The 144,179-nt window shown below is 39.2% G+C and overlaps 1 protein-coding gene and 1 non-coding gene across 3 annotated transcripts; both read left to right on the forward strand.

Moving 5' to 3' along the window:
• Positions 1–12,939: 12,939 nt before the first annotated feature.
• Positions 12,940–79,725, forward strand: ZNF365 (zinc finger protein 365). Of its 2 annotated transcripts, XR_009186158.2 has the most exons (9): positions 12,965–13,087; positions 14,828–15,582; positions 27,101–27,281; positions 34,297–34,334; positions 35,056–35,321; positions 56,509–56,603; positions 58,150–58,309; positions 73,554–73,619; positions 74,899–79,725. XR_009186158.2 is itself a non-coding variant. In XM_004462488.5 (5 exons), the coding sequence occupies exons 2-5, from the start codon at positions 14,840–14,842 to the stop codon at positions 35,315–35,317; spliced, it is 1,224 nt and encodes a 407-aa protein (XP_004462545.1). In that variant the 5' UTR covers positions 12,940–13,087; positions 14,828–14,839; the 3' UTR covers positions 35,318–37,929. The 2 variants fall into 2 exon arrangements, 1 of the variants encoding a protein (XP_004462545.1); XM_004462488.5 differs by lacking the exons at positions 56,509–56,603; positions 58,150–58,309; positions 73,554–73,619; positions 74,899–79,725 and having other exon boundaries at positions 12,940–13,087; positions 35,056–37,929.
• On the forward strand, positions 55,590–55,724 carry LOC111765136 (small nucleolar RNA SNORA70). Its single transcript, XR_002797555.1, has one exon. It is a non-coding gene; the product is annotated as a small nucleolar RNA SNORA70 (small nucleolar RNA).
• Positions 79,726–144,179: the final 64,454 nt, after the last annotated feature.

A 144,179-nucleotide genomic window follows, 5' to 3' on the forward strand; every position in this document is an offset into this window, starting at 1 on the left:
TTCTTCCATTTTATCCTTTGGCTTTCCACTGCATAGTAGTTTGATATTACTGATGAATTCCAAAAAGAAATAATGGATTATGTTTGTAAACTGGTCTTTTCCTCCAGGCATATGAGATTATATTGGATATACTCTTGTGTCAGTTAGGGCATTGAGTACCTGCCCCTTGGTGGGTGGGGACTCGCAGATAAAAGGCATGGAAAAGGACAGAGTTGAGGGTTTTTGATGTTGGAGTTTAATACTGAAGTCTTAAACTGGAGCCCCAGGAAGTAAGCTCACAGAGGAAACAGAATCAAGATTCAGGAAGAGAGAAACCCTGAGCCCAGGAAAAGAAGGCTGAGGAAGGGAGGAACCCAGGAAGCCTGAACCCTCGCAGATGTCAGCAGCCATCTTGCTCCAACACATGGAAATAGACTTTGGTGAGGAAGTAACTTATGCTGTGTGACCTGGTATCCGTAAGCTCCTACCCCAAATAAATACCCTTTATAAAAACCAACCAGTTTCTGGTATTTTGCCTCAGGACCCCTTTGGTTGACTAATACGCATTGTCATATCTTATTATTGTCTGTCTTTTCACGCTTTAATTTACCCTTCCTAATAAACTCCATTTCTACACTCTTCTCCAAGTGTCTTGTCCTTCCTTTCAGGCTGTATCACTCCCCTTAGTGTCTCTTCTAATTCTAATTAAAACTAATTAGTTTTTGTTTATCTGTGAAGTCTTTAAACTCACCCTTATTTTTGAGGAACTGTTTTGCTGAATACAGAATTCTTGGGTGGCAGTTTTTCTATGTTTTAATGGTAGTTCATTAAATATATCCTATCACTTTCTTCTCACCTCCATGGTTTCTGATGAGAGGCCAACACTTAATCTTATTTAGGCTCCCTAGTATAGGATGCTTTGCTTTTCTCTTACTGCTTTCAGAATCTTTCTTTCTCTCTCATATTTGTTATTCTGGATAGTAGGTGTCTAGGAATAGATCTACTCAGATTTATTCTATTTAGAGTGCATTGCTTTTCTTGGTATTGATATTTATGTTTTTCATAAAGTGTGGGAAATTTTCAGTTATTATTTCTTCAAATAATCTTTCTGTCCCTTTTCTGCTTTCTTCTCCTTCTGGGATACTAATGCATATGTTTGTGCATTTTTCATTGTCATTCATTTCCCTGAAACCCTGATCCATTTTTTCCCCATTCTTTTTTCTTTCTGTTCTCCTGTCTTTTCTAGTTCAGATGTTCTGTCCTCGAAATTACTAGTTCTGTCTTTGATTCAAATTTGTTGTTATGTGCCTCTCATGTATTGTTTTGAAAACATGATTTTTAATGGTTTTTCATTATGTGGTTTTTTTGCTTTGTTTTTTATTGAGGAAGTACTGGGGATTGATCCCAGGACCTCATACATGCAAAGCAGGCACTCAACCACTGAGTTACACCTGCTCCCCTCTAATTTAATTTTAATCTTATCCCTCATGTCTTTCATTCCCATAAGCTCTGTTACTTCTCTTTGCAGATTTTCTAATTGTTCTTTATGCTCATCCAGTGTCTTCTTAATATCCTTCATTTTGTCTTATTTCCCTTTAATTCTTTGAATTGATTTAGGAGATTTGTGGATTATTATTATTAGTTGCCTTAAATCCTGTATCTCATTTGGTTATTTGGCTTATTCCTTTGACTGGGCCATCTCTAACTGCTTCCTAGTTTGGCATGTAATGTTTTGCTAATGTCTAGGCATTTGACTATGTTGGTGAATTTACTCTGATGGCCAATTTCTTTCTTTTGCCTAGTGTTTTTTTTTTAACAGCTCTTCTTTTATTTGTGGTTCAACTTATTCTGAGTCTTTAAAATTGCCCAGCTTAAGTTATCAAAATTGGGCCAAAGACTAAATAAATGGGGAGCAGATTTTCTTCCAGGGATTGGGACTAAAGAGAGACATCAAAGCAGTTTTTATTCTTGCAATTTCCTGGCCAACCAGAGATGGTGCTCATCAGCAAACCTTTCCATGGAGTATTTCTTTCAACCTCTGCTTTCCCATGTTTCTGGTCTGACCGGAGCCAAGACCAATTTGCTGATTTCTCAGATGAATAACCTGGGGAGTATCCATCCTACTAATATAAAAACAGATTCCATATTACAATAATTTATGCAGCCTGGTACTAACTCAGAAATTAAAATACAGGATCACTGGAATAGAATATCTCGTCCAGAAATTGGTGTGAATATATATGTAAATTCTCCTTAAATAAAGGAAGCATCACAAATGGATGATGAGGAAAGCGATTATTTAGCTAGTTTTACTGGATAGTGATTTGGAAAAATAATTTCACTCTTTACCTCATATTAGACAACAAAGTAAATTCCCGATAGATTACAGACTCAACTGAGAAATAATATTGAAGAAATGCACTTAGTCAAATCAGTCAGAAGAACTTAAAAACCACCAACAGAAATAATGGCAAAGATATAAGAGGAGATTCACAGAGGAAAGACAAATGGAGAAAAAGCATGAGAAAAATGTTCTATTCTCACTGTAAAAAAAATTGCAAAAAACAAGAATTGTTCGTTTATTATATTAGTAAAGGTTTCTTTTCAAAGACAATAATAAAGTATGTTGAAGGTGTGATGAGACACACACTTGGTTTGTGGTATTCCATTAATATGTTCAGTGCAATGAGTATTAGGCACTTTAAAAAATGTTCATACCAGGAATGCAAGAAATCTATTACTATGGTTCCCAAAGCAGGTACGTTGGACAACTTGTGCCCTTTCTCCCCTGTTTTGTATGAGAGCTGTGCCCAGCCTGGTCTACTCCAGCACCATCTTTGCAGAACTCCTATTAGTTAGATCATTAAAAATGAATTTGATAAAATTCTCATCCAAGAAGATATGATTGTTAACAGCTTTTTTTCACTTAACCAATTTAGCAGATTGACATTTTACACTGAGTTTCTTCCAATGCTGTGTATAAAAGAAAGAACTTCCTTCTTTGGTGACTGTCATGAACTTTGTAGCTGGTAGATCCTTCCCTTTTACTGTAAGTTCCCTTAAAAAATATGAACTGATGATTGATCAAAAAAGAAATCAAGAATCTTGGGAAGCTGTGGATCATAATGATCTTGCAAAAATCACCAACATTAGAAGTCCATTATAAGGCCATAGAAGCTCTGAAAAGCAAGCAATAACTAATCTTCACTCTTTTCTTTCAAAGAGTGCTCTATGAATCTAGTGAAAACATTTGTACACCCACCAGATGATAAAAACCAGTGTGTGGAAATGCATCTAGTATGTATTTAACAGTTTATCTCTTTTTTTGACTCTTCATGAGGAATTTTATTTTGCTGAAAGGTGACACAACATTATTTGGTCCACAAATGTGGTAATACTTAATTTTGAACACTACGATTTTCTCATAGGTGAATTCTTCTTTGTTGCATTGAATATTTCCCGAAGTGTATAATAATTGATAATTACCTTGTCTTTGTAATAAAATTAGATTTGTATAGAGCTTTAAAAAAGGTGAAAATAAATAAATACATCTAATCCTGATTAAAAATCCTCAACAAAATAGAGGCTACTCTTAACACATACACTATAAAATTGTTTCATAAATTCTAGCCAGTGCAATTAATCAGGGGAAAGAAAAAAGATATACCAATTCAATAATGTAATAATATCAATTATCCTAGCCTTTAGATCTTATCAGTGAGTTTTAAAAAAAATTTCTCCCCCCTTGCAGCTTTTGCTTGTTGTCACTTGCTTGTTGTCTGCTCGCTGTGTCCATTTGCTGCACACTCTTCTGTGTTTCTGTGTTTTTGCCTGTCCCCCTTTTAGTTGCATTATCTTGCTGAGTTGGCTCTCTGTGATGTTTGCAGGCCTAGTGGCACACTGTGGCGCTTTCAGGCCAGCCTGCCTTCACAAGGAGGTCCAGGGACACAAACCCAGGGCCTCACATATGGTAGACGGGCACCCAACTGATTGAGCCACAGCCACTTCCCTTATCACTGAGTTTTGGAAATTAGCAGGGGTTATGTAGATCTGTCTCTATTAATTGCAAGTAGAAGAATGTTTTTTCAACAATTAATTTAGGGAAATTGGCTTAGTAACTGTGATCTTTTCTCTTAGAAGAAAAATAAATACAAATTAATCATTTGCAGATGGTTAAAATTTATACCCGGAAATATGAAAGGATAAACTGAAAAAATATTGTAAAGCTCAAATAAGAAAATGTAAAAGACCTAGAAGAATCCATGAAAATATTAACTTTTAATAATGTTAGAACAGAGAAGTCTTTTCTAAGTAATGCATAGACTCAGACACCATAAAAAATGGATACCTTGCACTACATAAACATTTAAAATGCTTCCACAGTAAAACACTATTACAGAACTAAATGACTAAAGCCAAATTGAGTATCATTTTCACAACACATATAGAAGATAAGGAGCTCATTCTTTTACATATAAAAAGTTCTTATCAATAAATAAAGACCAACAACACAACAGATAATTGCGTAAAAGACACAAATGGAAATTCATGTTAAAAAAAAGAAATAGAAATGAATTTCAATACATGAAAATATGTTCAGTTTTACCATTAAGAAAAATAAAGAAGTAAATTACTATATCTAACAAAGACTTTTTTTAGATGATACAAAGAACTGGTTAGGATATGGGCAGAAAGTGTCACTCAACAATGTTGGCAGAAATAAATAACTTGTTTGGAGTGCAACTAGGCAGTTTTGATCAAAATTAAAAATTTATATGCCATTTTAACCATTCTACTTTCAGGAATTTATTTTACATATGTAGTTACACTTGTGTTTAAAGACACAAACATTTTTATAGCAGTAGTGTTTGTAATGGAAACAATATAAGTTTGATATTTTAGGGTTGGGGGAATTAGGTACAAGGGAAATAATTTAAAAATACATTCTATATTTCTTTTTTCCCCCTTTATTAAAGAGGTTGTGGGTTTATAGAACAACCATGCACATATACCACTCCACCACCCATACCTTGCATTGGTGTGGAACACATGTTTCATTTGATGATAGCACACTTTAATAATTGTACTATTAATTAATTATTAATTAAAACCCATTGTTTAACTTAGAGTTCACTGTGTAGTGCAGCTCCATGGATTTTTAAAAAAATTTATTCTGTTACAATTGAACATTTCCCCTTTTAATAATATTCAGATATATATTTCAGAGCTATTAATTGCATTCACAATGTTGTGCTACCATTACCACTATTCATACCAAAACATTTCCATTATTCCAAATAGGAACTTTGTACATTTTAAGCCTTAAGTTCCCCATCCCTATCCCCACCCCATGCTCTAGAACTTATATTCTAGATTCTAACTCTATGTGTTTGCTTATTCTAATAGTTTCAAATCAGTGAGACCATACAATATTTGTTCTTTTGTGTCTGGCTTGTATCACTCAACATGATGTCTTCAAGGATCATCCATGCTGTCACAAGTATCAGGACTTCATTCCTTTTTATGGCTGAATAATATTCCATTATATGTGTATACCACATTTTATTCATTTATTCATTGGTTGATGGATGCTTGGGTTGCTTCCATCTTTTGGCAATTGTGAATAATGGGGCTATGAACATTGGTAGGCAAATATCTGTTTGAGCCCTTGTTTTCAATTCTTTGAGTTATATACCTAGTAGTGGAATTGCCTGGTCATATGGTAGTTCTAGCCTTAACTTTCTAAGAAATTGCCTAACTGTCTTCCACAGTGGCTGCACCATTTTATGTTGCTATAAGCAATGAATGAGTCATCCTATTTCTTTGTATCCTCTCCAACACTTGTTACTTTCTATTTTTTAAATAGCAGTCATCCTAATGGGTATGAAATGGTATTCATTGTAGATTCGGTTTGCATTCCCCTGATGGCTAATGATGTTTAGTATCTATCTTTTCATGTGCTTTCTGGCCATTTGTATATGTTCTTTGGAGAGATGTATGTCTGTTCAAGTCTTCTGCCCATTTTTTAACTGGGTTGTTTGCCTTTTTGTTAAGTTGAAAGATTTCTTTATACAAACTAGATATTAATCCTTTATCAGCTATTTCCAAATATTTTTTCCCATTATGTAAGTTGTCTTTTTACTTTCATGATGAAATCCTTTGAGAAACAAAAGTTTTTTTTTTTAATTGTTTGATGAGGTCCCATTCTATTCCATCGGTCTAGATGTCTATCTTTGTGTGAGTATCATGCTGTTTTCATAACTGTGGCTTTGTAATAAGATTTTAAAAAATAACTGTATTTCAAATTCAAAAATAAAGTAACAGAAAAATGCAGCCCAACAAGTTATAGAAACATTACTCTGAAAAAGTTCTTTCCAAGCATTTTCACTCATCTAATTCCAACTACTAACTCATTTGTTCCTCTAGGGTTCAGAAAGATATACAGGTGAACACAGTTAAATGGCATCATCAAGCTCTAATGAAAAAATGGAGAAAAAATTCTTGAACATATTCATATTTCACAAAAACAAACTCCATATTCTTCTTTTGACCTTTAGCATTAATATGGTACCAACTTTGCTTTTGCTATAAAACATTAAAATGTAGTTGTTTAGTATAGTCCAAAATTACTTTAGTTATATTTTCCCCATTTATCACCACATTCTTAACACCCTGTAGAACATTCCTCTATATTAGGCACAATCCTCATCTAATGCCAAAATCATTGTTATACATTCCCAATATTAATCTCCAGTTGTCCTCCAACTAACATTAATCTCCATAGACTACTCATTTCAGCCACATTCATATCCACAAATCAACAGTATTTGTTACATTCATTATAATGTGCTATGATCAAGTTCAATCATTACCACATATTTACATTTGACCTTATTAAACATTCTACATACATCCAGCATTGTCTCCTCTTTATCATCTCATATTCCATCTCCCACTAACCTACACTTCATAGTCCAACTCCGTAAGTCTATCCCTGAGGATATTATGTTAAGTGAAATAAGCCAGACATAAAAGGACATATAGTGTATGGTCTCAATGAATGAATGAAAAGCAATGGGCAGACTCATGTAATAACTTATAAGATTAGGAATTTTGAGACCTCCAACTCCATTCTTCTTTTTCAAGGTGGCTTTAGCAATTTGGGGCCCCTTACCCTTCCATATAAATTTGATGATTTGCTTTTCCATTTATGCAAATAAAGCTGTTGGAATTTTGATTGGGATTGCATTGACTCTATAAATTGCTTTGGTAATAATGACATCTTAATGATATTTAGTCTTCCAATCCATGAACATGGGATATCTTTCCATTTATTTAGATCTTCTTTAGTTTCTTTTAGCAATGTTTTGTAGTTTTCTGTGTACAAATCCTTTGCATCCTTGGTTAGATTTACTCCTAGATATTTGATTCATTTAGTTGCTATTGTGAATGGAATTTTTTCTTGACTGTTTGTTCCAATTGTTTATTGATTGTGTATAGCAACACTACTGATATTTGGGTGTTGATCTTGTGTCCCACCACTTTGTTGAATTCATTTATTAGCTCTAGGAGCTTAGTTGTGGATTTTTCAGGATTTTCTGTATATGAGATCATATCATCTACAAAAGGGAAAGTTTTATTTCTTCCTTTCCAATTTGGATTGCTTTTATTTCTTTTATTGCCTAATTGCTCTGGAAAGAACTTCCAGTACAATGCTGAATAACAATGGTGAGAGTGGGCATCCTTGTGTTGTTCCTGATCTTAGAGGGAAAGTACTCAGTCTTTCACCATTAAATAGGTTATTAGCTGTAGGCTTTTCATATCTGTCTTTCATCATGTTGAAGATGTTTCCTTCTATTCCTAGTGTTCTAAGTGTTTTTTTTTTTAAATCAAGAAATGGTGCTGTCTTTTGTCAAATGCCTTTTCTGCATCGATTGTGATGATCATGCATTTTTTTCCCCTTCCATTAATGTGGTCTATTACATTAACTGATTTTCTTATGTTGAATCAACCTTGCATACCAGGGATAAATCCCACTTGATTATGGTATAAAATTCTTTTGATACCCTGTAGGATTCAGTTTGCTAGTATTTTATTGAGGAGTTTGCATCTATATTCATAAAAGATACTGGTCTGTAGTTTTCTTTTCTTGTGGTGTCTTTATCTGGCTTTGGTTTGAGGGCGATGTTGGCCTTGTTGAATGAGTTATGGAGCATGCCCTCCTCTTCAAATTTGTGGAAGAGTTTGAACAGAATTGGAATTAAGTCTTCTTAGAATGTTTGGTAGAATTCCCCTGTGAAACCATCTGATCCTGGGGTTTTCTTGGTTGGGTGGTTTTTGATTATTGATTCGATCTCTTTATTAGTAAGTGGTTTGCTGAGATCATCTATGTCTTCTCGAATCAATGTAGGTAGTTTGCATGTTTCTAAGAATCTGTCCATTTCATCTAGGTTATCTAATTTATTGGCATACAGTTTTTAATAGTATCCACTTATAATCCTTTTCATTTCAGGGGGGTTGGTAGTAATGTCACCCTTTTCATTTCTGATTTTTATTATTATTATCTTCTCTCTTTTTTTGTTTGTCAGTCTAGCTAAAAGTTTGTTGATTTTGTTGATCTTTTCAAAGAACCAACTTCTGGTTTTGTTGACTCCATTGTTTTTTTTCTTTTCTACTTCATTTATCCCTGGAATCAACACGTGGAAAGAAGAGAAACATGTCATATAAATAAACTGGATAGTCAGGCCCTGGATAATATCAGAACACCTATTTGAAAGGGAGAATTTTTCTTTCTCTCTTTTAAGTTTTCATCTCAGGGAATTCTATTTACTTTGCAAATGAACATATCTTAGTCACTTCCTGTGGACCTGATCTACTCTGTGGACGCAGTGGATCCCCAGCAACCAGGAAGTATATGAGTAATCTCTGTGAAGCTCTTATTCACCATTCATGAGAGATTAGAATACTAATTAGGATTTGTAAAGTAGGAGGAAAAACAGGAGTGAAGTGGGGGTTGTTTTTTTTCTTGATTGTAATGAACATATCACAATATAATTGTAAAAAATAATATCCTATCTTTCCATCTTGTTAAGTTGATTAAAATAACTCTTTATATCACTCTACATTGAATGGTTTTGAATAGGTAAAAACAATGAATAAAATATTATCTTCAAGAGGGATAAAATAATAATGAAATCTATAACTCCAGTCCTGACATCTCCCCTGAGCTCCAGACTCACACGTACAATGGCCTATTGAATAAATTTGCCTGGATATCCACAACTCAAACATATTCAGAATGCTAGATATCATCTTACTCCAAAATTCAATAGGTATATCATGGAACTCGCCATTCCCCCCACCCCCAAGACTGCTCTTCTGTATTTCCTGTCTCCATATCTGCACAAACATCTACTCACATTTCCAGGTTCAGAAATCTAGACACCATCCAAACCCTTCAACTTCTGTTACATGCAGAGAAAATGTGTCTCCAAGTCCTATTGGTTCTACCTCCTGAATTACAATTGAATCCTGTGTCCTCTCCATCTCATTGCCACCATCTTATTTCAGGCCCTCTTTAGAACTGTTAGATTCTTATAACTGCCTTTGTTTGTCTCCTAACTCAACTCTTCTCTAATTTATTTACTACATTTTGGTGTCAGATCAATAATACTAAAATTCAAATCGCATTACCTTCCTCCTCAGCTTAAAATTTATCATTGTTCTATCTAGTATTAATTTGCCCCCTACAATTCTTTGTGATCTATTGTCTTCCCCCCATATGTAATCAACACATGACTCATGCTGAGATAACTGTATGTACTTATGTACTACTGTTTCATTCCTCTGGGCCTTTAACATATTGTTCAGTCTGACTGAAACATCTTCCCTCTTTCTTCTACTCTCATATCTCCCCAACACTCTCCAACCCTGGCTAACTTGTACTCCACCAGAAAGACTGAGCTTAAAAACCACCTACTCCAGGAATACTTTCTTGATCTTACTGTCTCCATCAGTCTGAATTAGACGGCCTTTTTCTTTGCAGTATGCTGTAATACAGGGGTTAGCAAACTTTTTTTCCTACAAAGGGCCATATAATAAATATTTTGGGTTGTTTGGGTCATATAATCTGGCATGACTACTCAACTCTACTGCTGAAATTTACAATATGTAAACAAATGGACTTTACTGTGTTCCCATAAAAATTTATTTTCAAAAACAGATTATTGGGACATTGAAATTGTCCTGAATGATATTGCAATGATGGATACAGGCCATTATACATTTGGTCAAAATATACAAAATTGTGCACAGCAATGTGTAAATTATAATGTAAACCATAATCCTTGGTTAGCACAATGCTTCAATATGTGTTTAGCAATTGTAACAAATGACCACATTAATGAAAGATATTGTTAATGTGGGAAAATCCGGGGGGGGGGGAAGGGGGTTGATTATATGGAAATCCCCTATATTTTTGCTGTAACATTTATGTAATCTAAATCTTCTTTAAAAATAAAAAATATATACTAAAAATATCTACCGATGATGAACCACAGGCTATAGTTTGCCAACTCATATTAGAGCATAGTAATTGACATACCTCTATAACACTCCTCTAGAATATTAGCATATTAAAAGCAAGAAGGATGTCTTGTATCTTGGACCCTCTAATTTACGAGTCTCAAACTTTAATTCAAATAGTGACCAAGAAGTTATAATTTAAATAAGTGAAGTAGGATGGATGAAAAAGTGAACACATCATCTAAAGGGAAAAACTCCTCTTCAGCCCCAGACAATTTCTGCCACTAGAAAAGGTCATATTCTAGAGGCATCAGAGAATTGTGGAAGCAATAAGGACTAGAAGAACGAGATAAATTCACGGAGTGAGGAATCTTTCCCAGGTGAGCTGTCAATCACCAGCTGTTCTTACTTTGAAGTCATTTGCTAATTCTGGACAAAGCAGGGGTTCTTAACCAGGGGTCCATGGATTTCAGGGAGTCTGTGAGCCTGAATTGAAAAAAGTCAATTTATTATCTTTATTTTCTCTGACCTCTAACTGAAATCTAGCATTTCCTTCACTTATGAATATATGCAATATATAAATTACAGTAGTACTCATTTCACCTGACTGGCAAAGGGGTCCATGGAACAAAAAAGGTTAAGAACCCCTAGGGTAAAGGGTGGAGACTGAGTTTAGCCCAAGTGGAGAGACTTTACTAGGGCTAAGAGAAACCAGTAAAACCTTTAGTGTTTATGTAGGCTTGAGTAACAAACTAGAAATTTGAGAGGCCTCAAAAACAGTGAATTCTGGAGCTATGTGTGAGGCTGGTGAGTTAGGCTAAAGGTTTCTAAAAGACAAAGTCAGATATCCTGTGATTTCACATACTTAGTTAAAAGAGCCAGGGAGAAGTTCTGTCTCAAATACATGGCCAGTTTCCACATCACAGTGTTTGCCAGATTTTAAGCTGTGCTTCAGTGGGCAGCATGGAGAGCTGGGGATATGTACATGGCTAGAAAACCAAGATAATCTAGCTCTCCATCACGTTTATCTTTCAGATTAAGAATACATAAAAAAGCTGAATGAATCAATTGTTAGAATCATTTTTTTTTTTTTTTTTAGAGAGGTAAACATAACTTCAACGAAATGTAATTGTTTCAAAGAGAATATCCTAAAGCCCCCAACACTGCTGGCTGTCTCACTTTATGTGGAAGTCAGTGCATGTTGGTCTCCCCAACTATTTTTTCTGGGTTTTACAGGCAAGTAGGCCCCCTTCTGTGGTGCAAATATTAAAAATAATAAGGGAAATAAAGTCACCAATATCAGCTGACTTGATCGTGTATATCGGGGTCACTATACCCTCATCATATTGTTTGATCGTCACCGACAATCTTAGCACACAGGTCCTGATTATTCCTATTTTACAGATGAGGAGTCTAAGGCACGGACAAGTCAGGTAATTTGATCCAGGTTCTAGAGTCAGGAGGCAAGAGGAGCTGGGATTTGATCGGATCTGATTTCAGAGCTTGGTCTCTTAATTATATTGATGTGATGATTCACTTGCCAAAAAAAAAAATGTCCCAAGATAATTATTGAGCTAATTATAGTTAAACTAAAATCAGTGTTGAAATGAATAATAGTCTCTGAGAACAGGAACACCCTGAGGGGTCGGGAAGATGCATTAAATAACTAAACGTCTACAGACATTCCTTTTGACTAGAAAACCCAACGGTAACTTTTATCCTGGTTTCACATTCCAGTAGTTAATAGAAGAATCCCAAATTAGGTTAAACAGGAAAAAAATGCTGAGTCAGCAGGTCCATCAGAAGGAAAGAAAACTCTCTAGGATGAAAAATCTCGGCTCCTGCAGGGGAAGGGGGCGTGTCCCTTAGAGACCGGGGTGCTTTAACTATTAACCCACAGTCCATACCCTTCATTAGATTTAGTTTTGACGGTTAACTTAGCGCCAGCTCAGGAGGCTGGGAAGGCCAGAGTAGGTTCTCTAGGTTCGTTATTTTGGGACATTCTCTCCTCGTTGCTTAGGATGAAGAGGTCCTAATAAAAGCACCAGACCTTTCCAGGGCAGATTTTCAGGGAAGATGCCCTGCGATGCTACACCCCTGTCCAGACTCTCTCGCTCCCCAGTCACTGTAAAGTGCAAAAAGCTTGCCAGGGCCTGCGGAAAGTGCGCCGTTCCCCAGGCTCGGGCACTTCTCCCCGCGCCTCCCGCTGGAGTGACCCCAGCATCTCCTGCGTGGGGTGATGTCCGCGGCATCCTGAGCCGCTTCCCGCTCTTAGGCAGGCGAAGGCGGACGACGCTCCCACCAGCGGGGTAGGACGCCGCGCGTCCGGACCCGCGAGGTGGTGGCTCGGGACGCGCTCGGGGCGCACAGGGCCCGGGGCCGCCGGGGGCGCCCCTCCGCCGGCCGCCGCACGCCCCGCCCCGGGACGCCGCGGGGTCCGCGCGCGGGGGCGCTGCGGGAGCGCGGGGGGCGGGGGCGGCCCCGGCTCAGCCTGATTTACGGCTCTGCTGAAAACCGCTTCGCTCCCGCAGCAGCAGCACCGGCCGCGGCGGCAGCAGCAGCTGCAGCTGCAGCAACAAGTCGGGTAAGTGGCGGCCGCCGGGCATCTGCGTCTGCGGCCGATCGACCGGGACAGGGGCCGGGCGGGGCTGCCGGGCGGGGCAGGGGGTCTCCGTCGCCGCAGCACCGCGGGGAGTTGGGAAACCCGGCTTCTCGGCCCCCACCTGCAGGAACTGGTGTGCGCACGTATCCACTCTTGGCACCCAAGGGTTGGCCCAGAGCGGAGCCGGGGCGGGGGAGGCTGGGACCCCCGAGGCAGGGTCATTGCCAGCCTGTCCCGCCCAGGCAGAGTGAATTAGGGCTTTCCCACCAACCCTGTGGACTGGGGTTGCCGCTGGGCCCGCGGTAGCCTGCGTGCTCCCTGAGCGCGTGATTCCTGATTTCTCCTTATAAGGATGCTTCCTCCTTACCGTTGCCCACTAGAAGCATGACTTCCCCTTCTTTCACCTCTTTCCAGCGTTCTCGGTCTTGCACTGGGCCAGGGTTTGCACCCCACCTCCAGAAAACCAGTGGTTAAAACAACTGGGTGTTGCAAAAAAAGAGGTTTCCCCCTTGGGAGTCTGAGGGTTACCAACCTAGAATAAGCTGTCTGTGGACGTGTTTGCACCTTTGCTTTTGATGAGGTTGAGGGTCCAATAACAGCACTTTTCAGCTTAAGTTCCCTAGCTGGGTTCCTTCTTTTGGGGGCCAAATGATTGTTAAATTTGAGTAGAAACCATTGACGAATAAACCTGCCCTGCTTGCAAAATTGGCTTCTTAGCGATCATCTGTTGCTAGGGCTAACATAATAAATTCTCCAAAGAAACAAGAATTTCTTGTTATTGAAAGGGTTGTGGTGATACTTACCTGGTTCAAATAATGCCATCTCTAGAGGCTGTCATGTTAAAACAGGATCAGCGACAATGTAAGTCCATCCAGAACACTCTGTTATAATAAAATCTTGATCATGGCCATGGTCCCATTTATAACAAATGATATTTAATGCATTGGGTTCCCAAATGTCAGTAAAGCTAGAGTTTGGAACCAGTATCACTGTGATAACACACTGACTTATGTCATCACAGCTGTAATTAAAAGACATAATTAAAGGCCAAAATCTCATATTGAAAAATGTTCAGCTTATAGTGTGCTTAATGCCATTATGCCTAGCTCATACTTGAGGAGAAATTGCTGAGCTTGCTCTCTTAGGACCTATTTTGACAATTCATGTGAGTTTTCCTTTTTTGGTATTCATGCTTATCATGTACCAGTATATCTGTAAAAATAGGGCACTTTTTTTGCATTTAGTGCACTAAATTCAGGAGGGCAGGAAACTTGAATTCCCCTTCTGGACCTGCCACTTTCCAGCTGATCTTGGATTACTTTCCCTCCTTGCTCCTGTTTTCTTATCTGTGAAGAGTGAATGTTACCCACCTTTTTTTTTTTTTTATAATTCTAGGGGCCTGCAAACTTCATCTGCATAGGCCAGGTAGTAAGTCTTTTGGGCTTTGCGGGCCATAGAGTCTGTTGTAACTACTTGACTCTGCCGTTGCACTGCAGAAGCACCGGTAGAAATGCAGAAATGAAGGGAAGCAGCTGGCTTTGAACCTATGCGCTGTAGGTTTTAATTGCCACCTAAGATACCATGCAAAAGTCATTGGAAATCAAAAAACCTCTGCTCTCAAGGAGATGCGCACCATCAACTATTTCAGTAACCTTTCTTTAATAAGACATGTAAGTTGTTATATCTGAGTTTTTTGTTTTGCTTGCTTTCTTCCCCATCCAGGATTTTAGAGTAATGCAACAGAAAGCATTTGAGGAAAGCAGATACCCCTGGCAGGAATCCTTTGAGAATGTTGCCGTGTGCCTGCCATTCCGCTGCCCAAGGTGTGGAGACCATACCAGATTTAGAAGCTTGTCGTCCTTGAGGGCCCATCTGGAATTCAGTCACAGCTACGAGGAAAGAACCCTCTTGACAAAATGCAGGGTCTTTTCTTCCCTCAAAGACACAGACCTAATTACATCCTCAGAACCCCTGAAGCAGGGAAAATTGCCGAGCAGTAGCATTGTGGTAAAGCAGAAACCTAGCTATGTTAACTTGTATAGCATTTCGCATGCACAGTCAAAGGACAGGAAGCCATTCGAGGTGGTGGCAGAGAGGCCTGTTTCCTACGTGCAGACCTACACCGCGATGGACCTGCGAGCAGACTCGCCAGGTGGTCCGAGGGCAAGTCCCGGACTTCCCACCCCAGACACCAAAGCGTCTTTCGAGGCACATGTCAGAGAAAAATTCAACCGGATGGTCGAGGCTGTGGACAGGACCATTGAGAAGAGAATCGATAAACTCACCAGAGAGTTGGCCCAGAAAACTGCCGAACTATTGGAAGTTCGGGCAGCTTTTGTGCAGCTGACGCAGAAAAAGCAGGAAGTGCAGAGGAGGGAGCGGACCCTGAATAGGCAGGTGGACGTGGCAGTGGAGATGATTGCTGCGCTGAGGCAGCGCCTGACAGAATCCGAGGAGGAGCTTCTTAGGAAAGAAGAGTAAGTGGCATGGAAACAGGATTCTAACCCCGTTGCTTTAGGACTACCTCTCCCAACGCAGCCCCCTCCCCCAGCTTGTGTTAATTAAGGCTCAGATTCCATGGTTCTACTATATGGGGTACCTTGGCTGCTTTTCTCATTGATAGAGTTTAACCTAGGAGGCACAAGGCTTTTGATATTAGTTGTCCTCTCTCTGCATGTTTTGCAACCCAGCAACATTAAAGAAAAAAAATTGCATTCCTTCTCTCCTTGGAAGATGTAAACAACAACTAATTTTTTTTAGAGAGAGGAGTAGGGTAACCTACCTGTGGTGGGATCTATTCCCAGCATCAGCTGGTGAGCAAGAAAGCAGAAAGGGCTTGGGTGATCCATTACGACTCGACAGTCTTTATGTTTTAAAGTCAAGAACGTGAGATGCTGTCTTAATCAAGTTTAAAAATACTCTCCAAATACAAATAACTGGCTTATTTGCCATTTTGGATTATCTGTCCATGTTAATTAAATGGTCCCTTAGCTGAGAATCCACTTAATTATAATTTATATTTAGAGGAAGTAGGCAGTAGGCAACAAAGATGAAAAGACTTTCTGATAGTGCTGTACTTCTGTGGTCCTTCTATGATCAAACGTCTTAAGTTTAAGAATTTTCTACTTTTTGTAAAGCAATGTGTGATAACTAAAATAAGTTTTGCCACCTTGCAAAGAGTTCATACTGGTTTTCACAAGTTATAGGTGATCACAGAATCCATTGCTTTAAAAATCATCATACTTGGAGTAGCGCTTCCTTATCAGTAAGTATGTGTACACCCCAAATTAGGAAAATGTATATAATCGTGTATTTCCCAAATGCAGAACGTTTGGATTTCATTTTAAATGGAGGCTCAGAATGCATGAGATCAAAGAACATTAAAATTGATAGACTAAAACATCCTAAGAGGTAGGTTTTCAAACAATTTGAGTTCTTATTATAGAGATTGATTTAATTTCATGCTCTTTCTCCCTCAGCATTCTTCAATCTGGTGGTGTTTCTTAAAATGTAGTAATTAAAGCATCATCCATTTGGTGAAAGAATGAGAAACCCTATATATTAAAGAGATCATCACTCACTACCACTAAATGCTTACGTTCTACCAAGGGGAATGCCTGCTCTGCTCAGACTAGACATTTTTTAATTACGTAGTTAAGGTAGATTTGCGTCAGTCACTGATTTACTTTGCTCCTAGGGAAATAAAGTCTAAAAATATTTCTCTCTTGGCTTCTGGTGCTTCCTTGTAGGAATTTAGTGCCTCGACCTGTTATAGCCACCAGGTGACCAACCCAGCACCACTGAGAAAAGGCAGATGGGGATGCCAGATGTGTAGAGAAAAGCCTAGAATTAAATTTTTAACATTTCCTTTTGGTTCAAAAGCAGTGACTTTGAAAAGGCAACCAAATTAATTTTTTTGCATGAATTTATTTGTTTTATGTTATTTATCAATTAATACAAGTAATAATGAGCACGGGATTGCAGTAGTAGTTACCTAAGGTGCAAGGAGACCATATGGTTAGATCCAGGCTATTGTAAAGGATCTAAATTTATTTTGGGTAGTGGGTTCAAGGGTGCTTTATTAATAAAAATAAGAGTCATCACTAAATAGAATTGGGCCAGGCTTGGACCTGTATTGATAATGTGTCATTAACCAATGGTTATGATAAATCAGTCGCTGTCACCTGAGGACTAATTGGAAAACTCAGACAAACTTGGAAAACAAGTATTTAACTGGATTGAGTTGCCTGTGTTAAAAGTCCCCCTCCTTTCCAAGCATATCCCACCCCATCCTCCAGAGACTGCCAGTGTTCAGTGACTGTCCTTCCAGACATTTCCTGTGCATATACAATCATATTTAATTACATGGAATCGTGACACACACTCTTCTGCCTTTTGGGTGTGGAGTTTGTTTTTCTATTAATTTAATACATTGCAAACATCCTTTGTGCACTACATAAAGCATTATCTTACTGCTTTTGATATTGCAGAGCGTGCCGTGGTGAAGACACGTCATGACTTAACTTTAACCAGTTTGCTATTCATGAATACTTAATTTTCCTATTATTAAACTTTTCCTACTATTAAAATTAGGACCTCACTTAACAACCTTGTATATATCTCTATATCTCTGTATCTTTGTGCACATTTTTGTGAGTATATCTGAGGGAAAATTTTGACTTTTAATGTATTACATTTAGGCTAACAGGAATAAAAGCAATAACAGTAAGAAAAATATCGAATATAAATAGCGTGAAATTACCTTAAACTTTCAAACTTTAAGCAAAATATTCATTTTTATAGCTTGTGTTCGGGGCCGTCCCCTCAGTTTCTGGATTTAAGCCTCACATAGTCACTGTCTGCATAAAATGGGACTGAAAGAATCTTGTCTCCAGGAATGACACTGAAACGCTTGGTCTGAAAGAGCCACAGTGGACAGTGCCCTCTGTGTGTTCACGCTTATCCCCACCCCCACCTGAATGGGGACGCAGGAGCAAGCCAGCTGCCCAGCTGCCCAGCTGCCCCCCCTTCCATCGCTAGCTGGGTTTGACTCATTCGATTGCCTTCCCTTCTCTCTTCTTCCCTTCTCTGGGGTTCCCTCTCAGAGCTGTGCCTTCACCAAAGAAGTGACCTTCCCCGATTAGGGGGGACCAAGGGCGTGCCTGGAGCTGTGCTCCCCTGCAAAATACCTCCAAGTGAACTCTCAAGAACCATTTGTGAGAGAAAGTAGGTGTTTGAGTATTGACTTAAACTCTGGGGACCCTTTGAAACACAGATTGTAGTATTGGTTAAAACGAAAAAGCATCTAGTATTTTAACTTCACATAACGAGCTCTCTTGCTTATGGATCTTTTCCTCTACTTTAAAATCCGTTCTTTCAAACTGAAATAAAAGGTTCCAGTGTTGATTCTGCCTCAAGGGCCATCTATGTACTGGATCACCTTGGCTTGTAGAAGTCATATATGCATAGCCTATAACAGGAGGTTTTTGCATTGGCAGTATTTTGCATTTTTGTACTGGCGGGTCTCCTTGTTGCTCAGGAGAAGGGTATTTTATGTGGAGCAAACCTGAGAAAGCAGCTGCCTTTCATCTTTATAAAGTCACTGTAACTTTAAAAGTCCTGTCGACATGGGCATTAATTATTACAGGGTGTTCAGAGCTGTGGGGTAGCACTGGCTGAAAGCAGGAAATCCATCCCAACCTTACTGTAAAGTATCCCTTCACAAGAAAGGATGTATTTAGGGAAAAGCAGTGTTTCTGGCCGAGTTGATCTGGGATTTGGCGAACTTCGGTGTAATAATAGTAATCCCAAACTTACTTGCATACACTTCTGGTAAGGCTGGAAAATCCTGACTGAGAATCTGTAATGTGCCCAGCACTGTGCCAGGGGTGTGGCGCTGGTGGGAGGTCATAAATTCTTGGTGTTTTCCCCAAAGGAGTTTATACTCGTATAGGAAGAAAAACATACTATTGATGGTGTCCCTGTTCCAGCCCGGGGCAGTTTGAGCACGTGTCTAACTGTATGCTGTGGTTTCAAGCTGATAAAACTTTAGAGAATGGCTTTTCCTTCATGAACAGGCTGAATGAGGATGTGAGGAGAAGGGTGGGATTTGCCTCGGGGGCCAGAGGAGAGCCAGGTTGAAGGGACAGCGGAGAGGATTGTGAGAGATGGCCCCTGAGGCCACCGTGGAATATTAGACTGGAATATACACCCTCCTTGAGGATAACACCCTCCCTTTACAGTTGAAAAAAATAATGCCCAGAGCAGTGGAACCACCCCTTCAAGGGCAACAGTTTTTAGTCACATAGCTGAAACTGGAACCCTAGTTCCCCATCTTCCTGCCGAGTGCTTTTTCCATTAATTCACTGCCTCCCAGCCAGACTCCTGAAAATGTGATATTTGTCTCAACCTTAAAAGAGTTATGTAATGCTGAATCTGGCCCATTTTGGAATGGGCTTGCTGCTTCGCTATTTCAAGAAGGCTGTCGTGATGACATCATTTATTTATTTTTAATCTGATTAAGGAAAATGCCTATAGCATCAAAGGGTGTTGAGAAATGATGGCATCATAAGCATGGTCATGATTTTAAGCTTCCAGAACGCCCAGGCCAGATTTTGTCCTGGTCTTCTGAGGGCTTTTAACGTCAATCTCCGGAAGCCTGTGCCCAGGGGAGGGCCTGTGCCATGCCAGCCCGTGATAGCAATGAGGGGCCTTCTGTGATTTCATCTCTAATTCCCATCCTGCTCCCTTGTAAGCTATAATAGATGTAATCTGTTTCCCCTTTTCCTGCATCATTTGCCCTGTTCCTAGCTTGGAGTCAGCCAGAAGGAAAACCTTTTTTTTTTTTTTTGCATGCCTGTTGAGTGTCAGATACTGTTCTAGGATCTGATGATACAGTGGTAAAACAGACAAGTTCAGTGTCTGCATTCATTGAGCTCCACAGGCTAGAAGTGAACAACATTAAACAGATCATTAGGGGTGTGATTAAAAAAGACATACAGGAGTGGCCTGAACCAGGTGCTACTCATTTAGTTTTTTTTCCAAAGGCAGATTTGACTTGATAACTTGTTTTGCACAGCCAAACCCTCTTACCACTTGATTAGGTCATTCTCATTTACGATCAGTTAAAGCAGTGAGTAGACAGCCTGGTCTCCAAGCTGATCATGTTAAGGAAGCAAGACTGGTGGAGCCGTGGTAGATGCAGAGTCAGTGGGGAACAGAACTCTACCTTGTTAATGCATTTTGATAAGTGGGTTGTCCATTTCCAGGCTGTGTTCCATGCTGACTTATAAACTAGTATAGGGGGAAAAAAAACAAAAAAACATGTCAAACATGCCCTCTTCTGGATGGCATGTCATAAAATTTGGGGACCAGGAATATTTTTTGTGTTTTTGTCTCTATGTCTTATCTTCTCACTTCTTGCTCCTCCCTCCATCCCCCCCCCCTTTTTTTTTGACATGAGGGCCTTAGAATATGCTGTTGATCCACTTAGAACCAATGAGAATAATTTGACTTTCTCATTAGAGTTATTTTTTTCTTAATTCTTATATGAGAAATGTATACTTATTGGTTTATTCAAAGAAGCCCCCAAAAGAAAGATGAAGCAAAGGGCCAAGAAGAATAGAGCCGTGACATGGATCCAGACATGCAGCTGGTACCCAGATCCCACCTCCTGCAACCTGCCGGGAGCACAGGAGCAGACTTCCAGCTCTGAGTTTGCAGCCAGGCTCCCAGTGGTTGGAGCTGGTTGACTCCAGCTTTGGGATTTAGCCTGCGGCTGATATTGTCTGCCTGAGGTACTCTGTGATCAATTGCTGGACTATTTTTAGCTGGAGGTATTTTTATCATTTCATATACCCCTGAAAAGATTCATACATCAGTAATGTAAGATGAAATTTAAATGACTTGGAGATTGCCTTTGGGAGGAGAAGCTGATGTTAAAGCGTTGTTTAATAGAAGAGAGTTGTGCATTTCAGATTTCACCCCACTGTGGTAGGAGGTACATTTAGGTTACTCATTGGTTTGAGGCTCTACTACTTGTCTGGAAAAAGAAAACAAGAAACCTAAGGATCTTTTAGTCTGTTAAAGATTTTCGACTAGAGCTGTAGTTAACACATTTTACCTGATGAGCAGTAATTTATTGGGCCTAACACACAAGCAGCAGACAAGGTTCTGAACTCATAGATTTTACCATCTAATGGGGTAAATGGCCAGCCTAGTCCTTTGCAGGATGTGCTCTGGTGGGGTTCCAAGTTCTGTGGGAGAGCACCGCTGGTGGAGCAGCCCACTGGGGGAGTGTCAGGGGAGGCTGAGAAGGCAAGCCCTGAGGGTAGAGGGAGAAGTAAGAGAGGGCCATGGGAAGGGCTGGGGAGCGGCACTGGTGGTGGGAACAGCATGTATAACGGTAGTGTCTCCTTGGTGGAATGGAAGGAATTCATTGTGACTGGAGCTGAGGGGACAGTGATGTGCAGAGATGAGGCCTGAGGGGAACATAGGACAACAGGATGGCCGTGAAAGCTGGGTGCATAGGCAAATAGCCATTGTAAGTGGGTTATTGATGTTGGAGTACAATACGTGATATGTTCAATGTGTTGCCCCTCTCATTAGCTGACACAGTTCAGTGTCTATGCAAAATTCCAGTGGAAGCCATGCATTAATGCACATTTCAGGCATTCCCTAAACCTGCATGTGTGATGTCTTGTTCGTGTGATTTCTGTGCCCTTAGATGACATAATGCAGAGGGTTCAACCTGTAAAAGGTGAAGGAATTATCATCTGTCTTTCAGACTTTTTGTCCACCCTGTGCATGAATGAGTATGCGTGAATGAATGCTTTTCTTAACTAAAACACCATTTGTACATAATGGCTTTTTCAGTCAGTGTGATTGCTTCTAAACTTCCCAAAGTGCCTAGGAGTCTCTGACATACTGACTGATTTCCAAGTCTGCAAATCATTCTGCACAATAATTAATTTGAAGGCCAGTTCAGATTCTTATTATATACTAGTATTGTTCCCCTGTATTAGTAAACATTGTTTTAAATAAGCCTATTCAGCACTAAACCTCCAGATTTACCAATATTTGTCCTGTTTTGAGTTTTTAAACAAACAAGTCAAAGATGGGGCCAGAAGTCACCTATAATCAGTTAAAGATAATTTCCCCAAAGCTGGACTCGTTTTGCCCTTATCTCTTCATCTGTAATTCCAGCTCTCATACTTTGTTCTTAGTCACTGGTTTGAGAATCTAAACTAAAACGACCCATGTCTTTTACTGTTCTGTATGATAGCACCATAGTAGTCCTTTTCTTCAGCCCAACTTTGTAATTCTATATTTATGCCAGTGTTTTTTCCCCGTCATGCCTGCCTCCCCCACAGCACCAGAGGTCAGCTCACAGCAGCCTACAGGCCACAGCCCGCCTGCTGCCTGCTTCTGCAAGGCCTGCAAGCTAAAAACAGTTTTACATTTTTAAATGGTTGGGAAAAAATCCAAAAGAAAAATAATAATTTGCCACATGGAAAAATTATAGGAAATTCGAATACTAGGGTCCATAAATAAAGTTTTATTGTTACAAAGCCGTGCTCATTCATTTGACAGTGTTCATGCTAGGCAGAGTTGAGTAGTTGGGGCAGAGATCATAGGGCCTGCAAAGCCTAAAATACCTACTATTTGGTCCTTTGCGGAAGAAGTTGGCTGATCCCTGGGCTAGATGGTAAGCTTCATGGGTTCCTTGTTGTGCCCCCAGCACTGAGCCGGGCGCCTGAGAGCACTGGAGCATTGAATAATTGTTTGCTGAGTTAGTGAACATTGCAATAAATTAGTGGGTTGTGGCTGCAGCTTACTGGTGTTCCAGCCCACATTACTCTCCCAGGATTTTCAAGGGGCCAGGATGCCTTTGGCTCACAATGTGGTTGTAGTTCTTAAGCTTTTTAGCCTCACTTCCCCTTTACATTCTTCAAAAAAGTTGAGACTCTCAAAGAGCTTTTGTTTATGGGGGCTGTATCTCTTGATACTTACTGTGAAGAAATGAAAACCTAGAAATTTAAAAATTATTAATTCATTTAAAATGAGCAATAATCCATTACATGTTAACATAAATAACATATTTTATGAAAAATAACTATTTTCCCCAAAACAATTTAGTGAAAAGAGTGGTATTCTATAGTTTTGCAAATCTTTTTAATGTGTGCTTTAATAGAAGGCAGCTGGGTCTTAATAGCTTCTGCTTTCAGCCTGTGGCAAATATGTTGTTTTGGTTGAAGTTTATGAAGAAAATCCAGTCTCATACAGATATGTAGTAGGAAAATGGAGGGGTATTTAGCCTTTATCAGTTGATAATGGATATTCTTTTTTTGCTTCCGTGCCAAAACTCAACAATTGGTAGGTTCTTGAAGGGTAAAAAATATGGCTGGAAGTGTGGAATCTGAAACCTTTCCAATGAACATTTTGTTCTCTGTTACAGTGAAATCTATTGGTGTATCTTTCTCTTTAAATGGAATTTTTTTTTTAACTATTTGGGGTATAATTATTAAAGATAGGTTACAAGTACAATGCAGCTAAAACCTCTATGTTTTTCTGTTGAGATAATCCCCAGGATTCTTTGGGGGAAATAAGAGGTGTTTCTGGATATTGTTCATCCAGACTGAATAGAATGTGAAAAAAGGATCTGAAGTTTTGCACACATCCTATTTCACAATTACCCACTTGGTTTTGATATTATTTTTATCTCATAAGATATCCTAACATGATCTCAGTATGATGAGGTTCTCCAACCTTTGTGTGTTTAAAACAAAATCATACTAAACCATCAGGCTTGTTTTACCTGTCATTTTACTTAGTTGATGTGAAACATCTACAAACTGAAATTAGGTTAGCACCGATACCAGATGGATTGAAAAATACAAAGGGTATTAGCTTTTCAGCATCAAAGCACAAGATAATTGGATGAAAAGGTTAGAAAAAGATCCTTCTCTTCTGTGACAGTGTGCCACAACCAGCTAGGAGCATTAATATTAATTTTTAAAAGCTTTATATGGAATTGTTAGCAAAACATTATTTGCTTTAAAAATGCTGTCACAGTCATAAACTATGTTGCATTCAATTTTTTTCCTCTTGCTTCTGTGGTGTTAATACTGTGAGATTAAAGCTGTCAAATGTTACTGACTTCTTATATGCTAGATTGTATAGGCAGAGAGCCCGGGAATGGTAACTATGTACAGGGAAAAAAGACTGGAAAAAATTTTCCAAGGTGTTGACAGTAGTTACCTCTGAGTGATGGGATGATGAATCATTTATGTTTTTTCTTCCTTGTTGTTTTAAAATATTAATGACAACAAATATTTATTGAATATTTAGTATTGTCAAGCATTGTACTGAGTTCTGGGTATAGAGCAGAGAACAAAAAGCTCATTCAGCCCCTGCCCAGTTGGATCCTCCAATAGATATTTCGTATTTTCCATAATAAATGTGGAAAATTTTGTAATAAAATTAAAAATATATAGTAAATCTAATAACCAAAATAAATTGGGAAAAAAAAAACGGTTCTTTTTTCTTTCTTCCTCCCTCCCTCTCTCTTAAGGGTAAGGTTTTTTCGTTGATTTCCCTGTAAGTACAATTTGGAGATTCTTTCGTGATTCCATTACCCTTAATATCATCCAGGAAGTCTCTGTGATGGGCCAGACTCCAAATGAATTGAAGCCTTAACATTGGAAAGAGGATGTGGTAGACATTTCCTGGGCTATGTTTTCAGTGGTACTTTTGAGGTGTGAAAATATTCCCTCAAATGATCTAAATCATAACGAGGAACCATGAAAGGGCTGGATGTAGCACCGGGACAGACCCTCCACCGTTCCGCTAAAGTGTGTGTGAGGCTCGCTCAGGAGGCAGGGCAGACCCGAATGACACAGAGCTTGAAAATGGGCTGTGTTCCTGGTCTGAACAGCTTGAACCTTGGCAGGTGTATGTCTTCTATTCAGGGCATGGACAGAAACATCTGGAAATAAACTTGAAACTTCATGATGAAAGAAAACTCTTTTTCAAAAGCACTCTTACTTCTCTAATGTAGATAATGCTTAGCTACTGAATGATAATGGAATCATTATGGTATTGGGGTTTATGTTTGATCCTGGAAAGGAAACTGATTTTAAAAAAAGGTGGTTGGTATTATGAGCAGTTCTTTGAGTGAATCATTTTCTGTTTTTATCATATATATAATTCACAGTGTTTTGCAAAGATGTGGGACTCTGTAGGAAGTATCAGAAAAGTTTCTGTATGGCCAAGTATGACGTGTATTTGTGAGAGAAAAATCATAAAGAATTGCAAAATTTGCACATAGAGTAGTAATACAGAAAAAAAGGGGTTGGAAGCCACTACCAGCTATTTTCCAAAGACCATATGCAAAACTGTGACGGACCCAAATTTTCCTGAAGTTCTACTCTCAGGAAATTATGGAACTTAGTGGAAAGTAAAGATTAAGTGGAAGTTGAAAAGGGCAGAGAAGGCAATGAATTAAATTACTGTCTAGAAGAACTGAATGAGGTTAAATTAAAATTTTAGGACTCATTAAAAAGGAGGAAGCTGATGATCAACATCACTCGAATCTTGGCTTTGTATAAGTTGTATAAGTTGAACATGACCAGAAAAATGAGGGGACACTCACTGAAGTTTGAGCGAGATTGAGTGAGAAAAGAAATACTAATATCCAATGTATGATAAAATCATGGGGTTCATTAGCCCCAGAGGATGGCAAGAATATATACAGGCTGAAAAAAAAACCTCCACTATTCCTTATTAAGGGAGGAAAACCAGACCAAGACAACTGTAGTTATATATACCCTTTGGAAAGGCTGATTACCTAGCCCTTGGTCAGAGAAAGAGAATGAGGAGGGAAAAGCAGAAAGATTGCGTGCGTGCGTGGGCAGTTTCTTCATAAAGAGATGCTCGTGAGGGTGGGCACCAAAATGTTAATCATGGTGGTTTCTCAGGGAAATGGGCTTTCAGGGGTGTTTCCTTGCTTCTTCATATTTGTATTTTGTTTGAAATTTTAAAAAGTTTATCTTGTTTATAAAACAAAAAGCATTAATTTCATACATTTGTTAAAATATAGTAATAAAGTTATTAAAAAATTTTTGGATTTGTGAATCGAAAGTGAATTACATAGATGAAAGAGAGTTGGCTGAAGCTCTTTGTTCGTTTTTTCAGGGAGGGAACCCGCCCAGTGCTTCTCCTATGTCAGAGCTAGAGCACCTTTCCAGATGGACCGTCAGGCTGCCTCAAGATGGCATTTCTTGGGCTCTTTCATTCTTAGAGCACAAATAGAATATTGGACTTGGTGACTACTGGAGGCTTAGCATGGCCTTTTGCTTCCCTACCTTCCCTCCCTGAATTCTCTTCTCCTCCAAAGACTTTTAAAATGTCAAGTTAGAACTTATCTCAGAAATGTCCGATGGTTTCCCATCTCTTTTAAAATAAAGTCTGGAATTCTTACACTGGCCTCTGAGGCCCTCCCTGGCTCCTTGTTCTGCTCTCCTTCCCGTCAGCCACTCTCTTGCAGCCACCAGGCCTCCTCACCGTATCTCGGACACCTCTGCTCCTTCCCTCCATGGGCCTGGTTTGCTCTTCCCCCAGATATCTGCTTGACTTATCCTCACTTCCAGCAGGTCTCTACTCCGATGATATCTCATGCCAGATGAATCCCATCTGTCCTGTACATCCTTTCTAAAATACCCTTCCAGTGTCATTTCCCGTATACTTGCTCCCAGTGTCAGTTTTCTTCTTAGCACTCACCACCACCAGCCATTCATATCTATTGGTGCATTTAATAGTGACTGTCTCCTTCTACTCTAGTGTAATCTCAAAACGTAACCACTACCATGTAATTGATTTCTTTTGCCATTGCTGCGATCATAGTGCCTAGGCATAGGAGGCCCTCAATGAACATGTTGAGTGAAGTAATTCCTGTCTCCTTTCTCCTTTTTGTGTTCTGACATTTTTGCTTTGCAGAGAAGTTGTTACATTCAACCATTTCCTGGAAGCAGCAGCAGAAAAGGAGGTTCAAGGGAAAGCTCGGCTCCAGGACTTTATTGAGAATTTGTTGCAACGGGTAGAACTGGCGGAAAAGCAGTTAGAGTATTACCAAAGCCACCAGGCTGCTGGCCTCTGCGGCGACATCAGCGAGCACGTGGTGAGTCACACTCCAGCCACCATGTGTGAGGTCCCTGTGTGTGTGACTTAGTCGAGGACAGATGAAATTGCTAATGGAGCTGAACGGTGATTTTCGGAGAATGTCTAGATGTCATTTTAAAGAACTGTCTGGTGCCTTGCTTATGTTACACAAGTGATACTGGTGAGTCCAAGGCAACTTGGAAGTAAGTTAAATCCTGGACGACAGTCTCCAGCTCTTCTTTACTGTCACATTCCAGGCCAAGGTGAATTGGAAGAAATATTTTTGTATTTGTGGAACAAGGGAATTTAAATCCAAATATTTGTATCCAAGGAATCATCTGTCCCAACTTTGGGGTTCAAGTAGATTGGTAGTTTTTATGCTTTTTTTGTTTCAAGAGAGTCTTGTGAAAGCTTTGGCTATTCTCTGTAAAGCAAGATCCAACCACATGTACTTCCCCCCCCCCCCCCCCCCCCCCCCCCCCCCCCCCCCCCGCCAATAACAGAATGGAAAAAGCTGTGTAGCAGTTTCTGAAGATTAAACATCCCTAAGTTGATTAAAAAACAAAAAAAGATTTAGATTCACAAAGAGTTCTATGATAGATTTTTGCATGCAATTTTGCGTATAGTTTCAGGGGCTAAAGGACCCCTTTGAGCCCAGATGAGAACCCTGGAGATGAGTCTCCAGACTCTCATAAATGTCTTGATCAGAATTCCCTGGTCTCCTTGCGGGGCATCCACATGTCCCTTACAGATATTTTCTTCACCCATCCTTTGGAAAAATGGGAACAGATAACCATTTACTTCCAGATGAGGGGATGAAACTGTTCTCTATAGTTTCTTTTGTGTTATAAACAACAAAGCCAAAGAAAGGATTTTTGTAGTCCAACATTTATAACATTTTCATTATTTATTCAACTTTAAGCTTACCCCCTCCCCAGAAGTTTAAAAATGATTCTTTCTCTTCCCACAAAGAGGGCTACAAGGAACCGAAAAATGGAAATCATTTATGTTAACAAGGCTAACTAGGTTGCTATTGGTTCATGAAGAGTTTAGGTTGAGCATTGTGGAATCCAAGCCAAGATTAAAAGGAAACATGATGAAATAACAAAACTAGCTGTCTGAAAGAAGGATTAAGCTGAGTACGGAAGGTAAAGGAAAAAATGAAGTGAAAGGCAGGCAGATAAAAGCAGGAAGATGGGGAGGGAGAAAGACAACAGAAAGGAAAGAACAGGAGGCAGGAAAGAAATGAAAGAAATCATACATGGGGCTTATTGTAATAATATACCCTCAGCCTTAGAGCAGCACAGTAATGCAAGCCCCAAGCTTTTGTCCAGGCTGGGACAAAAATAGTCTGGAAGGAAATAAATTTCTTACGTCTGTCAGCTTTTGGTAACTACTTAATGTAGTTTTATCTATAGGGCATATTTATGGTTTCCTGGGTAAGCGTGGTCTTCTATGCATATCTTATCTAGGAGGGCATAGGTTTATATGATTCCTTGATCCTGCTCTGTCTTCTTGAGAAGCTGAGAGTATCCAGTATTGACTCATTGTAGCTGGAAGGATACTATATCAGCTTTTTCTACCCTTTTCTTCCATCTTGCCCTATATTAGATGAGGGTTTATGGCGTGAGGTCACAGAGTCCAGATATGAAATAAAAGGTCTGCCTTCTGGAACATTCCTACCCTGACAGTTGTCTTCCTGGGCCTAAAATTCTTCCATAAAATGAAACAGGTGGATTCAGTTCTCTGTAGGGTCTTTTGGCCTCTAAATTATGTGATCACTACCTAACTTTGATGGTTAGGAATTCTAAAATTAAGGTATAGTGTTAAAATTTGATAAGTAACAGAACTAAGAAATGTGGAAAATCCTACTAAACTAAGAGGTGACTTAAAGAGAGCAAATGAGAGAGAGGAAGAAAAGGAAGCCCATTAGTTCTCTGTTTTATTTACATGTATTTTGCTCATTTCCTCTGCTTAGTTTATTTTTCCATTTGGAGAACTGAACATCATTTAAGAGACATAGCCCATCATTATTTCTCATCACAGCTGTACCATGTAATCAAAAGTTGAGTCGCATCTTAGCTCTTGTAATCAGATATGTATTTTACAAAATTATATATGTACACATACACTTATACATACATAATACACATGCATACAAATCTATATACATATACACAAATATATATACACACACACAAATATGGTAGGAAATAAATATTTATTTTTATACCTTCTGTGTCTCTAATATAACATAAACTGCCTTCCCTGTACTTGATATACCTAAGGGAAAATTATTTAAATAAAATAGAGTATAGTTAAGATTGTAGAAAGGAATTTAGAAATAGGAGCTGTGTGTGAGTACTGTAGGTTCAAGCAGTGGTGAGGTGAACTCTCTGATATTGGAGATAGGATATGTTGCCCTTAGGAAACCGAGGATGAGTTCTGTTTCTGAAAGGACTGGGCACATGTAATTTCCCTGTTCTGTGTATAGTCCTCTGAACTCTACTTTGGACCATCTTGTAGCATGGGTGACAGTCGACAGACCCTATGCCCATTTCTCTGCCTTGCCTGGACTGTTTCATCTTAGTAAGATCCATTCACCTCTAAAATTGGAAGCCATGTCTTTGATGTAATGAAAGTGGTAAGTCTGGCCTCCCAGGATATCTGTGGCTGTAGATACAGAGTAACTTGGACGCTTTTAACATGATGAGCTTGGGATCCTTTCTTTATTAACCTATTTGGCTCAGCTTAGTGAAGGGGTAGAATGCCTAGACACTCAGGCTGTTGGAGCCTAAGCCTTACACCCAGTATAAGAAATCACACCCGTCCCAGTGACACCCCTCCTCCCCACACACCTCAGCTCCTTCCTCCAGAACAGACAGAAATGCCATCCCCAGCCTGGCCCGGCTCTCACTGTCTCCATTAAGGCTGCACTGCAAAAGAAGTGTCATCCTCCAGTTCTTCCCTCGTTTTCTAATTACCACCTCCAGATAGCAGTGAAATTTCTACATGGATATATAACTCGCTTCTTTCTAAGGTGTCTTTTAGCTTTAAGATTTTTCTGTGCTCTAGAAAAATTTCCTTCCTTATATTTTTTTCTGAAATAGTTTTTCAGCATCTGTACCTTTCCCTTAATTCCCTTGAGCATTTATGTTCTTTTTCACCTGCCTGAGATCTAAAAATGTAATGTGCTTACTCAGATATTTTATCTTTATGCTCTGAAAAATGCTGTTGAGTTAGGTACAAAGTGACCTGATATCCCATCTGCCAAAACCACTCACAGAATTGCTCAGATGGAAGGTCATGAAACAGCTTGCATAATCTTATTTTAAGCATGGCATTTATTTCTTGCAGGTTGCTCAATTAGGACTACCAGTAATTTATTTAACACATTTACTGGGGGGCACGGCACTTACTGGGTGCTGAGGAAACCGCTGTGAGCAAGATAGATGAGGTCCCTGCTCTCATGAATATCATGTTCCAGTGAGGAGCTGGGCACAGTAAAGAAGTAAACAAAGCACAGAATTTCTCAATAGTGAAAACTACCATAAAGGGAGAGAATATAATTATGTGTTTGAGATATCCAGGATAGAAGACTGCTTTAGATTTCGTGGTTTGGAAAAGCCTGGCTGAGGAGGCAATATTTGAACTGTGATCTGAATAACGAGGAGGCGGCCCTGTGAAAATTTGCAAGTGGATTGTTCTAGGCCAGGGGTACTTAACCAGGGATCTGTGAACTTGAATTGAAGTTCAGAACAACGTTCTTGTGGGAACATGTTGCTGTGGGTCTGGTAAATTTATTAAATAATACACAGTATAGTGTGGACTTAGTAAGGGGTCCATGGTTGTCACCTGACTGGTAAAGGAATAGGAATGTCAGGTGTCTTCAGACGGAAAGGCTTGGTATGTGCAAGTGGTAGGAGGTGCCGTTTGAGAGTTGGGAGGATCCAGATCATGCTGGGCCTTACAGTCTACACAGGGAGTTTGGAATTATTCCCAAGGGCACAGGGAAGGCATTGGGAGGTTTAAAGCAGTGGCCAGATCACTTTGGCGGCTCTGTGGGCAATTGACTGTGAAGATTGAGATACTGGTTAGGGGGTCATTATGGTACAGCAGGTGAGAGAGGATGGCGGCTTGGATAGGGTAGAAGTGGGAAGAAGTGACAGGTGTAGGATATACTGTGGAGAATTGACCAGTCTAGTTGACCTTGCTGAAGGATTAGATCTGGTGAGTGAGGGAAGAGAAATCAAGAATGTATCCGGTGGGAGCAGATGTAGCTCAGTGGTTGAGCTCCTGCTTCACACGTACGAGGTCCCAGGTTTGATCCTTGGTACCTCCTAAAAACAAACAAATGAAAAAAACCAACTCTAATTGGGGAGCAGATGTAGCTCAGTGGTTGAGTACCTGCTTCCCATGTATAAGGTCCTGGGTTCAATCTGCATTACCTCCTAAAAAAATTTTTATCCAAGTTTTGGCCTGAACAAATGGGTGTACAGTGATGTTCTTTACAAAAAGGGGAAGCTGGAGGAGGGCTAGGTGTCTAGTTTCCACAAGCCTATAATCATCTGAAATACCATGTTTGCATTTAGAAGTACTTAGGTTGGTTTTCAGTGCAAAGTTATTTGTATTTTTCTAATCTGGAATCCTAATCAAGAACTCTCTTGAGGCTCATCTTAACACCCTCTGCTCCCTAAACAAAAGGAAGATAAGTGGTTGGACTAGGAGAAAATGCAGGCAGGTCGATGGGCTAAATGGAATGAGCCTTTCAATTTGCCGGTTTAAGGAAAGGCTAAGAGGCCAGAGGATCTGTGGCCTCTTGTGTTTATGAGGAAGAAACATGAGATTCTATGGTGACTGTGATAAGGGACCCTCCCTCTGCACCCAAACCTCAGAATTTATAGGACAATTGAAGAAATTCTAATTCATCCATTAATATCATTTAACGTACTGTGTACACACTTTCTTGCCCTTAGATTTATATACCCAAATGCATACTTTATAGGGAGGCAGTACAGAATGAAGACTGTTGAGGTGTGGAGTCTGCTAGGTTGTATTTTGAAGCCCAGCCCTGATGCTGGTAGGGCACTGAGGCTTCCAACCAGTTAAATTAACTTTTCTGCCTTATTTTCCATACCTGCAAAATAAGGAGGGTAATGCTTACCTTATTGGGCTGTTCTCAGGATTGTTATATGGTAAGTAACTAATCCAGCAGTGACAGTAGACCTGTATGTGAATGTATATGTGGGATCCATGGCCCATCTGTATACATTTATTTCCCCGTTAAAATTCACAGTAAATTACTCTAATTTCCTGAGTTCCCAGCAGGACCCCTTAGTGAAATTGATAGGTCATAAGTGTGATTCTTAAAATATTTTTCAAGTCAGGGACCCCTTTGAACATTTGATAACACTGTTGACCCTTTTCCCTCAGGGACAGAAGCATACACACTCTCCCTGTTTCACACACACCTACACATACACACATATTTAATTTTGCATAAAATTCCAATGGGTCTTATGCATACATATGCAAAATATCATCAACTGTATGCTTTCATACATACATACATAAAGGGAAGAAATTTTGCTATATCTCAGTAATAGAAAAGGAGAATTTAAAGAAAAAAAACAACCTTGTACATTTTTTTGCAATTTATAAACCACTGAAGTCCATTGGAGAACCCCAAAAAGGAAATCTTTATTGGTGTTGTGGGGAGAAAAACACAAAAGGGGAAATGCTTTTGCCTTTGGGGTCCCCCAAAAGCTTCTAGCCTCACATCTGCCTGAGCCAGCTGTCGCACCTTCTTTGTACATTGCATAACCTCACTACCTTCATGCCAGACTGGTGCCTTTTCTGTTTGCAATTTACTAATCTCATGCCAAATCCAGCCTGTGTGAAAAGCATCAAAATAATGCTGACTTTTGATTGTGTATAAAGAGACAGAAAACAGGAATCCCATCTTGCCTTCTTGGGGACACGACCTTCAAAAATCTGTTTAAGAAATCTTTCTGGCTTGCCCCTGAAGAGAACTCAATTTGCACACAGAAGAGCCAGCGAGTGATCCTGTTACGCTGAGCTTGTTTTTTGGGGTTATTTTAGTAGAGTGGGGGTATGTATCTTGGCCAAATTGGGCCCCAACACCACAGTGGTCCTTTCTCCACGTTTCTTTTGTCATCCTCTTTTTCTGTCGTTCTGCCTGCCAGTATGACACTGCTTTTAGGGAAGGCTACATGAGGGAGGTCAGGAGTTGAAGGCTGGGGATACACTGGGCTTTGCCTATAAACTGCATGGTAATAGCTGGTTCACAAAACGATAATTATCAATTTATTCTATAAATGAAGTGGTTCTGAGCCCAGCCACAAAAGTGCAGGCTAATATTTTATTGCATGATTTATTGGTAGTGGGAAATAATTTCAATGATAGGTGGCCTCTGGGACAGCTGTGGCATTGGTCTTCATATGCTATCATTTTAGAAATGATGTACTTTGGCAATAAACATTTTATGCCAATTTCCCCCTTAGTTGATGTGCCGTAACCAGCCACAGCTGTAGTGAATTAGCTGCAAATGCAGCCTGAAATCAATCAAGAAATAATGGTGCATCATTCCAGTTTTTAAAAACATGTTCTTCAAAAGTTGCCCTGTTGGGGTGAGAGTTCTTTGACTACCTGAAAGTTTTGAGACATGCCGATGTTGGCATCTGAGAAACCTCACAACCAGTGGACAAAGCGGCTTCCTAAGCAGTCTGAGGCTGGGCATGGGATATTCTTGTTTACTGATGTAATAGGTGGCACCGAGGTTAATGCTACTGAGATCACGTACTGACTTCCTTAAGGCGAATACAATTTCTTAAAAATAAAGGCAAAAGAGATCATCAAAAGTGAATCCAACCTAGGGGAGCTGGTGATGCTCAGTGGTTGAGTGCCTGCTTCCCATGTACGAGGTCCTGGGTTCACTCCTGGTACCTAAAAAAAAAAAAGTGAAACCAATCTGCAAGTGAAGTAATGTCTTTTTCTTATTTGTTTTCCTTCAGCTTACAGATATCTCCTCAAATAGGAAACCCAAATGCCTGTATGTATGCCTTTTTATACTTGGGCCAATTGATGATGTTAGTATAGTCTGTATGTTTAGTATAATATGTTTGTATGTTATGCATAGTATGTTTTCTGATTGCATTTTATATAATAGCTATACTTTAAATGCATTTGAGAAAATGTACCTACATGTGTACTTAACTTTGTAAAATGTCAATATGACTTTTAACTATACTAACCTCTTTTGGTACATGGCACTATGATAGTACTTCAGGAGTATTTTTATAGTGTTATGTAGTACAACTTTCTTTTATTGAGGTATAGAGTAGTCATAATGGCTTTACGGTACTATTGTAGTATGCTTATTAATTAAATATACATGCAAAATTATATTATGACTCATATACTTTATAATAGCTACACTATAGATTTGTCTGAATTCCCTGGGGGTCACTTTAAGAGTCAGGAGTTGTGAGTTCTGGTCTCGGATAACTAAGTGTGTTATCCTGAGCAGTCTTTTACTTTTCCTATGCCTCAGTGTCTTCACAGGTGAAACAGGACTAGTAATGTCTCTTTGGGAATTTAGTATCATGAGAGCATTTCATGAAGTCAAGGGAATTTTTGGAAGAAAAATGGAAATATATGTTATTTATTTTATTGCTAGTGTTATCACCATTGTAGCGTGTAAGGGTGCATGTGCCACGCGTAGTTATGGTTCTTTTAAGATTTTTAAAGAAATCTTTTTCTCTGCTCTGTAGAGGCCGAGGTCACCTACATTCTGTGTGTAACTACCCTGATCTCAAGACCCATTTCCATCCAAGGGGAAGGAACTACCTGAAGAAGGTCAAGGATGACAGGGCCAGCATGCAGCCTGCTAAGTCCACTCATGAACAGGCTGAGTCCTCGAGAGAACTCTGCAGACCGCCGAAGAAAGGGGAGCTTCTGGGGTTTAGCCGGAAAGGCAACATCAGGCCCAAAATGGCTAAAAAGAAGCCAGCAGCATTCGTGAATATCATCTAAAAGGGTGGGTGACCCTGAACTAGTCGCTGGGCTCTGGGGAACGTTCTAGGGGCCAACAGTAATGTCCTTTTGGACACACCCCATAGTGAGACACATTTGGAAAGCAACAGGGTATAACATTTATTTTGCGTCCATACAAGAGCCTCCAAGAACCAGAATTTAATAAACTGGAATCTCGGTGGACCAGAATTTTTGTTTACAGGCAGGCTTCTTTAAGAAGCAAGAAGCATATTTCAGAAAGAATAAAAATGTAAAGCAATCTTATCCCAGGGCTTTAGTAAAACAAAGCTCCAACTTCTGAAAGAATTCACCCAGTGTCCAGTAGTTTCTCATCTGGGGTTCTCTGACCCAAGGATACGGGAGAAATTAGGCAGAAAATCCACCTGTGCCTGCTGTTCTCTAAATTGTGGGGCAAGGAATGGGAGTATAAAGTTCTTTTAATAGCAGTGAGTTAAAAATATTTTTGTTTGTTTTAATCTTCCCCTCAAAGAATTTGAAACAACCCCGCCCGCATCCTCAAAAGCAGGATTCTGTGCCCCCCGGTGTTCTGGTGAATCAAGGTTTCAATTTGGGTTGCTTAAGAGACTGTTTAGCCAGACTCAAGTTTTTCTCATTCCAGTTTATTTGTTTGATTCAGGTTTTATGTTTCCCTAGATGCATGCTTATTCAGATTTTGGTACATCTCTACTCTCCCTTTTGGCTGTGTATTCTGCAGCCTAAGACTGCGATGCCAGCCTGTATGTTAATAGCTGCTTCTATTGCTGTGTGGTCAGGGAGGACAGTAAACCCCTTGTGGTCAGCACCCATCATCGGTGCCATGTCTGAGTGGTTGGAAGGCCATCGGATTGTGCATTTAGTGGAATGCGAGCTGTCCTGGAAGCACTGCGGACGTTTCTCAGCCCTTTTCAAAGACCTCCTCCCTCGGCAGTGTTAGCAGCCTCTCTGTGTTAGCTGTGGGCATGACTTTCTCTTTGCTGGCCCAAGGTGTCCACCAGGCAGCTTCATCTCCCGCTGTTTCTTTTCCCTTTTATGACTAAAATATATGTTCTTACCTTTCAACTAAGTATCTGAAATGTTCATTGTGTACTGCTTTATAAAGTAATTTCTGAAATAAAAATGCATGTAGGATCCAGAATCTGAGATTCCTTCCCTCCCTCACTGAGAATAGCTTTTTGTTTCCACGAAGAACTATTTGTTGTTAAAAGCCTCCTGCTTTATGATTTTTTTCCAGGAATGAATTCCCATGTTACTTATCTCTTTTTAATTAGCGATCTCGTCAGATCTCATGCAGTTTGAAAATGCAGACATTTTTCTAGAAACAAGAATAATTTTGTCCACAACTGTATGCATATATATAACACTCATAAAATATATATGTCAAGTATATTAATAATTTATTTTTTAAATTCTCTTGAAGAGGGTGTGTGTTTGTGGTGAGTGGTCTTTAAACTGTACATGTTCATGTAGATTAAATTATCTTACTCTCATTTTAAGAATTAAAAGTGTAACCTAATTAACAGTAAGAATTATATTATTGCAATAAGCTGAGATTAGCAGTACATTAAACATAGATTATAATGCAATTAATTAAAATGCCAATAAGTTGAAAGGTGTAATTTATACAAGTGTTTTGAATCTATGATAGTGAAAATGTTGATATTAGAGTTTTCACTTTAACTTTTGTTGGATGGAGGTAGCCCCTTCTTGTTTTGTGTAGGTAAATAACAAGTGGGCATAAAACATTGCTGTGAATATTGCTGTTTAGGCTAACATTGTAAAAATTGTAATGTAATAATTATTTATTTGGAGAATTAACTTTCTCAAGAGGTTATTATTGATGTTTATACCACAATTGCACTTTAGCTTTTAAATACTAAAAAAAAAATGATTTGTTAGTTGTATTGCATGCCTTTTGTTCTATAACGTGTGAGAAAACAACTTGGTTTTGAAGATGGTATAGCCAGGTTTTTAAAAAAGTTAATATAACTTACATTTTCAGTTTTTCATTTAATATGCCCAGAGGGCACTACAGCCCTCTTTTACTGTAGTACCCAGTGATCTTCAGAAAACACCATACTGTCATATCTTCTCTATATACAAGATAAATTTATTATACAAATTATTTCTTATAGTCATATGTTGTGCTTCCTTCCAGACATAAATTTACTGTTAAAATATAGGAGCTGGCTTATTCCACAAGAGATATTCCATATACATGCCGTGGTCTGAGCCATGTGCTATGTCCCACTTTGTGTCTTATTTTTAAATTTTTCTTGTCTATGTGGATGGTAGATCTTAGAGTTAAGGAATATTTTTTTTTAAGAAATGACCAAAGTTTCTATGAAAACATGTTCAAGGTTAAACTGAAAAATAAGTCTAATTTTCTTAATTGTTTTGTAGGGATGAAATCTTCATTTAGACTGTTCTTTCTCTCCCTCTGCCCCAAAGTAGGTTATAGATTCTTAACTGCAAAGTTCAGATTGCTTAAATACTGTTTTCCAGTATTCTTCAGGGCCAGTCAGTTGTAAAGAAGTTGGAATATTCTGTTTCCAGAATTTAAAAAGTTTTTAGATTATGAAATATTCTAATAATAAAGCTATATTTCTGACTAATGTGTTGGTATGATTTGTCTAGCTGAAGTGTTGCTGGGGAGCTATGTTGGTTCATTAAGAGTGAACAAAATGGTCTTTCATAAATAAGCTTTTTATTGTACATAGGAGCACCATAATCTTGTACACGAAGAAGTTTCCTTGAAAACTTAGGTTGATCGTTTTTGAGTATCATAAGGCCTTTATCAAAAATTGTTTTTCCCCTTTATTTTTAAAGAAGCTTTAGATTACATAATTGTTACATGAAAAATATAGGGGATTCCCATATACCTCAACCCTCCCCTTCCTATACTTTACCGCATTAACAACATCTTTCATTACTGTGGTACATTTGTTAAAATTGATGAACCTATATTGAAGCATCAAAAAATTATTTTTACATGTGTTCTCGTGGAGAAGTCCTCATTCAAAGCCCCCTTGGCATTTTTCTCCCATCTTCCTACACAATCATTAGTGATTTTCTTATACTGTATTTTTAAACATGTCAACTCTTAGCAAAAACAACGAACAAATTTCACAATATGTACTCCATTCTATCTATCCTATCATTGTGAGGCCCAACCAATGACCAGGATAGTTAACAGAAGTATATCACTGGTAGAAATATGCAGCCACTGGTCTTTTAAGAACTGGAGTCAGATAAGTATAGAGAACTCCGCTTGTTTCAGAGCTGTTAGAGCTCATGGGGAGAAGACCTTGGTCTGCTCTTAATGCTTACTTGTGTTTAGAGGTAATGGGTTCACCAGGTTATGGGGCTCTGAGAAATAACTGTGGCATTCCTGATAGTCTCTGGGCATTAGAAAACATAAATAAATCCCGGTATCTTGTTTCTGCTCAGTCAGTTCCTTGAGACATGAATTCCAGGGATGGCATGCAGGATCTCAAAAATAATCCCTGGAGCAACTTCAAATATTTAAATGATGGGGATTTTAGAAGTTGGATTCCTTTTTGTGGAATTAAGGTGGTGGTTTGTTTGTTGTTTTGGTTTTTTTGGGGTCCATGTTCCGTATTAGCAAAATAGACACATCTGACGTTTTCCATTTTAGAAAAGGATCTTCAGTGTGTAGCCCTGAGATAAACTTACTCTGGCTTTGCCGTTGTTATTCCAGGAGAGAAACAAGTTTTTCCATTAGGAACATCCTGAACAGGCAGGCCAGACACCTCTGCCCACACTGCAGTGGGGACACTGCTAAGTTTTTCATAGATGAGGCAGTTACCCCTAATATGATGGCCAAGGACTCATGTCCTGTGAGAAGAGGAGACATAATTTCAGTCTTCAAATATATGAAGGATGAACACTTAAAAACACTTTGTGTGGTGACAAAGGCATTCCTGCAGTCACTGAGGGAAAGTTCCAAAGAAGCTGATATCAAGTCCTTGAACAAGAAATTTCTAAGTGCAACATGAACTGAGTCACCTTATGAAATAATGAACTCTCTGCCACTCTTTCCTTCATGGGAGATGGGATTCTACTTTTGGTAGGAAATTGGATTGGATTCTTAGAACACTTTTAGCTCTGTGATTCTATCCTTTTATGTACTATTAACTGCAGTATTGTAAATGTTGGCTACATGAAAATCTTCATGTTGATGTGGCAAATTGATTTGGAGATTTTATTTGACTTACTTGGACTTTTTAAAGATTTTCGTAACATGTATTCCCTTGCATCCTCCTAGAATCCTTTTGAGGTAGGGAGAGAGGAGGTATAATTTTCTTCTCTTAGCAGATGGAGAAACAGCCGTGGGGGAAATGGAAGATGTACATCTGGTACTGTTATCTCAGTCGGGACTTGTGTGTCTCAGAATGGGAAACATCTTACCTCCCTGAATGTGGTTTTAGTGTTTAAAAAGAAAGTGCATTTTTTTTTTTTTTTGTTTCAACATGGCTCCTGAATGCAAACCAGCCATTTCATCTGTTGAATCACCAGCAATCTTTTCCACTACTGGGGGAGAAGTTGGCAATGTTGGAATTAATGAAAGATGATGTGTGAGGGTCAGACTCCGATATTGTGCCTTCCTCAGCCATTGTCCAGGTAGTTCTGATTGCCTTTCTTATCACAATACTTAAGAAGAAGACTCTACAGTAGATTACGACGAATATGGGGCTTTGACGGTTTCAAAGAATTGCCCGAGGCCCAAAAACTAAACATGACAGCCAGACCAAGAACCAGACCCTTATCCTGAATCTCAGCCAGTACTGTTTTTACATGTTCTTCTTCATGGACAGACATCCCAGGAAATGGTCCTGAATATATGCATTTGTTGATGAAACAAAGATTCTTGATCTAAAATTCACTTTAATATTATCAGTTATTGCACCTCTTTTTTGTAAGCCACTGTGGGTATATAAACCTTACCACTCTTTAATCTCTAGATTAAATCCAGATGCTCCCTGTTTCTTACAATAGATCCACCTAATTTGCCAAGGAATTCCAAAGTTTCAGATCGAAATCTCTTAGAGTTTAGTGCATACATTTTTAGTCACTTCTCATTGGTAGTTTGCTGACTGATGAGAGTAACACTGCGTTCACCTTGGTCAGGTATGCCACAGAGCATCAGAGAGGTGATTATGTCTCCTTTTCAATTCCCAATCCCTTTGCTCAAGGTGAAACTCCACCTCTCTCAATCCATCGAATGCATCATTTTCTTTTTATCTCTGTTTAAATTGGCCTGACATTTGATACCATAATTAAAATTTCCCATATACTCCTAAGCACAGAGGGCTGGAAGAGGGAGCCAGGGTTCTTAATACCTAGCTTTAAAAGAAATGGAGCTTACAGTGGGGCAAGGGCACATGAGTGGACATGCAAATAATTACTGGGATGAAGAACAAAGCTCCTCACTTGCCCTGGAGGCTGTGGTTCCATCCTGCCTCTCTCACCTTATCTGGACTTTACCAGTAGCTCCCGCTCCTCTCCAGCCACTGTCCTCTCCAGAACATTGTGACTAACCTGCTTTCCCCTTGTACTATTTTTATGCTAGGCTGTGCCTTCTGCCTGGAATGCCCTTCTCTTTTTTCTTCACCTAGTTAATTCATACAGATTTCAGCTCAATTATCACTTCCTTAAGGCAGCACCATAACTCCAAAGACCTTTATCTGGGAGGACTGATCCAGATGTCCCTTTAAATTTAATTATATGATTATTTGACTAATTTCTGCCTCTTCCTGTCTTCGTCATTTTCATGAACAAAGAGAATATGTCTATACCTTTTTTCCCCAAAGATTTTTATTTTTACTTATCCCCCCCACCCCTTGCCACTTGCTCGATGTCTGCTCTCTGTGTCCATTCACTGTGCATTCTTCTGTGTCTACTTGTCTTCTTGTCTTCTCTTGAGGAGGCACAGGAAATCAATCCTGGGACCTTTCGACATGGAAGAGAGGCACTCAATCACTTGAACCACCTCAGCTCCCTCGTTTGTTGTGTCTGTCATTGTCTTTTTCCTCTGTACCTCTTTTTTGTTGTGTCATTTTGTGTCCGCTTGCTGCACAGGCCAGCTCTCTGTGTAGGCCAGTTCTCCGCGTGGGCCAGCACTTCACGTGGGCCAGCACTCCATGTGGGCCAGCACTCCACGTGGGCTAGCACTCTGCGCAGGCCAGCTCACCTTCACCAGGAGGTCCCAGGAACCAAACCTGGGACCTCCCATATAGTAGATGGGAGCCCAATTGCTTGAGCCACATCCACTTCCCTGTCTATATCTTTTATCACCCGTTTGTACCCAGTATCTTGCATGGAGTTAATCCTCAATGAGGATTGAAGACATTAAACAACATACCTTTCTCTGGGAGCCTAAGGGAAGTTAATTTCCCGGCTATAGAGGATCAAAGAGAAAGTGGTGTTTGAAGAATGAGTAGGATTGCGTGTAGCAGAAAAGAAAAGAGCATTTTAGGCAAGCGTAAACAAAGATGTGGAGGTAGGAAAGCAAAAGAGAAGCGAGAGCTAGGTATAAAATACAAAATGTAAAAATATAAAATGAAACAGGCTATTTATTTGCATGTCTGTCTCCCTGTCAGGTGCAGAGAAAATGTTATACCTATCTTGGTGTCCCAGCACCCAGCCTTGGGCCTGGTGCTGAGCAGGCATTTTGGAAATGAGGCTGGAAAGACCTTGAAGGACAAGGTTATTGAGCCTGGAGTGGGGTTCAGCCTGCCAGTGAGGGACAAACAGAAGAAGGACTCCAGGGACATGGAACCAGGTGGATCATTAGAATGTTCCCCTTATAAGGTCCCCCTAAGCTAGGGTCAATCACCCCTCTTACCTGTAGTATTTTGGAACTCTCCTTCCTATAGTCTGCATCCGTGGTAGGGTGGAAAATGCATGCATTTCTTTCTTCTGATTCTATAGTAGACCATGGTTATATTTTCTGATGAAACAGGCATGACCTTAGAACCTTTCTCAACACAGCCTTAACCGCTTGTGGTAAGCAGAATAGTGACCCTCAAAGCTGTCTACATCCTAAACCCCAGAATCTATGAATATTTTGGCTTACATGGAAAAGGAGAATTAAGGATATAGATAAAATTAAGTTTGCTAATTAGTTGACCTTAAAATAGATTATCCTGGATTATCCAGATGGGCTTGCAAAGAGGGAGGCAGAAGCGCCAGGGTCAGTATGATATAATGTGAGAAAGACTTGACCAGTCGCTGCTGGCTTTGAAGATAGATAAAGGGGCCATGAGTCAAGGAATGTGGGTGGCTTCTAGAAGCTAGAAAAGGCAAGAAAATTGATTTTCTCCTAGAGGCTCCAGAAAGGATCACAGCCCTTCCAACATCTTTGATTTTAGTCTAGCGAGACCCATTTTTAACTTCTGAACTATAAAAGTGTAAGATAAATATATGTCGTTTGAAGTAATTAAGATTGTGGTGATTTATCCCAGCAGCCACAGGAAATTAATGTACCATCTAATCATTTTGGTACACAAATTATAACCTATTGGTCATTCCTGGACAATGGTTCAGTGAGAAGAACACAGGTGTCGGCATCCTGCTTTATATCTTACATTTGCTCTGACTGAGCCCAGTTTTCTCATCTGGAAAATGGAAAGAAAATGTCTTGCCTTGGTCATGTAAGCAGTACATGGGGACACCCGTGAAATTGCCCTTCATCCCTAAAAAGTAACTAACCATTAATTTGAAAATAGAAAAAAAAAAGGGGGGGTTCTTCCCTAAGTATTAAATAAAAAGCAAAATATAATGAAAATTATGTAGAGACATAAATAGTCTGAATGGAAAAGAACAAACTATAAGCTTTTAAAAGTTGTTAACCTATCTAATAGAAATAGATATTAAGATATTTAAAGAAAGACATTGGGGAAATGATGTAGCTCAAGCAGTTGAGTATCTGCTTCCCACAAACAAGGTCCCAGGTTTGATCCCTGATACCTCCTAAAAACAAAACAATGAACAAATGAAGAAACCAATTTGGGGGAGATGATGTAGCACAGTGGTTGAGTGCTGGCTTCTCACATAGAATCCTTGGTTCAATCTCCTGCCCCAGCACTTAAAAAAAAAAAAAAATCAGCCTCCACCACTTACTAGTTTTAGCTTAGATGGCTTATTTCATCACATAAAGCCTCATTTTCTCTTTTTCTATCAGGATGAAGATGACCTCATATGATAATAAAAGATGATCCATGTAAAGTTTTTAGCACAATGCTTGGCATAGAGTCAGTGTTTACGGTATTTGTTTACTTAAGGCAGAGGTGCTTAAACATGGAAGCTTAGGAAAGGGAAAGTCAGAAAAATGAATACGATCATTTGGGGATATATGGGCCAGTAAATAAATTTCCTCTCCCAAGTCCTGAACCAACCAAATATTATGACACATGAGTCAAAAGAAATGGAGACCAAAATATGAGTGCTACTGATAAATGCGTGGCTCTGTGCATTGTTTTTTGACCTAAGTGCAACTGCTTGGCCTTGGTTTTTGGAGACCCATGTCTTCATTCCTTAGCTAGGTGTAAACAGTGCTCCTGGAGTTCTTTTCTTGGACATTTTCTTCAAAGGGCTTTTCTGTATTCTTGCTCATCCCATTTCCCTTTGTGCTTGCTTCATGGTCAGGTATAAGATACCCTACCATTTGCTTTATCATTTAGGAAGGTGCTGTCCATCAAAGTCAATAACTCAGTCAGTCCTATATCTTAAATGAGTACAAGTTTAATGTCTCACTATATGGATCTTCTCAGAATCACTAGAATTTACTACATGTCCATCCATCCATCCATCCATCCATCCATCCATCCATCCATCCAATCAACCAACCAACCATTTGTGAATATTCACTGGGGGCCTATGGACCAGTCACTGTAGTTGGTAAACAGGATGTAGTCTACCTCAGGACCAGGTATATTTGGGTTATCTGATGAAGTTGTATGAATCATTAAGGCCAATTCCAGTCAAGGTTGGCCTCTTTGCAATGGTGTTCATATTACCCTGACTGATCCTGAGACCTTTGCAGACTTCCAGGATCATAGTATCTCATCACAATCCCTGACTCCATCTTCTCTGTTTTTACACTGATATTTTCTTCTCAGCACTGATCACTATCTGAAATGAACTTATTTATTGGTTTACTTGTTTACTGTTTGTCCACCACCTCTGCCTCATGGGAGTGCCTTGTCTGTATTCTTCACCAAGTAATGTCTAAAATTCTGATTGATAAAGATTTGATGAATTGATTGTAGAGAGAAAAGCCATACTCTCGCACTCTGGTTTGGAGCCAGCCTCCACTGCTGGCTGGGAGGAGAAGTGAAAGGACTTGGAAGAATCCCCACAGTAGGGAAACTTTGAAGTTCTTCCTTAGATGAAGGCAGTTTGTAGTAGATGCTGGTCCTTCCAGGGATACATAGGTTTCTGGAATGGCAATGGGGAATAGGAAGCTGAGCTAACAGGCAATTCTGCCTCCCTAGATGGTACCAGAATCTCTTCCAATTACTCTATAGTAGTGGTTCTGAGGCTTTGATCGATACTGAAATCACCTGGGGAAATTGGTAAAAAGGCCCAAGACCTATCCTATTTCAGCAAGCATCTGTGTGATTTTGATATACACCAACGTTTGAAAACTACTTTTCTATATAGCTGCATTTCCTAAAATTTATTCAATGGAACTCTAGTCCCTCAGGATGCTAACAGTTAAATAAATGAATTACTGGGTTAAACATGTTTATCTACTGCAGAATTATTAAAATGCAAATGTGCATTGTTAATCTCCAAGAAAAGTAAACTTATTTATATGCTTTTCAAACTTACATGACCCTGGGAACTCTTTCTTCTAGGAAACATACATTGACACCTCCTGGAATGACAGGAGATATGTTCAGAATGTACTTTGGTGAACACTTCAAGGGGGCACTCACTGAGCACCCCTCTCTCTTCTCACCCCTTTAGAACTACTGACCCTGATCTTAAGGCAGCTCACAGTTACAGTCAGAGAACCGAAACTTAAGCGATTTAGAGTTCTCATAAAAACTTGCTTGTCAAAGTGATCTGCACCAGTAGTATCCTGCATCATTTGGGAATTTATTGGAAATACAGATCCCAGGTTCCACCCCAGAGCTATTGAATCGGTATCTGCATTTTAATTGAATCCTTGGGTGGTTTGCATGTGACAGTTCAAGAAACACTTGATCTAGAGAAATGATTTATTAATCCGGCATCCATTATACTTGGGGAGGTTTTTCAATATGCAATTACAGGTCCTCTCCTTACCACCCTCTATCAGAATTTCTGACTCATTCTTATAAAGGAAAAAAAGGACAAAAACTTCCTGCAGTTAATGCCGCTACACTCACCTTCTCTGGCTCAGTTCTAAAATGTCTGGGTTCTTGGCTGAGGGAGCCAGGGTTAGAGTCCTCAACAGATTCAGCATACCCAGCAAGAAGCAAATCCTTCCTAAAATTTACCGTGTTTTTTAAAAATACAGGCTTGTGATCCAAATTAATCAGTGGCAAAATTGGGGTTTTTAATCATTGCTTTTAGTTTTCTTCGCTCAAGCAAAGGGTGGTGTTCAAGATTATTCTGTCTAGCTCTTTATTCCTAAGAGCTCTCACCAAAATACGCTAGTGTGACCACCCAGTGGATCATCCAGATAATCGACTCTTTTTTTCTGTTCATATGATCTTTCCTCATTTTCTGGCCTTTTGCTCTGTACCTGGATTCTTTTCCTTGTCTTTTGGTTTTCAGTAATTTTTTCATGATGTGTACAAGTGTGTTCGTCTTTGTATATATGATACTTATGGTTGCTGCTTGAACCTGTGTCGGAGGTTCATGAATTCGTGGCTTAATATCATTGGAAAGTTCTGGACCATTAAGTCTTCAAATTTTACTTCTGCCTTGGAAACTGAGGCACAGTGGCCTCTCAAAGAGAGACGTGCTGTCTCCATGCTCATGCTGTTGCCATGACTACGCTTGCAACCTAAGGAATGCAGTGATTGGGAGTTCCTGAAAGGGCTGAAGCTGTTAAAAGCTGAAAGAAAAGATGAGCTCATACCTTTTGTAATGTATAGAACACTTAGACTTTGTACCTTGATAAGGTTTTTTCTAAAATTCTTTAGACTATAGGTAATGCTGATAGTTAATAGTGTTGCTCCTTAATGTCATGTACGCTATGTTAATGCTAATGTTTATGCTTAATGGCATGTAGGCTGCTGTGGACCTGCTTGTAGACACGTACACTGTGGTATATAAAGAGCCCCTTGTAATCAATAAAGTTGTCTGATGAGTCTCTACTCCCAGATCCCCTGATCCCAGTTCTCTCGTTCTTTTTCTCTCGCTCTTTCTTTTTCTATTTCATTCTCCCTTCTCTCTTTGTCTTTCATTCCCGATACCCTTGGGTCTGTCGACTCCGACACTGCCTCATTCTCTCATCTACTTCTGGAGCTCATATTACATAGTATATTAGACCTCTCTTTGTGCCCCACATTCTCTCTGTGCTTCAGTTCACATACTTTCTATTGATCAATTTCTCACTTAAATAATCCTGTCTTCTCCTGTGTTTAATCTATTAAATTTAAGATATTATATTTTTCAATTCTAGAATTTCCATTTTATTCTTTTTTAGAGGTTACAATTCTCTGAGAAACTCCCCATTTTAAAATCAATTTTCTCTATTTTCTTAAACATATTCATCAATTATTTTAAAGCCATGTCTGCTAACTCCAATATCTAGGTCACCTATGGTTTTATTATATGTTTTTGTCTTGCTTTTCAGTAATATACCCCTGAGTCAAAGTAGGTCTAGAAATTTCTTCTTGATTGCTGGTCATTGCATATAAAAATTACATAGGCTCCAAATGACTTTTTCTTTCTCCTCAGAGGGTTCAATTTCTCCTCTCCTAGGCAAAATAAATTGTGACGACCATCTTAATTCAGGGAGGGATTGAGCTGAGATGAGGGTTGACTTTCAGCTTTATTAACGCTTAGTCTATCTCTGCTTTGCTCTTCCTATTAACATGTTTTTCTCCAGGGTTTTCAACCGAATTCCTGATGTGGACTGGGCTCTCTTCTTTCGGTGGAATCTAATCTTTGCCTCTTAGCATCATGAAATAGTGGATAACTCTTCTATAATTTGAAAGGTTTTTTGCTTACCTTGTAAATCGTAAAGTCTAATCCTTGTCTCCTCAGTGCTATAAGACTACAGAAAATGCTACTTCATATTTCAGAAATTTTCTGCTTCGCTTTTCGATCTCCTGCCCTTGCTATTTCAATATTTGGCAAATGTCTTGAGGGGTTGTGTGTTAGAGGTCCCATAAGTCTTCAATTACATTTCTACAACCCCACAAGACCATTAAAATCTCTGCTGGTTTTCTGTCCCACAGCAGTCTGGGAAATTTTCAGGTTGCGAATCTCTTAGAATTGGCTAATTCTTGTATGGAAAAAGTGACTGCGGATTGTCAGCTCCATCTCTGAAGTTTTCTCCTTTAGCCCTTCTTGTCCTCTTTGATTCAGCAGCTGTCTGATGTCTTTAAGGATATGAATTTCTATTTAATCCAGTTTTTCTAGTTGATCTTGAAAGAAGCATTGGTCAGTCACATACTATTCCATTCTATGCAGAACTAAATGCTCTTATCTTGCCTTTAGGATTAACAACTGATCACATCATTTTCCTGACTTTTCATTTTATTTTCACCTCTGGATGCCATTTCTTGGATCACCTCAGCTCTGCGATGTGAACGTCTCTCAGTCTCTTCTCTCAGCTCAGGTTAAGGGTTTCAGACTCCATTTTATCAGATGGGAGATGACCTGAGAAAACTACTGTGAAACTAAGACTTAATTTAAATTGAACACAGAGGTAGTCAAATACAAGAAATGACTTTTGGAGGAAGAGTGATTATTTGTATCCAAGGTAGTGTTCTCCTAACAAGAGAAAATATTTTCTCTAGGTATTCATTCTCTGAAAAATACATTTTCATCTGAAATTACTCAAGTTTTCCTAATGTTAAATCCAAAGAACCTAATGTCTGATTTCTCAAAGGGAGAGAGCCTATTACTCCCAATCTCCTAATGACAGAAAATAGGACAAATAATGGTTTGAAGATTTTTGAAAGGTCAAGGATCCTGAGATATTAGATGTCAACCTGCAGTTCAAAATCATCTTTTTTCTATTCACATTGAAATCTTGTGACAAGAAAAAGAGAGAGAATGAGAAAGGGAAGCTGAGCAGGCATGTAATCATAGAGAGCATGGGGTTATTACTGTAATTTAATGTGTCTCACCAAGTCAATTATAAGAGCCCTTGAAGGCAAGGTCCTTCTATAAATCAGTAACCCAGATAATTTCAGATGATTTGAGATCTAATAGATCTGTTTTGTTAGCATAAGAGTCATTGGACATAACATTAAAATATGTATTCTTGTTGATGATAATGGACATCAGTAAGTGTACTTATTTTGTTTATCAAATAACCACTTACAGTGTTCCTAAAAATTTACAACATTGGTCATCAACTCCTTGAGTCTACTTGAGCTAAACATACTATTCTTTCTCCTTATTTTGCGTCACTATAATGTTCGCTCATGCATCAGCCTAATTCTGATTATTATCCTGCATCCTGTCTGAAGTGCTTGGAGTGGACTATTTTGGTACTTTGTTCTCTAGTAGTTAGTTTTTTTTAATGCCAGTAATGATCCCAGTGGATGAAATATACAATAGTTTTTCATAAATAGAACTGTTATAAACATGAACAAAATGTCCATTCTCATTTCTTTGCTGATGTCATGTTTTATTCAGTTAAATTTTTTCCTGCAGCCTTTACCTCTAAAGGGTTGGCATAGAAAATAGGAACAAGTGAAAATCAGCTCATCTTAATAAAAACTTTAGACTACTTCTTAATAGTGCTCAAATCCGTTTATATAACTCAGGCTAGATGTGCTTCAACAGCCACAACTCAGGCCTGTTGGTATATCTTTGCCTTCAGATGGACAGGACATCTGTAATAATTTGGTCTTCTTCCTTTTTTGTACCTGGGGAAATGGAGGCACATTTGATTGGGTGACTTTCCAGAAATCACCTCGAGATTTATTTAATGGAAGAGAAACAAGTACAGCCTGGGTCTCCTAATTTGCTTAAATGAAACTCCTTGAAGACCAAGAAACAAATTTACTTTTCTTTAGAAACTTATTTTCCATGATAGAATAGGGTTCTGCACCTATATAACAAAAAAACACGGAAATCAGAATCAATGTGCGTAGTATGTTACCTACTTTGTGAAAGGTATTCTTCCTTGCAAAAGGAAATGATGAAAGGATAAACTAACACCTAATAAAAATGGTTACTTCTAAGGGGAGGGAGAGCACAGGATGGAGATGGCAGGGATGGAGCTAAAACTTCTCTGAATTACCTTGTTTTAGGATTTTGATTTTGGAATCATGTAAATGGTTTAAATAACCAAAAATCAAAATTAAATTTGTAAAATCAATCCCTAGAAATTGAAAACAATTACAAAAATGTACAAATAACTAAAGGAATAAAAAAGAGAATCCAACAGTACATAGTCAGGAATGATTTTAAGTCGTCTTCGTCTACCTTACTATGGTGATATTTAAAAATCACCATAAAAGACTCCACTCTGGTCAATATTTCTAATGAGAGGAAAATCAGCAGCAAATGTGTGCATTCTGCATCAATACAGCTTATTTCCAAAGATAGTGTAACGTGTTATGTGGTCAATGGCAGGACTTCATTCTCCTTAAAGATGACTCTGATTTCGGCTGTATAGTCAGATTGTTTCAGTTTTAATTTCAGATTCACTGCTTACTAGTTTTTACTAGTTTTGTGAACTTAGGCAAGTTAATGAACTTCTCTGAACTTCCATCTACACATGTATGAAATGCACATATTAGTTCCTACCTCATGGAGTTGCTGTGAGAATCTATACAAATAATCCAAGTGAAGAGCTGGCACAGTGTCATGTATATAGTGAGGGCTCAATAAATTTTAGCAATTATTTAAAGAACTGCTGCTTTTTTAAAATTATAGTCCTCTATAACTGTGTTTAACCTTTTTTTTTAAGATTTTATTTTTATTTATTTCTTTCCCCTTCCCCCCTCCTCCAGTTGTCTGTTCTCTGTGTCCATTTGCTGCGTGTTGATCTTTTTGTCCGCTTCTGTTGTTGTCAGTGGCACGGGAATCTGAGTTCCTTGTTGTTGCGTCATCTTGTTGTTGTGTCATCCCATGTTCAGCTCTCCGTGTGTGTGGCGCCATTCCTGGGCAGGCTGCGCTTTCTTTTGCGCTGGGTGACTCTCCTTACGGGGCGCACTCCTTGCGTGGTGGGGCTCCCCTACGTGGGGGACACCCCTGCGTGGCACAGCACTCCTTGCATGTATCAGCACTGCACAGGGGCCATCTCCACATGGGTCAAGGAGGCCCGGGGTTTGAACCTCCCATGTGGTAAACGGACGCCCTATCCACTGGGCCAAGTCCGCTTCCCAAGAATTGCTGCTTCAACAAGAAAATAATTGAAAAATAAAAGTAATTAAATCTAATTTTATGTTTAAACAAATATAAAACATACTATTATATTTTGTTTTGTAATACTTTGTATGTATGAAAGAGTATATATAATATATGGGTATATTTTAAAAGTAGTAAGTGAATACTCAGGTATTTATCAACTAACTTAAAAACATTTATATGGAATTTTGAAGTTCCTGCATGTGTCTATGGCCTGAGGCGATGGTTATTATGAATTTAGTATTACTCATCCCTTGCGTTTTCCACTTATGTATGTAATTCTTTCAATATTTTCTTTAGTTTTGTTTGCTTTAGGAACTTTTAAACATGAGATTGTACTGTGTGTGTTCTTCTGTGATTTTCTTTTTCCTTTTTTCTTTGTCTTAGCATTTATTTAGCTGGGATTTACCCTTATTAGCTGCAGTTCATTCAGTTTCATTGTTATTAATTGTTTTATTATGTGAAGACACCACAATTATTTAACAAAAATAATTTTAAAAGAATACTGTTGAGTATTTGAATTAATTTCAGTTTTTGCTGTTACTAGCAATGTTGATATGAACATTCCTGAAACATTTTTCTTGGTGTTAATCTCTAGTGCATATTCCTAGGAGTGGCATTGCTGTGTTGTGGAATGCACATTCAGCTTAACTGGGCAATTATAAACTGTTTTCTGAAGTGGTTGTACAAATACTCATACCAGCAATGTTTGTGGGTTGCTGTTATTCAAACACCTTGTCAGCACCAGGTACTATCGGTCATCTTAATTTTAACCATTTTTGTGAGTAGGTACTGACACCTGACTCTTGTTTAAATTTGCATTCTGTGATTATGAATTAGGTTGAGACTTTTCTTATTTTTATTGGCCATTGGCTTTCTTCTTTGGTAAACTGCCCTTAAAAAATTGGATTAGCCTTCTTTTTCTTTCTTTCATTGAAAAAAAAAAAACCAACCTGTAGAAGTTCTTTATCTTTTCCCATGTTCAGACTGTTTTCTTTGCATTTTTAATTTTGTCACTGGATGAACAAAAGGCCATAATTTTATGTAGTCAAAAATTTTTGTTTTTTCCTTTTTTACTTAATGCTTTTTTGCTTCTAATCCTACCAACATTCTTGGCAATTTCTTATATATTAAAATAATTAATATTTTACTATAGAATGTGATAACTGTAGATTTTTGGCATGTCCTCTCAGGATGTAATACCTCCTTTAAATTCTCAGTTTGCTAAGAGATTTTTTTTCTTATTACTATATATTACAAATAGATATGAATTAAAGGGGATGTTTTTTCCTCATATCCATATCTAATGAGATACCTTTTTGTTTTTTTCTCCTTTAATATCATAATGTAGTGAATTATATTAATTTGTTTTCTAACATTAAATCAACCTGAATTATTGGAATAAATCCTACTTGGTCATTATGTATTATTTTTATATGAGTTACGGATTTAGGTTGAAATCAATTGGCCAATAATTTTCCCTTCTTGTGCTGATATTTTTTCTTTACATATTCAAGTTAGGCTATAGGTACATGAAATGAATTTACTGCTCTCTGGAACAATTTGTGTAAATCTGAAATTACTTTAAAATAAATATTTTTTGGAACTTTCATGTAAAGTATTATTTGCATTTCCCCTCTTTTTTCCTTATGTCTCTTGCCAGAAGTTTACATATTTTATTGATTTTTGAAAAAAAAAAAACCCAACTCTTGCCTTTCATGTTTCTATGAATTTTTTCCTTTTTGCTTAACTTCTTCTTTTATTTTTATTATGTTATGTCTTCTGCTTTATGAAATCATTGTATTATGGTTTTTAAAATGTCTTAAGTTGGATACTCAACTCATTGTTTTAGCCTTTCTTCTTTTCTAAAACTGGCATCAAAGGCTATAAATTTCTGTTTTAGTACATCTTTGTTATATTCACAAATTTTGATATGTATTGTTTCATAATATTCACTGTTAAATATGTTCTCATTCTATTATGCTTTTTTCTTTGATCCATATACATGAAAGTATGTTTTTTCAAATAATTTCCAAATTATGGATTTCTCCCATTTATCTTTTGTAATTAATTGTAAATTTATTGTACAGCAGTTAGAATATATGGTTGGTTGGTTTTTTTTTTTTTGCACCATTCCTTTGAGATTTGTTGAGGCTAGCTTTATGACCTATTCCATGGTTAATTTTTTGTATGTTTAAAAAATGTGTTGTCTCTTGATATTGGCTACAATGATATCATTGCTGCCAACACCAGGAGCATTTATAAATGAATCAGCAGGAACATTCACTTATAAATGAAGAAAAATAAATAAAGTCATACTTACATGAAATCAGCTAAGGAGTACATGTAGCGAAAGTGGTTGAGTGCCTGCTTCCCATGTATGAGGTCCTGGGTTCAATTCCTGGTACCTCCTAAAAGCAAAAACAAGCAAAAAAATGAACTCAGGGAAGCCAGTGTAGCTCAGTGGTTGAGTGCTGGCTTCCTACATATGAGGTCCTGGGTTCTATCTCTGGCCCCCGGGGCTCAAAAAACAATCAAACAAACAAGCCAAAAAGAACCCTCAAACAAATGTGAAATCAGCTCATTGATTTCGTTGTTCATTATATCATCTTTATCCTAACTGATTTTATTTTTTCTCTATAACCTATCAACTGCTGAGAAAAGTATTTTAAAATCTCTTCCTATAATGATATATTTGTCAACTTCCCTCTAGTAGTTCTGTCATTGCTTTACATATTTTTTAGACTATATTATTAGGTACAAAATGTTTGGTTTTTTAATGTCTTCCTGAATAACCTAACCTCTTTTCATTATACAGTGAGCATCCTCATCTCTACTAGTGCCTTTTATCTTAAAGTCAGTTTTGCCTAATGTTGCTGTAGGTACAGCAGCTAATTTTGATTGATATTTGCTTGGATCTCTTTCTATCATATTACTTTCAGCTTTCCTCATTCTTGAGTTTGGGGTTATCTTTCAAAGAAGACATATTACTGAATTGTTTTCTGGTATGACTACTTTTGCTTTTTGCTCTGATAATTTAGACCATTTATAATGATTGTGATACCTTATATATTTGGATTTCGTCTAGCATCTCATTATATACTTTCTATTTGAACTGCTTTTAAAATTTCCCCTCATTTTGCCCTATATTTTGGATTGAGTTTTTCTTTCCTATTCTCATGTTCCCTGATATTTGTTTGGAGGTTATACACTCGATTTCCATAACTGTCTTCATTCTTTCTCATTCTTAAAATGTAGTTTTATTGTATATAGAATGACAGTTATTTTCTCTTTGCACATTGATTATATTTCACTCTCTGATGGTTTGCATTATTGGTGTTGAGAAGTTATTTGACATTCTAACTGTTCTGCCTTTGTAGATGATCTTTCTTTTCTTTCTGGATGTTCTTTAAGATTTTTTTTTTTTTTTTTTTTTTTGCTGTTTCAGTGTTCTACAGTTTTATCACAATGGGCTTATTTACATATTTCATTGTATTTATATTTTTGGTGTTCATTAGGATTCTTGAAGGTGAGTACTGAGTTCTTTCAACCCTTCTGGGAAAGACTCAAATGATATTATTTTTAAGATTGAGTCCCTTTAGTTTTCTAAAGTATTTGCTTCTGAGAACTTGAGTAGATGTATGTGAGACTTGCTCACTCTAACCTCTGTCTCTACTTCTCTTTCATATATTCCATCTTCCTTTTATATGAGTTTCATTTTTGAAAACTTTTTTTGGCATTATCTTTCCTTTCAATAACAATTGATCTGCTACTTGAGCACTATTTATTGATTTTTTATTTTAATTCTCATATTTAAAAATTTATCAATATTCTATTTGCTTTTCCTTTTTCTGATTTTTGTCATTTTTTATAATTTCTCATATCAAACTTATGTCTTTCTGATATTTTCTGATTTTTTTCTTTAAATATTCTTTCACACTATTATTTCTCAGCACCATTTGTGCCTGCCTTCTCTATTTTCCCCACATAACAGGGATTAGTCTCTGAGATAACATTGTCATGAAAAGAGAGAGACTAGAGAATTGTGTGTGGAATTTCTCTGTCTTAATTCAGAAATTTTACACATATATTTTCACATTTCATTGGCCAGTACTAATTCCATGGCCTCACATAACTGCAAGGAGGCTGAGAAATATAGTAAAGCAAATAGAATACTTGGCAAGCATTACTGTCTCTGGCAAATTTCTGAGTTTCTGATCTATACTGCAGAAATAATATCTTAATTCTTTGCAAGCTGGCAGTGAACTTGAAAACAAGTGATGGCCTTCCCTGACCTTCTCTCTTCCAGCCATTCCAATGGTTTTGTAAGCCTGTAATTCCTTAGATTTCATAAGCACCTAATCCCTTCTAAAGTTGTTTCTGTTTTTCTGACTGAACCCTGATTGATAAAGCCTTTTGTGTCAGATGGAGTTCAGGAAACAAACTCAGAAAGGTGGGAATTTGGTCTAGTTAGGGTTAAAGACATTGATTGTTGACATTGTAGCCCATGGCATAATAGTGGCAAAATAGTTTATCCATTTGTTCATTTATTCTTGCTTGAAATGAAGTGTTTATTGAGGATAGGTCTTTAGGAGGCCAGGTGGTTCTTACACTTGATTTTTTTTCCATTGGAATGATAATTTAAAAATTTGTGGCAAATTCTAATTGAATTGCCAAGCTCAAGGCTTTAAATTATGGGATTAAGATATGGTTAAATCTGCAGCCAATTAAGCCTACCAGCCCCCTCTCCCTGTGGGGGCCCGGTGTGCAGTGGCTGCAGACAGCAGCCTCGTTGGTAGTGTATGTGGCCTGTTGCCTGTACAGGTTGCCCTAAGGGACCTTGGAGACAGCCCTTCATTGCCTGTTGCTGATCCTGTCTGTGACCTCGTGCCATCCCCAATCTAGGCTCCAGATGGGTATGCGAGGTGCCTTTGGAAAGCCTCAAGGGACAGCGGCCCGGGCCCACATCGGCCAGGTCATCATGTCCATTCGCACCAAGCTGCAGAACAAGGAGCATGTGATTGAGGCGCTGAGCAGGGCCAAGTTCAAGTTCCCTGGCCACCAGAAAATCCACATCTCCAAGAAGTGGGGCTTCACCAAGTTCAATGCTGACGAATTCGAAGACATGGTGGCTGAGAAGCGCCTCATCCCAAATGGCTGTGGGGTGAAATACATCCCCAACCGTGGCCCCTTGGACAAGTGGCAGGCCCTACACTCATGAGGGCTTTGCCAGCACTGCCCTCACCTGACCCTTGCCCTCCAATAAATGACTTCCTGGCTGGCTAAAAAAAAATTAAAAAGATATGGTTAAAGAATTATAGTTATGAATGTCCTAAAAGAATATATTACCCTTTTTTTTTTTTTTTAAATTATGGTACTAATACACTTAAAGCCATAGTCAAAACGTGACTTTCCAAGCTGGTAAATTATACTATAAGTGTAGATAACTCTTATGAAAATTAGAGCATTGACTGAAATCCTGAGAATTGGAATGGGGAAATATGAGTGAGTATGAATAAATCTAAACCATTCAAATCCCACTGAGCTTTCCTCCTTTCCTGTTGCAAAAGGATAATTTCCCCTTCCTTGAAAACTCATTTATGACATCACCTTATGTAACTACTCTGTAATTACAGGATGAAAATTCACATACCACATTGTCTCCAGATACATAAGTAGAGTAAAATCCCAGCATGCTGCAAGGGAACAACTCAAAGTCTAATCCATAGAGGTAAGCTTAAACACCAAAAGATTTTCATATTGTTGATTATTTATATTGATGAAAACTTGAAGACTATGTGTGGGAATGGAGTTTTCCAGTTAGGAACAGACCAGTTTCTCATGAGATAACAGAAATTCTGAATTCATTGTGATAGCTCAAGCAACTGGGAATGGCTTTATTATTTTCTTACTTGGTTAAAACTAGACTTGATGGTGACCTACATTTTTTGAAAGTTGAGTTGTTAAATTAACCATGGTATAATGTGAAAGAAGGTATCTAAAGGCTTAGGAGGAGAGGAATTTTTGAGTAGATGTTTCATGTATGTCCTGCTACCCATATTGACTGTGTCCTCTCAGAAGGGCCCATTGGACATTCTCAAAGCCAAGGCAACAAGATAAGCATTGGTGAATGGTGATTAAGTACCCTCAGAAAGCTCTGCATTAGCTCTCCTCTGCAGTTCAGGGATGATGGTGGTAAATGCCATCATTGAACAGGACTTTTCAATTTTCATGAGAATGATGTGATCCTGAAGTAGTAGGTGTCAAGTGGCAGGGCTTAACTTCTAGAGACAGAGTGGGTGTGTTACCGTAATGACGCTGAAGTAATCAGAATGGGTTTAACCACAGACATCTCGGGTACTACTTAATTGACTATAATGTCCCTAGAACTTAAAAAGATAGGTAGCAATTTGATTTGATGGAAGAGACCTGAGTCATGAAGACTCTTTTTCTTAAACCCAATTTCCAACTTAAGCCAGCTCACAGAGGCCTGTGAATGGAGAACAGTCTTGTCAATGCAATGAAGACTCCTACACCACTGACACAATGATATGCTATAAATCCATTACCTAGTCTTTCTCAAAGGAATCTATGGTCATTTACCCAGGTGAATCCGTAGTGGAGAGAAGGAAATATCCAAACTTTTCAGGGATTAATTCTCACTGGCCCTGAGCTGATACAAATCCCTGAGGACCCAAAATGCCCCTGTGGTTCATCAGTTAGAGTGGGGACTTTGGAGTTTAGCTGGTAATATAATTGTGCCACAGAGGGTGTAGGAGGTTTGTATATTTATTTCCTCAATAACTGAAAGCATGGTTGGAATAGATTTAACTAGCTACTGGCTGGATCCCCTCATTGACATCTTCACCATTGGTGCAAAGGTGATAGGGAGAGCAAAGTGAAGTCCTTGGAATTGCTTTCCCCAAATAGTAAGCAAAAATTAGTATACAGCCCTAAGGAAAATGTAGAGATTGGTATCATCATCAAATCTTGAAAGCTACAGAGCTATTGATTCCCTTCACATCAACATTAACTTATCTATTGGTTCACACAGAATACAAGTGAGTCTGGAATCGACAGTGATTACTGTAAACTTAAGGAGGTATAACTATAATTTTAGCTGTTTACTTGTGTACTCTTCCCTCAAATAACAGCTGATACTCAGCTACTGAACCAAGTAATGTTTTTGTCCCCTCATTTCTGATTAGCAAAGAATACAAGAAGCAGTTTGCTTTTATCTGCCAGGGCCAGCAGTGTACCTTTATTGTCTCTTACAGAGGTATGCCAACACTCTGACTTTCTACAGTAATATAGTTCAGAGACCATGATTGTTTCACCATTCTACATGCTTATCCATTATATTGATGACTCATCCTGACTGGACCAGGTGAATAACAATTACTTTGGATGCTTGGTAAAATACAATACGTGTCAGAGGTAGGTTGAAAACTCAAGAGCATTTAATCTTGGTCATCTTGGGTCAATTTGCAGGGATTTAGTGAACTGGGAAATGTGCTATCTCCTAAGAAATGGAAGCCAAATTGCTACATCTTATGCCCTTATCATTAAGAAAGAGGAAAAAACAGTTGATAGGTTTCTTTGGATTTTGAAGTCAGCATACACCACATTTGAGTGTGCTTCTCTGACCTATTTACCAGGTAATAACCTGTAAGTTTGTCAGTTCTGATTGGGCCTAGAATAAGAGATGCCCTGAAGCTGGTTCAAACTGTTGTGCAGGCTGTTCTGCCATTTAGGCCTTATGACCGAACTGATCTAATGATGCTTAGCATGCTCATGGTAAGTAGAAATGCTGTTTTTAAAGCTTTGGGAAATCTCAGTAGAAGAATCACAGTGCAGATTCCAAGTACTTTAGAGCAAAGACATGTCCTCTTCTGAAAATGTTCCATTTATGAACTAGTTCCTAGCTTCCGACTGGGCCCTAGTAGCGACTGAAAGCCTAAAATAGGTCACCAAGGGACCATGCAACATGAGTAGCCCATAATGAATTAGTTTTATCTTATCCACCAAACCATAAAATTGGGTGTTCATAGAGCACTCCAAGACCCCAAGAAAGGATAAAGTCGAGCAGCTCTTGACAGCTAAATTAAATTGCATGAGCAGCTGGCCCAGACTCCTGCAAAACCTGCTCCTGCATTGCCATCTCTCTCTCGGCTCACACCTTGTCTCTTAAGGAGTCCTCTTTGACTGGTTGCCTGAGGAAGGAAATATTTGGGCCTGGTTCATAAATGGTATCAAACAATATGTTGGCACAAGCTCAAAGGGGACTGTTAAATGAATTTGTTGTGAAAAGTAACATTTAACAGATGCTCTATGAATGTTAGTCTATCTCAGCAATTTCCAAACTGTGCTCTATAGGAGGTCACTAAATAAAACACTCAAAAAGAATCCCCAGTCTGATAAGTTTGAAAACTTTTGAACCTAAAGTGTTTTTTTTTAATAGAAAACTGTGAGAATTCTAAAGGAGTTAATATACTAAGATATACTTTGAATTCCAACATTTGCTGAACTTATTTGACCCTGAGACCCTTTCTTCCCAGAACTTTGCATAGAAGTAGTGCTTTGCAAAACCACTTTGGGAATTGTGTTTCTATATGATTCTAAGTTTGACAGAATATTAGTTTTGAAAGCCAAGAGTTAAAGTGTTAAGTGCTTTTTTTTTTAAATCCCCCCCTCTTTGTAGATTTTTGTGTGCTGTTTGCTCTCTGTGTCCATTCGCTGTGCATTCTTCTGTCTGTCTGTCTGTCTGTATTTATTTATTTATTTTTAAATCCCCCTCCCCCCTTGTGGCTTGCTTGCTGTCTCCTCTCTGTATTCCTTCACTGTGCGCTCTTCTGTGTTTTTGCTTGTCTCCCTTTTTTTGTTGTGTCGCCTTGCTGAGTCGGTGCTCTGCGGCGTTTGCAGGCCGGGCAGTGCTCTGCAGTGTGCGGCCAAGCCTACCTTCATAAGGAGGCCCCGGGACGCAAACCCAGGGCCTCCCATATGGTAGACGGGAGCCCAACTGATTGAGCCACAGCCACTTCCCTAAAGTGTTAAGTTTTTATATTAACCCTGGCTAAGCTGTCGGAAGTAGGGTGCGCTAGTCTTGATTATTCTAAATGACTAGAATTTTTATTCCAAAAGATATTTTAATAGAAAATCCTTGCTCATGATGTAAGACACTACCCAAAAGGAGTGTGCACATCAAATTTAATGATGATTTTTCCATTTTATAATAAAGATTAGGGTTGCAAGGAGATCACAGCTCTGTGGTTCCAATTAGGACGTAATGAAATGCACCCTTTGAACTTACAACCCAGCTGACTTAAGGAGAAAAATAATGATAATAATAGGCATGATATTTGGCTCAATGATTATACATTAAGTTACTCAGATTATTAATATCACTCTTCATTTCAAAATTGAGTGTAACTAGTTTTTGCACAATGCATTGATGTTCATGGAACCTGAAATATATACTTTCTTTTGAGACATTTGATAGGAGGTAAAAATTATAAAGAATATAGGACATGAGGTTAGAATAAAGAAAAAAATTAGGTCTTATTACAGTTGGCTTTGTGTTTTTAATGAGTTTTACAACAGGCCATATCAAACATTATTATTTGTAAAAAAAAATTAAAAAATGATCAGGAAAAATTTATGAGAACTCTATTCATTTGAAAAACCCCCAAGTGAGTCTGTCCAATGACACTTGTATAATTTTGATCCCTTTACTCTCTCTTGCTACCAAATTCAATATTTCTGTTGTTTTTATTTTGTTTGTAGGGGATATAAGATGAAGAAGTGATAGGATATATGGGAATGTTTTCCTTTTTTTTTGCAAGCACAATATCTAGCTCTATCGCAGCTATTGTATGATAGCACATATTATAGAGCAGCGCTTTTCAACCTGGGCTCTGGGAGAGAATTAAACCATAATGCCCTCAAGAATCCATTGTACATAATGAATTAACTTCCTCTTTACGCATATAAAATGGTACTAGCTCTGTCCTATCTTTGGGATAGTTGAGAAAATAGACTTTGAAATAATTTTCTTTAGGGTATAATTCTTTTGCAGAACCTTGTTTGAGACAGGCTGCTCTAGACTACTAATTCCCAAATAATAATCAAAGAGAGCTTAAAAAAATTCCGTATGCCATCATGCTCAGTTGATTAAGAATCGGATTCAACAATCCATTTTATAAAAATCTCTCTGGGTATTTCTGATATTACCAAGTCTGGGAACCACTGCTTCAGATATGGAACACTGATTCCCAAGAGGCTTTTTTTTTTTTTAAGATTTAAAAAAAAATTTGTTTCTCTCCCCTTCTGCTCCCCACCCCCCGCCCCCGACCCAGTTGTCTGTTCTCTGTGTCCGTTTGCTGAGTGTTCTTCTCTTGTCTACTTTCTTTTGTTGTCAGCAGCATGGGAATCTGTGTCTCTTTTTATTGTGTCATCTTGCTGTGTCAGCTCTCTGTGTGTGTGGTGCCATTCCTGGGCAGGTTACACTTTCACGCTGGGCGGCTCGCCTTACGGGGCACACTCCTTGTGCGCGGGGCTCCCCTACACGGGGGACACCCCTGCGTGGCAGGGCACTCCTTGCACGCATCAGCGCTGTGCGTGGGCCAGCTCCACACAGGTCAAGGAGGCCTGGGGTTTGAACCACGGACCTCCCATGTGGTAGACGGACGCCCTAACCACTGGGCCAAGTCTGCTTCCCCCAAGAGGCCTTATGAAATGAGGTTTCCATAGCCAAAAGTGCCTAGAACACACTGTGTAGTATGTACTCCTCTTGGACAGACCCAATGATATTAACATATTAAAGGATCTCAGTTGTCCTATAGTTAAAAAAAACAGTTATTCCAAGTGTCTCAAATTATTTTAACATGGACAACTTCTTTTTTCCTTAGTTTGTCTGGTCATCTTGTATAACTAGAATGCCACAGAAACACTTTGGGAAATGAGAGTCTAATGAGTAGTTGGTAGCAACTGAGGATGTAGGCTTAAGCAGGATCCTTTCCAAATAATTTCAACCCAAACTGCCTGCTATATCACCTTTAGAGATCCATTCTTTTGGGTCTTAGAAGTTTTTCAATTTCTAGAGTCCCTTGTGTTTTTGTTGTTGTTGTTGTTTTTAACAGTAAAAGCTGGTTTAATTTATTGTAAGTAGTAAAAGCTTACTTATTACATCAAAACAATTTGCGTGTGAACAGTCAGTTCATAGAGCACTAACTACAAATGCTAAATAAATATTTGAAAAGTATGAGCAGGCATGCTCTAGCCAAAGGCCTGTACACTTGCTATCCCCTCTGCTTAAATTGTTCTTCCCTAGTATATCTTCATGGCTCATTGCCTCACCTGTCAAGCCTTTTCTTCTTATGAAGCCTTCCCTATTTTAAATTGCATCCCCAAATGGCAGCATTCCCCATATTCCTTCACTGCTGTACTTTTATTTTTAGCACTTATTACCATTGGCTAGATTATATATTTTACTTATTTTTCGTTTTATGTGCCAACTTGGCTAAACTATGGGGTCCATTTGTTTGGTCAAACACTGGCCTAGATGTTACTGTGGAGATATTTCATAGATGAAATCAGCATTTACAATCAGTTGACTTAAAGTAAAGGAGAGTACCCTCAGTTATGTGAGTGGGCCTCATCCAGTCAGTTGGAGTCTTAAGAGGGAGAACTGGGAAACGGACTTTGGCCCAGTGGTTAGGGTGTCCGTCTACCATATGGGAGGTCCGTGGTTCAAACCCCGGGCCTCCTTGACCCGTGTGGAGCTGGCCATGTGCAGTGCTGGTGCGCGCAGGGAGTGCCCTGCCACACAGGGGTGTCCCCCGCGTGGGGGAGCCCCACGCGCAAGGAGTGCGCCCGTGAGGAGAGCCGCCCAGCGTGAAAGGAAAGTGCAGCCTGCCCAGGAATGGCGCCGCCCACACTTCCCGTGCTGCTGATGACAACAGAAGCGGACAAAGAAACAAGACGCAGCAAATAGACACCAAGAACAGACAACCAGGGGAGGGGGGGAAATTAAATAAATAAATAAATAAATCTTTAAAAAAAAAAAAAGAGGGAGAACTGAGGATTCCGGGGATCAGAAGGAATACTACCTAAAGACTACACTCTACTCCTTCCTGAGTTTCCAGCCTGAGGAATTCAGATGCAAGACTTCACTATCACTGTGACTTGACTTTCCAGCCTCTGGCCTGTCCTACAGAATTCGGTCTTGCCAGACCTTTGCCTAAGAATCATGTGAGCCAATTCTTTATATTCCTTCTCTTTCCATATACTCATACATTTCCTGTTGGTTCTGTTTCTCTGGAGAAACTCACTTATTTGTTTGGTTATTGTTCGTCTGTCCCATTAGAAGACAAGGTACATGAGGGCAGGGATTTTCTGTTTTGACTACTGCTATATCCCTTACACATAGACTACTTTCTTGCACATAGTAGCAGGCCAATAAATATTTGTTGAATGAATGCATGAATAAAAAGATTCCCAAGCTCTATCATAATTAAGAAATTACAAGTCAGAACAACCATATTACAACAGATGTCCACTGACTTTAACATGGTAACTTGTCAACAATCAGTCAAAAACTTATGGAGGAGTTGGTGTAGCTCAGTGGTTCAATCCTTGGCCCTGGTACCTCCAAAAACAAACAACAACAAAACTTATGAATCCTTCCCTATTTGCTAAATCCTATACTAGAAGTTTTATTCCTGTAATTCCAGAACCAAACTCTCCAGCTTTATATCCAAACCTGATTATGTAGTTCACCTTCTTTATGATGATTTCACTATCTTTCTAGTTTTTTACTCCTTTTTCTCCCATTCAGATGTTTGGATGCCAGCTTATTCTGATAACTGGAACAATTTATTTTAGTTCCCTCATCTCCAGCCTTGTGAGTGCTACACTAACATGCCTGAAACAAAGCTCTGTGCTTGCCACTCTCCTGTTCAGGAGCCTTAGTGGTCTTTTCCTCACCATAGCTATTCAGTTTCTTCATGATCTGGTCAAACATCTCCAGTCTCCCCTTCTAAACAAGCATAGTACAAGTTTCAGTACCTGAACATTCCTAGAACTTCCTTCCTTTGTAGCTGTACCTATGGTCTTCTCATGACATGAAATAACTTTTTCCAAATACCCCCATCCCTCCATATCTACTATTAAGGGATTACTTAGGCTTTAATTTCCAGTTCAAATCACTTTCCTCATGGGAAGTTTTCTGATTTCTCCCAGGGAGAAACAGTATTTCCCTGTGTGTTTCTGCAACATTTTACATTCTTCCTTTTACATCATGCCTTTGTAATTTGTATATTTTGGTTACTTCATTTGCACCATGCCCAATTTCAAGCTCTCAATATGCAGTCACTGAACAGGTAGTTGGGAAGAGAGGTACACCTTCACGTCTCTTGAGTTGGTAGGAACTGGATGCAGCACCCCACTGTACTCTTCATTGCCCTGTATGATAGATTCTGTCTCCAACCAGACATGCCTGTGTGTGTCAACTCTAGTTATGCACCTGTTTGAGTTCTCCCAGGAAGCTTACCAGTCTCCACGTAAACCAGTAGATATGTAGAGTAGCAAGTGGGAGTGGGTGTCATTGTTGCCTGCTCTGCATGTCTAACAGTGTATGTCCCAGTCTCAGCCTTGGCCCAGTGGAGACATCCTGTTTCATATATTGTTGGTGTTCACTCAATACTGATTGCAGTTTAGCATCTAGCTTTGAGGAATCGTTATAAGCACATTTGCTATTTAAAGGATCATTTACAGTAAACCTCCTTAGGAATTACTGAGTCCTTTTTTTTTTTACCAAGTCAATTTTATTGATATATTTAATAAAGCATACAATTTATCTGAAGTGTACAATCGATGGCATTTGGTATAATCACATAGTTGTGCACTGATTACTTCAATCATTATTACAGCATTTTCATTATTTCAATAATAATAATAATAAACAAAAAACAAACACAAGAAAAATCTTTACCATTCAACCTCTCCATGTTTTCCCTGATGTACATAGCCACTATTTCTGGCTATTCTTACACAAGTATTTATTTATTTATTAAGCATCTTTATTGAGATATATTCACATACCATAAATCTATCTAAAGTATATAATCAATAGCTTTTAGTATAATCACAATGTTGTGTATTTATCATCACAAAAAATTTTCAGAATTATTTCATTACTACAAAAAGAAAAACTCCCTTCCCTAGTCCTACATAAACATAATGAAATTTCATCTTCATAAATTGATTTGTATTTACATTTTATATGAATGGAATCATACAATATGTTACACAGTAAATTTAGTTCATAGTAACACAATCATACAGTATTTGTCCTTTTGTGTCTGGGCTTGCTTCACTCTACATAATGTCCACCAGGTTCATCCGTGCTGTCATATGCTTTATGACTTCATTTCTTCTTACAGCTGCATAATATTCCATCACATGAATAAACCACAGTTTGTTTATCCATTCACCAGTTGATAGACACCTGGGTTGTTTCCAATTTTTGGCAATCATGAATAATGCCGCTATGAACATCGGTGAGCAGGTGTCTATTGGTATCACTGCTCTCAGTTCCTCTGGGTATATACCCGGTAGTGATATTGCAGGGTCATGTGGCAAATCTGTGTTCACATTCCTTAGGAACTGCCAAATAGTCCTCCACAGTGGCTGTACTATTCTGCATTACTATCAACAGGAAATAAGTGTCCCTCTCTCTCCATTTACTCTCCAGCACTTGTAGCTCTCTGTCTTTTTAATAGTGGCCATTCTGATAGGTGTGAAATGATATCTCATTGTAGTTTTGATTTTCATTTCACTAATCATGGGTGATGTTGAACATTTTTTCATGTTGTTTTTTTTTTTTGTCATTTGTATTTCTGGTTTGTTGGCATACAGTTTATCATAATATCCTCTTATGATCCTTTTTATTTCTGTGGGGTCAGTCATAACTTTCTCTCTTTCATATCTGATTATGTTTATTTGCATCTTCACTCTTTTTTTCTTTGTTAGTTTAGCTCGAGGTTTGTCAATTTTATTGATCTTCTCAAAGAATCAGCTTTTGGTTTTGTTCATTTTCTCTATTGTCCTTTTCTCAGTTTCATTTATTTCTGATCTAATCTTCATTATTTCTTTCCATCTGTTTGCTTTGGGATGGGTTTGCTGTTCTTTTTCTAGTTTCTCTAGTTGTTCAGTTAAATCTTTGAGTTTAGCTCTTTCTTCTTTTTTACTATAGATGTTTAGGGCTATAAATTTTCCTCTCCAAGACTGCCTTCTCTGTATCCCATATGTTTTGATAGGTTGTGTTCTTGTTTTCATTTGTCTCAATATATTTACTGATTTCACTTGCAATTTCTTCTTTGACCCACTGATTATTTAGGAGTGTGTTGTTTAGAATTCTTGTCTATTTTTAAAAATTTATTTATTTATTTATTTATTTCTCTCCCCTTCCCCCCGACCCCGATTGTCTGTTCTCTGTGTCTATTTGCTGTATCTTCTTTCTTTGTCCGCTTCCGTTGTTGTCAGCTGCATGGGAATCTGTTTCTTTTTGGTTGCGTCATCTTGTTGCATCAGCTCTCCGTGTGGGCGGTGTCATTCTCGGGCAGGCTGCACTTTCTTTCACGCTGGGCAGATCTCCTTATGGGGCGCACTCCTTGTGCGTGGGGCTCCCCTACACGGGGACACCCCTGTGTAGCACGGCACTCCTTGTGCACATCAGCACTGTGCATGGATCAGCTCCACATGTGTCATGGAGGCCCGGGGTTTGAACTGCAGACCTCCCATGTGGTAGATGGATGCCCTAACCACTGGGCCAAGTCTGCCGCCTCTCTTGTCTATTATTGATTTCCAGTTTCATTCCATTCCATTCCATTATGATTTGAGAAAGTGCTTTATATAATTTCCATCTTTTTCTATTTATTGAGAGCTGCATTGTGCCCTAATATGTGGTATATCCTGAAGAAAGATCCATGGGCACTTGAGAAGAATGTATAACCTGCTGAGTTTGGAAGCAACGTTCTGTATGTGTCTGTTAGGTCTAACTCGTTTATCACATAGTTCAAGTTCTCTGTTTCCCTGTTGATATTCTATCTAGTTGTTCTGTATAATGATATAAGTGGTGTGTTGAAATCTCCAATGATTATTATAGAGATGTCTATTTCTCCCTTCATTTTTGTCAATTTGTCTCATGTATTTTAGGGCACTCTGGTTAGGTGCATATGACTGTTAGGTGCATATGATTGTTATTTCTTCCTGTTCAGTTGCCCCTTTTATTAACATATAATGGCCTTCTGTATCTCTTTAACATTTTGCATTTAAAGTCTGTTCTGTCTGATATTAGTATAGCTACCCCTGCTCTTTTTTTTTTTTTTTTGGTTACTATTTGCGTGGCGTATCTTTTTCCAGCCTTTCACTTTCAGCCAGTTTGTATCATTGGGTCTAAGGTGAGTCTCTTACAAGCAGCATATGAATGGCTCAAGTTTTTTTTTATTCATTCTGTCACTCTGTATCTTTTGTTTGGGGAATTTAATCCATTCACGTTCAATGATATTACTGTAAATGCATTATTTACTTCCACCATTTTATTCTTTGTTTTCATATGTCATCTTACATTTTCATCTGTCTTTTTACTTTTTTGGTTATCCCTTCTGCTATCCTTTCTTCTATACTTTCCTTCAAGCCTCTGTCTCCTGTATTTTTCTTTCAGGCTCTAAGGCTTCCTTTAATATTTCCTGCAAAGGCAGATTCTTTTTTTATGAACTCTCTTAGTTTCTGTTTGTGAATATTTTATACTCACCTTCATATCTGAAGGACAGTTTTGTGGGATATATCGAATTCTTGGCTGGCAGTTTTTTTCTTTCAGTCTCCTATTAATAATTGTATCATGTGGCTGTCTTCTTGCCTCCATGGTTTCTTTTTCTTTTTTAAGATTTATTATTATTTTTAAAAATGTATTCCTCTCCCTTTCCCCCCACCCCCCCAGTTGTCTGCTCTCTGTGTCCATTTGCTGTGTGTTCTTCTGTGTCCGCTTGTATTCCTGTCATTGGCACTGGGAATCTGTGTCTCTTTTTGTTGTGTCATCTTGCTGCGTCAGCTCTCCATGTGTGCAGCACCACTCCTGGGCAGGCTGGACTTTCTTTTGCGTGGGGTGGCTCTCCTTACGGGGTCATGCTCCTTGCACGTGGGCTCCCCTACACAGGCGACACCCCTGCATGGCACGGCACTCCTTGGGCATATAAGCACTGCACATGGGCCAGCTTACCACATGGGTCAGGAGGCCCTGGGTTTGAACCCTGGAACTCCCATGTGATAGGCAGACGCTCTATCTGTTGAGCCAAGTCCGCTTGCCACCATGCTTTCTGATGAGAAATCTGCACTAAGTCTTACAGGACATCCTTTGTATGTTCTGGTTCACTTCTCCCTTGCTGTTCTCAGAATTTTCTCTTTATCTTTGACCTTTGACAATCTGAATAGTATATATCTCAGAGTATGTCTATTTGGATTTATTCTGATTGGGATATGGTGTGCTTTTTGGACATGTAAATTCATTTCTTTTGTGATAATCGGGAAATTTCAGCTATTATTTCCTCAAATATTTTTTCTACCCCTTTCCCCTTCTCTTCTTCTGGAACTCCCATGACATGTACATTGTTGTATTTTGTATTGTCATTTAACTCCCTGAGCCCCTGTTCAATTTTTTCCATTCTTTTCTCTTTTCAATTTCAGCTGTTCTGTCTTTGGTATCACTTATTCTGTCTTCTGTCTTTCGAGTCTGCTGTTGTATGCACCTAATGTGTTTTGTTTTTTTTTTAATTTCTCTCTCCTTCCCCTCCCCTCCCCCCCCAGGTTGTGTGCTCTCTGTGTTCATTCACTGTGTGTTTTTTCTGTGACTGCTTCTATCCTTATCAGTGGCATTGGGAATCTGTGTCTCTTTTTGTTGCCTCATCTTGCTGTGTCAGCTCTCCGTGTGTGCGGTGCCATTCTTGGGCAAGTTGCACTTTCTTTCATGCTGGGTGGCTTTCCTTACGGGATGCACTTCTTGTGCATGGGGCTCCCCTATGCAGGGGACACCCCTGCATGGCATGGCACTCCTTGTGCACATCAGCACTGTGCATGGACCAGCTCTACACGGGTTAAGGAGGCCCAGGGTTTGAACTGCAGACCTCCCATGTGGTAGGCGGATGCCCTATCCATTGGGCCAAGTCTGCTTCCCATCCTAATGTGTTTTTTATCTCATCTATTATATCTTTCTTTCCCATGAGCTCTGTTACTTTTCTATTCAGGATTTCAAATTCTTCTTTGTGCTTTCTCAATGTCTTCTTGATGTTGATTATCTCTTTAGTCATATTGTCTTTCAACTTATTAATTTGTTTTTGGAAATTTGTGTGCATCTTGTTAGTTGTCTCAAATCCTGCATCTCTTCTGGGGCTTTAATATATTACTTTTCTTGGGTGATGTCCTGTATTTTCTTAGTATGGCTTGTAATTTCTTGTTGATGTCAGGCATCTGATTAGGGTGCTAGTTTACTCAGATGCTCAATTTCTTTCTCTTTCGTAGGGATTTAATATGTTACTGCTGCTCTTTGATTCTTGGTCCAACCTGGACTGTTAGGATTGTCACTGTTAGTTGCTCAAAGCAGGACTCTGAACCCAGTAATAGGTTGCCTTGGGGAGAGAGGCTATAAAGGCTGGAAAATGCCTCTCTTAGTTACTTTAAATTTTCTCATGTGCACTTCCTTGGTCTGCCAGTGGATGGCGCTCTTTGGAAGTCCTCTCAGTTCAATGACTGGTGGGAGTATGTTTGGCACAACACAGACCAAATCAAAGTTAAGAGCCTTGTAATTCAAACTTTCTCAGTAAGTGCCCTCCTGCCTTCTTTGACAGCCCCCTCCTTTTTTCCAGGTAGGAAATAATCCACTCCCCTCTTTGTCCTCAACAATCAGTACCCGCTAGCAGAGAGAGAGGTTAGAAGGGTTGATCTCTCTAGTCCTGGATCTTTTAGTCCCTTGCTGGCTCCCAAGGCAAACAATGGCCTGGCCCCAGCTGGTGGGAAAGGCTCATGGGACACAGCAGTTCAAATATGTGGATCAAAAGCTGAGCCACCCTTAGGCTCTGTCCTCTGCCCCTGTGTCTCCCTCTCCCCTTTCCTGAGGCGGTGGATCCCTGGAGCCCCCTCTGTCCGTAGCTGGCTCGGGGGCCTGAGAATTCTAAAGTGTGGGAGAGGGTGCTGGCAGCAGCAGCTGCTGGTTTCAACTCACAATTTTGCCGTCACAATTCCTTCCTTTGTCCCTCTCCATTCTGGGCGTTGTCCAGCCTTCGCCTGGTGTCCTAAACCCTAGAAGATCTTTCTCCAGGCCGTTTCAGCCTGTCCTCTAGCTATTTTTTCTGGGAGAGAAGAGAGCCCCTTGTCTTTCTAGTCCTCCATCTTCCCAGAAGTAAGTACTGAGTCCTTTTTGTGCTCCCTTTATTCAATGCTTAATTGGTGATGCACTCCCAACTCCAAGCAGCACTAGATTTTGATCTTTTGAATAAACTAGAAGGGGTCAAATTTATCTAATTTGTGGAAATAAGTTGGTATCAACCTATTACTCCTAAACTCTATGTGTGTGTGTTTGGGGTGGGGGGTTGTGGTTTGTTTGCAGGTATTGAAAGGGATCGTGCTTATGTGTGTGCATGTTAGAGAGAGAGCGAGACAGAGACAGAGAGAGATGGGGGTGGGTGGAAGTCTCTGGAAACATTATATTTTCCTAGGTTGCTCAGAGCAGATACCATGAAATGTGTTGGGTTTAACAATGCTAATTTATTAGCTTACAAGCTTACAGCTTAGAGGTTTAGAAAAATGTACAAATCAAGGCATCATCAAGGCGATGCTTTCTTCCCAAAGACCAGCTGCAGACAATCTTCGGCTCCTTGGCAACACGGCAAAACACAAGGCTGCGTCTGCTGAGCTCTCCCTTCTGTTTCATGTTCTATTGATTTCAGCTTCTTGCTTCCATGGCTTGCTTTCTTTGTCTGAATTTCATTCTCTTACAAAGGACTCCAGTAAAAGGATTAAGAGCCACCCTGGGCCACACCTTAAAAAAGTCCTACTTAAGTAGGTTTACACCCACAGGAATGGGTTAGTTTTAAGAATATGCTTTTCTGGGATCCATGCAGTTCAATGTCAATTTTGTTCCTCAGTTCAACTCCTAGTATCAGAAGACATGTCAGTTATTCTTCCAAGTTCTCAGGAAGTTTCAATAACTGGCTTATAAGGTTAGGGATCTGGGAAAAAGATACACCTCCTTCCTATTGATGAAGATGGGTTTATCATCGCTCTTTTGTCTATCAGAAATGAAGGCAGACTGATGCTAAATGTTTTGCCTGCCTTTAGGAGTCATAAACTGGGAAAAATTAAAATTCTTGTGTTCTTGCACCAGCATTACTCACCAAAGATGCCTGTTTGGGTTCAAACCCAGCGCTGGGGCATTCTAAGAATGATGGTGGTGGTGCTGCGGTTATGGAGAGTGTGGGACAATTCCTAGGTAAGGGCTGACTGGAGCAATGGCCAATTCCCACGGGGCAGGTGGTAGTTACTGATATTTTTGTTTATATTTTTTCGGTAATGACAGATATATTCATAGTAGGAAACTCAGAAAGTACAGAAAAGCATGGAATATCCTCCAAATCCCAGAGATAGAGACAGTTAACATCTAACTAATAAAATTAGAATGATATGGTACATGCATAGTTTATAAGTCTTGCCGATATTTTTAACGACAGTACACTGTTCTACCACCTGAATGTACTGGAATTGATTTAACTCTTATTTTGCTACATAAGCATGATTCTACTATAATAATAATAATTTGAAGAACATCCTTGTATCTAATTCTAGTTTACGTCTCTGGTTTTTTAAGATGGAATTATAGCTATAAAATTCTTAGCTCCACAGGTAAAGGCATTTTTAAGGTTCTTGTTTATGTAGACCTGACATTGCTTTTGAGAAAAAAAATTACTGGGTTGAAGGTAAAAAAGGTGAAATCTCTCTTCATTTTAAGGTGAAATAAGGGTGAAAGCCTTCTTCATTTTAAGTTTGATAAGAGTATAAATAGAAAAACTTTGTGAGATTTTTAATTTAAGCTTTATCTGCCATAAAGTTAAAATCTGGAGAAAACAGGAAATGTTATTTTAATGACAACATGATAAACAAAGAATCACCTATCACCCATTACCAAAGTGCAAGCCTGTAAAATAGGAAGGGGAAAGAGACACTGGCAATGTTTCTGGGTCTATGCAAATGATGAGGTAACCAGGACAGCTTATTGGGTAGAATTTCTGTCATTGTTTTCCTTTATGCTGTAGCACCAAGGATAAGGGGTCTTACAAACAAGGTGTGGCCTCAGGTGTATTCCTGAATTTGTAGCTGTTGTACCAGTCTTCTAAGCAGGTAGTAATAAGAATTAAGAATCTAACCCTGTTATTTTACTGCTGGTTTTGTTTTGTTTTGTCTTGCAGGATGTAATTGTAGTGTTTCCCTTTTAAATGGCTATGAATGTGTTTGGCCAAAGGGGAAACCAAAGCAATTGGTAAAAGACAAATGCTTCATCATCTGTCTCTATCAACTTTGCCTGGTGACAACCTCAGCAGCCCTGCCTGGGACAACTAGCTTCAGTTTACAAATAGATCAAATCTATTGATTTTGGCCCACAGCCCTAGATATACAAAAACACAATGGTCTTTCCCCCACTCCCATCTGCTCTTTTTAAAAAAACATTCATGAAAGTATTATCAAAGTGTTAGTGCTAAAGTAAAAACAGTACTTGTCTTGACTTTCCTGTTAGAGTTTTCTTTGCGGAAACAAAGATATCTATCTACATATACTTAAAAAACTAACAAAAGACACGGAGTCACCCTACATATAGACATACTGTACTTGATTTACTTTACAGCATATCCAGACATCTTCATATCAAAAACAGAGCTCTTTCCTTTTATTTTTACAAACAATCAATATAGTCTCTGTATGTTTCTAATGTATATATTTTGTAAATGAGCCCCCATCTCCTGTTTTTGATGGTTCCCATCAATGTCATATTGGACATCCCACTATACTTATGGGCATGTATGTCTATGATGAGTTTCTAGGTCAAAGAGTACTGCAACAAAATAATCTTCCAATGGTAAGGACAAAGCAACATAGAGAATGAGCTTCTGAAAAAGAAAGGGTAATATTTTAAGGAGAATTTAGTAAGTAGAACTGTCTGATAAATTTTCCACTCCTAAGGAGGCTTAAGTAGCACCTGTTCTTTGTTGTTGTTTGGTTGCTTTTTTTTAAAAATAATTTTCTTAATTTTTTAAAAGATACTTAGATTACATAAATGTTACACCAAAAATATAGGGATTCCCATATGCCCCACTCCCCACACTTCCCATACCCTCCCACATAAACTACATCCTTCATTAGTGTGGCCCATTAATTGCAATTAATAAATGCATCCTGGGGCGTTGCCACTGAGCAAGGACCATAGTTCACATTGTAGTTTATTCTCCCTCCCACACGATTCTGCATATTATGGGAAGATATAAAATAGCCTATGTCTGTCATTGCAGTGCCATTCAGGATGATTCCCAAGTCATGACAAAGCCCCTGTATTATACCTGTTTTTCACTCTCCCTGCCCCCAGAGCCTCCAGTGACCACTGCCTCCATATCAATGTTGTAATGACTCACCCAGGACAACTAACAAGGAGGTAAGGATTGACAACCATCATACCAAGGAAACGAGAGAGCCTGTAACTGCAAGCAAAATAGTCCCATCCATTGGCTCTATGGGATCGAAGCCCACTCTCAAGTAGAGATGGAGTGGACCTCACTATCCCCAGAACCCTCAGGGCTGGAAAATGAACTATGGACTAGAGTGGACTTACTGGTATTCTACTACAGGCTTATTGTGATTCTAGCAATGGAAGAAATTACAACATTGATGTTTGCTTGCTTTTTAAGCAGAGACTCTAATAATGATAGAAATCCAAGAATCACAGTTGAAAAGAGGGTTTGGTGTGAAGGAAAGAGTAAGAGACGGGGCCATGTTACACTTGATCAGGAACACACAATGTGATGCTAGGCAGAGTACTTCTTGGGATTTCAGCTTTTCCATCTGTAAACAGAAAGTGCTAGAAGATCATTAAACTATCTTTTAGTCTGTTTTTCTGTGCTTTGCCTGCCACTCTGGGCTTGTAATACTATTGTTGATGAGTAGATGCTGGCCAAACCTGGAAGTCATGCCCTTGTGAGCATGGGGCCTAATGACAGGGAGTCCAGCCTTTACCCAGATTAGCCCTTGTTGGATGCAAGGGGCAAATATCAGATGTTTTGGAAGAATATGCTTCATGTTTACCATATTGTCTCTGTCATTCCAGTCCCAGACAGTTGCTCACTGCTGCAGGAAGAATTTGGGCCAATACTCCCCTTGATCCAAACCTCAGAATCTTCACATAAGAAGTCATCTTAGGGATGACAGAATATCAGTGTTGCTCCAGTGGTTTGAGTGACTTTGGTCTTTTCCAATCTTGGAGGCTGATTTCCAGAAAGTACTTTCATGAAATAGGTACCTCGGTATTTACAAACCTAATACAGATAGGTTGACCATTGACGTTTTCTGGATTCTGATTCTAAATCTCTTAGTTAAACAAACAATATTTAAAGATTCCTTAAGATGTGGCTGTCTTTTTAGAACACTGTGATTAAACAGTTACAGCCATTCTACTTAGCCCAATGCCAGGTACAAGGTAAATGCTTGACCAATGATAGCAAGTTTTATTATTATACAATGACAGAAGGAGAGCAATTTTGCAAGATCCATTTAAGAGAAAATAAAATTCAGGTCTTGGAAGACTTTCAGATATGTTAATAAGATTGAAGACAATCGGGATAGAAAACATAACTTCTTTATCTCAAATACTATAAAAAATTTCAGTGACTAGAATATTCTCTTCTGAATTATAAAATTTATATTATGTTTTCTCTCAGCAAACCCCAAACCAACATTTCTTCCTACTCACTCTTCATTCATCATGAGATCTAGTAAATATAAGACTCTATCCTCAGCAAACCACTCCAACACTTTTGGTTCCACCTGAAAGCCCAGATTACAAGGTAAATCAAACCAGAAGGATGTGCAGGTTCACTCTTGATTGCGAGATGTTCCTGTCAGGACTCTACTACTTGATATCACCAAGTTCAACGTGGATTTCTTTGAGGGGGGATAAAAACTGAGGGTGAAGGGAAATGCTAGAATAACTCAAATAGAACTAATGAGTTACCAATGAACTTAATGAATTTTTGGAGGTCCCCAGAATTTAGATTCCTGAGATGAATTCCCTCAGACAGTAGACATATGACTCACAAACTGGCCATCAAGGCAGGCTGAGTCATGTAAAGTCAGCTGAATCACCAGCCTTCAGCTCTGTTTTATAAGAGTTGGAGCTGGCTGGATATTTCTGTCTCTCCAATGGTGAGTATTAAACATTTAAATATATGGAGAATATGATGTCCTTCTTAAGAAAAACCAAACAAATTGCTCATGCACAGATGGACTATGTCAGTGAAAGCATTAGTAATTGTTTTTAGCCCCTAATGATGAAAAAACTGCTCTGAACACCTACCTTGCTAGGTCCTTTACTCACCAGATAAAGTGATACTTGATGAGGATCCAGCGTAGGAAGGACGAGAAATGATGGCCCAACTCCACAAAGCTGCAAGACAGGTCCAGAGAGCATGGAGAGATGCTATTAAGTAGAATTGGCTTTCAAAGTCTGGATGCCACATACAAATTAAGGGTTTTCTAAAAAAAGATGTTTCACAATGAGGGAAATAACAAAAGAAGTCAGCTAACAATTTTCACTGGAAATATAGAGGAAGTCTAAGGCTTTTGTCTGCATTCAGTTCTCCTGTGATGTATGTTCCTGTAGTTTTTGTTTTTGTTTTTTAATTTTATTTTATTTTAATGGGGATAGAAATTTAATGGAGGCAGGTTTGGAACAAGGGAAAGAATCCAGGTCAAGGCACAGAAGATTCTTAGTGAGCCACGTGGCCCAGATGAACATCCAGGCCTTTCTAAGCCTTGATTTCTTCACCTAATATTTAATAAATGAAAATGTATTATATTGGTGTTTCCCAAACTTGCTTGCTCATAAGGACCATCTGGAGGCACTTGTTAAAAATGCAAAACAACTCCCCTCACCCAAGGCGGTGAATCAGACTAGGTGGGTGAGGCCTGAGAATTGGCATTTTAACCAGCATTTTGGGCAAGTCTTAAATTCAGATGTGACTAGGAACACTGAATTAGATGATCAGTAAGGTATCTTTCAGCTGTAAGATTGCTCAGTGATCCTTCAAAACAGTAAGACTTTTTGTTTTGTTTTGTTTCTTCTCAAATTGGTGAGGCAATAATCAAACAGAAAACAAATCAAGTTAGACTATGGGTGGAGAGATATTGGCAGGGCTGGTTGGTGACTAAATTATAATACAGATGAAGATTATTTTTGTTTTAACTAACCTTAGCTACTCTAATGACCGCACATTGTCCTTGCTCTCTATTAACACCTCTGCTCAATCAAGTCATTCACTCTGGAGTTTAACTGGCTAAAGAACTTTCTTACATTTTCCCTTTGACATATTAATGGGATTTGAAGGCAATGAGGGACTAAGGCTTCCAGGATGCCAGCAAGCCAGGCAAGCACTGAAATCATGCAACGTGCTCAGCTACTCAGAAGACTGCACCGAACCAGTCCCATGTGAAGGAGGAGAGCCTGCATTGGTTCAAGAACCCTGGAATAGGATGTTCATCCCTCAAGCAAGGAACTATACCAGAAATCAGATCAAAATTAGTGCCGGCGTTACAGAGTCCAGGCTCCAGGCAACCTCCTTGAGCAGTTTATTCTCTTCTCACAAGTTCATCTCTCACAGGGGATATTGGGGAAACCTTGTTTAGAAGACTGAAAATTAATAAGTCATAAATTCATTCTCTCATACACTTGATATTGTTTATTGAGTCTTCCTATGCACTGTCCTAGGTCCTCTGGATATAGCAGTGAACAGGATGGGTTCACTTGTCTGGAGCTTGTGTTCTAGTTAGGGAGCTATGCAATAGGTGGACAAATAAGTAAGAACAGAGAAATTGGTCTTAAAGAGTGATTGGGATTGTAGACCCTACTCCATAGGGTTTGCTAAGGACATTCTGGAAGGAACAGTTAGGCATCACCTTTCCCACTTCCAGATGAATATGTATCTCTATCTGGTGAGTGAAATAACTAAACTCCAGAGAGAATAAAGGATTTGCCCTTTGATAATACTAGAGTCCAAGTTTCCTAGTGTGTGGAGTGTTATTTTTTCCTGAAAAGTGTTTCCAATGAGTTGGCTTTAGTTTTGCCTTACAGGTGCCTTAGATGCATTTCTCTGAATCCTTTCCTATTTATCACTACCTGGGGTTTGCATGATGAAATGGCTTTAGATCACTGGAGCAGTATAATACTCTCCAAACTAAATGCCAAGGAATCTTAGAAGCCCATTATTAGGAGATGAAGGGAAAATCGTGAGCCAATAATGGTGAGATTCTCTAGACTTTCAACATCACCTGAAAAAGATGATGGGAAAATGGTTTGTCTGAAATCAAGGAAGATTTGGTTTGATCACCAAAAATGAATCAGGTCCAGTCTCATCCATTCTGTTATGTAATGTGAAAAACATTTTTGCCATCAATGTTTATAGCATTACTTCCATTCAGACTTCCAGCCATGCCTAAATCCTTCCACTGCAAGAAAACAAAGGAACTCATTTCTTTTAAAATGTATTGATTTACGGGAAGCGGGCTTGGCCCAGTGGATAGGGCGTCTGCCTACCACATGGGAGGTCTGCAGTTCAAATCCTGGGCCTCCTTGACCTGTGTGGAGCTGGCTCTTGTGCAGTGCAAATGCACACAAGGAGTGCTGTGCCACATAGGGTGTCCCCCACGTAGGGGAGCCCCACACGTAAGGAGTGCGCCCCATAAGGAGAGCTGCCCAGTGCGAAAGAAAATGCAGCCTGCCCAAGAATGGCGCCGTACACCCAGAGAGCTGACACAACAAGATAACGCAACAAAAAGAAACACAGATTCCCAGTGCTGCTGATAAGGATAGAAGCGGTCACAGAAGAACACACAGAGAATGGACACAGAGAGCAGACAACTGGGGGGGTGAAGGGGAGAGAAATTTAAAAAGAAATTGATTTAGTCTACTCTGTCCTGTTTCCTTTAACAAAATGGATGATAGCATGCTCAAACTTGATGCCATTTCAGAAATATTTAACAAAATATTAGTTGATTTTAAAATGATTTTTTGGCATTTTACAAGATAAGCTATTCATTCTAACCAATTCTGTGGCAATTTGTGCTTCTTTATTTTTGATGCTCATACTTGTGAGGGTCATGGAAATTATTATCTCTTTGGTATTTGGTTTCCTATACTGTAATATTTATGATTGTAACTTTCCTTTCTTGGCAGCCTCACTAATGCACTGGTCTGAACATATTTGTGAAGTTTGCTTATTTGCATATAAAGAGGCCACCGCCATCTGGTGTATTATAGAGGATACTACAATTAGCATATACTTTGCAATCCCACCAGCCAAGCAGCCTGATTTTTCAGGTCATGGAAATTTTCTTCTAGACAGGTGGGAAAGTTCCAAAGGCCATACAAATTTAATAGAATAAAATCTTGATTAACTGGTAATAAAGTAACTAAAATCCTAAATTAAATTATCCTCTTTGGAGGTTGAAAAGAGGGCACAGGGTACCACATTTTGTATTTAGGAGACAAAAAGCAACTGGTAAAAAAAGTGATAACTGAGATTTGGTTAAACAATGTTCTAGACTGTATTCAAGTTTTCTATTATAACACATAAAAAATATGATGTTCAGAAGCATAATTTTGATGCCCTATAAGACCCGGGTCATTCTAAGTAGGCTCACTACTTCTTAAAGCAGAAAAATGTTCATCAACAAGTTTCTAAGTGATAAATATTACCTGAAATCTTTTGAATCCTTGATGACCAATGTCATTGAACTTACTAAGTTCTTGCTTGTTATTGCATAGGATCAATTGACTGAATATGTAAATTCTAAAAAGATAGCCAATTGGAATCCAGTAAGGTCTAGTTCCACCCTGTGCCAGGAACACAATATATCTGAGGAGGCTCATCTGTAAAAGGTGATAATAATAGTGTCTGTTTCATAGTTCAGTTAATAAGGATAAGTGCCAAGCTCAATGCATAGCACACAATTGATGCTCAAAAAATGTTTAGTAATCACACACACACAAAATAAGCATTTCTTAAAAGACCTATAAACTGATGGACTTCTCACTATAAACTCTCTTATAAATTCACTATAAACTCATTAGCTAAGAGGGAGAGGCAAATACCAAAATGAAATGTATGTTTGAGGGAAACGGACTTGGCCCAGTGGTTAGGGCGTCCGTCTACCACATGGGAGGTCCACGGTTCAAACCCTGGGCCTCCTTGAGCGGTGTGGAGCTGGCCCACGCGCAGTGCTGATGCGCACAAGGAGTGCCGTGCCACGCAAGGGTGTCCACCGCGTAGGGGAACCCCACGCGCAAGGAGTGCACCCTGTAAGGAGAGCCGCCCAGGGCGAAAGAAAGTGCAGCCTGCCCAGGAATGGTGCCACCCACACTTCCCGTGCTGCTGATGACAACAGAAGCGGACAAAGAAACAAGACGCAGCAAATGGACACAGAGAACAGACAACCCGGGTGGGGGGGGCGATTAAATAAAAATAAATAAATCCTTAAAAAAAAAAAAGAAATGTATGTTTGAAAAAATGTGTCCTCTGCTCCCAGTGATTTTAGAGAGACCATTTTGGATATTTTTTTTTAAAAGTTTTCCTCAATCTATACCTACAGATACAAATACAGGTGTCTGTGGGTGTTTTGAAGGCTATGATTGAGTGGAAACAGGTTGAATTTAGTTAAACAATTGGCTGTTTTTCAAATCATGATTTGTAAGTAGCAAATCAGTAGCTTGAACTAACTGTTCTTTTAAAAAAACATTGTGCAGTTTTCTGAAATGCATCTAAAAATGTTAATCTCTATCAAGCTTTCGGCAGACTTTGTCACAGTTTCTTGTTTTCTAGAAGGATCTATGCATGTTATAGAGGAAGTGTCAAATTTTGAATAGGATATGAATATTGTTTTCCAAAAGTCTTTGAGAATAAATAATTATTTTAAAGACTCCTTTGGAAATGAATCCATAAGCAAGTGTAATGACAGAACCAGCAGTTTCAATGGGAGTTTTAACAAGTCCTTTTCATCTCTAGCTATATTTTCCAGTAAGTTAACAGCCAGTTCATCAAGTTAAGGTGCAATCACAAACCTTTCTCCTTCTACATGTGTATATATATACAAATGCACATATATACACACGCATATATACCTATATATATATGTACGTATGTTTGTGTGTGTATAAACATGTTTATGTGTGTGCAAGTGCCTGTAATTCAAAGGTTGTAAGATGGGCAGCAAATCACTCTTTTCTGCAAAAGCTTCTGGCTTTTCGTACTTTTGAAAATGACCAGAAGTGTGAAGACTTGAGAACCGTATTCTGTACCACTAGAGGGTGACAGCTGATAATGAATCAGTGTCCCTTAAAGTGAGACAAACCACAGGCTTGGCTTTGTAAGTGGTCGTAATGTCTCTTCCTTTATTGATTGCCTGGTGATATTTGGCTCAATAGGTTTTATTTGCTGAACATGCTCCATGTCCAGCATCATTCCTGTTGGGATAAACAGCATGGCCTGATGGAAGCACAGCTGATGCTGGAAGGTTTTGTAGATTTCCATTAAGTTCACAAAGTTAGTTAACAGATAGGAGCATTTTTCCACTGCTTTTCATTTAATAAATATTGGAGTCCACAGGTCCTGGAACAGGCACTGGGACATAATGGCGAACAAGAATATAATAGCTGTCCTCAGGACGTTTATACTGTAGTGGGGAAGATTAGAAAAGCCAGGTAAACAACACAGAAAATAATTGTGAGTTTTAACTGCACAGATCAGAGAAAGGAAGAAAGATGACGGTGGCATATAAAATAACCAGAGTCAGGGCAGAGACACTACATAGATCAAGTAATTACCTTATCTAAGGCTTTCGCTCTTCTCCAGCTGACCAGCAGTCTTCAGAGATACTCACATCATGCCCTACTTCGATTGCCTTCCACTTGCAGAAATTCTGGCAGAATTGTTATAACCCAGAGTTTTGGTGGCTTCAGACACTTGGGTTATCATTGCTGCACAGTGTCTAGTACCGGCATGCCCCCTCAGTACTCCTCTCCCAGGGGCACGGCGAGATTCACCGAGGGAGGAATCAAACAGAAAGACTGTGCCTGCTTCACTTGCATCTGTTTTGTTTTTTTTTTAATAACTATAATTCTTGAGAAATATGCACACACATACACATTTAAAAGAAAGGATATTGTTCATTTAAAGTCACTTAGCATGGAAAATAAGAAGTAAATATTGGTAAGACCAGAACCTGGCTGCTGTTGATATTGCACCCATGTTTTCTAGCCATTACAGACCATTTAACTCCATTTCCCATCCTGATTTCCTTCCTTACCTGAAAAAGCCTGTCCCTTTAGTCTAAAGCAATTTAAATCCTCCTCATCTTTAAATCCCCAGTGGGTCTCTCTCTCTCTTTCAATTCCCTACAGGCCATGTATATCCCTTCCATTTTGTTCTAGAAGCGTCATGTAATTGAACAATTGGTTAAATAACGTTTTTGTAGGGTTTTATGATTATTTCATCTCTGTGGCAAAAACTGTCTATTGGTTACCCAACAATCCCTCCTGTTCCCAGCCTCTCTCAGAGCTTGGAATGAGACATGTGACCCAGTTCTAGCCAATAAGCTATAAGGGGAAATATACTAGGTATCTTCTGAGAAAGATGTGTTCTTCAAGATGAAAGGAAAAAGGCACACGTGGACGCCTTCTCACAGCTGAGGCGCTTCCCTCGCTCTGCCTTTGGATGAGGTTGGAGGGATGCAATCTGCAGAACCATCTGTCGGCAAGATGGGAAACTGCCGAGATTCTTGGAGATATCAACCCAGTGTCCTGGATAATGTGCAGCTGAAGAACCAGCACTGGAATCACCAACCTCCAGTTTCTTCTATAACTTGATTTAAAACCTTTATTATTTATGCTGCCATGAATTGTTATACTGTTACTGGGAGAAATATTTATCCTAACCAAATACAATCTGATTATTAAAATCCCTCAGAAACATCTCTCACTTTTAATTTTGATAGTGCCTTGCTCCAGTTCTTGATACAAGATAGTGGCTAAATAAGAATATACAATAACATTTTTTCCCCTCTGCCCTCTCCTTGCTTTCTCCCCCACCTACTGAGCTTCTTGAAATTCATTTTGTATGCTTTTTTCCAACACTGCAAAATTGGGATAAGGAACTTTCCCTGTGGGGTTCATCATGCAGGATGTATGCATGTCAAAGAGTAGCTTATGCTCACTTTGCCATGGTAAATGGTAATGATTATGAGCTTCATAAGCACATGCTTCTAGAGGGCAGAGATCGTTCTCTTTCGTCTTCGTATTTACCAGTGCTGGCAATGTGTCTCATATTGAGTTTACCAGCAATGGGTGATAAGTTGGGGGAGAGAGGAGGGAAGAAAACAGTAGCAGAAAAATGCATTTGACTGCTTGAAGGGTATGGGATAGATAATTGTAAATTCCTTGAAGCAGAAATTTTGGCTTATTCATCTTTGTGTCTTCTATACTAATGTTTCTAAAATCATAGCCTGGAGCCTTGCTAAAATTCAGATCTCTGGGCCCCATCCCAGCCCTAAAGAAACAGAATCTTTGAAAGTAGGCCCAGGAATCGTGCTCTTGAGTACCACTGCCCTAGTGTCTAGCAAAGTGCTTTGTATCCGTGTACATTAACTATTCAGTAAACAATAGCGTGAATAAATGATGCAAAGTTAGGACAGTCTCTCAAAGTTAGAGCCAATCTCTAAATTCATTTCTTTAAAACATATTTATTTGACAAGAGTAAATATTTCATTCTAAAAAGTTGAAAAGCCCCTTTTTCAAGTGGGCAAAATATTTTCTTTGATCACTTAAGACGATAAAAACTGTTTAAATGGGAAGTGAATATGGCTCAACTGATAGAGCATCTGCCTACCATATAGGAGGTCCAGGGTTCAAACCCAGGGCCTCCTGGCCCATGTGATGAGCTGGCCCATGTACAGTGTTGCTGTGTGCAAGGAGTGCTATGCCATACATGGGTGTCCCCTGTGTAGGGGAGCCCCATGCATAAGGAGTGTGCCCTCAAGGACAGCTGCCACGCGTGCAAAAAAAAAAAAAGTGCAGCCTGTCCAGGAGTGGTGCCACACACATGCAGAGCTGAAGCAGCACGATGATGCAACAAAAAGAGACACATATTCCTGGTGCCGCCAAGAATACAAACAGACATAGAAGAATACACAGTGAATGGACACAAGAGAGCAGACAATGGGGGGGTGGTTAGGAGGGGAGAGAAATAAATAAAAATCTTTAAAAAAAACTGTTTAAATGATTCCCTTGGTCTCAAATGTGAATGAACTGAAACCAATAAAAAGGTTTCTTTAAAAATATTTGCACATTTAGAAATTAAAGAAATACATTGTAAGCCCCAGCCCTTTGAATATCTCTAGCTATTTCTCTGTGACACTTTTCCCCATGCATTCTTCCGCAGAGTCCAGGCATAATTATTTGGCTGCAAGTTCACTGAAGAATGAGTTCACTTTCTAGACTAAGAAAGAAGAAAACGGTGAGTGCGGATTCTTCTTCAAAGTGGCAACCAGGCTGTAACCCAGCGTTTCTGACCCAAATGGAAGGCTGAATCGACCAAGCAGGGTTGCACTTTCCTCCTCTGCAGAAGCCGGGTTATGGCTGGTTTTGATCGACCCTGCCATAACCAGATGGACAGTATAAGAGGCACCCCCCCTTGGATTCTTTCTCTGTAGGAAGAGAGAAAGCTCTTGTTTGAATAGCTGATGTTTGAGGGTAGGTTTCAATTGCGTATGGTTTGAAGGAAGTGATGAAGCATCTGCTTGACTGGAGGCATGGAATAGGTCCTCTTTAGCCAAATAGCTTGCACAATAAACGAGTTAATCTAGCCCCACCCTAGCTATACAAACTTCTCTCTCTCCTCCCAACAGAATGCAGTTCCTTCACCTCAACCCAGCGTGCCATGCTCATTCCAGCTTATATGCATTTTTTTAAGGTCTTTGGCTCCAGCTGGAATTCCTTCTTCTCTTCACCAATCATTGAGACATTACTATGTGATTTATATATAGTGTCTCTTTGAATCCTCCTAACAGCTCCATGGATTGGTACTATTATTATCACAGTTTTATAGACAAGAAATGTATCATCATTAGAGGTTGGAGATTAAATTACTTGGCTAAGGTCATCCAGCAAGTGTATTGTAGAACTGAGATTCAAACCCCAGGATGTCTGATTTTAAAGGGCATGCTTGGAACTACTGTACACCCATTGGATTCTTTTTGCCCCATCTAAGTCCCACATTGTCCATGAAACTCTCTTTGACTTTTTACATTGACTATTGTCTAAACCACACACACGGGTACTTTATACAACAAAACATAGAGTGGTAGAGCAAGAAGGACTTCTGAGGCCATCTGGACCAGCTCCCTTGTTTTACAGATGAGAAGTTAAGGATCAGAGATGAGTAGTTCTGATCAGAAGTAATATGGAATTCAATCATATAGATAGGGCAGGGCTTCCACAACCTTCCTGATATTCTTGGCGTCTGCCCCTAGAGCTTCTGCCTCAGTCACTCAGAGAAAAGGGCCCAAAATATGTGCTTTAAAAATAGCTCTATGATTGAGTCCAATCATCAGCCAAAGTTGGGAATTACTATTATTCAATATCCCTTGGTTTTCTGTTTTCATGTACATTGCCTTATTTCTCAAACCTTACTCTATCCAGACTTTGTTCTATATTTTCATATCCCTACAATGTCCAGCCAACAGTTAGACATATTTTATGTGCCCAGTAAATGTTTGTGAATTGAACTGAAGAAAGTTTTACATACTGAGTATTTGACTAGGTGATGGATGGGGAAATGGATTATGGCAATTGGGCCCAAGGCCGCAGATAAACAAAAGCTCCAGGTAGGAGGCAAAATAGGCTGTGATTATACAATTTGGTCTCATTTGTTTCAGTGCATAAAGATTTGGGAGCCCAGTTAGCCAAAGATTTCCTATAGCAGAGTCCTGATTTCTGATTTTCTTTTTGCCTTCCTCAGTTAGATTTGCTTGGTAAGTTTGATCCCTAGATACTCAGGGCATGTTTGTACTGCCATAAGCACATGGAACCCAAGCCTCAGTGACACTCTTGCCTTGGAGTGACAGAGCCTTATATGGAAGCAGAGTGTACTTTTCACTGTACTGGGGGATCTTTAAATAGCAGGGAACAGCAACTCAAAGCTTTTCAAAGAACTACTTAAAGTTATTTCTCTCCATGACAACAGTCTGCCAATAAGGATAGAATTTAAAGAGCTAGGACCCTAAGTAGAAATAGAAAGGGAAAATTTCCCTGCTAAACTGAATACTCAGAGATGAACCATAACCAGAGTGTAAGTTTCATGCATTGACTCACAACTATGGGACAGATGAGATGAGCAATCAGACTGCATTCGCTAATTATCTGTATGCAAAATCAGGAGGCTATTTAAAGGTGTTCCTTGGTAGTGGATGGTGTGGGGAAGACACAGGCGTACATGGTAATCGCTGGAGCTGAAATGATGGACTTGTTTTCCTGTTTGTTAACCTTAGGAGTTGGGAGGGATTAATTTTGTTTTGGGGGCTTAAAAATAACACTTCTTAAATGATCCTCTTGGCCGTTTGGGGCCCGCACCTTACTAAAACACTTTTTGTCCTGTCTCATGAAACGTGAACTTTGGTTAAAGAAAACTTCTAGGGATGGGACTCCTAGGTACAGGCTATGGTGGCCTCAACTCCTCATTCCTTCTTTTCTACCATTTGAAAATATTCAGATGCCTTCTCAGGGATCCCCCCTTATTGGGTTTTTATATCACTGGCCTGGGAGGCTGCTTCTATCCCCTGTGTTGGAGGGCTTTATGAGATTTACCTTCTTTTCCTAATTATCCCCAAGAATGAGGATCGGCTTGCCTGGATAACTTCTTTACTGTCCACTCCTGACAAAGTCCTAGTCCAACTGAATGGTGTTAACTTTAGAACCGTTCAACCCCAGAAATAGAAGAGATTCAATTCTCTGATAGAGGATGCCCTCCACAAATGACCATCCCAACTTTAAATTCTGATCATCAGACTCTCAATTCAATGATAGGTAGATTTTTAACTTGCCAGTGGAAGTTTTCACCAATGCCAGTGATTATCATTCACTCAACAAACATTATTGAATGCCCTTTCTATGCTAAGCCCTGTGCAGTGAAAGAATCCAACAATCAACTTCATTCTTCTGGGGGTGAACTGGTATTCCTATGACTGGTCCTAGTTCTGACCTTTGGAACTGTATAACACACTGTTTCATTCTATCAGATATTTGAAATAATCAGACCCCCTCAAAATCCACTGTCATTCTCATCACCCCTTCCTTTGGATATGGTCCAATTGGCCAATGACCTTTTTAAAGGAGACGGCTCAGAATCTTCCCTGACTTCCTGGGCTTTTTTGCCCGTGTTCTGATGCTCATGCCTTATTACAGTGACCTGGGCTGCATTGCTTGGTGTGTTTGTAAAGCCGAAGGGTGCAAGCTTATGTATTATATGTACTTTGGGGAAGAAGAGTTAAAAACATTAACCTCAATTTGGGGAGTTTTCTTCTCCTGCTCTTTAGTCAGAAAATGAATGCGGTCATAGCTTTGAAAATGGACGTGCTAGCTTTCAAACAAATTGCCAATAATGTAATTCAAGATCTCAAGGGGGAAAATGGGCCCCATAAAACTTATGTGATCAGAGCCCTACAATGTCCTTTCAGCGGTAAATTGAGAATAAATGATAGCAGGAAAGTAATCACCTCTAACTGCATTATAATGAGAACTAATGTCCCTCTTACCAGTAAATAATGTTAAATTTTAAAAAATTAAGCCAGTCTTCTCCACTGGGACAACTTAAACAGGCAGTGAATACAATCCTTGAACTTTTGTCCTCCTGCAGTACAGCTTGACTTTGAGGGAAGGGGAACATGAATCTGGGGGTCAGGGCTGTGACACCAAAGTGTATCAATGCCACCACGACAAGGGCTTGGGACTGATAATACCACTGATTGGGAAGGATATTTCCTCTTATACGTGACTTCTTCCAGGCCTGAGAAGCATCAGATTGTCTCTGGGAAAAATTCAAATGGGTCGACTTGTTCTCCTTGCTGATTATTCATCGACCTGTTCCCCACCTCATCCTCCTTCCAGAGGCATTCTATGTCCTTCTCTGCCCTGCTCTCCCCTGCTCTGTAGCACAGGAGGCTGACCCCTGCAGATGCATCTCCTGGCTTACTGCTGGCTTCCAGCTGAGCTTGGCCAAAGGGAGGCCCTGGCAAGAGACTGGAGTGTGGGAGGAGAGAGAGGGCAGTGTACACCTTCCAGACCCTCAGCATGTCTCTAGAAGCAGCTGTGCCCAATTTGTCCAAACTACAGCTCCCGCCAGCAGCTCCTAATCTATGGCTGCAGCTCTCACTGGGCTTGAGTAAATACATTTCCTCCTCTGTTCCTGAGTCGCAGGACTGGCCTCTGCTAGGTAATGGCCTCTAATTGTTAGTCTCAGTTTCTCTAATTTTTCCTTAATCAGGCCCTCACCACTGTACTATCACTAGAGCCTCGTCATTGAAATCACCTGGAGTCAATTCTTTTCTACTTGGGCCCAGACAGATAAATCTCTGGATGTTCAAGTCTTTGGCAAGATTTTGCAAGGATGGCAAAATATTGGTAGTTACTCAAGTTGGGTGAGTTCCGAGAGCTCCAAGTCATTAGTATTGGTGAGACTTTCTTACCTCTTTCAGGGAGGTGCATTCCCCAGTCCCAGGGCCAGAGTTAAGGCAGTGGTTTTCAACCTGGAAGCTCATCGGAATCACCTGGAGAGCTTTTAAAAAGGTACAGATTTCAGGACTTCTCCTATTAAGTGAGACTCCCCTGGGGGAAGTGCCCTACAATTTCTCTTTTTAAAAGACCCATTTAGTGAGGATGGCAAAATACCGGTAGTTGTTCAGGTTGGGTGATGAGTACAAGGGGTTCGTTATTCCATTCTCTCTCTATTTGTGTATGTTTGAAATTTTTCATTACAGAACGGAATCAGATAGGTAGTTGAGAACCACTGACTCAAAGTAGAGGTGTGCCATTTGTTTTGCTAATCTCCTTGATCTCTGGTCTACTGAACTTGGTCAGACCATGGTGTGCTCTCTATGTGTAAACAAATGGGACAGGCCAAGGAGGTCCACCTCTTCCATTCGCTGTAGCCCTACCCAGGCACCAGAGACCCAGGACGGTAGCTTCTACCTCACAGGATGTTTTTGTAAACTGGGGTTGAACCAATAGGGTTTCCAAATCTTTCTGATCTTTCACATTCACATAGACATAATTTATGAACTTTAGTCAAATGCCATCAGTGTGGGATTGGAAAACCCAAGTCACTACACTCTGGTGTGGTTTTCCCTCCTGTTCCCCTTTTTAAGGGAAATTCTTCAGAAGCCCCATAGTTCCATTTGTACTGTGGAGGGAAACAGAAAAGGTCCCAGAACTGGGATTAGCAAATCCAGGTTTCCTGTCCCCATTTCTGGGTGATCCTGGGCAAGTCATTTACCTCTTCAATTTTAGTTTCATAGCATCATGGTTGAAAGCATGGTCTCTTGTTTTGAATCCTAGTTCTGTCATTTCCTAGCCATGTGACTTGGGGCAAGTTGCTTAACTTCTTTATGCCTCATTTTTTTCATCTGTAAAATGGAAATATTGATATTATCCATAACATTGGGTTGTTGGGAAGATTAAATGAGCTAATATATGTAAAGGGAGTAGAAAAGTGCCTGGCATATAATAAGTTCTATATACATGCTAGCTAATGTTGCTATCATTATTGCTACTTACATTTATATTTATAACTTTGGAGGGCTAGGCAGAAGGAAACATAACAACAGTCTCAATTATAGAGTGCTAGGATTTATTTTTTATTTTTTTAATGTAGGTACCAGAGATTGAACTAGGACCTCATATACCGGAAGCAGGTGCTCAACCACTGAGCTATATCTGCTCCCCACTAGGGACTTTTTTTCCCATAACTTTTGAGAACCATTCTTATAGATCTGACATAAATTTATGGCTATAGAATCTGGGGAGTGGAGGGAGCATCCATAAAAGTCTATAAGCTGAGCCTCTAGTTGCTGGTTTTTTTGGGTAATTCTGGGCTTTGGTACCAGCTTAGATGGAAAGGCTGACCATATCTGGGACTGCTCTTTCTCTGCTCTTGCATGGAACAGACATGAGCAGCTCAAGTCACTGATTTTGATGTGTGGGAAGTGATAGTGAAGGAAAGAATAGAGGAGCATCAGAGATGCTCCTAAATCAAAAAGAAAATGACAAAATGCTGGGATGGCCTTGGCTTAAGTAGGTCGATTCTCAGCCAACTTGAGGATACACAGCTTCATTTAGCAAACCTGACCTCATATTTCTGTCAATTAAGAACTATGCAAATGTGTTTTGAATTTTCTAGGCGAGGGTGTATTTCCTCCTAATGCTGACTATTAAAATTCTTGATAAAACCCAATCTCCCAAAGTTGGACAAAATGGAGAATCAGAAAGAAAGAAATTTGGACATTTTAGCATTGAGTACAGAATTATATATTAATACATAAAACTGCACTAAAGAACAATTTCTTAAGTCCTCCCTTGGCTTGGAGGAAATGGCTAACCCCCCTTTTCTTCTCACATAAGCTAACCTAACCTAACCTAACCTAACCTAACCTAACCTAACCTAACCTAACCTAACCTAACCTAACCTAATCTAACGTAACCATACCTGCAGACCCCAACGTAAGAACCCTTGTTTAAGATGTTTTCTTTAAAACATAGGATCTGGGAATCCCAGGAGCCAGATGCTGAATGATATAAACGGATTCACTCTTAAGCCGTTATCTAGCAAATGGTTGCGAGCAAGCCATCCTTAGACAAGTATGCCTTTAACCTGAAACACTGGTCACTCACACTCTCTGGCATGTTCTGCTAATTTTTCACACTCCATGTGGCATATATTTAACAGTCACCAGCTAAGCAAAGTGAGATCTTCTATTGCTAGTTGTGATGTGGGAATGGCAGAGAGTTAACAGCCACAACACAAGTACTCAATTATAGCCTGTGGTCCTCACTGTTACGAAGACCCTAAGGGTCAAATTGAGGTGACCGCCTGCCTCATGATGATATTCCCAGTACCACATTGGTGCTGCACTTGCTTCTTTGGGAGAAACGTTCTTCCCTGAAAGTTCTTGTCATTCCATTCCTGAAAGGGATGTGTCCTGAAAGGGAGTCGTGTTACAGTGCCACACTGGTCACAGCAGGTGGACTATCAGTAAGTAACTTGACCTAAGCTGGGCAATCAGTGCCTTGCCCCTCACCCCTGGGTCAGGGCTGGGGAGGGCACCCAAGCTAGACTAAGCAGTCCTTCCTCAAGATTTATGTTTCATATGAAAGATTTCTCACAGATGGCAAAGCTGAAAGAATTTTATAGTGAACACCTACCACCTAAACTTTACCACAAACCATTTACTTTTTATTGTATTTGCCTGATCACATATCTATCCCTCTATCCAGCTACTGATTCAGATTATTTGGGTGTATTTTAAAGCAGCCATTAGTACATTTCTCCTTAAGTATTTTGGCATGCATTCATTAAATAGAGTTGATTTTTTTTACAGTAGTTTTTCTTATGTAAAAATTACATACAATGAAATGTATGTAAGTGTAGTTTTGCAGAGTTTCGGTAAATGTACAAACTTAGGATTTATTTTCATCACCCGTTAGGAAGGTGAGGTTGGACAATGTTGCCTCTTGCTGGGGGCAGCCGTGATCCAACCTTCAGATCCTGGAAGCCAGCTGGGGATAGGAGGTCTGACATACCAATTGGAGGCAGAGATAAGAGATAAAAATAATTTTGAAAGGATTGAAGTCATTTCTGTCCTTTTTTTGCAGTTTGGTTGCAGGAGCCCGTAAATTGCCTAAACTGTTTTGAGTTTACTTTATTTTACTTGCAACCAGAGTCCTAATATATAAGCAGTCCCCTTTAATTTTAAATATGATGTGTCTATTGCAGGTGTCAGGACCAAGTAGCGAGAAGTTAAGAAGCTCTACACTTACTTCCAAGTCTAAGAGTTTGTGGCACTAGTAAAATGGGTTGTGGCTATGGAGTCATCAGGTATATGGAATAAGGGTTCGTGACTATGGATCCATCAGATATATGGAATAAGAAGCAAATTTGCACAGGATTAGTGGGTTTTTTCAAAGCAGAACTTCTAACTTAAATAAAAACAGCAAAAACATGACATATGGTAAACTTGATTCCAGAAGTATAGGTATTGCTATCCAAAGTGGGACCTTAATTGATTTCCTAATTATTCTTCTCAACTTTGAAGATCAGCCAGCTTTTGTGGCTTTAGCTAAATAACGATAGTAACAGAGGAAGTGTATTTTCATATTAGAGGTAGGGTAGTTTTCGAATTGCCAAAATGGGTCCAATCTGGAAAATGTTGAGCCTATGTGTGACAGAAGGGAAAAGAGAGGAAGACTCAAACATTCGAGGGGGAGTAAAGGAAGTATTTTATTGCCCAAGAGAAATTTCTACTTTTATTTTGGATGTTGTCCTTGCATTTGATACTATTTACCAGTTGTGTTATTTTGGCATTATATGGTCAGAATTAATTACTTTTTTTCTCTTTTTGACTCAAACCCAAATTAAAAAGTTCCTCCTTGGTGATTTCTAATAAAACTAAGAATAGTTGTTCTTTTTGGGGGGAAGGAATGGGGTGAGGTCCGTGGAAGGCATCCAGGACGAGTGTACAAGTTCTGTCTCTTGACCTAAATGGTGACTGCAAGGTTGTCCACCGTTTCCTAACCTATGCTTTTTATCCTGTGGGATTTCTGTTTTTGTGTTTTGTTTTACAATAATTGTCTTTTAAAATCTGAAACAAATATATAAAGATGTTATGATTTGATTAAGCTAGGGGGTAGGTACATTATTAGAGTGCTCATTTCATCTTACTCTCTATTTTCTGTGTCATTAGAATAGTTCATAATATAAACTTTTAATTTCGGGAAACGGACTTTGGCCCAGTGGTTTGGGCGTCCGTCTACCATATGGGAGGTCCGCGGTTCAGACCCCGGGCCTCCTTGACCCGTGTGGAGCTGGCCATGAGCGGCTCTGATGCACGCAAGGAGTGCCGTGCCACGCAGGGGTGTCCCCCGCGTGGGGGAGCCCCACGCGCAAGGAGTGTGCCCGTGAGGAAAGCCGCCCAGCGTGAAAAGAAAGAGCAGCCTGCCCAGGAATGGCGCCGCCCACACTTCCCGTGCCACTGACGACAACGGAAGCGGACAAAGAAACAAGACGCAGCAAATAGACACCAAGAACAGACAACCAGGGGAGAGGGGGGAATTAAATAAATAAATAAAATCTTTAAAAAAAAAAAAAAGATGTTTGCCTTAATTTCCAACCTCACTTTTAAAGGACAAAAGTTGTGTATAGGCATCTATTTCCAAGACCTGTCCTAAGTGAGAGTAAATGACAGCCATACCAGAATTGTCACTCTGTCCCCTTGTATTACTTCTTCGATCTCCAAATCTTCCAGGTCCTGAACTCTTTTAAGGAATCTTAGCCTGCCCATTTTCTCTAGAACATCTGATCATTAACTATACATTTTTACAACTTCATATTACATTTGCCTGACCAGGTCTACTCACTGCCAAGGCGAAGGGGATAATGAAAGTAATTCTTTTGATAATTTGTTAAAACTTTCTAGTTCAGATAATACAAATAAAAGCAGAGAAAAGAGTATAGTGGTGGTTGTCCTTAACTACTAATTATCTCCCCAATTCCTCATTTAGTTTGGATATCAAGGTCCTTAATAGCATTATGATATATTTGAGCTAGGGGTAGTATTAGTTAACAGTGTTTAAACACTATCTCTGTGCAGTGCTCTGTGAAGCACTTTACAACTATGCTTTTGTTTGATCATTCAGCTTTGTTAGGAAAGTACTGTTATTGTCCCTAATTATAAGATAAGAAGACTAGGGCTTCTGAGGGGCATCTTCCCAAGTCACACAATTAGTATGGGGTAGCAGGGCTGGTTTTGTGGGCACGTAACCTGGGCAGTAACACAGGGTCCCGTGCTCAGAAGGACCTCACACTTGGTTGAATATCCTCCCGTCACTGTCTTGAAATTCCTAATAATTTTTAGAACAAGAGGTCTTGCATTTTCATTTTACAAATTAGGTGTTGTGGGGGGACTTGGGGACCAGACTCCCGAGGTCATGCTGTTAACCACTACTCTGTTCTGCACCTCTTTGCCTTGCCTCTCTAATCCAAACTAGAAGAGGCAAAAAATAAAGAAACAAAACAACAAAAACAAACCATAACAAATATACCCAAAACAAACAAATAAAAAACACCCCAACAACTAGTAGCAGACAACCAGCTGACATGGCATATGCATGCAGCTAAAGACAGTAAAAAACCAATCTGGGAAGAATAATCAGAAAATGTGTGAACTGTGCTTAAATTAACATTTCCTGCCTATTATTCTCTGCAAATGAAATGAATAACTGAGATTTGTTCTTCCTTAAGAAATGCACATACTTCTAGGATATAGAGAGTTTTTCCATATTCATCAAGAGTTTTTTCTGGAACAAACCATTATTTGGGGAACAAGAGGGTTGAATTTAGGGCACAATCTATAGATTTGCCCATTGTTTTTCCTAAGTAGGGGCAGTTTTTCATTGCTCAGCTTTTAGATCTATAAATTCATCTTCCCTCAATGAAGCTACAGTACAGAAAGACTGTAAACAATGACTATGGATTGGCAAAATCTAAACTGTGAGCACCCCCGTACCTGTGAGACATGTGAAGGGGTCACTTCTTCCTCTCGTGGACCCTTCATTGCCTCCCTTTTCTGATTTGGATCTCGAAGATCCCTTTTCCTCTGATTGCCTTCACTGCTACATTTTCCATCTTATTGTGAATTTTGTCTTTGTTTTGCTTGTGATCTCCGCCTGTGCTTGTTGCCTTGCTCAAGTTGCTCAATTTGAACTGCTAGATAGTAGATTGTCTAATTTGGCCTCAAGGCTCTCTTGCTTGGTTGCGAGATGAAGCTTGGCTCTTACTCTTCCCTGGTATGACTTGTTCAGAGCAGAAGGGTGAGGGTTGGTGGCAGTGAAAAAATGGAAGCTGGTTCTGGGGCTCGAGCCTCCATTCCCTCCTGCCTCCGGAGAGCTTTGAGGCCTAAATGCCACAGGAGTTTAAATCTTTTGACCTAGTGTTACTTCTTAATCAGAAAATCAAATCTCAAGAGGAAGGAACGTTTTTTGCCATTTGGGGGCTTGCCGAAGTTTCACTGGTAGTTACGGGTGTTTCCCTTCGCACCCCACCCAGCTCCACAATGCCCAGCATTGTTTCCAAATGAGTTTCCACCCGTGATGGAAGAGAGCTTGTTCTGGCAGGTCCACAGCAGCATCCAGCTGAGGGCTGGGGCCTTCTCAGAGAGGCAACATGTTCCCAGAGGCCAACATTCCAAACTGAAGCATTGTCATGATAAGTACATTTTTTCATTCTAGATTAAGGATGGATATTAGTAATAAAAAAAAAAAAAACTCCTAGCTCTGAGGTTGTTTGTGTTTAAAGCATGGTTCATACGTTGACAACATATGAACCATTATTATTCCTATTTTGCTGATGCAAAAAGTGAGTTTCAGGGAAGTTGTGATTTGCCTAAGGTCTATGAGAAGTGAAATTGGGATTTCAGGCTAGAGCTTCCCATGTTAAGAACAAAGTGTTTCTCCATCATTGCCTTATGTGACATCTGTGGTGAAAGAAATTATTTAAGAAAGCTGGGGTGTTGCTTTCAGGGTGACGTGGGAATAACCGTTAATATAGATTCGAGCATGCAGGTCTACATTATCAGTCAATTCACTGGTGGCCAGGTGGCCTCTGAAAGAGAAACCAAGGAACTTGATGGGAAGGCAAAATGACTGACCCCTCCAGGAAAATTAACCATCCCCCAGAACAAGTTCTTCACATTTTATGGTTAACTGAAGAACAAATCTTCTCTAGAATCTCGCACTGTCCAAGGTTGAAAGAATCTAGGAGAGAATTCCTTGTTTCTCAAAGTGGAGAACACAGGAGTGTGTCAGGGTCCTTGCAGCTACATGCTAAAATATAAAATACAGCAAGTCTACTTGGAGCACCAATTTTATTTGAGATAAGCAAAAGAACAAACATTACAAAACCAGAGTTTATTTAAAGCACCAATTTCTTATGGAGAGGAAGGCAGTTTTAAAAGAAATTAATTTATTTTAAAGGAACTTTAGATTCCATAAATGCTACATAAAAAATATAGGGTATTTCCATATGCCCATTCCCTCCCCCTCTAACACTTTTCCCACATTAGCAACATCCTTTATTAGGGTGGTACAATTGTTACAATTTTCTCTCTTTTATTTTTCCAAGATTCATTATATTTATTTCTCTGCCACCCACCCCATTTTCTGCTCTCTTGTGTCCATTTGCTGTGTGTTCTTCTGTGTCCTCATGCATTCTTGGTGGCACTGGGAATCTGCATCTCCTTTTTGTTGGGTCATCTTGCTGTGTCAGCTCTCCATGTGTGTGGCACCACTCCTGGGCAGGCTGGGTTTTTTTCACGCAGGGGCAGCTTTCCTTGAGGGGCGGACTCCTTGAGTGTGGGGCTCCCCTATGCGGACGACGCCCCTGTGTAGCATGACACTCCTTGTGTGCAGCAGCTCTGTGTGTGGGCCAGCTCACCACACGGGCCAGGAGGCCCTGGGTTTGAACCCTGGACCTCCTATGTGGTAGGTGGATGCTCTATCAGTTGAGCCACAACCACTTCCCCAATTGTTACAATTGATGAACACATACTGAAGCATTGCTACAAACATTATAGTTTACATTATAGTTTACACTCTGTCCCATGCAATTTTGTACATTATGACAAAATGTATAAAGGCCTGTATCTGGCATTGCAATGTCATGCAGGACAATTCCAAGGTCCTAAAAATGCCCCCATATCACACTTAACTTTTTTCACTGAGAAGAAGGCAGTTTTTGCCCGAATTTACCAAAGAGGAAAATTGTTCCTCTGCAGTAGGTTTTTAGGTCAACATATCCCAAATATTTAATCCTAGGAATACATTTTAACTCTTGTACCTCTGGACTATTTCCATGAGAAGTTTAAGAAGAACCAGTCATTTTAGTAGACAATTAAAACTAAGAGATATTAATGATTTCCCTGTGGTCACATACTCCAGCTAATTAGTTGTAAAGCAGGGGCTGGAGACTGATTCTTTGTCTACTGTTGCCTGCACTATTCCATAAATCCATTCCTTGCAGGAAACATTTCTAAAATGAGAGTACCTTTCCCTGCCTTGAAAAGTTTAGGATTAAGAAACAATTGTATATTGGATTGATATGGGCTCCGTGTGTATTCAGGAATAATATGGGCTGTGTGTATTCAAGCTTATCTAGTTTCCTAAAAGCCCCTAGGCCCCAAGAAGCTGAAACCTGATCCAACAAAGAAAGTCTTTTGACACCAAAACCTCTCCTGGCCCCACCCGGTGTGTCTCTTGCCTAAAGGCAACCTGAAAACCCTGCTCGGGGTTTGGGTCGGTCTTTGGACATAACTCCACTGGGCCTGGCCGGCTGTTAATAAACCTTCCTTCTCAGAAGAGTCTTGTGTCCTGGTCTTCAATACTGCCATCACTGAATCTTCTCAATTGCCACAACAGGATAATGTGGATTCTGTGTTACAGTGACCATCAATTCCCATTGCCAAAGACAACATGGGCATGGGTTCTGGAATAACGAGTTGAATGTGAATGGAACCTAGGTAAGACCCACAAGGGGCTTTTCCAATGGCATTTCTGCCATTACCTTGCTCAGGTTGGCTTTACTTCTTTCTTTGAAAATAAAAAATAAAGATATTAAGATAAGATAAAAATGCTCAACCCTATTACACAGCAGCAGCAAGCAGTACCCATCTACACAAAATGTTACATGTGGTTTTTTTTGCCTGGACTTATTAGTACTGATTTTTCTAAAATAATTTAAAATACCCAATATTGCTGAGGATAAGAAAGGGCAGAGTGGAACACAACATTCGTTCTGTTAGAACAACTTGATAATATTTACCCCCAACTTTGGGCTTTTCACATTTTACCCTTTGTCAAAATAATTCTACTTCTAGAAAATTTTTCCCCAAGGAAATAAACATGAAACAGTGCAGAGATATAGCTACAAGGATGTTCATTTCAAGTTTGTTGTGAATACTGAAAAATTGGAAATGATTTGAATGTCTAATATTTGGGATTTGATAAAGTAATTTATAAACCATCTTTACAATAGAATACCATCGAAATGATGCTGTGACTGTTAAAAGGCATTAGAGTAAGGAGGCTAAAAGTAGTCATTCTGGAATCCCATTCTTGGGTCCACAGCCTGATTCTGCCACTTAAGAGCTGTGAGAACAAGTTTCTTAAATTCTCAGTGCCTCAGTTTCTTCATGTGTAAAATGAGAATAAAGATAGGTATTACACTTTCTTCATAAGGCACATATTAAATACTTTTCAATTACGAGCTGTTATTAGATAAGTAGCTAGCAACAAGGACATTTGTTGTATGCACTATGAATTTTAAAAAGCAGGTTAACAGAAGTTTTACAGTATAACAATGTATTTTCTTTTAAAAGATTCTTTTAGCTGGTCTAGACCCCTAGTTCCCAAACTATGTGCAGAGGCATCCTGGGTACTGCTGTGAATTTCTAGGTGCCCCATGAGAGATTTTAAATTTTCAAGGTAAACAGAGACACCTTTGAACCCTATGCGAACTATTACTGCTAAGTTGTTTGGGCCTCACTACTTCATATGCATAATTGTTCAGCCTTTCTTTTGGTTTATGGAACAATGATCAAAAATTACTGAAGTACTTAAGGGTGCCAAGAACCAAGAAAGGTTGAGAAACTCTGATTTAGCCTAAAGACATGTATATATATGAGGTCTACAGACATAAAAAACAAGTACCTTTTTATTTAGTAATAATTGCTAAGAGGCAGGATTATTTGTGCTTTGCATTGTCTTCTTTTGATTTATCTGAACTTTCCAAATTTTCTACAGTGAGCATTTATTGTTTTAGCAAGGCAATACAAGTTATTTAAAAATAATGTCTTCTCAAATCCATTTGTACAATAACCATTTATTGAGCACTACTTGGGGTCAGTTGCCAGGCTGGCACACGAAGGTGAAGATGCCACAGCCTCTGGGACACGTAATTGAGAGTGAGACAGGAATGTAAACAAATAATTTCTGTTCATTAGAACAGGCTCTGAGACACTGGTACCAATTGCGATGGGAGTTCTACGGTCTGCTTTGGAAGACAAGGGAGGCCTTCACAGAAGACAGGAGGTTAGGTGGGTCTTGCAGAATAAATGGGGAGTCCCTTGATGGAGAAGAGGTACGAGGATGTTCCTTCTTGCCACCACTGCGTAGTGACATAGATGCACTTGGGCAGTGGTAGGAGGTGAGACTGGAAAGGCAGGCAAAGCTTGATGGAAAGGCATTGGTGTGTCATACCATGGACGGGACACTTCTCCTGTATGAGATGGGGAAAGCCTTGGCAGGTTTTCAGCAGAGAAGTGCTTAAGTGTGCTGTGGAAAGATCTCCTTGGCAGCACTGTGGAGACTACATTGGAAGACTAGGGAAGAGCTGAGTGGGGGATGGGGACCAGCCAAGAGGATTTTGTAATAGTCCAGTAAAGAGGTCATGAAGCCCTGATTGGCCAATAATGCAGATTATGTCATGGGCCCCTGTGGACCAAATCAGCAAAAGCAAATTATCCAGATGTAGCACGCTATTCATCTCAAAATATGTTGGCGTCTTAAAAAATTATTTTCTAATGATAAAGGTAATACATGGTCAGTGTAAAAATTAGGAAAATTTAGAAATGTATAAACATATTTTATGTTATGCATTAAATAAGAATTTATTTAGGAATGCTGATATGTAAATCTCACATATATACATTTACTATGTAATTTATTTAAAATACACGAATGTGGTAAAACAAAATCTAAATTACAATAGGATAGAAAATATAAAATTATTACTCATAATTACCAGTGCTTCTCATATGATAGGAACTCTTAAAAATACAAAACAAATAACTTATTTTTATATCTGTATGGCTCTATCTGTGTATCTATCTTTTTTTAATTTTTAATTTTTATTTATTTATTTATTTTTATTTCTCTCCTCTTCCCCCCAGTTGTCTGTTCTCTGTGTCTATTTGCTGTGTGTTCTTCTTTGTCCACTTCTGTCATTGTCAGCGGCACGGGAATCTATGTTTCTTTTTGTTGCGTCATCTTGTTGTGTCAGCTCTCTGTGTGTGCAGCGCCATTCTTGGGCAGGCTGCACTTTCTTTCGTGCTGGGTGGCTCTCCTTACAGGACGCACTTCTTGCGCTTGGGGCTCTCCTATGCAGGGACACCCTTGCGTGGCACGGCACTCCTTGCACGCATCAGCACTGCATGTGGGCCCGCTCCACATGGGTCAAGGAGGCCCAGGGTTTGAACCACGGACCTCCCATGTGGTAGACAGATGCCCTAACCACTGGGCCAAGTCTGCTTCCTGGTATCTATCTTTTTATGTATATATCTATCTCTTTAAACTTATTTATCATCATGACAACCTTGTGAGAGAGGCCTGTGGGTATTTTGCCATTTTAAAGATTAGAGAGTTTAAGTATAGAAAGGTCAATGACTTGCCCAAGGTTTTATGACTTGCCAGTATTAGATCTGGGATTTGAACCTGAATAGTTTACCTCCATGGTCTGTATCCTTAAATTTCTATGATACAATTTTGAGTGATGCATTTAAACAACTGTTCTTTGATTCATTGACTTTAGTATCTTTTGACACTCTGCCACAATGCCATCCAATAGAACTTTCTGTGATAATGGAAATATTCTATATCTGTGCTGTTGAATACAGCAGCCAGTAGCCATGTGTTGCTATTGAACATTAGAAATGTGACTACTGGACCAAGGAGCAGAGTTTGAAATTTTATTTCATTTTATTCATTGAAATTTAAATAGCCACATGTCCCAGTAATCAGAGGTAAGCACCTCTAATTATTTATGATTTTAATTCTTTCTCAGGTTCACCTCTATTAACTCTAGAAAAGATGCCTCTATCTGTATTTCTTGATTTACTTACTTTGAACATGAAGTTGATAATGCCATGCAAGATGAGGAATTAGTCTGTATGTACCATACCACATCCTTTCCAAGTTTGTTAATTATTTTAGTTTTTCCATAGGTTACCTATATATTTGGTATCAATAAAGATTCCTCTGCTTGCATGTGGGGAAAAGAAAAGCCAAGTCAATCTGAGTTGAACAATATAAAGGGAATTTTTTGAGTCATGAAGCAAGACAATCAGAAAAGGATGGATTCAGAGATCATACAATGTGAGCAGGACTCAAATTCAGATCACCTCTCCTCCATATGTTTCATTCTCATGTTCTGTACAGTGGCCAAACAACTGCAGTAGCTCTAGCTTCATATTCTACTGGATTCCAGACTAGCAGGAAAGAAAGTGTGCGTTTTTACTGTTGTGTTATTTAACTTTGGCCATAATAATGCTGAATTAAAAAAAAAAAAAAAACCACCCGCAAACCTCAGTGGTAACAAACAACAATCATTTATTTAATTCATGTATCTGTGGGTTGGCTGTGGCAAGTTGATCTAGGTTGGGCTTGGCTGGCTGGCTCTGCTGATCTTGGCTAGGTTTGCTCTTACTTCTAGGCTAGACTAACTCAGCTGTGCTCCATGTGTCTCTCATTTTTCTTCTGGGACCTGTGACCTACTCCCAGCATGTACTCATGGTGATAACAGAGGTACAAGAGCATTTAAGACTAATTGCACAAGCATGTGTTAACCTATGTTGCATCGTGTCTGCTAATATCCCAATGGCCAAAGAAAGTTACATAACTGAACCCTAACCAGTAAAATGGGCAATGTTTACTTCTTCCATGGAAATGAGGAGGGAAAGAATATTTCTGAACAAAAATTTTATCTACCATTAAGCAGATGGGCTTGGCTTGCTCATTTCAAAACCAGTGATTCTGACCAAGGCATAGATTGCATATTCTAGCCTATGCTTAGGTTCCATATTCCATTCCTGAGGGCAGAGGTTGCCGTAAGATTCACCCAAAGTATGTAGGCTAAGAGTGGAGGAGAAATGGCTACCCAAACCAAGATCAGGGTTCTGTTAACCACATGAAGGAGAAATGAACATGGGATAGCAAAACGACAATGATGATTATAACTTTAATATACACAAACTTCTTAAGCCTTTGGGAGTATCCCTTGATTCTTAAGAGTTCTCTTTCAACCTCTCTTCTCTTTCATCTTTCATTTTCCATTTCTATCATCTTGATCCAGTTTTTAAAATTTATATTTATTAATAAAAGACTGGATTAATTCATGAGTGGCTGACTGTGTGTATGTGGGGCAGAGGGAGAGTTCAAGAAGGAGACTTCTCTGACACTGAGTAGGTATGTTATCAATAGTCATATCCTTTTCAAGGGAGGGGGCAGGAGATGGGCTGTGTACATGGACGGAACTCATCTACTGACAAACTTCTCTTTAGGGTGAAAGCACAGGGAATCAGATAATTAGGTTTCTCCTTGAAACACCAAAAACAGAGCACTTTACTGTGAGATGTCAAAACCCACACAAGGAGCCTAAGTTCTCCCCTGGCAAAGGTCTTATTTTAATAGAGCAAATCTTGGGGAAGGGGTGAGGACTTATGAATCCCTTCTTGCTTGCCCATCTGCATGCATGGGAATGGTGAAAAGGGGTGAGAAAGGTCAAATTGTCTTTGGGTAACCTTTCATTCCCTGGACAACATGGATTTTGGTTCCTCTTTCCAGACCTGAGCTCAGAATCCATTTATATCTAATGTGGAGCTTTACCAAGGCTCCTTTGGAAAGAACATTTCTATCTTTTTTAACAACCTTCTCCTGATTATATCTGGGATGTTGCTTCCTCTGCTGTTTCATGCACCAGTACTATTCACTTCCTTTCCACCTCCCAGAAAATTATCTAAATTATCTAGTGTGTTGATGGCCCCAAGCCAGTATTCAGCACAGTTGTGAATTTCTTCCCTTTACTGAGTCTCCAGCAGAATTCTGGGAGTATGAATACCTACATGTTCTCAAGTCCACCATACCATATAATTATATATGCATGTGTATAAAATATTTATATTATTTTTTGAACAAAATTAGATCTTCTCAATTTTGCTTTGGGTTCTTCCCCATGCTTAATTGAATGCCATACTAGAAGAGTTTTGAAAATTGTTACTCAAAGTCACTCTGCAAAAAAAAAAAAAAAAAAGATTTTCCTCTGGCTCACTCTCTCCTTTCTTAAATAACATTAGTTGGATTTTTGGTTGGTTGGTTTGTTTCACTACTTGCATGAATAAATGATTCAACTTTCCACTTCAGGGATAATCTAATCCATTACACAGAAATTAGTGTAAATTGACATTTAAAACACAGGAAAATCAATTTATTCCAACTTCTGAAGGGAATTCTTGTTTGTTTTTGTTTTTGTTTTGAACCCTGAACAATACTAAACCATAAACTCTTATCACTGTAGATCCCTTACTTCAAAGCCTGATGGTAGTTAGTGAAGAATGGTAGCAAGGAGTCTGGAATAAGAGTAGATAAATTACTGCAAAGGAAATCACTGTCTTCTGTTGGACCTAAAACCTAACCAGTACATTTTATCTGTTATTGTTGGTACTATGTGTACATGTGCCATATGCCAAAATATATAGGTCTGCTAAGAATGGCTCAACTGCCTCAACAGACTCCAGCACCTACAATCTGATTTATTGGACTTACCACACTCAGCTAAGATGGAGGTGAAGAAGGACAACCACCACACCATGGAGCCTAGAGTGATTACAACTGAAAATGGGAGGATTGCATCCAGCATCCAGGTGGAATCTGAGCCTCCTCTTGACATAAAGGTGCAATGGACACAACCAATCCAGTGTCCACATAGAAGAGGTGGCATTGGATTGGGAAAAGTGGACATAATGGACAAAGGGTATGGGGAAAGGCAGGAAGAGATGAGAGGTGGAGGCGTCTTCGGGACATGGAGCTGCCCTGGATGGTGCTTCAGAGGTAATCACCGGACATTGTAAATCCTCACAGGGCCTACATGATGGAATAGAGGAGAGTATGGGCCATGATGTGAACCAATGTATATGAGGTGCAGAGGTGCCCAAAGATGTACTTACCAAATCCAATGGATGTGTCATGATGATGGGAACGAGTGTTGTTGGGGGGGGGGGGAGGGGGGGGGTGGGGGGGGGGTTGAATGGGACCTCACATATATATTTTTAATGTAATATTATTACAAAGTCAATAAAAAATAAAAAAATTAAAAAAAAAAAAAAAAAAAAAAAAAAGAATGGCTCAACTACACATATAATTGATTTTAGCAGTCTTCAAATTGAGAAAATGCGGGATTGAGATTGTCACTTTCCAGGAGAAAATGATGACTCACACTGGGATGACTTAAATGGCATCTGGTTTCCATCTTCTTTGTTTCTTCCCTTGGACTTCATTCAGAGGCACTTCCTTCCAGCTGGAGCTTTTAATGGCATAATGTGAAGGCAAGATCCACAGAAGTGGGTTTAGAGGAGGAACTTGAAGGAGAAAATATAGATCACGGTGGGGGAAGACTATGGAAAATTATACCCAGATGGGAGGTAGTAGAAAATGTACACAAGGCAGATTAAAATGTACCAATTAAATTATTTGTGAAAGTCTGAGTGGTATACAATTTGTAATATGGGGTAACAAAAATTTGAACAGAATAAAATTCAAAGTGATAAAATCCTGATTGCAATTAGATAGTACATTAATGCAATTTCTGTTTCTAACCTGGGAAAATATAACAGCTCTCTTTAATTAAATGGATGTAATTCATTTAATTGCTCTGTTGTGATCATTCATACACTTGCTCTATACACTAGCTCCATTCATGGTAGTGATACCCCTGTGCTCATTTCGTATCTGGAGAGTCATTGGGAAGCCTTGCCTGGTTGGCAGAGCCATCACCTGGTGGATGGATTAGGCCTTGTTACAATAACCAGCAGCCAATCAGTGTTCATAAGAGACTGGACCAGGTGGAGGAAACAATTCATTTCTGCATGTAAACATTCATTCTCACTTTCTCCTACCCCCAGTCATCCCAGCAAGGAGGAAGTCCATGTCTCTTTTCAACGTGAGTCTATTAGATTCTGTACTTTCCTTTTGCATGCAAAGTTCCTTTTAACCAAATATCACCTGAAATGAGCAATTTGCCTCTGGTCTTGTCCTCCTTTCCACACCCAAACAGCTCTTGAGAAAGACCATGCCAGGGGAGGTAGGTTATGATGGCATTGGTGACTATCAGAGAGTGTGGTTCTTCTGGACACTGTGGTGCTGATCCAGAGTGACCCAAGCTGAGAACAAGCTAACAATAACTATTGGGCAGTTTATTAGCACATAGCATTGTCCAAGTCACTGTGGAATTATATTTTAAGGAGTAATAGATACATATATACCAAATGGTAATATGAGGCTGACTGTACTATGTCATAGAAGATGTACAAATAAGGCTAACAGGAAAAAGAGAAGTTAATTCCGAGGACGGGGTGGAGGAAAGGAGTGCAAATCAGAGAAGACTGAGTATTCAAAAGAGAGCACAGATGTTGGTGGGGAGGATTCTTTACATCAATGATGCAGATAAATCCAGAGGCAGAGCTGGATTTACACATAGGCCATGCGTCCACAAACTCAGATACTGTAGGGGCCAGGTACTGTAAATGTGTAAATCCAGCCAGGTGTGACCATTCTCAGATATTTGGTAGAGAAGGCCTTGAAGACAATCACACATTTCTACTGCTGAAGATGGGATTCTTTCCTAGGCAGTGGAATTGGCTCCTGGAGGGCTTCTGCCATGTGTGGGACATGGAGTGCCACAGAGGAAGAGCCTGAGGAATTGGCAGAGTCCCTCAATCTCGGGAGAGCTCCTGGAATTCCAGGGCTGTTCCAAGATGGAGGTGGAGGCGGGGAACTGCTTCTGCAGAGCAGCTCCATGGCCACTGTGCCATGTCCTGGGCTCTTCAGTAAAATCTTGTTTGAAGAGAGAATGACTTATGAACATCATTATGACACTGATGAAGAAACTCCATTCCATCTCTTCAGAGAAGGACTTGGGTGTGATGCCCTGCCTTGGCTTTCCTTACAATATTCCACTCAAGAGTATTTTACCTTTGGTATATAGCAATGTATCCTCTACTGCCCCATCTCCATTCCAGTAAATACAATGTCTTGGATGCAAGTACTCAGTAAGGATGACCTATTGAAATAAAGTCATATCAATCCTAATTAAATTAGCAGTAGACTATAAAATTTTCCAGAATTGAAGAGAGACAGTCCTAGGATTGAACATGCTCTATAAGCACCAAGTAGCATTATAGAGAAAAGGAAAAATCCATATGGAGTGCAGAACGCAAAGGAAAGAGGGAAATTTTTGCAAAAATATTAATTTAGAATGTAATCCCTGCATAAAACATCTACATTCTCTCCTTTAATCCTTTCAATAATAAGCAAATCCATCAACATATATTAAGGTTAATGGGGATTTGTATCAAATCAGGATGATGTAAATTCTGTAGGCAAATGGTAACACTTTAGAATTCTTCATCCATCCTCTTTTACCACTAGAGATTTTAGACATTTGCAAATAGACTTTCTTTATGTTCTTCCTTATGATTTAAGCCAATGATTCTGAAATTCCAGTTTGTACAGGAATAATTTAAACAAGGTTGGATTACATTCCCCCCAAACTACAAATGCAAGGGTATTTTGACTCTACAAGATTCTCACTTTATGCTCAGTTAGATGTTATAGCTCTCATTTCCCCTCCTACACAAACACACACACACACAGCTGATTCTAGTGAATTCAATTGTGTTTGCTTTCCATATGTTTTACACTTTCCTTTCATTTAAAATGGATGGCCTGGCTCATTATTTCTAGTGGGAGCTTGTTGAAGAGACAATGGTATGTACCCCAAAAGGGTAAGAAAGAGGAAAGCCTTTTTTTAAAGGACAAGGAAAGAAAGAGGGTGCTTCCCTAGACTGAGAAGGGGCAATAGATGTATGGCTCCTGGGAGGATGGGGCTCCAGCTGCCACTCTATAATTATACCCTTTGTAAGAGAAGGCTGTGTGTCCCCGAGGCAGGTGGGACCCCACCTCCGCAGATCTGCCTGAAGAGCAAATGTGGCCTAGAAGGAGCAGAGCTGGGACCTGACTGGGCCATGGGGCTGGGCAATCGGTATCGCAGAACTTCCCAGCATGGACAGGTGACAGAGTACTGGAGGGTTCTTCCCAATGCCTCCACCCTGGCACTGGAGAAGGCCCAGACTTTTGCAGAATTCTGGTAGATTGGGGTTAGAACATCCAAAAAATGGCTGGGTTAAATTCCCTCCAGCTTGGTGAGATAGTTACTTGGAATCTGAATTTAATTTGATATAAGGAAATTTTACAAATCTATGTTTCTTAAACACATAAATTCCTAGAATGAGATTTGTACCTTTTTGAAATATTTATTGAATGCCCTGCTGATAGGAGGGATTTGCTAACAATACCAGGGAGCCATTTCTGGCTTCTTAGGATGGACATGCATCTTGGTGATGAGTAAAGGAGGGAGGAAAGTGTGCTGACAGCAGCAGCAGGAGGTCATAAAAATGAAATACACCAGCGTCCCAATCCTTCCAAGGCCTCAACCTAGACAATTTATCCTTGACTCTGATCCATCATGGTCAATACTTCTGTATAAAAGAAACAAAATACGCATATTCAAAAACAAACCAGCAAACAATTTCACTAGCAAATCATTTTATTAGGCTCAAGATGAGTTCCTGCTTGCAAAGCTCTCAAATGCCAGAAACTGGGCAGGGCACCCACCTACTTCTCATCGAGTCATGCTGCTTAGGGTTCTACTTGAATGGCTAATTACTGGTCACCTCACCTTCTTGTCAAAGCCAAAAGATTATACTTAATGCACAATTTAAGCCGTCCCCTGGACCTCACTTGTTTGGGCTGGCAATCACGTTTTCTGTTCCCTTCTCCACTTACCTTAAGTTTTAGTAATTGCCCTCTGTGCTCAAAAGAGCATCCCACTAGGCCATTGAAATGTTGAAAAGCCCCCTGACATGGTGAAATGTTGATCTGCACTCTAAGAGAAAGAGCTGGGACAAATATGTGCAGCTTTGGTACATGACAGGATGCAGATTTCTTGTGAACAATTCCTTAACTTTCAGCTGAATAATAACTATAATCAACTTGTGCATTTAAAATTGGTAAGAAGTATTAGGCAGTAACTAGGAACTTTAAAGACAGTAAATAAATCATATGGTGATCTTTTGCACAATGTAAACGTAATGCCCAGTGTTCCTTTTGGATTTGCAAAATACGGGAATACTTTCTCAATCTATCTTTTTGTGAACAAAGAAAATCAAGCCTTTTTTCCACCTCCTCATCAATCCTGCCTGGAGATGAATATGCTCAGTCTTTGATATGCCTTTCAAGATTGCATCTGTTGACCATCTACTACCTACCAACATGTCTCCTTCCAACAGGTGAAAGGCTCAAGCTGTGTGCATTTTGGGGTCACCTCAAAACCCTGATGCCCACAGATTGCAAATGAAGTCACAAAAAGGAGCCAGGCACACTTTATCAGAAAAATAAAATAGGCCTAATATTGACTGTCATCACCCAGCAAATGAGATCTTGCACAAGTAACTTAAGAGACAAATATACTTAGGCCTGCTTACTTGGAGAAGGATTGTCTTGCCTTTTGTACCTACCATGTTCATTTTTGCTGCAGGCCCTTGCAGATGTCATTTTGTCTTCCTGCCTAGCTAATTCTTATTTGTATTTAATATCTCATTGTAAATATGATTCTCTCCCCCCCAAATCATCCTTGACATGATCCCCCATATTATATAAGGCCCCATTACATGATCTTTCTCTCTCAAATCACTTAGGAAACTGTAAATAAATTACTTTTGTGTAATCTGTCTCCCTGCTGGAATGTAAGCTTCATGGGGGTAAGGATTATTTATCTTGTTTACTGTGGCATCTCAAGCTCCTTGCACATGGCCTTACTCATAGCAGATGTTCAAGAAATAGTTGTTGAATGAACGAATGGTTGAACTGCCTCTTGAGGTTGATGGAAGGATTGTGAGGTGACTCAGAGTCTGCACGTAGAATCAGTCAAATCAATCACTGTTAGCTTTATTCCTCCCTCCTCTATTTCACTCATGCTTGACAGATGTATCCACTTCCCTGTTTTGTTCTACAAACTCCAGATTGTTCATTCCCTGACAAAGAACCATAATTTTAGAGCTGGAGGTGTAGGAGAATCATCATGTTATGAGCTCTTATGTTATGGATACAATAGCTGAAGTCAAAAGAGAAGCCATTCGTTGCCAAGGTCACATTATTGATTTGGTGGCCATGCAGTGACAGTCTCCATCTTCTGCTTCTTGGTCTGTAGTTCTGGCCTCCTCTTCATATTCAGTAATAACTATATTTTGTTTTGTTTCTTAATCTTCAAACTTGTCTCAAACTCTTGCTCAGCCAGCGACATTCAACAGGCTACCTGAATAACTAAACTGATAGGGGCCTAGCCTGGCTGACACTTTTAAGAGAGGAAAAACCCTAAACTCCTAACTGAATTCAGCATACATGAACTGCTTACAAATAAATAATCAAGAAATTGTATCTAAACCTGATATTAAAAAAACAGAATTCATTTGTCAAAGATACTGAAAAAAAGAATAAATGTTTTTTTTTTTCAAATCCAAGAAGATTTTTGGGATTTACCCTTTGTTTTATGATTCATCAGAATACCACTGATCTTTCAAATTAGTTTATTGCATGATTTAGTGCTAATAGTGATCAAAATTGTGAGTTTTGTTTCTTCTGATGGCCCTAACCATTGCCAGTTTATTGGTTATTTGGAAGAAATGGAACAGATGGTAAAGATCAGATTCTTTTACCCAGTTAGGTACCTGGGTAGCAGAAAATTGTTGAAGGTATTTATCAAGCTCAGATTAAGTTTGTCTGGGAATTAGTGAGTCTCCTGAGAAAATAAACCTGTCAGAACCATCATCGATGACAAGTTGTTTTTTTTTTTTTTGGACTAATATATACTCACTCATCTGAACTCAATGAATGAGAATATTGCTGATTTGTTCAAGAAACAACATGTATATGGTGTCCACACTGGACATATGGATTGAGGGATGCAAATAGAAGTTGAATTCATTTTTCATTGTGATCTGGCTTGAATGTAATGAAATCACAAATTCTGTACTTCTGAAGAAGTACTGAACTATCTGTGAAAATGAAGTCACTGTTTTGGAAGCAATTCATTCATTTGATACTATGAATTATGTTTTAAGTTTTTTTGCTTGTATTTGGTGCTTAAATCACAAAAGTTTCCTGAATTATCAAATGTCATATATAATGTAACACATTTCTTGAGGCACACATGCTCAGTCTTTGGGAAGTGTTTATGTTTGCATGGCTTTGTGACAATATAGTCTACTTTTTTTAAAGACTTATTTATTTACCTTTTAAATGTTTAAATTTATTTCTCACCCCTTCCCCGCTCTGCCCACCCCCAGCTGTCTGCTCTCTGTGCCCATTTGCTGTGTGTTCTTCAGTGTCCACTTGTATTCTTGTCAGTGGTACTGGAATCTGTGTCTTTTTTTGTTGCGTCATCTTGCTGCATCAGCTCTCTGTGTGTGCAGTGCCACTCCTGGGCAGGCTGCACGTTTTCACACTGGGCAGCTCTCCTTACAGGGTGCACTCCTTGAGCGTGGGGCTCCCCTACATGGGGGGCACCCCTGTGTGGCACAGCATTCCTTGTGTGCATCAGCACTGTACGTGGGCCAGCTCATCACATGGGTCAGGAGGCCTGGACCTCCCATGTGGTAGGCGGACACTCTATCCATTGAGCCAAAGCCACTTCCCAATATAATCGATTTAACTGACACTAAGAGCCACCATTAACAATATAAATCTAGTATCAGAATGAAGTGGTCTTTAATGAATGTACCTACAATTCTCAAGACAATTGAGTGTGGCAAATAGTAGAAATCTCTCTGACTTCATCAACAAGAATTGGCACACTGTAAGTCCAAAACTACATTTTTATGAGAGGAAATTTGACTAGGTACCTTCTTGGGCTATTTTTAAATTATTGATAAAATTACATTAAAGGTAGCTTTTGTCATATCACTATAGAAGTGATCATAAAAATTAGGAAAATATAGAAAAGGAAAAAGAAAAAGTATTCACCATCTTAGTACAGAGACAGACATACTATTAATATTTTTGTTCATATGGTTCCTATTTCTTTTTGTGTATGATTATGTGTTTTGCAATGATGGAACATAATGAAAACATACTTTTTTATATGTTTATAGAAAATATGTGATGATGATGACAATGAAGATGGTGATTACTGTGTGCCAGGCACTAGGCTAAAGACTTTACTATGTCATTTAATCTTCACGACAACACCATGACATACTATCATCATCCTCATTTTATATATAAGGAAACACACTCAATGAGATTAAGTAACTTGCCTGAAATTACAAAGTTGGTAATTGGTAGAGTGAGAATTTGAAATGACATCTTATTCCAGAACCTGGTGGGTCTTAACCACTTTACTATATCACTTTCCTTCTCAAGACATTTACATATTCTTCTACCATATATATATTGTTTGCTTATTTGTTTTGTTTTTAGGAGGTACTGGGGGAGTGAACCCAGTACCTCGTACATGGGAAGCTGGCACTCAACCACTTAAGCTATATTCGCTTCCACTTCTACCATATTTTAATGGGTAGGTGGTATATACTTTATCACAGTACTGATGAACAATAATTTTACTAATCTATTATTGGACAAATACAATATCTCCAATTTTCCAATAGTGTAACACTGATGAACATCCTTTTAGACAAATGTTTGTATATCATTTAGATTAGGTTTCCCCCAATGCTGACCTTGAAACAAAGACTTGAGTATAAGTAGCCTGTTTGGGAAACACCAGTAATAGAATGAGGAAGTGAGAAAAGGAAAAGAAGAAAATCAATACAACGTGTGCTAATGAGCAGGTTACCACCCTTGGCAACTGAAACTTGATTCCACCACGAAGTTTGGAAATCTGGTTAGAATTCACCTCAAAGTTGTACCCACTAATGTTGCAGAATCCTTAACTTCTGCCCATGATTTGTTGATGACTGCTCCTGGGGTGTTAACTCATGTATGATTTGGCACACTTTTCTAGCCAGAGAAAACCCCAGGCAGAGGGTTGCTGGCAAATGGAAATCGGATCAAATGCACAGAAGGGATATGGGTAGGGCACTAACAATATCTGTGATAGCATTTTTCCTTTACTTTTTCCTTCAGGATAAACTTAGGATAGATGCACCTTTGTGAAATGATAAATTTTGATTGCCAAATTGACCCACAGAGAGGTTGTACCGATCTATATGTTCCTGTGTGCTATAAGCACTGTTGGGTTTACCATGCTGATAGGTAAAAAGGTATCTAATTTATTTTCTGGATCAGTGGTACATCTGAACTTTTTTTCATGTGCTTATCATTATAATTAGTATTTCCTTTTTTGAGTGTGAATTGTCCTTTTTACTTTTATCGTTTTTCTGTTGAAATGCTCACCTTTTAAAATTTATTGTATCTTTTTGTGTTGCATATATTTTCCCAGTTTATACTTTGCTTTTTAATTTTTACGGTTTATTAACTTGGAAAAGTTTTATATTTTTCATATGTTCATCTGTAGATCTATTTTTCTTTATGGACTCAGACTTGGCATGCAGGCTCCAAAAGAATACTTTGTGTTTTCTTTTTGTTTTTTTTTTGTTTTTTTTTTTTTTAAATTTTTTTATTTTTTATTGACTTTGTAATAATATTACATTAAAAATATATATGTGAGGTCCCATTCAACCCCACCCCCCCCACCCCCCCCTCCCCCCCCCCCAACAACACTCGTTCCCATCATCATGACACATCCATTGGATTTGGTAAGTACATCTTTGGGCACCTCTGCACCTCATATACATTGGTTCACATCATGGCCCATACTCTCCTCTATTCCATCAAGTGGGCCCTGTGAGGATTTACAATGTCCGGTGATTACCTCTGAAGCACCATCCAGGGCAGCTCCATGTCCCGAAGACGCCTCCACCTCTCATCTCTTCCTGCCTTTCCCCATACCCTTTGTCCATTATGTCCACTTTTCCCAATCCAATGCCACCTCTTCTATGTGGATATTGGATTGGTTGTGTCCATTGCACCTCTATGTCAAGAGGAGGGTCAGATTCCACCTGGATGCTGGATGCAATCCTCCCATTTTCAGTTGTAATCACTCTAGGCTCCATGGTGTGGTGGTTGTCCTTCTTCAACTCCATCTTAGCTGAGTGTGGTAAGTCCAATAAATCAGATTGTAGGTGCTGGAGTCTGTTGAGGCTCAGGATCTGGCTATCACATTGTCAGTCCAGAGATTCAAATCCCCTAAATATATCTTAAACCCCAACATTAACTGCACCTCCAGCACATTAGCATGAAAGTCTTATGAAGGGAGATCCCATCTGAGTCCAGATTCATCCCACATAAACACCATTTCCAAAGAGGGGCCATCTGCCCTGGTAGTTAACCCCATCGGCCATGACCATAACTCCCATGGGTCTCTTTAGCCCTCAAAGGAACCAATATCTGGGGGTTGTATCTGCTTTATCTGTCTCTCTGACTCTGCTCAGTTGTGCATGAGGGCAAACCTTCTGCCAGCCTCCAGACTCTTTTTTAGAAACTCGTAGCCATATAAACTCATTTCTCCTTTCCATTTCCCCCTTACTTTAGGTCAAACAGCATTTTAAAGTCATGGTATTTTATGTAGACATGGATATTCTGCTGATCCGCATTGAACCTTCCGTATAAGGTCATTTTCCAGTTGCATCATCAGTTGGTAGTTGATAGTGGTCCCTCGTTGCCAGGGAGGCTCGTCCCCGGGTGTCATGTCCCGCGCTGGGGGGAAGGCATTGCATTTACATGCTGAGTTTGGCTTCGAGACTGGCCACATTTGAGTAACATGAAGGCTGACAGAAGGAAATTCCCAGGCACAAAGTTGTTCTAGGCCTTGTTCTTATTTTGGGTTTATCAGCTCACAAGCATAGTCATTAGCATCTGGGGCTCACTGTTGAACCCTCACTCCCTCCCGGTCCCCACCACTGTACCTGGGAGACTGTCGCTGCTCCCCTAGGGACCACGACAGAGCACCACTGGCCAGGAACCCAGTACCCCCCCTACTGTGGTTTTTAATTGTTGCCACTATGAGTATATCCAAACATTACCATGCACCCTGGACATATGTTCTGTACAGCTCCCTGTCAGTCATATATCACCTGTCATTGGTATCCCATACCAGTATCCCTCCATTGCCATTGTTGAAACACTCTGTGATCCAGAACTCCCCGAAATTTGAAGCCCAATATAATGTCATGGTCCCTTACTAGGGAATGGCATATAGCGATGAGTTTAAAGGATAGATAAAGAACTTGGATAAAGTTAGCTAAAGAACTTAGATAAAGAATGTTGTCTTGAAAAAATTCCACATCCTATTTTTTTCTTTTTTTTTTTTTTTTTTTTTTTTCCCCCCCCCTAATTATTCAGCTTTTCTTCACAGGAGTCCTAGACCACAGCAATGTATATATATAATATACAGCACTCCCACACATCCACCAGAAAACCTTTTCCCTTCCACAGTGATACTCTTACGCCCTATTCATATCATATTTACTTAAAGTGATGTACAGAGTCTGAGACATTAGCTTTCTAACAAGGTGACATCTGTGCTTACATTATGGTGCATACTTTAGGATACACAGTTCTTTACATTTTTAGTTATCCTATGTTTTACATTATGGTTTACATTATCAGTCTGTCATCTCCTATATGTTATGGTGTAATATTACATGTTTTATATCCATCTTTGTGTACTCTCAAGAAACTCCTCTCTTACCCCCCATTTACTTTGGTTCCACACATTTAACGTCCATTTTCCCTTCCACCTTGGTGCCCTCAGTGATAGCCAACCTCCGTTTCCTGAGGAGCCACTTCCAGAGATAGATGGAATAGTGTTCAGGGCCTAACTTGCTCAACTGCCCCAATGCCCTGGGAGCCACCCTTTCTCTCGAGGGATACAGTTCCCTCTATTGGATGGCATTAGTCCTCCCCAGGATGTGGGTCCACCCCCACTCTCACTACTTGGGTTTCTACCCCATGGTGTCACCCACTCTGGCAGAATGAGCATTTAGACATTCCCCAGGAGCCCGTCCTGCATCAGACCCTCCCCTCCGAGCATTCTAAACAGGTAACCCTCTTTATTATATTTTGATATGATTTTCTCGGCATTTTACTCTCCACCAACACCTGACCCTCTCCTGGTTCGTATGCTACCCCTCCCTCCCCCCACTTTTGGGCAACGTTACCCATCCGTCCCTCCCCAGCCACCCTCAAACCCGCAAAGCCCCAAGCAAAGGCAACCCCTTACCCCCCTTTTATCTCTTCTTTGTGTTCATACTTACCACCATCTCGTCTTAAATTCCACCCCTGCAGACATCGGCTCATATCCTTCCTCCACCCTCCGATTTCCTGCAAGCCTATCGTTCAGTCTCTTGCTATCTAGGGCAGCTTGTTTATTTCATATCATTGAGGTCATGTAGTATTTGTCCTTCAATGTCTGGGTTGCTTCACTCAACATAAGGTTCTCAAGATTCATCCATGTTATCACATGTGTTTGTAGTGTGTTTGTTCTTACAGCCGAGTAGTATTCCATTGTGTGTATATACCACATTTTATTGATCCACTCATCTGTTGATGGGCATTTGGGTTGATTCCAACTTTTGGCAATAGTGAACAATGCTGCTATGAACATTGGTGTACATATATTGGTTTGTGTTCTTGTTTTCAGTTCTGCTGGGTATATTCCCAGCAGTGGTATTGCTGGGTCATATGGCAAATCTATGGCTAGTTTTTTGAGAAACCGCCATACTGTTCTCCAGAATGGTTGGATCCTTCTGCATTCCCACCAGCAGTGGATGAGTGTTCCCCTTCCTTCACATCCTCTCCAGCACTTGTATTCTTCTGTTTTTTTCATAGCTGCCAATCTTATGGGTGTAAGATGGTATCTCATTGTGGTTTTGATTTGCATTTCCCTGATAGCTAGAGATTTGGAACATTTTTTCATGTGCTTTCTTGCCATTTGTATTTCTTCTTCGGAGAAGTGTCTGTTTAAGTCTTTTTCCCATTTTTTAAATGGGTTGTTTATCTTTTTATTTTCAAGATATAGGAGTTCTTTATATATGCAAGTTATAAGTTTCTTATCAGTTATATGATTGCCAAATATTTTCTCCACTGTGTGGGCTCCCTTTTTACTTTCTTGACAAACTCCTTTGAGGTGCAGAAGGCTTTAATTTTGAGGAAGTCCCATTTATCTATTAGTTCTTTTGCTGCTCGTGCTTTTGGTGAGATATTCATAAATCCATTACCTATTACAAGGTCCTGTAGATGTTTCCCTACACTGCTTTCTAAGGTTTTTATGGTCTTGGCTCTTATATTTAGGTCTTTGATCCATCTTGAGTTAATCTTTGTATAAGGTGTGAGATGGTAATCCTCTTTCATTCTTCTACATATGGCTATCCAGTTCTCCAGACACCATTTCTTGAATAGGCCACTCTCTCCCAGTTGAGAGGGTTTGGTGGCTTTATCGAATATTATGTGGTTGTATATGTGAGGTTCTATATCAGAGCTTTCGATTCAATTCCATTGGTCTATATGTCTCTCCTTATGCCAATACCATGCTGTTTTCACCACCATAGCTTTATAGTATGTTTTGAAGTCAGGTAGTGTGATTCCTCCAATTTCGTTTTTCTTTTTCAGTATGTCTTTGGCTATTCGGGGTCTCTTTCCTTTCCAAATAAATTTCATAGTTAGTTTTTCTAGTTCCTTAAAGAAGGCTGCATTGATTTTTATTGGGATTGCATTGAATGTGTAGATCAATTTTGGTAGGATAGACATCTTAATAATGTTCAGTCTTCCTATCCATGAACAAGGAATAGTCTTCCATTTATTTAGGTCTTCTTTGATTTCCTTGAACAATCTTGTATAGTTCTCAGTGTATAAGTTCTTTACCTCTTTAGTTAAATTTATTCCTAAGTATTTGATTTTTTTATTTACTATTGTGAATGGTATTTGTTTCTTGATTTCCTCCTGATCTTGTTCATTATTGGTGTACAGAAATGCTACTGATTTTTGCGCATTGATCTTATAACCTGCGACTTTACTAAACTCATTTATGAGTTCTAGAATCTTCGTTGTAGATCTCTCAGGGTTTTCTATGTATAGGATCATGTCATCTACAAATAATGAAATTTTGACTTCTTCCTTTCCAATTTGAATGCCTTTTATTTCTGGTTCTTGCCTCAGTGCTCGAGCAAGTACTTCTAAGACAATGTTAAATAGGAGCGGCGACAGTGGGCATCCTTGTCTTGTTCCTGAGTTTAGAGGGAAGGAGTCTAGGATTTCTCCATTGTAAACAATATTGGCTTTAGGTTTTTCATATATACTCTTTATCATGTTCAAAAAATTTCCTTGTATTCCAATCATTTGGAGTGTTTTTATCAAGAAAGGGTGCTGTATTTTGTCAAATGCTTTTTCTGCATCAATAGATATAATCATGTGATCTTTTTCCTTCAATCTGTTTATATGGTGTATTACGTTGATTGATTTTCTTATGTTGAACCATCCTTGCATACCTGGGATGAATCCCACTTGGTCGTGGTGTGTAATTCGTTTAATGTGTTGTTGAATACGATTAGCAAGTATTTTGTTAAGTATTTTTGCGTCTAGGTTCATTAGAGAAATTGGTCTGTAATTTTCCTTTCTTGTGATGTCTTTGTTTGGCTTTGGTACTAGGGTAATGTTGGCATCATAGAAGGAGTTGGGTAATGTTCTTTCTGTTTCGATGGTTTGGAATAGTTTCAGCAGGATTGGTGTCAGTTCTTTCCGGAATGTTTTGTAGAATTCACCTGTGAAGCCATCTGGCCCTGGGCTCTTCTTAGTTGGGAGATTTTTAATAACTGATTCTATCTCTCTGCTTGTGATTGGTTTGTTAAGATCATCAATTTCTTCTTTTGTCAATATGGGCTGTTTATGTGTTTCTAGGAATTTGTCCATTTCCTCTAGATTGTCATTTTTGTTGGAATATAGTTTTTCAAAATATCCTCTTATGATAGTCTTTATTTCTGTGGGGTCAGTGGTGATATCGCCTTTCTCATTTCTTATTTTGTGTATTTGCATCTTCTCTCTTTTTTTCTTTGTTAGTGTTGCTAAAGGTTTGTCAATTTTGTTAATCTTCTCAAAAAACCAGCTCTTGGTCTTGTTTATCTGTTCAAGTGCTTTCTTATTTTCTATTTCGTTTAGTTCTGCTCTTATCTTTGTTATTTCCTTCCTTCTTCTTCCTGTTGGGTTACTTTGTTGTTGTTTTTCTAATTCCTTCAAATGTGCAGTTAGTTCTTCAATTTTTGCTCTTTCTTCTTTTTTGATATATGAATTTATGGCTATAAACTTCCCTCTCAGTACTGCTTTTGCTGCATCCCATAAATTTTGGTATGTTGTGTTATCATTATCATTTGTTTCAAGGTAGTCATTGATTTCTTTTGAGATTTCCTCTTTGACCCACTGTTTTTCTAAGAGTGTGTTGTTTAATTTCCAAATCGTGGTGTGAAATCTGGGCTTCTTTCCCTTGCAAATCTCCAGCTTGACTCCACTGTGGTCAGAGATAATGTTTTGTATGATTTCAATCTTTCTGAATTCGTTCAGCCTTTCTTTGTGGCCTAGCATATGATCTATCTTGGAGAATGATCCATGTGCGCTTGAGAAAAATGTATATCCTGCTGTGTTTGGGTGTAGCGATCTATATATGTCTATTAGATCGAGCTCCTCTAATATACTATTCAGATGTTTTGTTTCTTTGGTGATTCTCTTTTGAGATGTTCTGTCCAGAGTTGATAGTGGTGTATTAAAATCCCCCACTATAATTGTAGATGTATCTATTCTTTCACTTAGTTTTTCCAGCGTTTGCCTGACGTATTTAGAGGCACCCTTGTTAGGGGCATAGATATTTATGATTGTTCGATCTTCTTGACAGATTTTCCCTTGGACTAAAATGTAGTATCCTTCTTTGTCTCTCACAATTGTTTCACATTTAAAGTCTATTTTGTCTGATATTAATATAGCTACTCCTGCCCTTTTTTGGTTATTGTTAGCTTGTATGATTGTTTTCCAGCCTTTCACTTTCAATCTCCATGCGTCTCTGGGTCTAAGATGTGTCTCTTGTAGACAGCATATGGATGGGTCATATTTCCTTATCCAATGTCCCAGTCTGAATCTTTTGATAGGTGAGTTTAATCCATTGACATTCAGTGTTATTACTATCAAGGAATTATTTGTGTTAGCCATACTTTGATTGGATTTGTGTTTGTCATATTTTGTTTGTATATATTTTTTTGTCTTTTTTGTTGTTGTTGTTGGTCTTATACTCTCCTCCAACTTTGCCTTTCCTGTTTTTTCCTTTCTTCCTGCAGCACTCCCTTTAGAATTTCTTGAAGGGGAGGTTTCTTGTTGGTATACTCTTTTAGTTTCTGTTTGTCTGCAAATATTTTGAACTCTCCATCATATTTGAATGCTAATTTAGCTGGATAAAGTATTCTTGGTTGGAAATTTCTTTCCCTTAGTACCTTGACTATATCATACCACTGTTTTCTTGCCTCCATGGTTTCAGAAGAGAAATCAGCACTTAATCTAATTGAGCTTCCCTTGTATGTGATGGTTTTCTTTTCTCTTGCTGCTTTTAGGATTTTCTCTTTGTCTTGAGCATTGGATAATTTGACAAGTATATGTCTTGGGGTGGGCTGTTGGGGTTTATGACTTGTGGAGTGCGCTGTGCTTCTTGGATATGTACATCTGTCTCTTTCAGTAGATTTGGGAAGTTTTCAGCCATTATTTCCTGCAACACTCTTTCTGACCCCTTTCCCTTCTCTTCACCTTCTGGAATGCCTATAATACGTATGTTTGAGCGTTTTGCATTGTCATTCAGGTCCCTAAATCCTAATTGGATTTTTTCTATCTTCTTATTGACCCCTTCTACTATCTGTTTGATTTCTGATGTACTGTCTTCCACATCACTAATTCTCTGCTCTGTCTCTTCTAGTCTGCTGATATTTGCTGCAAGTGTATTTTTGATTTCTTGAACTGTGGTGTTCATTCCCATCATATCTGTTATGTTTTTGCGTATGTCTGCAATTTCCCCTCCAAGTGATGTCTTCATGTTGTTAACCTCTTTCATTACTGCATCAAATTTGTCGGTGATAAATGTTCTGAGATCTTTCATTGCTTGTGCCAAGTTTTGCTCCCCTTCGTGATTATTGGTTTGTTGATTGGATTCAGCCATATTTTCCTGATTATTGGTTTGGTTCGTAGATTTTTGTTGCTTTCTGGTCATCTCTTTATTTTGACGAATTTAATCAGTTCCTTAGCTTCTTTGTCTGCTCTTGGAGGTTAATTAGTTGTTATTTTTGCACAGGTGTTATATCTTCTCTTTGTCACTTTTTTCTTCTTATTCTAGTTACTTGTTGTTGGTTAAGTTCACTTTAGAGGAAAGTATTAGTGTTGGGGAAAGGCAATTGTGTAAGCAAGGGAAAAGTGTAAAGTTGTATTGGTGATGTATGTTAATAAAGCAAGAATATGAGATCTGGAAGGATGGAGGTTAGATTCATGTAGATTGTATAGAGTTATAGCTGTAGGTAGAGTACCTTTTATGAAGTAGATGACTGAATTTGGGAGGAATATGGTATGAACTACACAGCTATTGTTTTCATGAGAGAGGGAAAAAGAAAAGAAAGGTAATAGTTTCAAGAGTGGATAATAGACAGAAAACAGAACAAAGGTATTAGAAATTAAGAGTTAGACACTTTGTGGATCAAAGAACGGGAGGTGGGGGGTGGAATATAGGAGAGACAGTAGATGATAGTGGATATCAAGATGCAGGGGAAGGGGGATAGTGTAGGTAGCCTAAATCAGTTCACACAGAAATGAGGCAGTGGAGGATGGGAAAACCCAGCAAATGTGAGGTGTTCCCTGTAGCACCTATTGTATACTTGAATTAAAGTAAAAATAAGTGGAAGATGAGGGACAAGAGGGAAAGAGAAAACCGAAAAAAAAAAAAAAACTAATTATAATAAAGAAAAAAGAAAGGCAAGAAGAAAGGAAGAAAGAAAAAGAGGATGGGCAAACGGTGGGGAACGGATAGGGAGAAGAGAGATACAGGTACACACGTGTCACAATTGCAACACTATCTAAAACAACAACTTCCCCCCGCTTTGCCCTAAAAACCCCGTCTGTCTGCCCAAATGGGTCTGCAAGCACCTCCCTTCCCACAAACCCCCAATAGGCCGCCCAGGGCCCACGAACTCCCCAGTACTGCAGATGCTCAAAAAAAAAAAAAAAAAAAAAAAAAAAAATTAAGTAAAATAAATTAAAAAAAAACAAAAAAAAACAAAGACAAAACAAAAAAAAAAAAAACAAAAAAAACAGAAACCCCTCCGCAGGCCCGGCTCCGCCCGCCGCGGAGGCTTGGACCGGCTCTGCCCGGCTCCTCACGCCGCCTTGGCCTGGCCTGGCTCCGCCCAGCTCCGCTCGCTACAGCGGCCCAGCCGGCTCCGGCGTCCACCTCCCACCACCGCGGCCTGGACCGGCCCTGCCCGGCTCCGTACCCACCGCGGCCTGACCCGGCCCCGCCCGGCTCCAAACGCTACCGCGGCCCGCAGCCGGGGCCTGAACCGGCCCCGCCCGGCTCCAAACGCTACCGCGGCCCGCAGCCGGGGCCTGAACCGGCCCCGCCCGGCTCCAAACGCTACCGCGGCCCGGCTCGGCCTGACTCGGCCCCGCCCGACCCCGCTCGCCGCCGGCGCAGCCCGGCCCGGCTCCGGCGTCCGCCGCTGCGGCCCGGCCTGGCTCAGCCCCACCGAGCGGGGCTAGATGCCTCGTCTCCGCCTACCCAAGGAGGGAATCCTCTACAGGTAGCTGGGATCTCCGTGTATATTTCACAGACGAATCCTCTCTGTTACCTTCCCTCCAAATCGATGTCCAGACACCTCCGGACCAGCAAAAATCCTGAAACAATCCGGTCCCAAAGAGTCTCCAACACCGCCCAGCCGATTCCCTGCAGAAGACCCTAACAGGGATGTTCACTCAGCCGCCATCTTGCCCCCTCTCGAATTTTGACTTTTAAAATTATTTTTGAATAGGTAGTACACAGCCATGGGAAAAAACTGTATGAGCACAGATAGTTACAAACCGACGTACAGTGGAAACCGAGACCTCCTCAGCAGGTTCCTACAGCCTCCGGTCCACCCACAATGTGCCCTCCAAGATGCAACCACTGTTACCTGGATCTTATATCACTTATCATGGGCATCCTTAGTTTACTTCTTGTTTCCTTTCATTGACCTTGGAGGAAGGGCCTTTACCTTCCTTCTGTGTATTCTCAGCTCTAGACAAATGTGAGTTTAACATACAGGTAAGTTCAGGCAGGCTGATGTGTAAAATTCAAGCTGGATTAAGACTCTGATCCCAGTTAAAAATCCAAAAACTCCTGTTATGTGATCATTTACACCTTTGGGGTGAAGCAAGATCAGAAAAAAGATATTGCTTAGGTAGCGGAATCGGGAGACATGGAGGAAAGTGGAGGATGGTAAGGAGAGCAAGTGAAAAGAAATTTCATGAAAAAGGAGAGAAAACTTTGCAGGTCTGACTTCTCCTTTGCTGTTCTTAACAGTTCCCAGTAACTGACATCACAAATCCAGCCCCTACTCATTAATCTGAGAGACAGACTAAGATCCTGGCTTAGATTCTGGAGCTGGGCTGCCCCTGTTTATAATACTAGTCCTACCACTTATTAGCTTTCTGGCGCTGAACAGTTATTTAATCTCTCTATGACCAAATTCTTCATGTGGAAAATAAGGAAATAATAGTATCTCCCTTTTGTGTCTGTTAGGAGGACTAAGTAGGCTAATATACATAAGGATCTTAGAAGAGTGCTTGGCACATAGCAAGAGCTATTAAGTGTTAGATTTATTTTGTCATCCACAAATCATCCCATTGTGGATTTGTTAGTATATGTTTTGGCCGCAAGCAGCAGAAAACCAAACAAAAAGGAGCTTAAACTACCAGGGCATTTATCATCTCCAGTTATGGGAAGTCTTGCAGGAAGCTCTAGTATTGGTAATTCAGGACTTGGCAGCCTCAAGAGTCCATATTCCTTCTATCCCTGAACACCAGCATTTGAGCGATAGGCATTTTCACTTGTTGACTTTTATCCTCAGTCTTGTCTCTTTAGTGTCATAAAATATCTGTCACTGTTTAGGAGTCACACACACACATGACAATGTTGAGAGATGGAAGAGGCAGAAAAGGGAATACTACTGTTCACCTCATGTCCTTTTTAAAGAACAAGCAAAAAGCTTTCCTGGAGGCTGCCAGAAGTTTTCTCAAGTCTCATTGGCCAGGATTATACCACATGCCCATGCTTAGCCAGCCCTTGGTGTGTGGACTGAGAACACGCTGATCCTGCGCTGCATCCACCATTCTTTGAAAGATATGGCCACCAGAGGAGATGAAACAAAATCAGGGCACTATTAGCCTGGAAAAAGGGCTACAAATGTGTCCACCACACTTTGTCTTTTGATTTATGGGTGAATCTGCTGATTTTTTAGTTTATTTATTTACCCCACACACACCATAAACTGTTTTTGTTTTGCCTTAATGGATTTCTACAGCCTCAATTAAAGTGGAAGTCTTACTATTTGCCATTTTCTCTGTGTGCGTATGTGTGAGAGAACGATGGCTTCATTTTCTCTGCAAGTTCCTCCAAGGGGTCCATCATCTAACCTCCTGTATCCAACTAATCACTCTCTCTGGGGGATCTCATCAGTGTTCAGATCTCAACTATGGCCAACAGGGTAACAAGTCCCAAATATCATTGCTCACCTCTTTTTTGAGCTTCAGATGCACATATCCAACTTCTTGAAGAAAGTCTCTATTTTGTCTTTAGGGATAGAGAAATGAGTTCAAAACAGGGCATATTTACCCCTAAATTGACTTAACCATAAAGGAAGAAGAGCCCTGCCTCGTGCAATTCGCAGTGGAGCAGAACCAGTTCACTTGGCCTCGCCTTTGGCCTTACTTTCTGACACGCTTAATTTCTCTGAGTCCTGTCTTGCCAATTTAACTAATTCCTCCATAAACTGTTTCCATTTCAACCCTTCTTTTCTGCTTTCTCATCCTTGAGTAAACAGTTTCCCTTTTGGACCATGTCTGTCAGATTGTCCTGATATAAAAGGACACAGCTGAGCTCCGGTAGTTGTCCTCTGCCCCTCATGAAGTCCTCATGGCCACTTCTGGCAAGATGTGGCCTTGTTCTAAGATGGGGCCAACTCCTATCTCCTGTGTCAGCCATGAAGGCCTAGAAGTTTATCATTATCTTTTAATTCTTTATAACGGGCAAGTGGCCAATCAAATGGGGCTAGGGGCTAGAGGCCTGGCTATTGGGATGACTTGAATGCAATAAAAAGGCAGTTTTAAAAGCAGTGTAAGTTTAACTTTTCACTTATTCAGACTGCCCTTTCCTTCTATGAACTATCATTAAAAAGAACCCCTACTCCTACCCCTGTAACCTTGAACAATCAAGCTGTTGGAGAGACCAGACAATCTTCTCAGGGCAGAAGGAAGGGGCCTTGCACTCTCTTCTCAAAGACACCCAAGCTGAGACCAGATTCCTATCATAGAGCCCCACCTAGGAAATACCCCCATCCTTCACCAGAAGAAGTGGGAGTCATGCTTCCTCCCAGTGAGTTCACTGGCCTCCAGGCACCATGGCAGGATGGAAACTTCCTGGTCTTCCTGGGATAGGCCTGATAAAGTCACCGGCTGCGACCAATTATCCAAAAGGCCAATCAGGTACAAGCAGCTGGGCAGTGTGGGGGCTGGATTGGAATCTTCCAGAAAGCTAGTAGACTCTTGGCTGCCGAAAACTTCCATTCAATTTGTATTTTTGGACTCCCTCTTAAAGCTCAGATGGATCTTATTGAAGCTTATGCATCTCATTTAAGGGGCATTAGGATATCATAAGGAGGCGACTGAAGTCAGGGTTTGCTCTTGGCAGCTGTGCACATGCACATTTAAGAGCCTTTGTTTTCCCTATTCCATGCCTTTTTTTTTTCTCTTGGGGCTTGGGATGGGGTATGTTCTCTATGCTTTAGGGACTAGATTCTGTTTTCTTCCCTCTAAGGAGATAAATCTTCTTTTAAACAAAGACCCCCAAATTCCTCTACCTTGAGGTATCCTAGCCAATGACATATTTTAGATATTTTTATGAAAATATCTCTAGGGAGAGATAGCCTTGAGCTCTGCAATGGTTTCCAGACTATGTTTCTAAGACCAATCTAAGTTCCATAGTTTCCAGAAAGCCTGGTTTTGGGAGGTAAGGTATTCTACAATTGGGCTTCTATGTAATCATTCCTATCAGGTGTTTTTTAAAAAACTTAGTTTTTGAAGCTTCTAAGTTAAATAATTGAAGGTCAAGTTTTACTTATCAGCCAATAATTGGAGAGATAATTTGGTGGGATGAGAAACTTTCTCGAAGCTCTGTGAAATGTTATACTTGTTGCTCATTTCATGGGGCCCTAACTAAGGTTATACTTAAGGCTAGAGAATGAGATCAATCTGGCACCTGATACTGAAGGATCCATTACAACCAACTAAGATCTTGTGCTAGGAAGGTCCAAAGGATGGACTTCTCTAGTGTGTCCTCCATAGAAACTCTGAAGAAAAGCTAGAATGTGTAAGTCAATTAATTAAGGAAATAAAATTAAATGTGCAATTAGGCTTAGAGCTTGATCTGATTGAAGCAGTTCTCTATTAACCCATGAATGCTGTCTCTTAGCACTGTCTGGATTTCAGGAAGCAGTGGAAGCAGAGAAATACCATGCCCTGCTTCAGGTTAAAAGGCATTTGTACATAGGAACTCATTCTTGTTTCCTATCCTGCCTTGCAGGTTATTCATAGGCAACATCCACCATTCATTGCTGAAAGTTGAAGATACTTATCTCTTAAAATCCAATTTACTATCAATTTTGTGGTTAATTAATTTTGTCACCTGGAAGCATATGGAAGTAAAAATTTCAGCATCTTGCTATTGAGTCCCTAATCTCCAGAAACCATGTCAGCTGTGGTAAAGGATATAAAGAGTACAATCCCTGCACTCAAGTAGCTCATAGTTCACTGGAAAAGAAGGAATCAAAGGTAATTCTGAGAAAACAGCAAGTGGTTACACTAGTAGTGAGAGCTGAAAAAGCAATGAAAGACTGGGGCAGGTTTTTGAGATGAGGCACTGGAAGGAAGACTGTATTCAGAAAGAGAGTGTTAAGAAAAACAAATGAAAAGGGACCCACATGTAAATATATCCCTGGTGAAATTTCAGAACACCAAGGAAAAAACAAAGATCCCAGAATTTTATAGAGAAAAAAAGAAGGGTGACTAGAAAGTCTAGGATAAACTAAGTACTTGTTCAAAGATGAAGCAAACTAAAACAGCAAGATGTTTTTGTTTTAAAGGTTTTTTTATTTATTTTTCACCCTCCCCCCCCCCCCCATTGTCTGCTCTCTGTGTGCATTTGCTATGTGTTCTTCTGCATCTGCTTGTATTGTCAGGCAGCAGTGGGAAATTGTGTCTCTTTTTTGTTGCATCATCTTGCTGCGTCAGCTCTCCGTGTGTGTGGCACCACTCCTGGGCGGACAGCGCTTTTTTCATGCAGGGTGGCTCTCCTTGTGGGGTGCACTCCTATGCGAGGGTGCCCCTGCGTGGCATGGCACTCCTTGTGTGCATCAGCCCTGCGTGTGGGCCAGCTTACAATATGGGTCAGGAGGCACTGGGTATCGAACCCTGGACCCTCCATATGGTAGGCAGATGCTCTATCAGTTGAGCCACTTACACTTTCCAAACAGCAAGAATTGGAGTCACTGAATGCTTACAGAATTCTCTTTACTGCATATGGAATTATATTTCCTTCTTTACAGGTTCAGTCACAATACTTGGCAATACAGTGAATAATCTTTACATAACAATAGTATTGCTAGCGATGTATATTGCTGCGACAGTCAGAATGAGTTATGTTATGCTGCAAATGACCTTCCAACAACAAACGTTTATTTCTTGCACACATTACATATCCACTGTACATCAGCTAAGGCTCAGACAAATGTCGTCTTCATTTTGGGGCCCAAACACTATCCAGAACTTTGTTAGTCTCATGGAAGAGGGCAAAGAGACATGGTGAACTATGAACTGCCCAGAAATGACATACATCACTTCTGTGCACATTGCATTGGTCAAAGCAAGTCACATGGCCACTCCTGAGTTCAACTGATAGTGGGACCGAGGTCTATAATTTTCCCATAGGGAAAAGCATCACAGGGATGAAAACAAAAATATTTGGTGGAGAGTGATACAAACTCCACAGTCCACCTTTTTTGGTATTCCACTATTCAGTATCCTCTTTTTCCCAGATGCCAAATGTACTCACCCCTTTTCCAAAGAAGACAACCGGAAGTACCAAATTGTGGGTTGGTGTTCATTTTATGGCAGAGGAAAAACCAGGATTTTCAGGCGTGAGACAGTTTCTCTATCAGGTCAGGATGGAACTCTTCTTGATCCAAAGCTACAGGAACCAAAGGAGAAACCATCTGTCCTGCCTATACCCAATGTACAGGAATGGAACAGGGACACGGTAACCATACTAAACACTCCCATTTGGAAAGGCGAAGACATGGGAGACATACCATTGTTACTAGCCTGTACCAATATTGAAATGCCCCTGGGAAGATGCTGTCTGGAGGAGGGAAATATTCCTTGATGAGGCCTTGAATTGTACTCCCTGGGAATAACTCCCAAGGCACTTTTCTCCTTAGCTCCTGGCCCTATCCTCTGGGAAGTCTTGGCTAAATCTCAAGAAATAATAGGAAAACATTATTTCCTTGGAGATGAGCTTTCTTCCCCCTGTTGCCTGCTCAAGTAGAAAAGATGAGAAGGAACAAGAGTTGTTTTAAGTCTTAAACAATCTCTTTTGGTCTAGACTGGTGGTTCCTTTTGCTTTGAAAAACTTAGCTTGTCTGTTTTATTTCTGTCAAAGAATTCCTATCTTGTTTTGAAACTTGCCTCTCTAGGCATCTTTAATTGCTAGTATCTTGAGTCTACCAGATTTCCCTAGGAGACCCACAACTGTAATCTCTTTTCCCTGAGCCATTTTGACTAGTTAAAAGGATTTACTCAATTTCATCTTAATAGATTGAGAAGTTTCCACAAATAGCATGCAATAAGCCCTTCATTTGGTCCTTGCCATGAATTTTAGCTTTAGTAGGCCATTTTGTTCAAAGACCTGGTTTTTATCTTGATTGATAATGAGAATCAGTCATATCTTCCAAACCATGAAAGCCCCCAAATTTCTGGACACTCTCTCTTCTCCTTTTTTTCTTGCTTTGAAACTTCCAATTCTTTTTAAACTTGTTTCTTTATTGTCAGATGCATCCAATAATAACCAACTCAAGTTGTCAACGTATGGTTTGACTGCATCTTATTCTGAAGCTACAAAATCATTAAGGACATCACCATCCTTCCACATCCAATAATAGTTCATTTGCTGTTTTAGCAGCTAGGAAACTAGACTATGGTGGTTTGGAGTTAGGTACGCTAGAAAAACATGTTCTTAATCTTAATCCATTCCTGTGGGTGTGAATGCATTATAAATAGGACTTTATTTTTTACAATAAGCCCTCCCCATGGGGCTCCTTCTGCAGGGAACTGAGGCAGTAAAAGCGGAAGCTAGATTCACGTTTTAACTACATTGGTTTGCCAAGATAAACCAGGCAGATAGGATACCTACTTGCTTCTTTTTTTTTTTTCACTTTAATTTTTTTTAACAAATCAATTTTATTGATACATATTAGTAAAGCATAAATACAACCAAAGTGTACAATGTATTTGGCATAATCACATATTTGTGCATTCATCACTTCAGTCATTTCTAGAGCACTTTCATTATTCCAAAAATAATAATAAACAAAAACAAACAACCAGAACTCATCACCTCTCAATTTCTCTATGCTTCCCCTGTCATACATAGCTGCTATTCTTTTTCCTTCTCTCTAGTATATTTGTATTTATATTTTATAAACACCATCTTATAATAGGAACTTTTGATAAGGTTACTTCAGGTAAGAGGAGGCCCAAATGAATTGAGGTTGGCGTTAATTCTTACTGGTGACCTTATAGAGAAGACCACAGAGAGAGAAGCTATGAGGAGCAGTCAGAAGCCAGAAGTCAATGGAACCCACAGGAGAAAGGAGAAGACATTGCTGTGTGCATTGCCTAGTGATGGAAAAGCCAGGAACCCCAAAGATTGCCAGCCAGCCAGGAGATACCAACCCCAAGAGGAAGCATGCCTCTAGTCTCCAAAATTGCGAGTCAATAAATTCCTATTGTTAAGCCATCCCATTGTATGGTATTTGTTTTAGTGGAAAATTAAAACACTTGTTTCTACTTACCAGCCCTGAAGCCAAGGCAATTTTTTCAGGTTTTTGTTTTTGTTTTTGTTACAGTAGGAAATCACTTACATAAATAATTTCTTGATCAGTCAGGATTGGGTATGTTATGCTAAGGTAACAAATATCCCCAAAATTTCATAGCCTGCAACAACAAAGTTCTATTTTCTTGCCTTTGCTACATCCATTGTAGGGTAGATATAGCTCTGTTTTATGTTACCTTCACTCTGAGACTAACACTGATGGGGCAGCCACTCTCTGAAACTTTTATTATCTCATGGAAGAGGAAAAAAAGATGTTATCCATGTGTTGGCATTTAAAGCTTCTGCTTCGAAACAGCATGATCATTCACATCCATGTTGGACAAAGCAGATCATATAGCTACTTTTGAGTTCAACAGGCAGGGATATATATTCCTCCCACAGGGAAACAAAACAAAATGTTTGATAATCAGTAATATGATTTACCACAATTAACTTAATTTTAGAGTCAACAGGTAAGCAAAGCACAGAAGACTTAATTATAGCTAGATCTCAGAATGGAAGAGTTAAAAACCTTGACCACATGAAGAAAAGGAAATAACTGACAAAAGTAGGAAAGTAAAAGTGGTGTGCACAATGTATATTCTTGACTGGAAAGTCTGCCTCATACCTCTGCCTCAGCAGGCTCTATCGGTACTTATGGCCATTATACATTTTATCATCCAAATTGGGACACACAAGAGTGAAAGTTGATACTATTAATAATTCACTAGGAAAACAGGTAAAAACTGAGACTATCCTCTGCAAACAATCATATGTGACTCCCTATCTGAGCTTTCCTGCTTATCTCAAGGTCGCACTTACAGACTGGAAAAGTATGAATTCTCAGTTGTAGAAGAACAAGTACTACATGTTGATAATAATTTGGCAGTAAAGAAATGAAGAGTTGCCAGTACAATGTTTGCCAAGACACGTAGCTGAAACCTCTTTCTGACTATGGTTGCTAGCACCTAGATACCATGCCAGCTATTCTAACTTCCCTTGCGGTGTTTACAATTAGGCACTTGCAATTGAAGAGGAATGAACTTCAAGGGGTGTGCTTCTGGATGTGGCCTTGGATCAAGAGAATCATGAGTCCACTGTGTCAGAGAAGCTTTCATTCATTCCAAAATATATTTATTTAGCAGGTTTTACACATCAAGCATTATCTGGTGATCTTATCCATGAGGAGTGGCTCAGAGTCACAATGCAGGAGTTACAGTTAATCATTACATGCCTATGACTCTTTTCTCTATGGAGAATATAGATTTCTCAAAGTCATAGATCACCATTCATACTTTGTGTTTCTCACAGAGCCTGTCATAACAAGTGGAAGAGTCTTCAGAATATTTTTTCTTATGAGGTAAACCAAATTCTGTTTAGCTTGGGACATAGCTGGTCCTCAGTTAGTGTTAAATGAATGAATGAATATTTATTGTGTAATTTTCTTCCTAAGTTCCTTTTCCTTGATGAAACAAAATCCAGTTCCACACCCAAAGAGAAGTACTCAACTGTTGAGGATGTCCAGTTTAGTTTGTTTCAGAAGTGCTTTTGCCCGAAAAGGTGGGGGCCTACCTGAATTCCTCTCATGAGACAACACTGTTTTGGTCTTCTCAAAGTCAGTGGCCTTACAATCAGTGTGAGGCTGGGGATGAAGTGATTATTTTGTGTTTTTTTTCTCTCTACAGCATGTTTATTACCTTTTCTTTTTTTTTTTTTTAAGGAGGTACCAGGATTGAACCCGGGACCTCATACATTAGAAGTACATACTCAACCACTGAGCTTTACCCCTCCACAGTACAGCTTTATTAGGACAGAAACATACTCTGAAAGTTTCTTTTGTCTTTCAAGATGTTGGTCAGGAATCCATCAAGACTGCGTTATACAGTATTTATGAAATTGTCAATTCAAGGAACACATCTGCTCATTTTTTCACTCTGAAATTACTTCACTTAACAGAGGGGGCCAAATTGGCTGTCCTGTCATGATTTAAATGGCCTGCACCTCATTAGTGCTGCCTGCATTTATTTAAGAAAATCAAGTCAGAATAGCATTTAATTTAGATTTGATAGGATCGCTAATGTATGTTAACTAAATATCAATTGATTATTAAAGTGAAGAGTGCTGAGGTGTAACAAATATGTAAGATATAAATCTTGTTGCTATGCCATTAACTCAGAATTACATAAGCAATAAATGTCTAATTAGATTCTTAGTAGTGATTAGTTATAAGCATTTATTGAGATTCAATAAGATCGATGTTATAGACTTGTGCTAAGGACTGCAGCTCAATTAACTCTTCAGTACCTATTTTCACCAGTGTTTGCCATTTTTTATTTCAGGCATTGTTAAGTTTAAGGGACAGCTGTGCAACAAGGGGGTTGATCCAAGTACTACACCTTAGATAATCCCTAGACTTGTCAATCATAAATAGAATGCAGGGATGATTATTCTCTGATGGCCTTTGATTCCTAGACTTTGAGTAATGGGCTCAGCTTTGTAAGGTCCTCTTCCTGCAGAGAAGTTCGGAGATTCAGCATGATATGACAATATAGTCAGACTGTTTGTGTAACATAAGGTGAAAAGTGAGTCCATAATCACTCTTATCTTAGATGGGAAGAGAACAGAACTTACACACTGGGATTTTAGGAGTCCTTCCTCCTCCAAAAATATCTTTCTGTTTTCTCTCTTATACTGACTGAAAATCATCATTCAATTATTCTTTTGGGCTCAAGGTATTATTACTCCTTGATTCCTGGAATACATAGGGTAGCCATGCAATCTGGAAATAGGCAATTATTCATGAGAAGTGGATAATTGATATTCTTTTCTTTTTTTTAACTTTATTTCAACTTCAAAAAATTAAACGACAGTCAAAAGACAGATTAACAGAGAAGCGGACTTGGCGCAATGGATAGGGCATCTGCCTACCACATGGGAGGTCCGCGGGTCAAACCCTGGGCCTCCTTGACCCGTGTGGAGCTGGCCCATGCGCAGTGCTGATGCACGCAAGGAGTGCCATGCCATGCAGGGGTGTCCCCAACGTAAGGGAGCCCCATGCGCAAGGAGTGCACCCTGTAAGGACAGCGGCCCAGCGCAAAAGTGCAGCTTGCCCAAGAATGGCGCTGCACACACAGAGAGCTGACACAACAAGATGATGCAACAACAACAAAAAAGAAACACAGATTCCCGGTGCTGCTGATAAGGATAGAAGCAGTCACAGAAGAGTACACAACGAATGGACGCAGAGAACAGAAAACTGCGGGGTGGGGGGGCAGGGGTTGGGGAAGGGAAGAGAAATGAAAAAAAAAAGACAGATTAACAAATTATGCAAGCATTGCTTTATTTTTTCTTTTCTCATTTTATTTTTTATTTTTTCTCTATTTTTTTTTTAATGTTACATTAAAAAAAATAAGAGGTCCCCCACCTCCCTCACCCCACTCTTCCCACATCAACAACCTCTTTCATTCCTTGCATTTGGTGAATACATTTTGGAGCACTGCTGCACCACATGGATAATAGTTTACATTCTCCCCCAGTCCACCCAGTGGGCCATGGCAGAACATACAATGTCCAGCATCTGTTCCTGCAGTACCACCCAGGACAACTCCAACTCCTGAAAATATGTTCAGTGACATTACATGGTGTGCTCATTGTGCTGTCCCTTGTTAAAAATGCACAGCTCCCTGCACTGTGCAAAATTGCAAGGAACATGATTCATTAATGTAGTGTTTCCATCAAACCCTGTACATGCATATGTGATATTTGCATATTACATACTACTTTCTCTGTGTCTTTCATTTTCATTGAATAAAATTGGGCCTTTAGCATACCCCAGAGGAAGTAATCAACTTGGTTCAATCTGTAAAAAATAATTTATCTGTGTCACCATATTTTTATGGTCACTCTGTATTTTAAGCTATGTACAGGGTCTGAGGATTCAGTTTGCAAACTATCAAGATTCTTTTCCTTCCTTTTGGTTGGTGGTTTCCTCTGCTAACTATAATCTCCACCAACAATTGAATAAGAGAAAGAAAAATTAATCTGGCAAATTTTATTTTATTCTTTCTTTCAACAAGCAAGTATTTTCTAAGATTCCTACAATGTACTCAATATTGCTGTAAGCTCTGCAGGGGATACCAAGAATCACAGGAAATATTCCCTGCCTTCGAGGAGCTTTCTCAGTCTAGCAAGGGAAAAATATTCACTTCTATGAACAATTGAAACGAAGTGTATACTGAAATTTGTGGTACTAACTAATGCGAGATGAGAGATAGAATCTCAGTGCATTGGGATTCTCTAGGCAACATCTTGAAGGAAGAAAAGAGGGAAAGAAATAACTAAATCCAGGACCACTACATTCTTTTTCTCTTTTAAAAAATTCAACCATCCAAACACGCCTCAGGCAGGCATTATTCCCATTTAATCTATGTAAAAACCAAGACATAGAAAGAACCTAGTAAAATTCTTTAACCTTCAATGAAATATTGAGGCCTGAATTTGATTCTGTGACAATTCAATTTGAGAGTGCTTTCCCAAAGAGTATGCTGGGAAACAAAATGGGTCTTGAGCTGGGTTTTTGACAGATGGAGGAAATCTGGACCCTGATGAGACCAAAGTAGACCCAGGGGTAATGAGAGAAGAGGTTTCATTTTAAGCTTGTCATTTTATACCTTGTTTCATTTTATACCTTGTCATTTCTCAGAAGAATCATTGATATTTAATAAGTAAATTTAAAGTTAAAATAAAAAAATAATTCTGGAGTCGTTACAACATTTGACAATTATAATAATTAGTAAAGTTCAACAATATGTTTATATGTTTTATGACCATTCTTGTGTATGGGACACAAAATTTTCTACTGCCATTCAACTTGAAACATACTTCTCAGAGTGGCCCAGATAAGAAGTATCTCAATTGCATGCCTGCAATTTAGAGTATATGCTTTTGTGACTTGTGTGATTCATGAAAAAACAATTGGTTTTTGGAAATTATGGATCCTAGAAAGTGGAAGAATAGTTTAACAATCCACTGTGAAGATAGATAAACCAAGAGAACGCATATATATAATGGCCTAGCCTCAAAATACTCATTCATAGAACATTTATAAAAATTATGCTAGGTCACGAGAAAAGTCTCAAGAGATTCCAAAGAATCTATTCCTACAGACCACATTAGCTAATAACTACAATGAGAAAATTATATTAGAACAACAATAAAAAACAGTTAAAACCAATAGCAGCTGCCATACATTTAGGGGGAAAACATACTTCAAAAGAATTCAGGGTCAAGGATGACAAATTGGTAAATTACAAACTATTTAGAATTGAATGAAAATAATAGTACTAGATTTCAAAATATGAGTGTTCTGGTTTGTGTCTTTTGTAGCCCCCAGAAAATTATGTTCTTAAGCTAAGCCATTCCTTTGCCTATATGTGGTAGGACTTTTCAGTTAGATTCAGTCAAGGGACATTTTAATTAGATCATTTCAGTTAAGGGTCTTTGATTAGATTGTGGGATCCAGGGTCAGTCCCAGTCCTTTTACTGGAGTCCTATACAAATTGGAGAAACATGCAGAGAGATAAGAGAGAAAGAGAGCTGCTAGTTTTAGCCTACTATATGAGAGAGGCTTCCAGGATTGCCTATAACTGCACAAAGACAGAGAAACCCGCAGAGGCTGAAAGAGATGCTGGAGGCTGAAGTCAGCAGAGCAGCCTGAAGCTGAAGAGGTCTAGGGACAGTGGCACCATATGCCTGATCACCCACAGCTGAGCTTGGAGAGAAAGTAAACATGGAAGAAACATAGAGACTGGCTGCCATTTTGCTTTGTCCTGTGGCAGGAGTTGAGGATCTGCCAGCAGGCAACCATTGGTAAGTCAGCATCTCTGATGATGCCTTCATTTGGACCTTTGCACAGCTGTGGAACTGTAAGATTTTACCAGTAAATTGCTATTATAAAAGTCAACCCATTACTGGTATTTTTGCATTGGCAGCCTTTGGTAAACTAAAACAATGAGTAAAAACAATACTCAGGGAAACTATATAGTTCATAAATTTGATTATGTCTTTATAAAAAATAAATTGGATTTTTCATGAAACTTGAAAAATTTTATTACTCGTAAGAAAGAGGAAGGGTCAAAAATAATCAAGAGGGAAGCGGACTTGGCCCAATGGATAGGGCAACTGCCTACCACATGGGAGGCCTGCGGGTCAAACCCCGGGCCTCCTTGACCCGTGTGGAGCTGGCCCATGCACAGTGCTGATGTGTGCAAGGAGTGCCGTGCCACGCAGGGGTGTCACCGCATAGGGGAGCCCCATGCGCAAGGAGTGCACCCCGTAAGGAGAGCCGCCCAGCGTGAAAGAAAGTGCAGCCTGCCCAGGAATGGTGCCGCACACATGGAGAACTGACACAACAAAAAGAAACACAGATTCCCATGCCGCTGACAACAACAGAAGCAGACAAAGAAGAACACGCAGCAAATAGACACAGAGAACAGACAACCGGGGTGGGGAGAGAAATAAAAAAAAAATCAAGAACAGCAAATAACTAAAACTATTCTTCAAGAAGAACAAGGAGTGCAGAGTTATGCTACCCAATGTCCAAACTAGTTATAAAGCTATAGTAATTAAGTGTTCTGCTGCTAAGCTGCCAAGCAGATAACATAAAATGTGTTGGCTTTAACTATGGGAATTTATTAGCTTATAAGCTTACCATTTTGAAGCCATACAAATGCCCAAATCAAGGCATCATCTAGACAATGCTGATGACCAACTGGTCTTTCCCTTCTCTTCCAGGTTTCATGGCGCTTCTTGCTTCTGTGGCTTTCTTTCTCTTTGTTTGAATTTCATACTCTTATAAAGGACTCCAGTAAAAGGATTAAGATCCACTCTGAATTGGGGATGGGGGGTGAGGATCACATCTTAGCTTAAGAGCCTACTCACCAAAAGATCCTACTTAGAATGAGTCCATATCTACAAGAATAGATTAACTTTAAGAACATACTTTTCTGGGTGCTTGAAATCATTGCATTAAGGTAAGGTGGTATTGGTGCAGGGATAGAACATTATATGGGGCTGTGATATGCACCAGAGGAAGCAAGAACAGAGGCTCGAATGAACTGATCAATGATTGCTGTATAGGAAAAATTGATTTCCATGTGGAAAAAAACTAAAATTAAGTGATTGCCTCATATCATATGCAAAAACAATTTACCAAAGGATTAGAAGCAGTAATAAGAAAAAAATTTTTTTACAAGTCCTAGAAGAAAACATTAGAGGAACTCATGGTAGGGAATGATTTCTTAAACAAGGTGCAAAAAATTTTAGATCAAGGAAGAACAAAGATTATGTTTGAATAATCAAATATAAAATTTTCTCACAAGAAAGGTTACAATAAAAAAAGTTAACAGAATTTCTAGGAAAATGGAGGATTAGAGAGACAGAGGACAGGTGGAGACTGTCTGGAGGGCTTCTCTGTGGTTCAAGACACCAGGGGAAGGTGAAACACCATCCAGAGGAGAGAGGAGCAAAGGAGAGGAGTCTCAGCTGGCTGAAAAATCAGTGAGTAGAGCTGCAAAAGCAGCAGTGGGCACCAATCCCACCACCTCCTGAGCAAGTAGCATTCTGTGAACTGCAGTGGTTGTGGCTCTGAGGATGTTCTAGGGATACTTTTCCCCAAGAAAAGGGAAAGGAAGGGACACAGCCCACAGGATTTTCAAATTTTGTCCAGAGAACTTGGTCTGCTGCATTGGAGAGGTTACACACTTCCATGCCAGATGGGGTCAGGACATATTTTGCACTGAGAGCCAGCAGGCAGGGAGCTAAAGATAATTTGCCTCCTCAAACATCCTCCCTACAGCCCTAGGGCTGGTTCCTGAGAAGTCAGAGGAAGGGAGGGTGTGGCCACCCAAGGGAGAACAGCCTCAGAAAGTTTGTGTGAGTGTTGGTCAGCCCTGAGGACATTGCTTCTGTACCACCCAGCTCACCTTCTTGAGAAGTAACTCTGAATGCATTCCCCCTCGCAACTGGAATCTGAGCTACGTCTGCCAAATGGCACCATCTTCTGGCCAGACCTGAAAAGTGCACAAGAAAGAAAACGAATAATTAATAAATGAGGCAAGCTGGTGCCTTTACTGCCATCCTCTCCAAGATCGTTGGAAACTGGCCTGCACCCCATTACTGAGCCCTTAGTCCTGGTTTGAGCATAGGATTTAGGGGCAATCCTAAATATCTAGAACAAGTTGAACCAAGAGTCAAGAATAGTGGTATTACAAAACTCCTTAACAGTAAATCCCTAGGTGAGAGAGAGAAACTGCGTATCAGAGTAAATTCGGCATCAGAATCAGATACCCAGACATCAGCAAAAAATTTCAAGCCATACAAAGAAAAAGGAAGATATGACTCAGGCAAAGGAAAAAATCAAAGCTCCAGATGAGACAAAATCAATAAAGTTCATAAAGATCTAAATCAAATCATGGAGTTGAAGGACAACATGACTAAAGTAATAAAAGACATTAAGAAGACTAAGAGCACAAAGAAAAATTTGAAATCTTGGATAGAAAAGTAACAGAGCTTATGGGAATGAAAGACTCAATAAGTGAGATTAAAAATACAATAGAGGCACCCAACAGCAGATTTGAAATCATGGAAGAAATCAGCTATGTAAAGGACAGAACAGCTGAAATGGAAGAGAGAGAAAAACAGAGAGGAAAAAAAGAATGGAAAAAAATCAAGCAGGTGCTCAGGGAGTTGAATGATAACACAAAACACACCAACATACATGTTATGGGACTTCCAGAAGGGAGATGAGAAGGGAAAATGGGCAGAAAGAGTATTTGAGGAAATAATGGTTGAAAATTTTTCAGCTCTCATGAAAGCCATGACTATATGTACAAGCACAAGATACTCAATTAGAATTACCCTAAGACACCTAATATACAGAATGCCAAATGCCAAAGATAAAGAGAAAATTTTGAACGCAGCAAGGGAAAAGTGAAACATCACATACAATGAACAACCAATAAGACAGTGAAGATTTCTCTTCAGAAACCATGGAGGTGAGAAGGCAGTAGTATGATATAATTAAGGTAATTAAGAGAAAAACTGCCAGCCAAGAATTTTCTATCTGGCAAAACTGTCCTTCAAATATGATGGCGAGCTTAAAATATTCACAGATAAACAGAAACTAAGAGAGTCTGTAAACAAGAATCCAGCTGGAAATACTAAGTGAGTTCAGCAGCCAGAAAAGAAAAGAGAGAGAGCCTTGGAGAGAGTATAGAAATGAAGACTATCAGAAAGGGTAACCAAAAGGGTAAAATGATATGCAAAATAAGATATGACATATGAAAGCCAAAGGATAAAACAGCTGAAGTAAGTAATGCCTTTATGGTAATAACATTGAAAGTAAATGGATTAAACTCCCCAATCAAAAGACATAGACTGACAGAATGGATAAAAAAATATGAGCCACCCGTATGCTGTCTTCAGGAGACCCATCTTAGACCCAAGGATGTGAATAGATAGAAAGTGAAATGTTGGAAAAAGATATTTCAGGCAAATAGTAATCAAAAGAGCAGGGTAGCTATACTGGTATCAGAGAAAACAGACTTTAAATGCAAAAAAGTGATGAGATGGAGAAGGCCATCATATATTGATAAAAGAGACAAGCCACCAGGAAGGAGTAACAGTCATAAATATCTATGCACCTAACGAAGGTGCTGCAAAATGCATGAGGAAAATTCTGGCAAAATTAAAAGGAGCAATAGAGGTCTGTACAATAATAGTTGGAGACTTCAACACACATCTATCAACAATAGATAGAACAACTAGACAGAAGATCAAGGTAAGAGAGAACTTGAACAATATGATAAATGACCTGACAGATATATACACCCCAAATCAACAGATTATGCATCCTTCTCAAGTTCTTATGGATCTTTCTCAAGGATAGAACACATGTTAGGCTACAGCATGGCTCTCAATAAATTTAAGAGATTGAAATTTAAGTACCTTCTGTGATCCTAATGGAACAAAGGTTGAAATTAATAATAAGTGGGAAAGGGGAAATTTTGCAAATGTATGGAGGCTAAAGAACACATTCTTAAACAATCAGTTGGTCAAAGAAGAAATGCAAGAAAAATTCATAAAAATTCCAAGATGAATATACAAATTATCAAAACTTATGGGCTACAGTGAAGACAGTGCTGAAAGGGAAATTTATACCCCTAAGTGCCTATATTTAAAGAGAAGAAATAGCTAAAATCAAAGACATGACTGAACAAGTGGAGAAACTAGAAAAAGAACAGCAAACCAATTCCAAAGCAAACATAAGAAAGAAATAAAAAAATTAGAGCAGAAATAAATGAAATTGAGAACAAAAATACAATAGAAAAAATCAACAAACCCACAAACTGGGTCTTTAATAAGATCAATAAAATTGACAAGCCCTTAGCTAAACTATTAAAGAAAAAAGAGAGAAGATGCAAATAAATACAATCAGGAATGAAATGAATGACATTGTGACTGACCCCTCAGAAATAAAAAGAATCATAAGAGGATATTGTGAGAAACTGTATGCAAACAAATTAGACAACCTAGATGAAATGGAAAAATTCCTAGAAATGCATAAACAACCTACATTGACTCCACAAGAAATACAGGAACTCGACAAACCAATCATAAGCAAAGAGATTGAATCAGTCATCAAAAATCTTCCAACAAAGAAAAGTCCAGGACAAGATGGTTTCGTAGGTGAGTTTGACCAAACATTTTGAAAAGTAATACCAATTTTGCTTAAACTCTTCCAAAATACTGAAGAGGAGGGTGAATTACCCAATGCATCTTATGAAGCGAACATCACCCTAATACCAAAGCCAGAAAAAGATATTATGAGAAAAGAAATTACAAACCAAACTCTCTAATGAACATAGATGAAAATATTCTCAACAAAATATTTGCAAATTGAATCCAGCATATAAAAACAATTATTCATCATGATCAAATGAGTTTTATTCCTGGTATGCAAGTGTAGTTCAATATAAGAAAATCAATTAATGTAATACACCACATGAACAAACAGAATGAAAAAACCACATGATCAGCTCAATTGATGCAGAAAGGACGTTTGATGAATCCAGCATCTTTTCTTGATAAAAACATTTCAAAGATAGGTATAGAAGGAAACTTCTTCAACATAATAAAGGGCATATATGAAAATTCCACAGTCAACATCATACTCAATGGGAATAGGTTGGAAGCTTTCCCTCTAAGATCAGGAACAAGACAAGGATGGTCAACACTGTTATCCAGCATTGTGCTAGAAATTCTAACTAAAGCAATTAGGCAAGAAAAAAAAAAGGTATCCAAATTGGTAAAGGAAATAAAAGTCTCCCTATTTGCAGATGATGTGATCCTATATTTAGGAAATCCTGAAATATCTACAACAAAGGTATTGGAGCTAATAAATGCGTTCAACAAAGTGGCAGTACAAGTACAAGTACAAGTACAAGATCAACAAGCAAAACCCAGTAGTATTTCAATACATTAGTAATGAGCAAACTGAGGAGAAAATCAAGAAAAAAATTCATTTACAATAGCAGCAAAAAGACTCAAATATCTAGGAGTTAGTTTAATCAGGAATGTAAAGGAAACTATAAAACACTGCTAAAAGAAATCAAAGCAGACCTAAATAAATGGAAGGACATTCCATGTTAATTGATAGAAGGCTAAACATTGTGAAAATGTCAATTCTACCTAACCTGATTTATAGAGTCAATGCAATATCAATCAAAATTTCAAGTCTACTTTACAGAAATAAAAAATGTCAATTACCAAATTTATTTGGAAGGAAAGGGGTCCCAAATAGATAAGAACATCCTAAAAAGAACTCACACTTCCTGAACTTGAAGTATATTATAAAACTACAATAAACAAAACAGCATGGTATTGGCATAAAGATGGACAAATTGATCAATGAAATTGAATTGAGAGTTCAGATATAGACCATCACGTCTATAGTCAACTGATATTAAATAAGCCTAATGTATTAGTCAGCCAAAGGGGTGCTAATGCAAAATACCAGAAATTGGTTGGTTTTTATAAAGGGTATTTATTTGGGGTAAGAGCTTACAGATACCAGGCCATAAAGCATAGGTTACTTCCCTCACCAAAGTCTATTTTCATATTTTGGAGCAAGATGGCTGCCGATGGTCTGTGAGAGTTCAGGCTTCCTGGGTTCCTCTGGGCTCAGCTCCTGTTTTCTCCACAAGGACAGCTGTAGACTATAAAGCTCTCTAGGTTTTGCCTCTTCCACAAGGTCAGCTGTAGACTATCAGATGAATGGCTCTGTTTCTTTCTTTCCCTGGGGCTCCAGCTTAAGACTTCAGCATCAAACTCCAACATCAAAACTCCAATATTAAGAACCCGCAACTCTGTCCTTTGCCATGCCTTTTATCTGTGAGTTCCCACCCACCAAGGGCCCTAATGACATGGCCTAATTAAAGCCCTAATCATAACTCAATCAGGCCCAGGTACAGATCAGATTGCAAACATAATCCAATATCTATTTTTGGAATTCATAACCATATCAAAATGCTACACCTCCAAGTCCACTGTTCTGGGACAGAACAGTCTCTTCAACACATGGTGCTGAGAGAACTGGATATCCATAACCAAAAGAATGAAAGAGGACCCCCATCTCATTCTCCATACAAAATCAACTCAAAATGTATCAAAGACCTAAACATAAAAGCCAGGACCATGAAACTCCTAGAAGATCATGCAAGGAAACATCTACTTTGTAGTAGGCTGGGGTCTCTTAAACTTTATACCCAAAGCACAAGCAACAAAAGAAAAAATAGATAAATGGGACTGCCTCAAAATTAAACATGTCTGCACCTTAAAGTGTTTTGGGAAGAGGATAAAAAGACAGCCTACATGATGGGAGAAAATAATTGTAAATCACATATCTGATAAGAGTCTAATATCCATGATATATAAAGGAGACCCTACAACTCAACAATAAAAAATCAAATGACCTGATTAAAAAATGGGCAAAAGACCTGAATAGACACTTTTCTAAAGAAGAAATACAAATAGGGAAAAAGCCCATGAAAAAATGTTCAACATCACTGGCTATTAGGGAAATGCAATTCAAAGCTACAATGAGATATCAGTTCACACCTACTAGAATGGCTGCCATTAACAAAATAGAAAACTAGTGTTGGAGAAGATGTGGAGTGACAGGAATGCATATTCAATGCTGGTGGAAATGTAGAATAATACAGCCACTGTGGAAGTCTGTTTGGCAGTTCCTAAGGAAGTTAGATATAGATCAACCATTTGATCCAGCAATGCCACTGCTAGGTATATACCCAGAAGAATTGAGAGCAGTGACATGGACAGACATTTGCACACCATGTTCATAGTGCCATTATTCACAATTGCAAAAGGATGGAAAGAACCCAGGTGTCCATCAACTGATGATGGGTAAACAAACTGGTATAGACACATGATGGAATGTTATTCAGCTGTAAGAAGAAATGCAGTCATGAAGCATATGACAAAATAGATGAACATGGAGGACATTATGTTGAGTGAAGCAAGCCAGACACAAAAGGACAAATATTATATGATTTTGTTATTATGAATGAAATATAATGAGAAAACTGATGGAGTTAATAGCTAGAATGTAAGAAACCAGAGAAAAGAATGTGACTAGAGAATGGAAAGCTGAGGTTTAATCTGGCATAATTGGTAAAAAGTTGTTTGCAAAGGTTTAGAAATGAATAGAAATGGTAAGATCACTTCATAGGATTTGTAATTAGCAACGCTAATATATATATGATAGTGACTTGTTTTTTGTTGTTTTTCTTTTTTTTTGATTAATGAAAATGCTATATTGATTGAAGAGATGAATGTGTAACTTAGTGATTATATCACATGCCATTTATTGTACATGTTAAATAAATACATGATTTATAAAAAAAAATTAATGGATAGATTGGGGAAAAAATACGCTGAATGTAAGATATGGAGTCTCGTTAGTAGTAAGGCTTTGATAATATACTTCTATAATTTGTTATAAATGTTTTACAATAATGCAAGATGTTTGTGGTGGGATGATGTAGGGGAGCCCTGTATGATGTTATGCATGATTGTTTTGTAAGTCCACAACTTTTACTATACACTTATTGTTTATGTATGTTCATGTATGAATTATATGATATACTTCATTAGATTGTTTTTAAAATGAAAAAAAATTTAAAATAAAAGTGAGAAACTAAAAGGGGAAAAGATACTGTATTTGTAACATATGAAAGACAAATGATTATCAATCAGAATATATGTATAAAAACTATCTATTAATTACAAAAAGACAAAAAATCGGAAAGAAAAGTTATCAAATACATGAAGTCCCCACATTTTATGTTTGTATGTGTATATCGCAATCACAAATGAGCACAATAAAACTGAGGAAATATGAAAAAAAATGAGTGGACTGTATCAATATCAATATCAATATCTTGGTTGTTATATATTATACTATAGTTTTGAAAATTGCTACCATTGGAGGAAATGGACAGAGTATAGAAGGGGTCTATCTATATCATTTCTTATAACTTCATGTGAATTTAAACTTATCTCAATAAAAATGTCTATTAAAAATATGAAAAGATATCCTCATGGCAGCCAGGGAAATTTAAACAGTGAGATGCTACTTTACACTCAGAAAGTAAAAATTAAGAATTTGTGACCAAAACCAGTATTGGCAAGGATGTGAATATTTAGAGTAAAAGGCATTCTAGTATTTTGTTTGTGGGAGTATAAATTGGAGAACAATTTTGCAATAGCTCTTCAAATGGCAAATGTGCATATTGAAGAAATTCACTTTTAAGTGTATATCCTGGATATCATTTACATATCCAAAAGAATATGAACAAGGATGTCAATGCCATTTATAATAATGAAAAATTGAAATAACTCACATATCTATGAGTAAAAGAATGGATAAGTAAATTGTGATATACAATGGAATACTAGGCAACAATTAGAGT

Source organism: Dasypus novemcinctus, chromosome 6 (assembly GCF_030445035.2).
Source record: "Dasypus novemcinctus isolate mDasNov1 chromosome 6, mDasNov1.1.hap2, whole genome shotgun sequence".
NCBI lineage: Eukaryota > Metazoa > Chordata > Mammalia > Cingulata > Dasypodidae > Dasypus > Dasypus novemcinctus.

Coding starts and splice junctions, on each gene's coding strand:
- ZNF365 (XM_004462488.5), top strand. CDS start 14,840: ATGCAACAGAAAGCATTTGAGGAAAGCAGATACCCCTGGCAGGAATCC. Junction 27,282..34,296: donor GCGACATCAGCGAGCACGTG/GTGAGTCACACT, acceptor GTTTTCCTTCAG/CTTACAGATATCTCCTCAAA. Junction 34,335..35,055: donor AATAGGAAACCCAAATGCCT/GTATGTATGCCT, acceptor TCTGCTCTGTAG/AGGCCGAGGTCACCTACATT.